Source organism: Sturnus vulgaris, chromosome 1 (assembly GCF_052056855.1).
Source record: "Sturnus vulgaris isolate bStuVul1 chromosome 1, bStuVul1.hap1, whole genome shotgun sequence".
In the NCBI taxonomy this organism is placed as follows: domain Eukaryota; kingdom Metazoa; phylum Chordata; class Aves; order Passeriformes; family Sturnidae; genus Sturnus; species Sturnus vulgaris.
Genome location: NC_142243.1, coordinates 91,228,238 through 91,372,416, shown reverse-complemented (window position 1 = coordinate 91,372,416; position 144,179 = coordinate 91,228,238).

Sequence of the window (144,179 nt, the reverse complement as noted above, 5' to 3'; positions counted from 1 at the left end):
CTTGCCAGAATATGAAAAACCTGTGTTAAGCTTTTTTGGTTGTTTTTTTCCAGGGATCTATCCATCCTTTTGAACTCTCCATAAGCATCCTTGACATAGCTCCAATTAGTTATCTTGATCTTGTTAATTTTCTTGCCATTTTGAAGTAGAGTCTGCCTTTACAGCACTCACTACCAGAGCATGAAAAGTCCTCAGTGTCTGAACTTAGATGTCAGTGTCCAATTAATCTTACTGCATCTTCAAGTTTTGTCAATTTATTGTGAAAATATAGGCCCCTTGGGAATAGTGCAGTCCTTGAAATTCTTAGCTTTTTTCTTAAGAGTCCGTGTTATTTTTTTAATCTTTGCAAATTGACATTTTGCAATAATTTTCTAATTTTTAACTGGCTTCTAGTCCTATTCAAGACAGAAGAAACCTTAATGCATTTTTATTTTGCTGCATCTGTCTTCAATATTATTACACAAAACAAGATGAGGCTGATTGTATCTTGTTGGGAAGCTTTCACATGATACAAGGGTAGGGTTAGCAGTGAGGATGAACTCATATGAAAGTGAATTTCCTGGAACCATCCTTCCTTCATCTTATTTGCATTTACCTGTTATAAGTGTTTCTCGTCTTGAAACTTAAGCAAAGGGGTGAGGGGGAGAGAATATACTCTATTATATAATACAGCATAACATTCAAAGGAGAGCTGCTCTGTCTGGCAAATAGAAGTATATTTTCTCGATCTAATAATACTTTTAACTTTGCAAGAATATGGTTTTATTAAAAATATCGCTCTTGCAATGTTTTCTCTATTTAATAGCAGAGGCACAACGTAGAGGCTGTTCTTTATAAAGATAGCAGGTAAAACCCACCTGGAAAAGGTGTGTTTATATGGCTGGCTCTGTGCAAATGTCTGATTTCTCAAGGGATGGTACAGAGCTTTCCATGCAGAGCCAGAGCTTACCCTGTGCTTGCCAGCATCTCACCAAAGGTATTGGAATAGCTGTATAAACAGGTGTATTGTCACCTGCCCTCTGTCAGGTGACCGGCCTAGAAAGTTGACCTCACCAGTCAGGTTGTGCCCTGTGGTGAAAAGGAGAACTGTAATTACTTAAGTGCTGCCTTTCACATTCAACTTGGCTTCATTTGTCCTACTAAACACCGCACCGTGTGCTCCTGTAGAGCCCAGCATAAGCTTAGCAAGAATATTCACAGTGCTTGCAAGTCTTCTGTCCATCCCCACTTTGCATAACAGAATCATGGCACAACGATGGCAGGTTTGTTGATGCTGAGGCTCAGTAATCACAAATTCAGACTTGGTTTTGTCTGTGTGTGTGCAGCACTCAGCATATTGCTGTGTTGTAGCTTTTTTGCAACAACACATTCACACCTTAAGTTTGATTTGTTTTATACTTTTAAATTCTATACTTTATCTGTTGCAATAATTAGTTCTCCCATGAAATACATCAAAGCTATTTAGAGAAATATTTTGTGATACCAACGAGATACAGGAACCATTTTTATATTGAGCATATAAATAAGCAGTATGTTTATGTGTGTGCTTTCAAACCTTTGTTTAGCTGGCCGTGTGATACGGATGGGGTTATGTCAATCCCTTGTGTGAATGGGAAAATAAAAATCTTTGAATGTTATTCTCATGTAACATATATAACCAGGCTGATTGATAGCACAGGCTGTTGTTATCAATGAATAAATTAAGTAGTAAGTGTGTGAAATTCATTCCTGATGGCAGTAGACTATAGGGTATGTGGATTATTTAGTCATGATTTTGAAGTATACTTTGATTTGTAACTTGATTGGATAATGAGTTAGGTAATGCAGCAAAATAAAAAACTCAAAAATACATCCTTCTTCATTCACAGGAAAAGGCAGGTGAGGCATAAACAATGGCATCCTGAGAGTCAAAAGCCAAAGAAATGAAGACAACTGTCTGGTGGCCTGACATCAGCTGGAGGTGAGCAACAAAGGAAAATGCTGGAATGATTGGCCTGACTGAGAAATGCAGAGTAAAAGTATCAGTGCTTATAAAGGCTTCCAATTCCCACTGCCAAATGCAACTTTTGGTGAGTTTTAAAATGGATAGTGCTTGTGAAATTATGAGTTTTGTGACTTTGTCAATTTCTGAAATCTCCTCAGTGCTTTTGTGATGTAGTAGTCTCTCAGTAATTGAGGTAGTAGTCAGCTTCTCTGTATGAACTATTTTTCCTTTTTCCCCCCTTGATGTATTGTGCTCAGAAATAGTTCTGCCAGCTTCAGCTGTAAATCTCAAGTCCATGACAATGGAAGTGATTTTGTGAAACAAATGGCAGTGTGAGAGATATGATGTTGACCATAAAAATGCCCACATTATGGTTATAGTTCAGATGTCAAAAATCTTAGTGAATATATTAAGAGGGAGTGAACAATCATATGATATCATATGGGTTTCTTTTTTTTTCTTGAGTTTACTGGAATGTGCAAAAATAGTAGTAGGTCTGTGGCATATATGAGAAGTTGTTGTATCTTTCAGATAAAAAGCTTGTCAATTCCAAAAGACCTGAATATTGGAGATTTTGTTGTTTTTCTCTGATAACTGGGCTTAATTATGTCTTTTACTGGGTAGATATTGGAATCCTAAGGCGCTTCATGAAGAAGCTTCAGTCACAAGGGAGGCTGCTCATCATAAAAAAGAAGAGGGTTGTTATGGTCATAAAGCTAGCAGTGGCTAGTGACTTTTCTAGTGTATTTGTCCTCTCTGTCATCCTCACCCATTAAATTTTAATAGAAGTGTTTCTCTTTACTGTCTTTGCTGTCATGTGTGATCTCATTCCTTAAATTTTCTCATGAAAGAGCTATATGCTTCAATTCTTATTTGGTAACGAGGAGTGGAGGGAAAAGTGTTCAGTTTATCTCTGGAGCAGAGTTTACTCTGACTGTGTTAAAGAGCTCTAGCCTAGGCAGAAGGAAGGACATTGGAAGAAGTTCCTGCACTCTGTAGGAGGTTATAGTAAAGTCCCTTGGGCCTTTTTTGGACTGTTTTGGGGAGCTGCAACACTTGAGAGGCTGAGAGGAGATTGGGCAGCATCTGAGTGATAACTGGGATCAAGCTAATATACAAGGAGCTCTTGAAACTTGAAATTTTACTTCCCTGGAAGAACCAGGGGTTGCAGATGGTGAATGTCCACATCCAGCCTCAGAGGTGAGATAATGTCCTCTGACTATAAATTTGCAAGAAATCGTGTATTCTTCAGTGGCAAGAGCACCAACCTTTCTAAAATATTTGCTTTCTCCCAGTCTTAACAATATTGAAGCACAGGGGTCACTTGCTGTTTGCTTCAACAGCTCTGGGAAGTGTTCTGAATTTGTGGCAGTGGACAAAGAATTTAGAGATGTTGGTTTGCCTGCTTCAGTTGAAATATTGTTTTGTGTTGTCCCATTTCCTGTTGTCTTCTTCCTTAGAAGCTTCCCATTGAAATTCTGGTTTGTTTATATTCATCTGTTGGATTCTTTGCCTATAAGTAGATAAATATTGCTGATAAATCCTACACTGTCTGCATGCCTAGGTTTGCCAGTTTTCTAGACCAGAGGAAGCTTGAGACTTGTGCTTGTCAATTGAAACACCTAGAAAATGCATTTCTTTCATGAAGATGCATATCACTTACCCATCATGTTTCTTTGCAGTCTTTACTTGAAGACGAGTTAAGGTAAATGGCAAAAATAAGAAGTTGTGCACAATCCTATTAGTGCATTTCTATATTTTTTAGAATTTGTGTAAAGGCTTTTCTATAGTATCAACTATAGAAAATATAGTATTGTAAAGGCTTTCTGTAGTATCAACTTTCATTTTGAGTAGTGTATTTGACTTTTTTTTAAAATAGTAATTTAAAAGTTGTTTTTCACTAGAACAGTGCTATTTGGGTCCACTGTAACTGTTACTTATGGCTCCATTTTAATATGGAGATAGATGAGTATGGACAAACTTTTGCTGGATCATTGAAGTTGTCTAGGTATTCAGAGATGGTAATAAGATCAGTTTTCTCATAACTATAGCCAAAGGGAAAAATCAATGAGTGACCATGGCACATTTTCCTTGGGTATGAAAAATCAATGGAATATGCAAATAAATATTTCACTAACATGACCTGAAACCATGTGTGCAGGAATGTGGGCCTAGAGGGCATGCTGAGAAAGTGAAGGGCAAATTGTGGGGCCATATATATTGACAGTTGCTGCGTTGCAGCAGATACAATACCAAGGACATCAGCAATATTATAATTTTTTAAAATAAATCAATGAGCAGAGAAATTCAATTAGAGCAAAGGTTAAATTTTAAGTATGACTATAGTTCATCCAGGTTTTGAGCAGAAATAATGAGACATTACATTAAAAATGTAGTCATTAGACAATGTCCATGTAGATACATGAAGTAGTGATATAGGCAGAAAGAAAATATTCTTAGCAGGATACTTTTAGTCCTTTTTTTAATGCCAGGGGTTCTGGCTTTGCCTGTGAAATAACAGGTAATGGTGCATTATGTATCACTAGCATAAAAATTGCTTTTTTTGGGAGGAAGGAAGGACAAAAATAATACAAAACCATGGTAGCACATTGTTAGCACAAAGAAGCCTGAAAAATTTTAGGACTCTAGAGGAGATTTAAAGTTTGACTGGAAGGAACTTTTACCTAAGTCTTTCTGTGTGTCTTGAGCCTGGGGAATTGTGTGCACTCCTGAGAAAACACTGGTGAACACAATCAAATTCAAGTGAACCTCTCAAATTCATGTACATTTGAAATTATGTAAAAGATTTGAATTTAGCAAGATTCTCCTGCTAAGCTGCTGTCACTGTACCTCTCAGGTCTGAACATGCCTGTTTCCATATTACAGAATCACAGTCTAAGCTGAGTTGGAAGGGACCCACAAGGACCATCGAGTCCAACTCAGCCCTGCACAGCACCATCCCAAAGAGTCACACCATGTGCCCAGGAGCACTGTTCTAATACTCCTTGAACTCTGTCAGGCTGGTGCTGTGACCTCTTCTCTGGATAGCCTGCTCCAGTGCCCAACCACCCTCTGGGTGGACAACCTTCTTCTAATATCCAGCCTAAACCTCCCCTGACACGACTTCCTGCTGTTTTCCCAGGTCTATACAGGTTTATTTCTTGATGGAGGCAGATTTTTGCTCTGTCTTATCTGTGACTGTATGCTTAATTAGCAATACCATATTACATAACATTGTTTGGGATGTGTACGTACTGATACTTTTTTCCTTTCTCTGCTGCTCTTAATAAAAAATTTTCTAGAGTTATGAAGATTCCCACCAGTTACAAAGAACTATGCCTAAATTGCTCTAGATTGTTTGTTTTTTGCTAGGTATATAGCATTACCAGTTACAAGGTTATGAATTTGAATATAGTTGTTCAGAAACCAGTAGTTTATTTGATTTGAGGTTTTGTGGGTGTTTTTTTCCTCTGTGAGGTGCTTTCCTATCACTTGAGGGAGACGTGCCACACTTCTGTCTCCTATTGCAAGGCAAATTAGATTGTGCTCGATTACAAAGTGAGATTTTTTTCAGTGTGGTTTATTCATATATGGATTTTGGATTATTATTATTTGATTTAGTTCTGTATTTCTAAAAATGGCTTTATTTAGTACAGCTATATTTTCACCCTTGTCAGTGCCTGCACAGTGGTTAGGAAGCACTGGAGTTATTTTGTTATCCAAGAAAAAAAGGACAAGTCCTGCTACTCCCTTCTTGTTTAAGCACTGCAGTAGACTTTTATCCCTTGCAGTGGTGAGCCTAGGTCAGGCACAGCCTTACCCTGGCACCAGCACACGGAAGGGAGATCTCTTAATTGCAGTAACTTCGTGTTGGAAGTTGTGAGAAGAATATGTCTTCCAGATATTCTAGCACAGTAAAGCCCCTCCTGAAATGTTTTATGGGTTGCTTATGCAAACCTGCTTTCTGCAGGACTAGTTCATCTTTCCCATATCTAAGGTGGTACACGATCCTAGGCACAGTGATGTGGAGGTCGGTTTCCGAGGCAGCATAGCATTGCTGGCAGTGGAAATCAGATTTTCTGGGCATGTACTTCTTGTATCTATGGATCATCATAATGTTTTTTTCACAGACAGGCCTTCACTCATCAGACAGCTCTTGCAAAGCAAGCAGAATCACTGTCATATATCATAGGGAGAATCTACTCAGGAATATTATTTCTATAAATAGTTTTGAAAATATGACTGGGTTTAAAATGAGCACTACAAAAACCTGGGACACCTGCAAGTCATTTGAAAGCTGAACTTTTAAGGAAAGCTAGGATCAAGTTTTTATTTCTAATCTCTCTATCTGTGACTCTTATTCAGAGCTGAACTACCAAAGTGTGGTCTTCAAACTCTCCTTTGGTGAGGCAAAAAATGACTACAATAGGGAAGCATCAAAACAGGAAGGCAAAGGATTGGAGCAGCTATTTTTAGGAAAAGCTTTACACAAGAGGTAAGGCTGGCAGATAGCAATACTAACTTTAGGGAGTGGATTTTTTGAAGTAAGAAGTCTTTTGGAATATCTGCTAATGAAGGGAGTCAGTGCAAAGACAGCTACAAGAGAATAATGTAGGAGGAACTGTGGAATTTTTTTTCACGGATACATCACTAAGCTGTTGATAGGACAAGTCAAATTTTGTATAAAACACGACTATTCTCTGAAGCATTAAACAGGGAAGTATAGTGTCCCTATTTGTGAAGGGATTTAGGTGGAGTGTAAACAGCAATGCTCTGACCTGTTGAAATATAAAAATGATTCCTTAGGGTTAAGGTGATCTGATGTAAATCTGAAGTGGTGACTTCTAATTTTTTCTTTTTCATTCTGACATAGAGTGGAAAGGATGCTTCTGCAGCTGCATCTTGCATTCTGCAAGGGGTTTGTGCTGCAGTTTCAGCTTGCTTTCTCATGTAGGATATTCACACTAGTGAATTCACTGTTTTCATTCTTAATTGATTTATTTTAGTGATTTGATGCTTTTAAAGAAAACCAGTGTTGTCTGAACAATCTTGGGTGCAGCTGTGAAAGGACTTGGCGAAACAATGAATTTTTGTTTTCCTTGTTTGGCATTTCTTTTGGTATGGCTATCTTGCCTTCTAATTGCTTCACATCTAAAATTTTCATTTAATTTTTCTATTTGGCAAACTCTATTCATAAGTAGGAAGTTTACCTCTAAAAGCTGTGTTTCTATTCAGCAAATAACATTGTCTCTGAGAAAACTTGCAAAATATCTTTTCATCATGACAGCTTGAGAAATGAAAAATGTATGTGGTTTTTAACTTTCTGTAAGAGTAAGTGAGGCAGAACAGAGGTTACCACATTGTAGGTTTTTTATTCCTAGACTGCAGAAAGAGCACAGCTAGAATGGGTGCCAGAACAGATTATTTTACATGGTTCTCTTACATGGTACAAAGTGGAGAATGAGAACTTTATGCTCTTTTATTCATAGTAAGCATTTCCATCCCTCATGCAGGGCTGTCTTTGTCCTTTAAGAAAAAAAAAACTGTATGTGGATAAATGGATTCATGCAGAAAAGACTGACTGTGTGGATATCTGCCTAAACATCAAATCATCTTGGTGATGGGATTGTGCAATGGTTAAAGGGGAAACAACAAAATGCTTTCCTGCATGGAGGATTTTCATACAAATTTCTTAATTTGTACATACTGAAAACAATGATGAGTCTAAGCGTTCATCACTTCATGATGATTATATTGAGATTGCTCTGGTTTTAACTCTAAGGGCTCCTAATATCTGAGTAACAGGTCTGGTTTTTGGGATTCAGCTGCTCTGGAATGCCTGTTGGGAACTACCGAAGATCTAAACACAAGGTTTAGTTTCATTAAAAAATAATCATCACAGTGATGGAATTGTAGCATGCCATACTGATAGGGAGCTCAAGTGGAATTTGAGACAAACTTTCTTGGCAAAAGCAAGTCTAGAGAAGGTGTCCCTTCACCATGTCCATCTTAATCTTAAAAGTGTCTAATGCTGTGGAATTCACCACTTCCCTGGGGAGATTATTCCAATGGAAATCGTTCTAGTTATGAAAATTTTTCCTCTTTCATCTAGTTGGAATGTCATGAGTAATCTGTATACATTTACCCCTCATTTTTCCCATATAATGACTCATAAAAGGGAGTCTCCATCTTCTTTGCTGACATTCTTTGAGGAAGTGTCTTATAAACCTTCTTTTCTCAAGGCAGAACAAGCCAAATTCCCTAAGACTTTCCTCATATGATAGTCTTCCCTCCCCTCTGATCAGCTCTGTGGCCAATTTTAGGACTCTCTTCAGCCTGTCCACATCTCTTTTGAGAATCTAATACTGAGGGATAACCAGAAGGGAGTTTGCTTGAGAAGGGGAGGTTTAAACCAAAACAGAAGAATGTTCCAGAGCTGAGAGTTGTCTTGGTGCTACTGCTGGTATGATGTGCCCATGGTGCAGAGGACTGTTGCAGGACAATCCAGGAGGCTGTGACAGTGGACAGTCCATGATGACCTCCATGAGGCAAGAGAGATGGGAGGAAGGCTTGTAACTGAAAACTTTTATGCAAAACTAGTTTTGCATAAGAGGATGGGGCATTTGCAGACTGTCAGCAACATCTGCCTAAGAGGTGCCTTTGAGAAGGTGCAATGGGTAACATTGGGCAGAAAATCAGGATGGGGGAGGAAATCTAGGGTATTCTCTCTCAAATATCTCATTTTAAAAGCTAACAGCATGGAATAAAGGTATAGTGTTCCAGCAGTTCAGTTTTCTCTATATGATGTATCTCAACAGATTGCTTGGTATAGCCCTCATTTCTGGAGCACTTGGGATTGTGCTTCCACAATATGTTGTTTTGGATGGTGGACTACTGTCTTCCCTCAAGGCAAATAATCTTGCCCTTCTGTCTTAAATACTTTGTTTAGAGAATGGGCATGTTGTGAGCCTCCTCTGGAAACTGGTCACTCTGAGGTAATCACTACACAAATATCACCCAAACACAGCTATCTTAACTAAAGAGGTATATTGGAGGAGTGATTCTGACAATAACTGAAGATAGAATTTTTGTGAGAAGGTTTTTAATGGAATATTGCATCTCTTGTCATGGGTAAAAAAGGCATTATTTTGCAGATGGGAACTGAAATATTGCGGGTTAAGGACTCCTCCAGATTTTTGTTGTTGTCATCTTTGTTAATAGAACTGTGTTAAGACAGTAGACTTCAAGTCAATCTTCATTCTGGAGCGGATATAAGCTGTACTACAACCATAAGCTCTAGTATAGCTGCATCCGTGTTTCCATGCTCACGGAGGTAACTGGGAAGCTTCCCTGTCAGCTCACACCCCTAGCAGCACTGTTTCAGAAATGTCACCCTCACAGGAAGGGCCCAAGCAACAGGCTGAGGATAGGGAGGGGTAAGAAAGCACTGACTCCCACTGGCTGGATCAAAAAGAAAGCAGTAACCATCCTTAGCTGTCAGGTAAGTAATTTCTGAAAATGTTAAGGGTCAGAGTTTTAAAAGCAAACCCATTGATCACAAGCCCAAGTCCGTTCAAAGGCTGGTAGAGTTAGGTACAGGCAAAATTAAAAGTGCAGTGCCAGATTTCAAATAACTCCTTATGCAGGAGAAACTTCTCTGGTTTTTGTGACTTTGAAAAACTGCCCTTCAAAACTCAGTGTTTAAGAAGATAAACAAGCAAAGGAATTGTATATAATTTTTGTCATCAACATAATTACAGTCAACTTCACTATAATCATAACTGTGATTCAAAATAGCTAATCCAGATAAGTTACAGCTATAAAATTTATGAAGCAACAAAAGGTTTAGGTAGGGATATGGTTAAATTAGGCCCAAGTTAACAACATCTTCTTTGACAAGGAGTAGTTAATCTGTAACTTCTGAACAGTCTCTGACTGCAAGAAACTGCCAGTTTTGAAGAAACTTCTGTTTATTATTAAAGCATATAATATATAAACAAGGAAAGAACTTTTCTGATTGGTTATACAAACAGAACTAAATTAGTTTAGGCACTCCCTATGTGATAGACTCAGTCTGTTAATGGTAAGTGATATCATTGGATCAACAAGACAGTTGCCAGAAAACCTGGGGATAAAGGGGAATTTTAGCATGCTTGCTCCAAAACAGGTCTGAGGGCAGATTGTGTGATGCCTGAGGGCAGGTTGCCAAAATGCAGGGTGCCTGTCCTTGGGCATCTTGCTGGAGGGCTCTGCTGGTCAGCTCTCACCCACAATGTGCTTGATCTCTGCACAGCCTTCCAATCCCCAGGAGCCCTTACCTGCTCAGACACAGATCACACTCTTCTCTGGAAAAGTGATGTGTTGAGATCTCTAACCCAGGCTAAAGATTGCCTTTTAAAAATAGCAGTGACTATCAGCTTCTTGTAAAACGGAGCATCTTTACTTTGGGATGGATACTTCTTAGCATTTGGACTACACGGAGTAGGAGGCAAAGTAAAATGAGATGTTTACCAAACTAACTGCTCTGGACCTTGCCTTTCAGCTTCTGTCTCTTTCATGTTCTATGTGAAAGGCTGAGAACTCAAGATCTGAATCATGAGGAGCTACAAAAAAGATTATTTTTATGAAGCACACTTTAGTTCATGTTTTTTAAGGCAAGAGTGTCTGAGGCTAGTTAACATATGGTTTTAAGGCTTCAATAATGCTTTTGCATACTTTATTGGTCTTAAAATAGATCTAGTGCAGAAATGAGAGTCATACAATTGCACTTTAGTTTGTTCTATGAATTTATGTAAAATTAACACACAACAGAGGGAAAAATATTTTGAATAGTTTGGGATAGATGTCTCATCAGGAAATAACTTCAGTGTAGGTCTCAACAAAAACTTAAAAACCCTTTCCTTTAATGGTGGATCTCCTGTACCATGGTCTCAGCTGGCAATGGCTGAATGAAGGTCAGAGAGGAAGAGGTCATAAGGAGAGTCAAGTCCTTCAGCATTAAGAGATCAAACAAGGTTGCAGGAAAGCATAAGAGCAGACAGTGCAATCAGTCCCTGGCTGTTCCAGCCACTGAGCAGGAATGCTGTCGTGCACTGCAATGACAGAGAGGCCTGCTGAACCTTCTGACCAAACAGAATAACATGAAATGAAGAGATTAGCTACTGGGTTCTACTTTGAAAGCAAGCCATTCTATAATGCCTCTATCATAAGGGTATTTAAAAACCTTTTGATATATCAAAGCATTATGACAGTTACAAAATTATTTGGATGCTCTTGATGGTCAAAAATCTATGTTTTTTTAAAGAATCTGTATTTTTATTTAAGGCAGCATAGAAAATAGAGACAGAACTTGTTGAAAATGGACCTTATGGTAGATTGCTGTATATATACCTGTAACAAGAGGGTATGATTTAAATAGTGCCAGAGGAGATAGTTTAGTTTGTTTGATGTCACCCCTCTCAAAGTCCTGCATATGCTGTAGGAAGCTTACCTTAAGTGCAGTGACCATGGTATCCATAACATCCCACAGGAGCTCAGCAGCAGTCTGGAAAATGTATGGCATCATAAGATAAAACATTAAACGGAGGATTGTACTGGAACAGAGATAAAGCTAATGTGTAAAAGGGCAGTTTCTCTACTCTTTGCACTGATAAGAAATGCCATTTCCCTTATGCTACTCTGAATCTCAATTAGCTGTCTCCACTGCCTAAAAGTTGAAGTCCATTGTGAATCATATTGCTGACTGCCAGCATAGCAACATGTAGCTACATCTCTTTCACTTGTTTTGCATCTAGCTCTCTAATGAGAGCTAGAAGGGTGCTATATAATTTTAATTGCATCAGATTTTGTTGTCTGGCTATGCAAAAGAAGAGTAGCTGTTTGAACTTCATGGAAAGCTCACAACATGTGCTCTTTAAATGTTATAACAAAGGCAGAACTCGCATTTCATACTGATGATCAGAATTTTGCTCAGAATATGAGCCTGAGTTCAGGCTTTCCCTAAGCTTCTGGCAATTCATCTAGATTTGAGAATTTTTTAAAGGGACAAACTTTTTTTTTTTTCCCCTGTAAGGTCATATTTTGAAACATTTCTGCTTTTGTAAAGTGTTTTTGAGAAACAGCAGTAATTTGCAAGATACCACGTGATGTTTTTCTCTACTGCCCAAGTACTTAGGGAAAAAAGAGTTCTTATTAGACAGATAGGTTAGGATATTGAGCTGATCCTGTATGATACTCCTTCGATGGCATATGGTTTTTGTTTCAGGAGAAAATTAACCCTGCTGTTTTTCATGAGAGGGGAGGAATAATTACCATGCTTTGCTCTTTCTCATCAGTCTGTTGGCCTGCTGCCCTGGCTTTTTAGTACCTAGTATTACAGGCAGCAGTAACTTTGTTTTGTTTCCTGTTACCTTGTCCTTCAGCCACCAGTGTTTGCATGGTCATTTCACCTTGTGTGTTAATGGTCCTGCTTTCTAAACCCCAGCTATCTTAATTCCATTGTGCTGTTGTGTGCTGATACTATACCATTAATCATTTTCACCTCTTCCACTGCTTGGGTATTCATTAGATGTCCTGAAGTTTGCTTTATGCTGCTCTTTACTCTGTGCTGTTTTCCCTCTGGTTCCTCAAGGACCTTTATACAAGTATTAACAGATTACTATCAAACAAGTTGCAATCAAATGGTGAGCTTTTGCTTTGACCAAGGGAAGTAAAAATATATTATTTTCCCTTGTAGGACAGCTTAAAACTCTTTTTTGTTTATTTATTTGCTTGTTTCTGTTTTTCTTTTTTATCGGGTGAATGTTCGCATCTCTGTGCAGCATTTAATGTGGTTAAGGTACAGTGGTAGTTACTTTCTGTAGGTAGCTATCATTCCTAAATGCAGAGGAATAAAATTTAATTGACTAGTGCAGTGAAACATTGTGGTGAGATATTTCACTAAATAGAACACTTCATACATTTGACCTCACACAAAATAGCTGGGTAGTCTACATTTAGTCTAGATCTGGCAGGTTTGTACTGGTGAAATCACTATACAGTTTTTTCAAGAAGGATCTGGGGGTTCAGTTTGTTGCTCATACTCAGTGTGAGCTGAAAGATGCCAGACTCTTTAAAATTGCTTTATGAGAAATGAGTTGACAGCCTTTCTTATACATCTGTCATCTGTGTGGAAAGTAGGCATCAGGATCTTTTCAACTGTCAGCCAGCCAGAGACCCCTCTCCCTGCATAGGAGAGATAGGAAAGAGACATTGGCACTTCATACTGGGATTTCAGCATCAGTGTTTGAAGGAGAGCTCAGAGGGTGTGAAGTTCATCTCTACTATTCTGGCAAGGCTGTGCTGCCCGGGCACAAATGATCAGAAAAGTTTCTTTTTAGTTCATAATGAGGATTGCCAAACACTCTTGCTTGGGGAAACTGCTGCTGCTGCTGATCCTGCCCAGAGTGAGTTACCTCTGGTTGTTAAATGGTGATTTGTTGTTTGAGTTTTGGTGCTTTTGGGGAAGGATTGAAAATTGCTGTATGATATGGGGTATAAAACCGAAGTGGAACCCACAGAAAAACAGTGCAGAAAACACCTCAGTGCTAACTTCCAGGACACACAGCTCCCATTTGTCTCAATTAAAGTAGCCTGAACAAGTCTAGCTGTTCTGATGCAAGGATTATGGCAGGTCATGATGTCTGGTGCTAGCCCAGAGCTCCTCATCGTGTTGTCAGGCTTCAGGCTGAAACATGTTCCTTTATTTCTCTTGGTCTCTCCAGCCTTCCCAAAACATCCAGAATACCAATGCATTTAAAATATTGCAAGCACATAAATATTTTAGCAGAATACTAGGTACAGGATCTGGCATGATACACTGTACAAATGCCAAACTAAATGTAGAGAGAGACTACTTTTTTTTTTTTTTTAACAAGGTCTGAGAGTGCTGTCTGTCTTCAGTTTGGGTCTTTTGGTTAGGGTTTTATTTTATTTTTTTTGTGTGTTTTTAGTAAGCTTTCACCACAAGAATTCTGAGGGAGCTCTTCTGACTTAGGGTATGCCTCAAAATATCAAATGGCTCTGTTCCAGGGAAAAAATACACCCAACCCAAATCATAACAGATAGACTTGTTTTATGTCTCTAGGCTCTTGATGAAGCGTAGACCTGATTCAGACCTCTGTTCGGCACTGCATTTCACAGTGTCCCTTTCCTGAGGCCAAACCATATTCGCTCACACAAGATGTTGTTATAAGTCAGGTGGTAATCACGATCTACCACACAGCTGACTGTGGGGCCCAAAATAGAAATTCTGTGGTGACCTATCACCTGAAGATGTCATATTTCTTCTTAATGCATTGTCCTCTGCTGTTCTGCTGAGATGCCTGTCCAAAGTCTGGCTCTTAAAATTCATGACCAGCATCCTCAACCTGAGCAGCTTTGTGGCTGCAGTGAGACAAAGGAGAGGGAGTGAATGTGTACAAGGGACAGAAACTGTATGTCAGACTGGTGCACAATGGTCACAATGTCAAGGTTGTAGGTGTGTGCTCCTCCTTGTTGAGGAAGTAGTGCTGCCCTGTGTGTGCAGAGTAAGCCGCTGAAAAACAGAACACAACACATTCATAACACCAGAAACACCAGAATGAAGAGCTTTTGTTTTTCAGTTCTGTGACTATAAACTTTATCCAGCATAGATAAGAGCTCCTTCCTCAGTGGGTTTTCTGGTGTCTTAAACAGTAAAAGTTTTCATCGCACTGATCCCTTTACTTGTGGGGCTTACAGGATATTTCTCCACTATTTGGGTGATTTTTTTTAAATTAAGGAACCTCAGAGACCTATACAGTGCTGAAATAATTGTTTCAGGTTCTAAAGTTAGTGGTGGTAGAGAAAAGAGTAAGAAAAGGAGCAAGAAGCTTAGAAGAAAAGATACATGTAGGCAAATGTTAACCTTATTTCCATAGCAAGACAGGTTAAGTGAAGGAAAAAATAGCAGCTATTGTTTTTCCTTTCCCCACTGAGTCTGTACAACTGTTTGAAAAGGCTGTTTGAGAGTTCATGCACCTGTTTTTTACACCTTGGAGATTCAGTACTGAGCCTCTGTGGCTTTGAGGATGTTGGCAGGCAATATGTCCATTGCTTGTACTGAAGCTCTGCAAGGCTGTGATTGAATTAAGAGATGGCCTCCAGTGAGGGACTCCTTTTCTACTTATCAGCAAATAAAAGCATGTGCACTGTAGCTGAGTAGTGCCTTCAGAGCCATTCAATTCTTCGTGCCCAGAGCTGAACCTGAACAGCCAACTGCAACCATGGCAGCAGAGAATGAGGGATATGGCTCATGCCAGATCTGAAACATTGGTTCAGGAGTCACTCACAGCTGTGAGAAAAAGGCTGAACTTAGATTCATTGCCAAGAAATCCTGGGGATGGGAATGCCTTACCTAGAAGACATAGCTGATTTATCACTTTCCTAAGTTTGTTTCCCACTGAGTCCATTCTCCTCCACCCAAAATACGCTTTTGCTTTATTCCCTTGTAATTTATGGACTATTGTGAGTAAAGACTTAATGGAAGTAGTTAAGTCTCTCCAATGTCTGCATGGGACTCAAACCATGACTGCTCAAATAATAAAAGGAACCTCTAGATACCTGAAGTTGGCCCCTCATGTTGCTGATAGAACTTGGCTAAAACTTTTTTTTTAAATTATTATTCTTTTTAAGTTCAGTATACCAAGGAATTTGGGTATCAGTATTTTAACGTTAGTGCCTTACAGTACTGAGAATCAAATAGATTCCACCCAGCTTTTTCTTTTAGAACTTTCTTTTTAAAGAAGCTTATAAGTTAGAATCCCAGATGTGTTTCTGCATGGTGAAGTTCTATGGTGGAGGCCTTGCTGCAACTCAGTAGCAGCTATTCTCCAGTCTTTTCCATCATGTGTTTTTTCAATGCTTAGAGGAAATTTTAGGAAAGGAGAAATGGCTTTTAGAGAAACTACTGGGGGGGGGTGTGATTAACTTATCTTGAACAAAACATGATAGCAGTGAGAGAAATTATACCTACTCCTTTTGAAAGAGCAGAGGAACATCAGTCTGTTGCATCCTCTATGACTCTGCTGTGCCAGGGAAAATGCTGGAGCTAACCAGGAGAGCAGAACATGGTAATTCCAAATGGGGAAGTGCGTTTTTGTTTGTGAAATACAGAGGGGAATCTGTTGCCCAAAATGGTTTTCAATTACTTCGGTAGGTACACTTGGAGTTCAGGCTGGCTGCCTGTCCTCTTCTAAGTGACTCATTAGTAGTTTATTTGCAGTTCTGCCTGTCTGCTGATGGCACTGCTCTTGTTTACATTAGGTTTCTTCTTGCAGTATTTCTCTGAGTGCAGCATTCAACCAGCACTAGCATTTCCCTGATGAATGCTGCAGCAAAATCTTTGGAGACAGCCCAAATTACATGGAGTATTCATCACCTTTTACTTGTATTGTTTTGCAGCACACACAGTACCAACAGGTGCCATTTGAGATGCTGCTCTATGCTTTTTTAATAGCTGCAGAATGATCCCTGCTGCCCCCAAAATGCCAAGCCAGCTGTCTGTGTGGATCCCAGGACTTCACCGGCAACTTTTAATTTCAAATCCAAATATTGGTTCACTGAAGTTCACTGAAGGGCAAAGCAATGAGTGTAGGGACTTCTATAAAGGAGAAGCTCTTGAAGATATGTTATTCCTTGGCCAATTTGTTGCAGCCTGAGGACGGGCATCCTGCTATTCTCACGGAGGGACAGAAGAGCAGACCAGAGAGAGATTAGCATTGTATGTCAAATATGTCTGTTTATGGACTGCAACCTGGGATTTTTACATAGTTGTATGCCAGTTATGGTATAGATGAACATGTTATGAAAAGTGAAGACAAATGTTTACTCTAATGTGGTACCCAGATTTAATAAATCCTGACAGACAGCCAAGCTACAGGAAGTTCTGAAATTGCATACCAAAAGATCTGTGATTATTGAATTACTTCAGAGAATTTTTTCAATATGAATACCTTCTCAATGCACCTTCTTCAGTGTCCCCACAAGGATAAACTCAAAGGCAAGCAGCACTTAGAAGGCTTTTTAGCTGAGAATTGCATTTGTGAGACACATTTTTATGTGGAGGATCTATAGCATTTCAATGAAGTAAAATGTCAAGTTAATACAAGTGTGAAGAAAAGAAATCTGTTGTGGTTAAAAAAGCTGGGCTATATTTTCTTTAAATGCACTATAATCCAGAAAATTAGTTCTGCTTTGGAATACACCTCCCTGGCCGTAATGAAATTTGGGATGGACTTTTAACGTGTTCAGTTTCCTTTTCCTTAGCTTTTCAGATGCCTATTCTTGTGCAAAACCTACCACAACTTATGTCCTGGAAGAGCTACACAGTTTTCTTCAGGTAAAATTGCTGCATCCACAGCCTATTGTGGGAGTGGGTTACAGGTCCCTCCAACAGATTGTTTCTTGTGGTATAAAAAGTCTTTGGAGACTTAAAAGAGTCTAAGTGACCAGTCTTGTTTACATCATAGGTCATTCCACTGTGTCTGATCCAACTGTGAATGGCACCAGAACTGTTGGGATGATGCTGTGCTTTTCTGGCAGAACTTGAGCCAGCTGAACACAATCAGCCTTCTGGTTGTAACTTGCACCCCATGCAACTGGCACTGTGTTTTCTGCTTAGGTTGTGAAAAGGTAGAGGTTTTGTCTCTCTGGGAGTTATCTGTCCTAATTGGGCACTAACTCTGATTGCTAATTTTCCTTTGAAATGCTTATTTAAGTGTAATGCTTACACTGCCTTGTAGGTTTAGAGGACTTGGAATTTTGACACAGTGTAAAAGTAGCATACTTTTTTTGGTTTTGTTTCTTTTTATGAGATTGGTCTTCCTGCTGTCACTGCACTTACCTCTCTATAATAGTAACTAAATATTTGTATGGCTGGAACAGAGGATGATGTTCCTATGCTGTGGAACCTTGTGCAGCCTGCCCTCAGTAACTGGCACTGGAGTCAGCAGGAAGTGGTTGTGGGACAGTGACTACAGAGTTGATATTCCACCTCATACTTGCCCAGTTTGAGGAGTAGTTTCAGGGTTGTGTCCTGTGGACACATCTTTTAACCCCTGCAATTCTCCTAGAAGCATCACAAGAGGCAACGAGATGTAGGATACCCTATGGTTTGGAAATATGATGAAATGGACAAACTTTAGTTAATTAAAATAACTATATGGGGTCCTTAAAGGTCAGCGCTCTTAACACCTCATCCTGATTGTTGGGAATGAGGAGACCAATTGACTTGATCCTCATTACCATTGCTTCCCCTGTGGCTGTGCTACGCTGGGTTTAGGTTATGGGTTGCCTCTAAGTGTTTCACACGTGACAGTGAGAAAAATTTATTGCTTTCCAGCATGAGATACACCCCATGCTCCACATTGCCCAGATGCTTATTGGAAAAGTCACTGTAATTAAGTGTTTCTACTGCCTGTCAGAACTGCAGGCGTGAAATCTCCAAGGCAGGTTCTTTCTGCCACAGCTGTTGGCAGTCCTGGTGTTCATAGCCTGCAGGTGGGGATGCTCACCCTGGTGCTCCTCGTGTTTCAGTGCTCTGGGTTCACTGAGAGTTCTGGAAGAATAGCCCTGACCAATTTGTGCTACACTTAGAGAGCTGAAGTTCAGCTCTTGCTGAGGTGTGTTCCCCACTGATTCCTGGGATCCATGCCTGAGTTTAAGTATCTGGATCTCACTGGTAATTACTTGATATATATTTGTTAAAAAAAAAATAGTCTTTGAACTGCCTTCTATTCCTTCACTTTTGCCTCTTGAAATACTACCTTTATAACAAAGTAGTTTAATGACATTTTGAGGGAATTACAAGTTCAGAAATTGAACTGCTAGAGGTGAATTTTTTACTTTACTATTAAATACATTTACTGGGGACATATCCTAGTCTCTGCTGAGTAGTTTTGCTGTTCAGCCATTTCCCAGAGGAAAATGTTCCCACTGAACATTCCCAGGGGAGCAGGGGCCAGGCAAGTCCTGGTGGACCTCAGCAGAACAGATGAGGATGTTTGCTGCTTCAAGCTGGGATAAACCCTACCATTCTCTTTTCCTGAGTTTCCTGGCTTGCTGCTTAAGCACAGTGTCCTCTGTTCACTGTCTATATGTGCCCATCAATTCATGACACAGCTGCCTTGCTGCTGCTGCCCAGCCCAGTGCAGACAGCAGTGTATCCCACACCCCCAGAATTCAAAACAATGTGGGAAATGAGACAAAAAGAAGTTTTATGAAAATTCAAAACCATGTAGCTTTCCCAAGATACTGCAAGACTCTGCTGTTGTGCATAAGGCAATAAAAAATGCAGCCCCAGCATCCCTTTTGGTGGGGAACAGTAACTGACATTGGGAACAAATCTTACAGGATTCATATTCCCTTTTGTGTGGCTTATTGACTGAATTGCCCGTTTGAATGTCTGCTGACAGCTTTTTTCTTGCATGATGGTGCAGGCAGTCACTTCCCCATGGTGTTCAACTTTCCATCATTTGTTCAACTATTGGCCTCCCCCCACTCCCCCTCCCTCCAACCCCAACTCTTTTAAGCTCTGTGGTCTCCAAGCCTGACACCTGAGCCTTTGTTCTGCTTCTGTGGAAATGTGATTCTTTCAGCTTCCTCCAGATAAGTTAGGGAAAAATAGCTTTATCGAGGATATTGCCCCACTCTGTTCTCCCCAGGCAGCATTGGTTCAGGTAGTGATAATCTTTAATAATCAGCCTGTTTTGAGACAGATCTTCCTACACACTTCCTCCCTTCTCCAAAATAGGTTGAGTAGCATGCAAAATACAGTGAAAGGTTTAAGTAAAATACACTGTTTATAAAATCAAATTGAAATTCATATATCATACAAAGATAAATTCCCCAAACTGTCTTTCACCCACGCTAATTATAGTAAAAATGGGTATATTTATACACATGGTGTCTCTCCATAAGTAAAATATTTCCATCAAAATGAGCTGTTAATTAAAATTGGTTATACTACCAGGTATTACTATTCTGATAAAGTTAATAGTAAAAAAATGAATTATCATTTACATTTGACTAATCTTGAGACAAATTTAAATGGATACTCTAAATTTCATGTAATTGTCACCCTGAAGTATTCCCTAGGGCTATAAAATTATGTCTGTGAAAAAAGTGTATAGTCCTTTTGTCAGTAGTTAGAAAAAATTAAAATCCTATATGCTTATTATGTCTTTTAGCTAAATACTAAATCTTACAGAAATAAAACTCCAGGAGAGCTGAATTCATAATTTGCAATGTTATGCAAATGGAACAGTTAGAAGTAGAAGAAGCACTTCATGCTAAAACAATGAGAACACATTATAAATATGACCAATTGTATTTCAATAGAAGTTGTAGAAAAAGAAGTAGGCACAATGAATCAAGACAATGTTAAGAGTAATTAATAGCACTAACGAGGAAGATATTTTGGTAAGAAGTGCTTTCAGAGGCTCAAGGTTCTGAGAAAGGCTCGAGCAGTCTTTCAGAGAGCTCAGACATAACTTATGACTGCAATATGCAAATAGCTTTGTGCTGTTAGCAGAAGTTAAACTACTGATAGAATAAAGGGTGTATTTCATGTGCCTCCTCCAGGTGAATTCTCACAGAGCAGAAAGGGCAACTGGCTGAAGAGATGTGCTCTCCAATGTCTATGTTAGATTCAATTCATTATGTTCTGCATATAATCCAAAAGGTTGTGAGGGAGATTGATATCCTGAGCCAGGTATTTTTCTATGCAAGGAAGGCTTCATTTCATTAGGGGAGGAACAGAGCAGAATGGGAAAGCTTCCTCTTGCAGTTGTTCAAGATATGCAGGTGCTAATGTGAGATTTATATGCAATTCACAGGACTGCAGTCAAAAGTGTGTGGCATTGCTAGCAGTGGGATCAACTGAATGAGTAAAAGAAGTGGTAGAAATTTTGTCTCTGAATCCATTCTAGAGCTAGATTCAGACTAAAAACTGGCAATAATGCAGGGAGCAGTCATGACTATGGAGGGAGGACTGGGGGAGAAAATTGGACCAGAAGTACCTATCATTTTTTTCTAGAATCTGTAGTTTTTGGATAAATAAAGTGACTTTGTAAAAATGGCCACAGAGACTTAGAGAACAATGGAAAATTAATTCCTGAGGGAGTAGAAGAAATCAGTAGTAGAGGCTTTTCTGCTTGTAGCATTGATTTTAATAGCAACCTGATGGATTAGTATGTTGCTATCGTATGTTTCTGGTATTAATCCAAAACAAGTGTGTGGTTTGTGTTATCAAGGGTTGGCTGACTAAGGCTGAAATTGGAACCACGTGGCACAAGTATATTATTAAGGAATGCAATGGAAATCAGAAGAGAATATTTGAAAATTGTACACATCCCTGTGTCACTCACCGAATATAAACATTGCTCTTCCTCTTCTCCAGTTTTGCTCGCTGCCTTTTCTCAGCACCCTTAGGCTCACCCTTCATGTCATGCTCTTCAGCTCTTTCACCAGTCTGGACCTGGAGAGCTTTCCTGGCTCTTCCCTGGAGCCTGGCTTGTGCTCTTTCCTTCCTTCTGTTAGCTAGAATGGCTGCCCTGGGGGGACCCATGGGGATCATTTCTCTCCTTTGTGCTGCCTCAAAATCCTCTGTAGCCCTTCAGGCTCCTTAAGCTTGAGAAATGTTAGGATGGTAAGGATGAAGTTTTGGTTTTTTTGGTTTTTTAATACAGCCCTGCAAAATGCTAATAGCAGATTATATTTTTCAAGGCAACCTAGTCTTCATAAAGTTCAGCCAAAAATATTTAAATTCTAAAGTGTTGTTGACTGTGGGGGCATAGTGAAGAAGTAAATTCCTAGTCGGTTTGGTATGTGCAACTATGGGGTTAGACCTTGCAGATGGAATAGATGATTCTTCCATCACTTTTTCGTTACTTTAAAATAGTGTGAAAAAACTTTTCCTTGGTGTTTTTCCTGCTTCTGAAGAGGCTTACTCTTGCTTTGTGTTGGGGTATGGCTTGCACTTTGCATGCAAACTGAGGTGACTTAGCACAGCAGACTTCATTCATTATGGCACACCATAATTGAGAAGCTATGTATTTTTTTAAAAGGTATGTTACGGGTGCCCTATAGGTTATAAAAAATAATTTTGGTCTGTGTTTGAACTTGTTTGCTTGAGGTTTTATACAAGTACCTACATAGACGTCAGTGTATCTACATCATGCTTAAATTAACATAAGGTGGAGAATAAGCAGACTTTTACAGAAAGATACAGTGAGTGCTGGGCTTTACTTTGAGAGAACTTCATGGGACATGTTGTGCCCCTTTTGTACTATTTTAAGAAGGCAGTGAGTACTAAAATGCTGTTTTCGTAAATAGGCTTGATGCTCAAAGCTGGGAGCTTCAGGGATTCCCTCAGACCAGCTGGGCTGCCTGCCTCTGAGCATGAATTCCCTGACCAGTTCAAAATAATCCTGGCTGCAGCTCTTCCAGGAGTGGCCAGGCTCTGATCTTTTTGCTCATTCATCAGTGTTTTGTTCCATGGCTTTGAAATTCCTTATGAGAAAGGAATTGGCATTACTGCAGTGGTTCAGTTAGTGTATGGGGAGCTCTTCGCCTATGGCAACAAAACAGGTGAAATCCCACTTCTCCCTTCCCACTTCTTTCCTCACTAGTTATTCTGCCCTTTAAGGACAAGCCTAGCACATGCTGGCATACATGCATATCCCACTCCCTTGAATAAAGCTATGGCAGTGAGTAAGACAATAAGTTAGAGAGAGAAAAAAATAGTAGGGGAAAGCAGTGTCTCTGAGCATGGTGGCTCATTCTTATTCTACCAAAATTAAGCAGTGAGATTAAACCAGCTTCAGTTATCCTGTTTTCTTTCCAAATTCTTTGTTTCACAGGAGGCTGTTTATGCAGCACAGAGGTGATGAAAAATCAGGGGTTAGAGTGGAAGCACCTTCCCAACTTGGTGCCAGTGCTGCACGGTGAGGTGTCAGCCTGCTTCAGACCCCAGTGCTTCCCTTCTTTGAAATGAGGGATTGTCATGGTTTCACCCCGGGCAGCAAAGCAGCCAAGCCCCACACAGCTGCTCACTCACTGCCCAACCAGCAGGATTGTGGAGAGAATTGGAAGGGTAAAAGCAAAAGAACTCTTGGCTAGAGATAATAATAGTTTAGCAGAGAAGGGAAAAGCTGCACATTAAAAGCAAAGCAAAACAAAGAAATAATTCACTGCTCCCCATGGGCAGGCAGGTGTTCAGCCACCTCCAGAAGAGCCCCCTCATGCATAATTGTTACTTGGGAAGATAAACTCCAAATGTTTCCTTCTCCCCTTCTCACCCCTTCTTCCCACTTTATATACTGAGCATGATGCCATATGGTCTGGAATATCCGTTTGGTCAGTTGGGGTCACCTGTCCTGGCTGTACCTCCTCCTAACCTCCCAAGCACCCAAAACTTCCTTTCCAGTATGGCAGTATGAAAAGCAGCAAAAGCCTTGGTTCTGTGTAAGCCCTGCTCAGCAATAACAAAAACATCTCTAGATTATCAACTCTGTGTTCAGCACAAATCCACAAGACAGCCCTGTACCAGCCACTCTGATGAAAATTAACTCTATCCAGCCAAAACCAGCAAGTGGAAGTTGTTACCTTCAGGAGTCAAGCTGAACTTAGTCTGAGTATGTTCGCCTCTGAAATAGTATTTTGTAACAGCAATGTGATTAAATGTATTTGTAGGCCATATATTTTTATTTGACAAGTTTTCTGATTTCATTAGTATGTGATTCCAAAGGAAAAAAAAAGGGTAAAGAAAGTGGTTCTCTCTGAAGGAATTCAGGTAAACTGGGGCAGGCCTAGGACTTACCAGGGGACTGTCTAGTGTTTGCTTCTAAACGTTATTTTTATGTAATAGTTGATTTAAAGAAAACCACATTAGCCACTTTTGAGTAGCACTGACTATATGCAACTTCTAAAGCAAAAAATAAGCAGTCAAGCCTACTTTACTGCTTTTCCTTTTGTCACCTTCAGCAGACATCTGCTCCTCAAAACCTTCTTCTTCATCGGTGTCTACAGAGCCTCATCTCAAAGCAGATGCACAAATGGTCCCAAGTGGAGCGTGGCTTTGTGTGTACATGCATGTGCACACCCACATGCCATTTGTGCTCAGAATTTTATGCATACAGATACACAGGACAGGGCATTTGGGAGTCTTCAGTCACAGATCCCACTTTATAGACCATTCAGATGGATATCTGCTTTTGAAAAATTAGTTCTTAAGCTTTGGAAATTTACAGGAAAATGAAGTGAAGATTAATGATAATCCTAGTTTCTAGTGTTCCAGTTTAACATGTGTCACTTTTGTAAAATGCAGTATTTTTTTTTTCGTAGTTTAAAAATTTTGTTTTCTCCATTTTTGGTAGAAAAAGTACCTATGTTTTTCCAATTTCTCTATAGTTATCCTTTGTTTTACTTTTTCCTCTGTAGCTGGCTTACTTGTTTTTCCTGGTAGGAATGGAAAGTTATTTAGCCTTTGTTGCCTCAGCAATTAAAAAGCATTAGGTCATGCTCCAGTCTTAGTCCCCTTGGGTCTCCTCTTCAGTGCTACTGAGTTGTTTCCAAATATAATGGATAATCGTCCTGTGTTAAGAGAGATGGATTCATTGTGACAGCACTGTGCTTGCTTCTTATAATGAGTGCATTTTTAAATAATGTATGGGCAAAAAATGTGCTCTCTTGAAATTTCTGGCTGTACCTGTCTCCTTGACATCTTAATGAAGTTTTGATTAGTTGAGGACATGTTAAATGCGAGCTAGGAAACATCAGAACCAAAAATCAGGAGGGAGAAAGAGAACAGTATTGCATCACTGACTAAGACATTTGACTTTTTTAGTTCTCTCCAAGTTTACAGGAAGCCAAGCTAGTATCTGCTCTGAACAGACCCTTATTTGGGGTGTGCATGTGTAGGGTAAGACAACCCTTTCCTGCATGTTTTGCACCAAACCTCTACCCTGTGTACCTACCTGTGGAGGCAGAGGCAATAGAATCGAGTTTTATGCATTGCTTTGCCTCATTTGACAGTCATGGATATAAATCCTGTTGTTCCTGCCTGAAAATAAAGGCTTATGCATATACAGACTTTTTTTTTTTAACTTCTAAAAATCTCTCTAGGGTGAATTTTCCCTGGTATATAAAACTCCTCTAGCAGTAAATTAAATTAAAGTTTTCTTTACAATCTCCCTGTTGTGAAAAAGTCCCAGGACTGCCTTTATCAGCTCTGTATGATTATACAACACCAAAAATATCATTACTTTAAGACATCCACTATGCTTTTGTTGATTGCCTGACAAGCTCTGAGGTTTTCTGGGAGTAGGTTGCCTTTTGTGTTGATCATTTTGCTTTTTTACTACACCTTGGGAAAGAGAATCTGATCTAATTATGAGGAACGTCATAACGGGACCTGCTGGTCAAATTACAAAATGGGGAAAGATTTTTTTATTTTTTTTTTCTTTAGGAGAGATGACATCATCAACCAATGAAAGTTATGTACAGTGTAAATAACTTGTCTTGACAGTGTACAAAGAAAATGGTCATAAACTTATATGCAAATATCCAGATGTGTCCAAAAATGAGAGATTAGCCATAAATTCAAGAGAAATACTCCTCTCAGTAAATTTGTTGTTTCTTTTCAGACACTATCAAGTAGAGATATGATGAACTAGCCTCTTCCTGCCAAGTTTCAAGGCTACTGTTTGTTGTTAAGGAAATGAAATTTTGGCATTCCAGAACTTGTGGCGGTTTTTTTTTGTTGTTTTTTTGTTTTTTTGTTGTTTTGTTTTTTTGTTTTTTTTTCTCTGAGTCAATCCAAATTGATTACTTTCCAGAAATTGATGTTTCAAAACTTATTTTGGAAAAACCAGCAAATCAGCACTTGTCTGAGGGTATTGGTCTGCCTGAGAAACCAGTTACCAGTATGTAAGGCAAGAAGCTGCTCCCTGCATCAGTTCTTTGTGAGAAAAGTGACTCAAGAGCTCTGTGGCCATTGCAAGACTTCTGAACTGTGCAGGAGGTAGGCTAAGAGGACTGACTGGTTTGTGCCATGACCTCAGGGATTTCTTGATTCTGACTTTGGTGTCAGGACTGACAGAGATGAAAACTGACTGGACAGTGAAGGTACTGCAACTTTATTAGATCCACAAAGATTTGTGAGCTCCCAGGCATAACCTGAACAAAGGAAAATGAGTTGTCAATGTAATCAAAAGTATTTTGGAATGCTGGTTTTTCTTCAAGGCCTCTTATCATCCATTGGAATTTTTCTTTATTACTTGTCCTTATGACTAAAATTATATTTTTATTAAAAAAAAGCCCAACTTTGTCAATTGAGATGCATTTTCTTTTTTTCCTGTGGGAAAGTTATCATCACTCAAAACATTACAAAAATTTTAATTTCATTGTCCAGCTTTGGTCAACCAAGAATTCTTGCACTGTGCAGGTACCTTGCAGGAAGACAGAACAGTTGAGAGATGGGAAGCTTTGCAGTTTGCTCTAGATCTTCTCAAATTCCTCATGAGGACCCAGGTAGTTTCAAGCTATATTTTGTTCCCATAGCTGACAAAGTCATTTGAAGATTCTACCCCATGTTTCTAGTGCCATTGTCAGTGAATCATGCCATGGCCCCTGCTGCCCTGCACACTCTGATTTCCCCTCCGTGCCACAGTAGTCCAGTGGCAGCCAAGTGTGCTGGTGCTTTCATAAATGTTTGCTGTCACTCGTGACCTGCACAAGCTGATTTCTTAAATGAGAGACTTGGTATTCTTAGAGAAGACAAGAATTAGCTGGCTTTTCTTTTGTTCCCCTTCATGTGAAATATTTGTAGAGAAAAGCCCAGATTTTGCTCATTCAAATGGAGAGATACTAACTTAATATGTATTGAGCAAATACGCTGAAAGTAAGAACCAATATGAGTATTTTTTCTTCTTTAAATGTTAGCTAGCTCAGCTTAAAGGTCACTTCTTCTATCCATTGTGCTTAACAAGTTGTTAGAGATACACACAGTTTCTTGGAATGGAAAGTAATGACTCTTTCCTCATTGTGCAGGTCTAATCTATACTGCCCTCAGAGATCTCAGCCTTGCTTTGTCTTGATTTCTAGCAGTGAACTGCAGTATAGCAGTACAAAGGTGTATGGAGAAGCTTCTTACAATTAAATAAGGATTCTTTGGGCATTAAACCTGTGGAGTTATTAGGAGAAGCAGAAACACTGGGCACCCTCCTTGAGGACTTCTTTGGTAGTGATATAATTACCTCAAAATGCATGGCACCTTAAAGCTGCACACCAGAGAAGTCAGGCTGTGGTAAGGAGGATGACAGAGATCAATATCTTTCCTCCCACTCCTCCCTGGTACTCTTCTGCTAACTTCCCACATTCAGGCTGCTGTCTCCAGGGATTATGTTTGTCATAGTCTGCCACAACCTACAGCCAGCTGTAGATGTTCCCTTTACACATCTAGATCCAAAAATTTGTGCCTGAAGTGGGAGAGCTTATTTTTGCACTTTGAAATAGCTTTACCATTTGGTATCAGAATGCAACAGTTCTCAAAAGTACTTTGCCTAGGTTTCTTTCCAGAAACATTGTGATTTCAAATAGTCTGTGTTTGCTCATACAAGGATCATTGTTTTACAGCTGATTAAGATTCTCTTGGCCTCAAATACAAGGTAAAGTAACCTATGGACTATTCATAGGCTGAGGCTGACTCAAGACATTAGGTGAAGCATGTGTCTTTCCACCTTTTAAATGTAATATGGATCAGTCCCAGTCAGCTAAATTGGATTCCAATGAATATATCTGGTCAATTAATCAGAATAGGGAGATTCAAGGTATTTCTGTGAGGTTTCTGTTGGTGAGCTGCAGTCAATTTCTCTGACAAAGCCACTCCACTGTTCTTTTTGCAGACTTCTACCTAGCCATTGTGTTTGAGAAAAAAGACTGCACTGCATCTTTAGATGGTCTTTTTCCCAGGACAGGCAAAGGTTGAACCCTTATCACAAGAATATAAAACCTAAGGGATGCTGTCTATAATTATAATAGTGCACATCCTGATTCACTTTGTAGGAGCAAGGGAATGGGGTAGGTGGTGGAGCATCCCAAACTATTATGAACTCAGAGCTTTGATAAGAAAGGTATGCCTTTATGTTTTGTAAATATCTGTCATGTAGACTTTCACGGCAAGTAACTATTTTACTAATGGAGAAACCAAAAATAACAGACTGTTTTCTCTTTCAAACAGCATCCTTGAACTAACATTTATTTTCTTCAAAGGCAGTAGTATAACATGGGAAGGGAAGAAGATCCTTCTGACATTTTGTGAATGTTACAGGAGTGTAGTAGCAAGGTGAGGTTTGCAACGTTTCAAAGCCTTATTTGTTGTTCTTCAATATCTATTTGTGTCATGTCTTTGTGCAAAGAGGCAATGTCAAGAGAAAAAGTAAACCTTTAAATATTTTAAAATGCTCATTTAGGATTCATTTCTAAGAGAACAGAATCCTAAATGTCAGACGGTGTTTGATTGTTCTCTGTAAAATCATCATTAAGAATTAACCTCATTTGATATTTTAAGCACTTAGACCTATCCAAAGAATGTCAAGCGAAGAATTATCGTGACTTAATTCTTTTAAAAGTTTATCTGTAAAAAAAATCATTATGCCATTTTTGTACGCTCTTATGCAGGTTGTATTGAGTATTAGTATATCAAAAATATATATAGGCTTCACTTTGACTCCTCCTTTTGTGAATGTTTTAGGCAACCTCCTAAAATATTATTATTACAAGACATCACTAAAACTCTGCTACTGGTTTCATTAGTAACCAACTAGCCTAAACAAGCTTCTGAGGTCTTAAACTGTGCTGTCTAGCAGTGTTTGGAGCCACTGTCAGACTGCATCTTCATCATGTTACAAGGCATAGAGCAGGGAACCACTTAGAAAAATTTTCTGCCTCTCATGGGTTCATGCTCATATCTGGCTTTTACAGAAGTACATTTTGGAAAGTCATCTCCAGCTGTGCCTGTGTGCAGCAGTGAGACTCAGTTCTCCCTCACAGCACAGTCCTTGCAGGTGGCTGTAGCCACATACAGAGAATTTAAACAGGAACTTCCAGCGATTAAAACAGAACACTGCTGAAACTCCCTCCAAAACCTTAATCCCACCACCCCTGCCAACTTTCTGCAGCTCAAATAAAATGTCTACATGTAGTGTGTGACCTTTCCTGTGCTCTGGGAAGTGTGTAAAGAAGTGCATTAGTAGTACTCTCCTATGGAGGGGCTGGGTTCTGTTCATAATCTCTGCAGGCAATGGACATAACACAAAAAAATTAGCAAAGGCAGTGGCTTAGTCCAGTCATATGCTCAAGAAACTGTGAGAAAAAGAAGATAATAAAAAGTTTTTTGTATCTGCCTCCCCCCCCCCCTTTAAAGCACTGTAATTGTGAAGGCTGTTTTATTGTATTATAGGAATGATTTTATTATATTGATTATATTCTACACAGAAGAATCATAGAAGAACATAATTTGGTACAAGAATTTAATTCCAGAATATTTTAATTCTTTGTGTTATGGCAAGTATGAGTACATGCTGAGGCAAGATATCCACTTAGTGGTATTATTGTTTGGTATAACTCCTTCTATGAGAGGTCACAGATGAGGAGAGTTTTAGTTTGGGTTTTTTGGTTGGTTTGGAGTTCTCTTTTTTTTATTGTTGGCAAGCAGCATTTTTTAGTTGTGAAATGGCTTCAAGATACCTCAAGATTCCTATTTCCTACTGAAGTGATTAAGAGAAGCAAAAAAATTTGGCAACCTGTCATTCTCCTCTTCTCTGACAGTAGTTTCATTACTTGAAGGAAGTGATTTGCAAATAATATCAAGTGTAAATTGAGCAGATAAGGTCTCTTGATTGCAGACCAGTCTGATTTTTCTAAATCTTCCACACGAAAAGCTTGTGCTGCTCTGACTGACAGGGCAATTTCACTGAGTAATGAGTAAAGATGGATGTCCCTGAGCAGTTAATCAAATTTCTCTTTGGCAACACTCTCTGTCAATATTTGAGGGTGTCATTTTAATTGTTTCAGGTTCCTGGTGAAGAAGGATCATAGCCATGGACTCCCCTTATGCTAGATGATATAATACTTGGTGATAGTAATAGATACCCAAAGGAGAAATGGACTTCTGAAGTGCATTCTCTTAATGGGAATCAGTGTGCTTCCAGCTTCATCAGAAGGATGTTTGCAAATGGCTTCTCCTTGTGCAAAGCTGGCTGTACACCAGGTACAATTGCTTGCTACAACTGGAAATAATGCAAGCTAAAGGTAACCATAACCTAAAATCCTTACTAGTTGTTTTCTTCATTTCAGAACATCTTTGTTCTGAAATGTCCTCTCAGACCTTCAGCCTTTCCACTTTTTATTGCTCCCTATATATGCAATAGTCCTACTATCCCATGGCACGAGTGGAGGACAGCTAGCTCAAACCTCTACCTGGCTCTGAATTTGTTTGGATCTTTTCATTCTTTCAAAGTAGACAGCTGACCTTGGGGGGAGTAACACAGATCTGAAGCAGCAGTGCAGTAATTCAGCCAGTTCTGTCAGCAGTTTCCTACATTGCAAAACCTGACAAATCTTACTGCCAGCATTCAGAATTAGTTTCTGGAAGATCTTATCTGGCAACAGTTCACGAGATGCACAGCCTTTGCTTTGCATCAAGGCAGAACTGCAAGCAGATAGTTTGTGCTCCCACATAGACACGGGTTTTCCTACGTGCTGCAAATACCTTGCTGTTTAATTCTGTATACACATGAATATGTATGCATATGCTCAGAAAAGAATCACAGAATGAAGAAATCTCCAGGAGATTGAGTGAAGAGCATGACACAGTGAGAATGCCAGATATAATCTTTCTTACATGCTCATTTAAATCAGTTTATCCTGTATAGCTTTATATAGTTCTTGTGTTTATGCATGCTTGTGTGTGGGCATGCATACGTATATTTTATCTATGTGTGGCTTCACTTACTACAACTTGACATGTGATGTTGCAAAATTTATGGCTAAAAATGGCAGAGGAAACGGAAGCATCAAGAGGAAGAAGATAACAGATACAAAAGCTCCAGGAAACTCTTATGAGACATGGGAAGGTACAAACAGCATTCTGTCACTACTCAGCACCTGATCAGGCCTAGCAGACCAATGCCTATCTCTTTGTTGGCAGTAATCTATAAATGTGTCTGAAGCACTGAGTGTTCATGCATTTTTACTCAGCTATACCCCACAGTCCTGTTAAAATCAATTTGAGGACAGAAGTTAGCCCTAAGAAAGAGGTGGCAAGAATCAAATCTGGCTTAGTGGCTTGTTGTGGGATAAAGCATGGTTATACCATGGTTTTATTGCTGGCATTCAGAACCAACTGGGCAGGCATGAAATTTCATTAATGTAGTTATGGACCTGTTTAATAAGTAGATATTACCCCACATGTTCTGAGTGTCTATGATGAGTTATGTTAATTACATTGTGTTGAGACTGCACCTGAAGGGAGAATGGGGTATGTTTAAGGTCAGTATAGTTTATGTTTAGTTTTTGTTGTCTCCAAATGAATACATGCTCTAACATACCATGCAAGGATTCATTTTTAAGGCTTTCATCTTCTCAAGAATGAGAATTTCAGTGTATGAGCAGAAAAGTAAAACCCAATATTCACTCTTTTCCAAGATATAAACTTTAACATCCTTTTTTTCTTGCAGACAGAACGTTTTTCTTCTGTCATGCTTCTTTAGTTCTTTCTTGCTCTTTACATCTAGCAGCTGAGTCCTCAGCTTAAGGTTGCAATATCACAGTAAAAATATTTAACTTCATACATACACTGAAAGCTTTTTTGCACTTTACGGCCAACCAAAGCCAAAAGAATAAATCAGAGTATTAAATGAGAAGCTCCTGACAGGGTCAGAGAGCACACCAAATCTTTTATCAGACATTTAATCACCTAAGTTTGATTTCACTCATGAAGGACTCTAGATGAAAACCTCATTTCTTTTACTGAACCTTTCTGTACTGATGCCAGCATGGCAGTCCCTGCACTTTGGTGTGGGATGACCACTTTATCCAATGTCCATGCATGAAGGGTCAGCAAGAGAGGAAACTTTACACTAACTTGCAGCTTGGAAATGAGTTTTTTAGCTTGCCTGCTTTGAACTTGATGCTATGCTAGGAGATATGTTTCTTCTTCAGTTTGGTATGGTAGCATCTCGCTGGACTTGGACCAAGTGCTGGCAGAACTCCAAATAAGCTGAGATAATGATCAGGGAACAAAAGCCACTATGGCACAAGTGTGTGTGATGAGAGAAGTGAGTCTCTAGCTAGTGCTCACAGGTGCACACGAGTGATCAGCATTTTGTCTAACTTCTCAAGTCTTGACAGATGGTGAAGTGCTTGTGCAATGAAATCTCATCCCTGAAACATTTGTTCAGAGAAGGGGAATAAATATTTTTCAGCTGAACATCCTTTTGAAATGCAAACCATTATCTTTGCAAGCTTCAGTTATCTCCTTTATGAGCCTGTCTCTATAACAATTCTTTTCAAGGAATGTACCAAATACGGTGGGTGAGCTCTAGATCTAAAAGGGAAGCCACAATCCTTTAAAATAAACATCCCAACCAACCTAATGGGAAAAAACCAACAAAGATCAACAATATGAGTGAAATTAATAAAATATCAAGAAACGGAAGCAATCTCCTGAAAGTTGAGAGCTCAATAGATGTGTCTAGTAAAATAGCTATAAATGAGATGTATACACTGCTGAAGTTAAAAGACTGAAAAATATTTTGTCTGTGGAACCTAACTGAAATATTTTCAAAGTCAATGGCTCTAAAAGCAAGGAAGAGGTCTCCAAAGTTTGAGAGAAAAATATTTCCCCCAATTTGGAATGTAGTTGAAAAGGAATGAATCTTATCACCAAAGGATAAGGAGCAAGTTAAAAAACACCTTCAATTCTTGCCTGCTGCAGATGACCCTGATTGACTTTGAGACACTAACAAAAGCTTAATCTTGTTTGCAGTGTATTGAGAGATGGCTGGGACAGATTGACTGTGAAAGGGTAGTCTCTGAGCTGAGCTCAGAATGAAGCATGAAAGGTAAATTGTTTTAAAAGTTCCAAAAACCATTGCATTTTCACTTGTAACTTTGCGTAAACCTTTTAAATTCTTGTCTGCCCCACAAAGGCACAAAGCAAATGCAATTGCTTTTGCACCCCAAGGAAAATTTCAGGAGTTCTATTGGGTAGATGGGTGTAGATGGGGAAGGACTGAAGAATTCAGCCAGTAAGAGCAAGATTTCTATTGCTGGCACAATGAAAAAATTATTAAAAACTAGGAATACCTGCAGAAAACAGGTATTTACTATCATTAGCAAGTCGGATCTTAATTGCTAACCAGTCTCTAGCACCAAAGCTGATTTACTCGAAGACACACTGCTAGGGGGAAAAAAGAGATTTCAACAAATTTTGTCAGCCCCAGGAGAGCAGAGAATGAATTTTCCTCACGGAAGTTCTCGGAAGCTGCTGTCACCTTTAGTCCTGTGAGGGAAAGAGAAAAGTTAGCTCTGGTGGCTTAGCAGTGTTACTGCTCAGGGTGAGTTTTGTGTTCTCCTAAGTAACTAAAACGAATGCTTAATGAAAAAATAAAGTGATTAGTCTTTCTTTATTGGCATGGAATTGTAGCCTTGAGGCTAGGAAGAAACAGCATGGAGTTAAACAAGGCTGCCCCAAATCTGCCTTGTACTGGTGTTTACCACTGCCTCTGATAAAATACTGCTCTTAGCCAAGCTTCATGTCTGTTTTTATTGGCAGCGTTGTGGAGTTTGAGATGTTGAACAGCTAAGTGAAGAGAGACTTGAATGTGGAGAGGTGAGTGGGGAAGGAGTCAGGGCAGTGAATGCCAGCAGAGTCATTGCTCTGTCTGATCTGGGACATTGAATATATGGCAGATTTACAGCTAGCTTAACAGCCTTCACACTGTGCTGTATAGTGCAGGGAAATTTCCTTTTCTACCTTAGGAGGTTTCCACCTCCACTCAGTGTCTTTTGTGCCTTTATACCTCAAATGCCACATGCCTCTTTGGAGGGGGGCAGGTCTAACCATGCCAGTCAGGGTCTGCCTTTAGAGGTCCTATTTAGCATAGCTTGCAATGAGGAATAATTACTTCCCTTTAAACTTTTCCGGAAATTTTCCTCTCCTTTCTCTTCAGAGGTGTTTTATTTATCAGAGCATGAATTTATACATCTGAGATCAGAGTGCCTCATGCTTTGCTTCAACACAGATCCTTAGTAATTAGAAACTAAATGAAAGGAAAATAAAATTGAATTCTTGCCCTGGTCATCTACTGGCTTTGTGGTTCTCCCTTTGATTCAGAGGTCTTGGATTTTTATCTATTCCTTTCAAGGCTTTTTTGTTTTTCTCTCAGAATTTGTTACTTGTCTTGAAATGGCAATTTCCCAACCTGATGTCGCTTTCCCCCAAAAAACATACCTACTTTCTTTTCTTTTTCTTATACTAATATCAGTTTAAGGCCAGGGGTGCTTTAAGTCTTTCCAGCCAAATAGCCAAAATTCAGTTTTGTCTAGCAAGAGAATAGTTGTGCTTTTTCCAAGCACTTTTACTCTGCATTTCAGGTGCTAAGCCCAAGGCAGTTCTCTCATTCCTGGAGCAGGCAATGCTGTTCCCACTGTCTGTTCATCTAACCCTGCTCTGTGCTCCCCTCTGCCCTTGCCCCCCAGCAGTACTGGGTGCTGGGATACCCTGACAAAGTAGAAAGTGAGGAATAGCACGACCTAGTTTCCTTCCCTTTGCATCAGGGAGGAAGAGGAAAGATAAGGCTAAAGTTGGAGGCAAAGATGTGGTTGAACAAGTTGGGGTCACCAATTGTCGGAGCTCCTGTGAGATTTAGGAAGTGTGTGAGTTTGCTCACACCCATGTCTCTCCTTTTCCTATATACACATGTAGAAGTGTAGACAGACAATCACTGTCCATCTTTCTGTAATTTTTCTGTCACAAACCCAGCCTGGATCCCACTGAAGAAATGGAAAGAAGTGATCTCTATTAACAAAAATTAGATACTTTATCACTGTAGCTCACACAAGTATCCTGTTCTGTTTTCACTTTGGATTGAAGAACATCTATGCTGTCAGTCTGGGTCACCCGTTGCATCCATCCTCTGGATAGTCTTTCAGCATGATTTGTGTTTGCAGAACATTGCAGCTTCTACTTCTTTTAAAAGCAGAGAGAGAAGAGAATTAATACCACCGGTCTATAGTAAACCCCAGAGAAACTCTGTCCATGTTTTATACTGCTTTCCATTTTAAAGTGGTACTTTTAAGTGAATGACAGAGTATTTTTTGGTGTTGATTTAAACACAGTAAGGAATATATCTGCTGTTTTTTCCATTAAATGATTATTACAGAACAAGTTTCTTTCTATACATTTCTTATCTGATCTAGTTTCTTGCTGTGATCATCTAATACCTTCACTTTTCCAGAAACAGTGACACTCTTCAGGAATTACATGTTCTGATTTTGGAGAGTAGCTAATAAATATGGCTAGACTTAAAACACTCAAGAAAACCAGTCAAGGCTTCCAGAGAGCTGATGATATATCAGGTATTTTTCCTCCCTTTGAAGAGTTTCACTTCCTTTGATTTTTAGGACTAAAATCATGATTGTATTAATACAGCCCATGGGAAGTTGAAGTATATAAATTGCATAACCTGTGAGTATGATCAGGGGAACACTTTATTTCAGATAAGGAATTTCTTTCTTTCTTTTCCATTCTGTTTCTAATTGTTATACATAAAGTATATTTTTTATCTATATCTATAAAATATATATAATTTACATAAAATTGCCCCTTATTTTTTACCTGTTGTGTGATGATCTTATTCCCTCCAAGCTCCTGTAGGCACTAGGTACTGCCACTGTGAGTCCCATGTCTGCTAGTAAGGACTGGCACCTTTGGAAAGCTGGGATTAGTTTGCTTCAGCAAATTCTTCCTTCATGTCCAAACATATGCATGCACATACTTCACGTTTTGGGCATGGTGTCACCACCATGCATGCACACACCTCTCATTTTGGGGACTGCTACTTTCCTGAGAAATGCTGGAGTATCATGAGACAGAGTGCAGAGTGGTACAGTTTTAGTGAGGATGGAAAAGGTGTCCTAGGCTGAGAGTGGCCTCAGCTCATGACTTCTTTTTTCAGTATATGAAATTAGTTAGGCTAAGTTTAAATACTTGACATTCTGGTGGTTTTAAAAACTGCACTTCTAGAAGACATTGTCTCTCTGACTTTTCAGTTTGGAGCCCAAACTCCAATGTTAAACATGTTTTTGTTTGAATATCCCAAAATTTTGTGGGGTCTTTCTGTACAATAACACCTTGTTGTAGGAATATATGATATAAAGATATCTTATATATTAACTAGAAATAATTTTTTATTTTTTTTCTTTTTTCTTTCTTTTTATTTTGTGTGTATGTGAGGATTTTTTTGTTTGTTTGGTTTGGTTTTTTTGGGTTTTTTATTTTGTTACAGTACCACCTACATATTTAGATTACCAAAGGGGAAATAAAAATTTAAATTACTAAAGGAGAAAAGAAATTGCTAGGCCATCACGTTAGTGGAATCTATAATTTTTATTTCTTTTTTTAGCCAGAAGGCTTAAATTTTTTAGGTGTTTGCTAATGCAAGATGGTCCATCAAAGGACCAGCATCTCAGTAATAAACTGTTAAATCTAAATTGAATGGCATGTACTTTCCATCTCATATTCAGTTAAGTTTGAGATCATCAGAAACTTTTCTAGAAAACCCTCCAGGCAGCTGACTAAATTAAAGAGGGAATTACTCACAGGCTGAGAAGACAAGTAGGGACATCAGCAATGAAGGATAAGTGTAAAGCTGTCTCTCTCTGCATAATAATTTTATTGCCTGGCTTGATGTATCATAATATTTGAGATATATTACCCAAAGTAAGTAATATAGTGCACCATTAAACACATTATGTTGTAAATAATTAAGATGTGCAACATTAAAACTTTTGGGTAGAATGTAATTACTGTATTCCATGAAAAATCAATGGCTACTCCAGCAATGTAAGTAAACTTTAAAAACAGTGTTTCACAGACACACAGAGTTGGCAATTGCTTTATGAATATATTTTAGAGGCTGCTTTTTGCTTTTGTCTGATGAGATGAAGTGGTTCTCATGCAGAAATTAATTTTCAAAAATTTTCTACCTTGAAAATTCGCTCTTTTTTTTGAGTAATTAATGATGCTTCCTATGTCAGTCAGCAGCAGCAGAATGCAGAGATCTATGCCTGAGTCAAATGTACAGTGCTTGACAGGATTAAGTGCTTTTGGGTGCTTGTCAGGACTGAGCATCCTTCACAGCTTGCACCTCACTGCATCCCACAGTTCTCTTGCTCGTTTAAAACATAAGGCAGGCTTACTCCTGCACTTCAAAGGTAAAGATATCATGCACTTACACTGGTGGTAAGGTGTGGGCACAGGTGAGGAATGAATCCCTTACGATTTTTACTCTCCTCTGAAAAATTGTGAGCTCAAGAAATTAAATCTGCAGGAAGCTGTCAAGATCATTCAGTTGAACCAAACAAGGTGATAGGATTGAAATATGAATTTAACATCTAGTTCTACCCAAATCTTCAGGCAGAATTATGCTAGAAATTTGTATGACTGCATTACATATTAGGCCCTGTCTAGAAGCATTTGTAAAAAGCACCTGACATGCGTATATAAAACAACAAATATATCAAAGATGAAATTCTGGCTTTCCAGTTGCTTTTGATGAGAGAATTATTTCAATTGTAGTTTATGCAGTAAATCTGTTAGCTTTGTCTTTCAAAGACTTTTAAAAGAGAAAAAGCAAGGAGAGCCAATATGCTGACCTGCACATCAAGTTAGCATTTTGCTTTCAAGCACTTGTTGAGTCCCAGGAAAGTGTTCAGAGGAAGAAGAGGTGATGTTGCAGGAAGCTCATGGATGAAGTCTGTGATGTTTCTTAAGGAAGTTGTGGGGACACAGCTAACCAGCTCGTGGCTGAAGCTGAAGAATTCTTTTAGAGTACCATAATCTTGGAATGGCCCACCAAGACACAGAGAAAATGAAGAATTCCACATGCCGTGCTCTATAGCATTCAAGAGAGTTACTCTAAATCCCATGAACATGTGAAATCAGAATCAGTCCCTTTATGTACCTTGCTGCAGGATATCTTCTTTTCAAGGCTTCCTACTTAGAAAATTGCATTACCTGGGCAGCACATCAGTGCTTGGGCAACAGAGATCTTCAAGACACACTGGAAATCTCTTATCTGTTGGCCTTCTAATTCAGTTGTTTTGCTTTTTTTTTTTTTAACGGTGGGGTTTTTTTTCCCTGATACAGTTGTTTGGAGATTTACACTACTGACTCTAATAAAGAGCCATGGCAACAGGTGTTGTAGAGATTAATCAGATAAAAGATACATTTAGTGATCATTCTTATGCGCAATTCCATTAAAATTAATAACTCTAATAAGCACCTGGCAGGCATCTTTGAGCATTTGGGTAATATGCCAGAAGTACAGTGTTCTGGTAGAGAATAATTTATTTCAGCTCAGGTGATGAATTATTTTTTTTTCATTCTGTGAAAGAAAAAACTTGCTCTGCTATTTATCATTTAGAAGTCTCTGTAAAAGAGATTTTAAGTGTGGTTTTGCATAACTTCTTCTGCAGCCTTTTCCCCAATAATTTGAGTACCTTGTAGTTGTCTATTAAAAGGATGCATCTCAGCTGTCATGAGAATTTCTACCTCTCTTGCATCCCATTAATTTCAGGAGAAGGAAGTGCACAGTGAGGATTTTGCCTGGGTTTAGATAAGTGATTGGTTTCTTATTGGATGGTATTTTCACAAAAATGTGCATTTGTGTTGCCAAGACAGAGTGGAAATTTCTTGCCCTCTGATTTTTAGGAGCTGTGTTTATGGTCAGGTTGTTGCATTAGCTGGCTTCTCTGGATGGTCTCACTGTCTGTCTTGATTTGCAAATACATGTGAACAGTTTTTACCTTTTGAGGCTTCAGTATTAAGTCTTCTATTTTTTCTTCTCTCTGTGAATAGGTGATTAACATAAAGCTCTGAAATATTTTATACCTGTTGCAAACATTGCTGTAATAAAATATATTCTTGTAGCCTCTCTTATTTTTTATGCATGAGTGGTTTTCCCCTTCTCCAGTTGTTACTAAGTTTATTTCAAGTGTCTAAAGAAATGAGGATTGACATTAATGTTTCTTCATATAATTATTCTGTGATTACTGAGACTCTGAAGGAGGGATGGAGGCTCATGTCAATGTACTTTACAGCTTTATTTCACAGTATAAAATATTGTAACCTTGATAATCATATTCCACTTGTGCTTTGTAACATTCAACCTTTCAAGTTGCTCACAACACAATTACTTTGAATTCATTTAATACAGACAAACATATCTTTCATTAGCCTTTGAAGTACATGAGTTTGTGGGTGGTTTTTCTTAAATAATTGGATTTTGTTACTTTTTTGCCTTTTATTACTCTTTTTAAAATTTTTATTGATACAAAATTTGAGCATATTTTATTAAGTTGCATCTTGTGAGCTCTACACTTACTCTAAAGGAAGAAAAACAGTTTTTCTAACATTAGATATTCTGAGAGACATTTGATTCTGAATGTGTAGGTGCATGCATGAAAAATCATTTTTAATTCAATTATTAACTGGAATCATCAGTTGGTCTTGAATTTAGAATTGGGCTTTCTACAGCATACAGGTCTTGCTAAAGTGCAACATTTTACTTGGGCATAGAAAAGATGTTTTATGCTAGGTTGCTGGTAGTAATCTGATGTTCTGAACCTAAATTTCTTAAGGAAGAAAGAGAAACATGACCAGATTTAGAAAGAAAAAAAAATGCCTCGGTTATATTTCTCAGGGATGTGAATTTTTTCATGACAATAACCTTTTGGTGCAATTAACATTAAGTAGATGTTTTCTATAGGTATTTTTCGTAATGTTATGTATGTTACAGAACTTAACTGGAGTCCTGCTTTCACCCTGAGCCCTGAAGTGTGGCAGGTTGGGTGAGGGTCTCCTCCTTTTGCTCCCTTCTAAGGGAATAATGGGTTATATGCTGTCTGGGGAGAGAAAGGCAATGGTATGTTTATCCATCAAAAATGAATGCCTTGCCTCCTCTTGCCTGCTTTCCCTGTTAGGATGGGGACTCTGAGAATGCGTTTGCTGCCTGTCACAAGCGTGGGTATCATCTTGCACATCCAGGGTTTCTTTCCTCCTGCCTCCCTGGCGCAGTTTGGGGATCTTAATGCAGCAAATTTGTTGCTATTTTTTAAAGTGTTTGAAAATGGGAAGATATCAAAACGGACTGCTTAATTCAGTGCTCACATCAGACCAGTGTCTGAAACCATAAAAAAAGAAAGAAAAATACTTTCTTTTCAAATGATCAAGTTGTTCTATGATGTGGTTAAGGAATAATTTTTTAGACAGGGATGTTAACTAAATATTGGAACAAATTGTCATGGGAAATGAAGTTATTTAAGTCAAGACTTGATATCTGAGTAGAAGATATTTTCAGACATTAGTTAGGATGCTGGTTCAGACAGTTGGGAAGAATATGGTGTGGACTGAAGAAATGGCGAGTCACAGATGGGCACCCAGAGTGCCCAGAGCACAGACTGATAACGCTGATGGTTGTTTATAGAAGAGGCATATTTGGCTTTTCCACAGCTTGCACTTTCCATCACGCTTTGGTCATAAATTCCAAACTGCCCAAGCTCAGAAGTCCCAGGAGGCTTGTGACAGCCGTTTAATAAAACAATAAATTTTTTAGTTCCTTTTGTGCAAGTGTAGCCTGTAATGCAGTATTTTGTATTGAACAGCTCTTAAGGAAGTGCTCCTTTCTGTAACAGCATGTGAATTTAAGATGCAATTTCAATTGCTTTTGTTTTGTTTGATTTTTACCAGATAGCTGGCCAGGGAGAAGACTGTTTCTGTAGGTTTTTGAAGTCAAGAATGTTGTGTAAAATACAGTTGACTATATTCACATTTAGACAATCTGTCTGTAGGAGGCCACTGAATATATAAAACTTTGGTTTTCAGGCCAATTTATCAACTTCACCTTTAATACACAGAGCCAAAGACCTACAAATCAGCCTGAGAGGGGAGCTGAATATTTCTCTTGGTTCAGATGCTTTTATTCATGAAAGCTGGATGACTTTCAGTATGTTTCAATTGTATAACTGGAAATGTTTTCAACTAGGAATGCTGTTGGAGCAATCAGCTAACGAGGCAAAATCAAATTCAGACCAAATTTTTGTGTATTCATTTATTTTCTGCTTATAGCTTAATACTCTACAGCTATTCCTTATGATTGATAAAATATACCCATTTCTTAAGCAGCTCAATAAAGAATAAGGTGCTGTAGAGGCCCAGACTATGAAACTGGTAATATAAATTGGCAGTGGATATATTATATCATGACATAGCTGTTATGGGATACGGGGCTTGACTTAATTCACATAAAAGTCATAAATATCCATGATTTTGCTAAAGGCTAGGATTAGGGGCTGCAATGTGCCTTAGACCTGTAGGGATCTGAGAGCTTTTTGAGTAGTGTTAATAAACTGTGTCTCTTGAGGGGGAGTGTTGAATGCAGTGGAACACTTTCCTTAACAGTGGCGATTTTGAGCCTTACAAGATGTGAAAACCCTTGTGTCCCTTAAGTAAAATGAAAAAGTCAAAGCTTGCCTTATTGCTGAGCATAATGTATTGTGAAAATCGAAATCTGCATGTGGATTAGGCAGCTGATTGGTACAATGAAATGAATCCATTGGAGAATTTAGAGAGGATTTCATGCTGTTTGCAGAATACCAGGCGTGTTTGATGGAATTTGGCTCTGGTTTCTATCGTCTGACCAATTATCAGTATATTAAGTGCCATACTCTTTCTCTAAAGCAGTATAATCTGGTTTTTAACTGTTTGATTGCATATATTTGTATCTTTTACATATAATTTCCTTTCCTTTCTTGCCTAGCAAAATTAATTTAATTGAACTGGATCAAACATACCACAGATTCTTCTAGTATATGATTCATGCTGTGTTAAAGGGAAGCATAATTTTCCTCAAACCCTTAGAGAAATACATCAAAATAAAATTTAGAAAAAGGGATAGAAAGCACCTCCCAGCCAAGCAAGTGACAAGCATTGATTCATCCAGCTGCTGTCGAGCTCTGAGAGTTGTATGGGTACTATTGATGCCACTTCCAAACTGTAGCAGAAGTGAGCTTCGTAATCTGTCTTCCTATAATAGGTTTTATTTTTTTTTTTTTTTCTTTTTGCAAAACCTTTCTTGCTCCCAGATCATGTTTAGGCTAGCCTTAAGACTACGCCTTCGACCTGGATGTGGCCATGCCTTATACTTTTGGTGACATACCCTTTATAGTAGATGTTTGTCAGCACCAAATAAGTTAATAGGATGTAGAGCCCTTATTTGAGGCAGTGAGTATGCCTCTGGGAAACCAGATTTCATTGAAACTTGGGAATACAGAATAAGTGTATTTCAGGAAAAAGGGAAAATTAGTTCTTTGTCTAAATTCACAGTAAGAAACAGGGATTATAACGAAGCCCCAGTCAGAGGAATACTGGCAACTCAAGTGAGTTTTAAAGCTCAAAAATATGCACATTTTCAAATGACAGTTCCCTTCCCCCACAAGTATTAGAAGTCTGGGAGGTAAGAAGATAAAGAAGCTGATTTGCATTTATGTTTCTGTCAGAAATTGCTACAAGTCTTCCCTCTGTTCTTAAAGATCAGGAAAGATTTAGGAGGAGAATTGATATGAAAACTGCAAGTGCTAACTTCCAGCCCTGCAGCAATTATCTATATCTTCATTACAGTTATTTTATTTGAAACTGTTTTTACTGTTTCCATAATACTGTAGTCACTCAGTTTTAGATGCAGTAACTATTTAAAAGCTGGAACTATGAATTCAGTGTCTGGTGTGCTAGATACTTGCAGAAATTTTACAGTGAAACCGCCTTGTAGTTACAGCTTGATTAGATCAGAATGGACTTATGGGCAATAGGATTGCAAAAAACTTTGAGTCACCCTCTGGTCCCCTTAAAGAGAAGTGGAAAGCATGCTCTAAAGGCTAATAAAAATGGTAGTGAGAACGTTCCAAGCCCAGAATGAATGACTTCATAAACAGGTTTATAGTGTAACTGGAAATTCCAGGCCATATAATCAACACTTAGCAAACCTTTTAAGAACTTGTTAGATGTGTTTCAGTGTGCAAACACCTTAGGTAGAGTTCTATGGCATAAAGTTATATTTTCTTCTGAAGCTTCTCATCCTACAAATCCCATTAGTACAAAAATGAGCAGTCTCAGTCAATCCTACTGTTGTAGTTCACAGCATAGTTTACTTTCACGATTCACTTTTTATTTGTGAGTCCCCAGAGTGCTTCTGGCATGACTGGTGCTAATGAGAAGTACCACAAGGAAAAAGGTAGAATTGAGTTTGTGAACATGGAATTTAAAGAAATTGTACTGTGCAGGGTGGTAAAATGCAGATAATTTGGCACTATGATTGCCTTGGTCGTGTGGCCTAACTTCTTGGATCATCTCAGCAACAACGATGTCAATAGTAGAACACAGGGGGAAATAGAAACCTTTCTGCAGAGCAGAAGTCCTGTCTCCCTATCTGATGGAATTAATTAGAGACAAGAAAAAAAGGTCAATTTGTAATTGGGTAATTTTGAGCAGTTCATAACTGCTACGTCAGTAAAAGTATTTGTAGCAGAGCAGAAGATGTGAAGAAGGCTGTAACTAGCCACATTTTGATAACCAGCACTATTAGAGATATGACAGGATATTGGTGATCATTTGAGTGCTTGGTTACACAAGGCAAAGAATGGGATTTATTAACATCATACATCAAGAAATTATAAGACCTGGAGCATGAGAAGGGAACTTGATGAAGCAGAATCATGGAGTGTGTAGGAAAGGATGACTTGCTGGTAACACTGGCAAATAGAATGGCAAGAAGATATTCTTAGAGCTTGAGCTGGTCTGAGAGACTGGGGGTTTGTGTAGGTAGGAAGGAAAAGATGGAATATGAAGCTGTGGGCTGAAGACTTTACAGGTAGGTTTAGCTCTAAGGGAGGTGCAAAATTCACAAGTAGAGCAAAGAAGAGAAAACAGATGGTTTGGGAGAGAGATGATGATGACTGGAAAAGGGCATGGAAGAGCAGCTGCTGAAGGAAATTATGTATTGGTATTTCTCCTGGTTTTGAGACAATTTTGCTTGGAAATAGTAAAAGTGCTGCCAACCACACTTTTCAGTTCTTGTTCTCTACAGGAAGCAAAATGCACAAGTTAGTGACAGACCTGTATATTTTCTATCATTATTTGAAAATTAGTAACCTTAAAAACCAAATAAACAAAATCATTAAAAACAACAAATTAAAACCACACCGAAATCCAAGCTTTTAGGTAAAAAAGTGTCTTTTTTAGACAAAGAAGTAAATCCTGATAGTGGTCTTTTGGGACAAAAATGCCTCTTATAAGCAAAGAGAAGATAACTTGTCATGAAGAAGGTCGAGTTTTTCTGACTGAGGGGTTTTGTTTTGTTTAGAACTTGCTGACCCATAAATGGTCAAGTTGAGCATCTAGTTCATCGAATCACGAGAACAAAATTTAATTTGCTTGGTTCCCTGTTGTAAGCATATCCAACATTTTTAATCCTTTTTCTTTAACAGAGATTCATTGCTTCTTGCTTCCCACAAATATGAGTAAGGCCATCCAGGGAAAAAATATCTACCATCTACTAAACAAATGTAAATTTGTTCATATTTTTAAATCTCTAGGACACTTGAAATGTTTAGATTTGGTTGGGTAGCTGTCACAGATTTTTCTCTGATTCATCTGTCTTATATGGTCTTCCAAGTTATTAATGATGTGCAGCCATACCAGTGCCATGACCAGGGGGATGATCACTTCCCTGGTCCTGCTGGCCACACTATTCCTGATACAGGCCAGGATACCACTAGCCTTCTTGGCCAGCTGGTCACACACTGGCTAGTGTTCAGACAGCTGTTGACCAACACCCTCCTGTCCCTTTCTGCTGAGCAACTCTCGGGCCAGTTCTCCCCCAGGCTGCAGTGCTGCATGGACTTGTTGTAATGCAAGTGCAGGACCCAGGACTTTGCCTTATGGAACCTCATGGAGCTGTCTTCAGCCCAATCATCAAATCTGTCCAGATCCCTAGGCACAGCCTTTCTATCCTGGAGCAGATCAACACTCATCCAACTTAGTGTTGTCTGCAAATTTACTGAGGATGCACTCAATCTCTATATCCAGATCATCAACAAAGATGTTAAATAGGAATGGCATAAAAACTGAGACACGGGAAAACTGTTTCCTTGGAAACAGCTGGAGACCTAGAAAACACAGCTGGAGACCATCTGCTGACTGGATGTAGGTCCATTCATTGCAACTCTCTGGGCCTGGCCCAACCAGCCAGGTTTTTCCCCATCAAAGAGAGCACCCATCCAACTTGCAAGCAGCCAGTTTTCTGGGAGGATGCAGTGGGAGACAGTATCAAATGCTTTACTGAGGTCCAGACATTCCACAGCCCTCACCTCGTCTACCAAGAGGGTCACCTTATCATATAAAGGAGATCAGGTCAGTCAAGCAGGACCTGCCTTTCATAAATCCATGTTGGCTGAGCTTGATGCCCTGTTTGTTCTACATGTGCCCTTTAATAGCACTTGTCCTCCATAACCAAGAACCAGAACCAAGGCTAGGCTGACAGCCCATAGTTCCCTGGATCATTCTTCTGTGCCTTGTTGCAAATAGGCATCATATTTGCCAATTTCCAGGCTGCTGGAACTTCACCAGTTAACCAGGACTGCTGGGAGTGGTTTGGCAAGTTCTTTCACCAGTTCCCACAATACTCTAACTTTCAGATGAATTCCTTTTCAAATTCCTGGTTCCTTGACATTAAAAATGCTTGTAGTACGTAACAATTAATTAATAGATTTGGCTAGCCATGTTATAATTTTCAGTGGATCATAATAATGTTGCTACATAGTAGGTCTATCCCATAATTGTTTCAGTAATTCCTTGTCACAGGATCAGATGCTTTAGTTACCAGTAGCAGTGTCTAATCAGTTATTTGACTACAGTTAAGAGACAGGAGTGATTTCTAAATCTTGGTGATTTGAAAAAGACTTGATTGTTTGACTGAAGATTCAGGTACTATTTGGAACTCTTCATCGGCCAAATCTCTTTCCAAACTCCACTTTATAGCATTAGACATCTGATAATTTTAAAATTAAATTTAAAAGTGTTTAGCAAAGTATATTTAACAAATAAGGATTCTCTAATTGTTCTGAATATTTTGTTTCTAAATCCCTAATTGTGATAGGAATGTGATTAGGTAAAGCAAATTCAAACATCCCTGAAAATGTTTGGTTAATATCTTGTTCATTAATCAGTGAAATAAGCTCATAATTGATACATTTCCTATATGTGTTTCTGGCTTCTGAATTAGGAGCTCTAATAGCATTCCTAAGCAGTCCTGGCAAGTTATCATTCATGGAGACAGTACTGTGTAGTGTAGTGGATAAAATATTTAAGTTAAAATATTTTTGCTTTAACCTGAGATAGTGCCAGTCACTGTAGCGTAAGTTGAAACAATTAAATTCTAGCAAGCTGATTAAAAAATGACAATGTTCTACCAAAGCAAGCATATGTTGCTGCTAGGGCTTGTACTGTATCAACCGAGCTTTGAGAAAAGCTTGTGTAGTGTTTGAGAAAACCCTCTAGTAGGAATGCTGTCCATCAGGATATTGCTAGGAAGATTAACTACTGCACAGCTATGTTAAGTGCAGATATTAATTATTAATACAGAAAACAATTTTGCTAACCATTTTGCTATTTAAAACTTAGACATCCCAGCTTCCTGTATTTTGAGGGTTTATTTTAATATCATGATGAATTCTTCCATCACCATGTGATAAATAAGCATGAGCTAAATACCCTGTTTCTGCTTTTAGAGTATATTTTTTTTTTGCAGACATAAAAAAGGCACTTCTGTGAAAACTTGTAAAAAAAAATCTTTGAGAGGTAAAGATACACTCACACAGGTCACAATAAAACTTAGCATAAGTCTGTATCTGTAAATCAATTATCTAACGTACAGTTCCTTTGACTTTAATTCTCAACTAGTACCTGGGACTTCTGAAGACACTCTCAGAGAAAAATTGGGTTTTTTTGTTTGTTTGGTTTTGGTTTTCTTATTATGTACTTTCTTTTTCCTCCCAGAATACAGAAGGGAACAATTGCAAACAGTTCGCAAGACCCACAGAACTTACATGTCTACAGTGAGTGTCTGAGTTTTGTCTAGCATCATGATGGCTCTTCGTGGCTCCCTAGTAACTAAATTTCTGACATACATGCAAGCTGTAACAAACCTCTGCACCTTGCAAATAGGTTCCTTATTTCTCACCTGGATATACGGTGTGATAGACTGGGGAACAAGATGCTGGAGAGCAACACTGTGGAAAAGGACCTGGGGGCTCTGAAATGACAAGTTTAATCTGAGTCAGCAGTGCCCTGGCAGCCAGGAGAGCCAAGCTTAAGTCCTGGGGAGCATCAGGCACAGCATCACCAGGGAGGGGATTGTCCTGCTCTGCTCTGAGCTGGGGCAGCCTCACCTCCAGTGCTGGGAGCAGTTTTTGGGTGCCACAATATAAAAAAGACATTAAACTATTAGAGAGCATCTAAAGGAGGGCAACGAAGACCATGAAGGTTCTGGAGGGGAAGAATGTATGAGGTATGGCTGAGATCACCTGGTCTGTTCAGCCTGGAGGAGACTGAAGGGAGACCTCATTGCAGTCTGCAACTTCCTTGTGAGGGGAAGGGGAGGGGCAGGCACTGATCTCTTCCCTGTGGTGATCAGTGACAGGACCCGAGGGAACGGCCTGAAGTTGTGTCAGGGGAGGTTTAGGCTGGGTATTAGAAAAAGGCTCTTCACTCGCAGGGTGGTTGGGCACTGGGACAGGCTCCCCAGAGGAGTAGTCACAGGACCAAGACTGCCTAAGCTCCAGAAGCATTTGGACAATGGTCTCAGGCACATGGTGTGGTCCTTTGCAAGACCAGGAGTTGGACTTTGATCATCCTTGTGGATGTCTTGGTACACGTGATATTCTATGTTATGGAGTAGGAATGGTAGCCCTCTTTTCTCAAAGTCATTCAAATATATACAAATTTTGGCAAATTTTTTGTACTTCCTTGTTATTACTTCTAACTGGTTATTGTGAAGAAAAATGCCTGATTCTCTCCATTGACTGCAAAGAGACTTTGTATGGTTATGTCAGTAGCTGCCAGCTATGAAGAACCCTAGAAGCAACTGTTTTAAACCTCATTCCTACAACCTTCAAAGGTTTGTGGTACCTTTGGTTTAGAGTCACTAGGTGGCAGGCATTGCCACCTTCCAACCTAATTGTGAGCAGTAAAATAACCCTGTTCTAACCTTTTCTCCCTGCTTGTCAGCAGTGACAGTTGTGAGATTTCAGCAGTATCCCTTTCCTCTAGGTCTCTCTGCCTCTAGCAGTGGGTCAGGCTTCACACTGGTCAGCTTCAGTCCTTGCTGATATTGGGTTCTAGCAATGTCTGTATGCTTTTGTCTGCTTGTCTCTCTTAGTCTGTAGTAATCTCATTCTTTGTCTTTCTGTAGTTCATTGAGATACCAGGAGAAGGACAGGTTGGTGTCACTCAGACCTGGTCACAAGCAGCTGAGATGTCAGTCATATTTTCCTATCAATGTTAATCGCCCTGCATTGGATGCACTTCTTTTCCTTCTCTACTTAGCTCTTGAAGGACTGAACCAAACACTGTCACCTGCTTGTCCCTTCATTGTTCTCAACATTTTGGCCACTTCTCCAATATGTGTTGATTTATATGTATTAGAGGCATTTCCCCTGACACAGATGCCAGCTGCTGAGGTAAAGTTAAGACGTGCAGATCTGGTTCATGTCTCTTGCTGTCTTGTGTTCAGTGTGCGAGCAAAGCCTTCTTTGTATTCATTATCTTCACCCATGACTACCATCCAGTCTCGGAGCTGTCTGCACACTGCTGCACCTCTTCTGTCTCCTAACCTTTGGGCCCTTTTTCATATTCACCACGTCCTTCAGTTCTGTTTTATCATTTCAGCACGGTACTCATTAGAGAAGTTTTCTAGAAAATCCATCTAATATCATACTGTTCCAGTGGGTTTTCATCTTTGCATCTTGCTGACTCACCGTGGTGTTTGACAGGGTTGGCTACTGAAAATGTCATTCATTACAAGCCACTGGGCTGGAGCTGATGCAAGGCAGGGTGCCATTTTTTTCAAGGTCTGGGCCTTTCCTGGTGATTGAAATACTGCCACAACAAACATTTTGACTTGTAGACAATACTGATGATCTCAGAGATTTGTGTATCTTTTCAGCAATATTTCTCAAAGAGATGTAAGTGTTCAGTGCATATATATTTTCTGACACAGCCTCCTCTTCCTGTAATGTTTTACCATGCACCAGTTCTGAGAATATCAGTAGCTTCATGTTGCTAGCATCCAAGTGCTATGATTGAAATTTTAGTATATAATGCAACGTGTACTTCAAGGACATTTTTTGTTTGGCCTGCAAGTCAGCAGAGTGCATGGAGTTGCCATTTTATTCCAGAGTGGGCAGAGATCACACATTAACCATGGAATCAAAATGCACAAATTTTCTTGTGATGCTAAGCTGAGAGTCTCCTTGACAGTCTAAGTTAGTATTTGCTAATCTTTGGTCCATATAAGAAAAATGCTATTCCAGCAAAAATTATATCTGTAACACACTCTGAGGTAACCTTAAATCACCTTTTTAAGGGCCCGTTTTATTATTAATTGCATTCAGATAAGAATTGTTTATGTGTGTTTACTTGTGCTGGCAGCCAGAAAAGGCCCTAAAATCTTACAACATTGGCTTTTGGTTTTTTGTTTGTTTTTGTTGCTTTTGTTTGGTTGGTTGGTTGGTTTTTTGTTGTTGTTGTTGTTTTTGTTGTTTTGTTTTAAAGAGATAGTGTGATGAACATGACTGGAAGGGATTGGATTGGAGCATGCTGCTTAGTATTTTAGCTCATTTTGGGTAGACACTTTGCAAAGATGAAGTTTAAGGTTATTACTATACCCAGCAGGTGACCGAATGCATCTTCTCTGGAAGTCTGAAGAATTGCACTGTCTGAGCCTGCTGAGTTTTTTTTATTCCTGGGGGAAGAAGAGGAGAAATTTGAGGTATCCTATTCTGCCTGTACTTTGCAGACACCATTGCTGCTGTTTCTTTGTGTCTTATGAGAGAAAGGGATCCCTACAATGCTGGTTTGTTGCCAATAATGTGACTGATGCACCTTATACTTTTTGCCACTTCCCTAATCTGTAGCCTGGAATGACTAAGCAAAAGGTAGCTTACTTTTTTCTTTTTTTTTTTTTTTTTCTTTCATGAATACTGTAAGTTCAGGAGGGCTAATGCATTTTTATGTCAGAAGTGGTGGAGGATCTCAGGAGGAATAGTATTTCATGGGTCATTTGGTTTGTAAAAAAGCTGCCAATAAAAAATCTTATTGTCTGTATGTGACCTGCACATATATGAGACTCATATTCAGGCCAAACAGAAAAAGGCCAGGAGAAGAAAGAGGCAAAAAATTGATTATGTGATCAGAACGTCCCAGAGTATCTGGAAGAGACAGGCCATCTAGGTTCCAGATTACTAACCTGTCTGTGAAATGTTCCTTCAGTTGCAGAAATATGCCTGGGGAAAATAAACCAAAAAAAATCTATGCAAGACACAATCACAACTTGCTTGGCAATTACAACGCTTGTTCTGCTATGGAAAAGACAAGATGGCTTGAGTTCAGAAAGAGGATTGTTGGCAATGCTCTTTGTGGACTAGCCTTAGATGGATGTGCTGTTGCTGTTACAAGTGGGCGTTCTGTGCATTAAAAGGTGATGTCTGTCTTGTATATTGCTTTGTAAAACCCTTTGTGACATTACAGAGGGAAAATAGAAAAGTGATAGACATGGTAAGGTGTCACCAATTAAATATAATTCTTCTGTAGCACAACAAAAAAGGAAATGAAAGGTGTTAAAATGAGGTGGAATCTACTCAGGTTGCTTCATGCTTATATCTCACTATATCATTTCCCTAATTGTTTCTTTTGGCAGAAGACATAGCCTCTGTGTAATCTAGATCAAGGAGATTTTTCTGTCCTCAATATGGGTCTAGGTTTTATTACTTCAGCTGAACAGATACTCCTAAAAGAAAACAAAATTGGACGTATTTTTTGCTATCAGCCTTCTGGTTTTGGCAAAGTGAAGGAATGGTGTGTTCCAGCAACATTTTGTTTGGCTGAAGACTGGAAAGGTGAGCGGCATTTCTTTGTGCCTTGTGTTGTGTATTTATGCCAGCAGTAACTGCTGAGTCTGCAAGCATCAATTCTTCTTTGCCAAACATAACATAATTACCAAAATGAACAAGAATTAAGAGGTCTGGATCTTATTTCAGCAAATGATTTTGCAATTTATTTTTTGCCTTATCTAGGAATTGTTGCCTTTCAAAAACTTAGCGCATTTTTCTGCATTTAAGATTCCTTCCAGAGCAGGAAGTTACTGTCTTCGAGAAGACAACATTCTTAGGATCAGTAACTAATTAATTTCCAGTAATTGACCTAGAGGAGCAACAATGTTCTCTCATTAATTTAGCATTTGACACCAAATTTGGGAAGAGCTGAGATGACTGATCGTAGGTCTGCCATTCAGAAGAACTTAGGCAAGTTGGAGTGGTGTGGTCCTTAAAAATTCAACAAAAATAAATTCAAAGTCCTGCTTGTGGAAAGGAAGAATCTTCTGCAACAGCACAGGCTGGAAGTCTGGTGTGAAGGATCTGGAACTGTAGGTAGACAGCAAACTAAATATGAGTCAGTGCCATAAGGCAAACAACTGCTGGAGCTGTAGTAAGAGGATGTTGAGGATTAGTGTTTTAAGGTCACTTAAAAAAATCACCTGTGAAGGTATGGGCTAAACCAGGTTTAATATAAAAGCAAGAGAATGTTCATTGCCAAAGTTAACTCTACTACTCACTAGACGATTAAAGCACACCAAGGAAAAGCAAACAAAAGTCCAAAAATCAATCAATCCAAACCAAAATAAATCCCAAATTATCTATGTGGAGGCTAGAGGAAGAGAAAAATATAGGAAAGTACAAGGATAAAAAGGAATATGGAAGAACATCCTGTTGAGTCATAAGGTTCAGAGTAGACTCCCATCTACTAAACTGAGCCCAGACTTGATCAACAGTTTATACCAAACAACAATTAATTTAATTTAAACTTAGCTTAAACCCAATCCATAACAAGTTAGGCAATTTAGCAGAGGATTCATATAGAATTTTCTATATCACAACAGTATCTTACAAATCTAGAGTACTTCAGAATCTGGGAGAGCAACATTCCTTGTACATTTGCTATAGCATATGCACACTTGCCTACACAGAGACATGAAGAATCTATATGAGGTACCTGTGAAAAACTCCCCTTAAATTCAGTGAAATACTCAGTTTGGATGCCTTTGCATCTTCTCAGTGTGTGAAGGCAGTCTTCCAAGTATAGCAAACTTGAGAGTGTGCTGGCTGAAAGAGGTGTCCAGCTCAGAGGGAGGTTGCTGGTTGCAGCCCATGGAGGTCCAGGGGATTTCAAAAGCTCTCATTTTGGACCACTGTTTATAAGGTCACAAGAGAGTGGGCTTTAGTCAGTAATTTTCCATCTGGACTGCAATTTGGATGTGTAACTTTCTTTGCAAGTTCAATAACAAAATTGTTCCACTTGGGTTGTTATTTAGGCAAGAAAAATAAGTTATCAAAGCTGGTTTTTTTACAAACGGGAGCTTGTTAGACAGCACTAGTTTCCTATGAACAGGCAGTGTTTCTGAGAAGCTCAAGAGGAGCTCAGCCCAAGTTGAATTCATCTAGGCTGAGGTCTAATAAACATTTCTCAGATCATAAAACAGCCTGGAGCAGGAGGGGAAGGAATTAGAGAAGATGTCCCACCACAGAGGAGCACAGTCAGAAAACTGAAGGAATTGTTTATTCCCTCTTTACTGATCTCTTAGTCCACATCTACACTACCAGTATTCAGTTTTGGGCCATTTAGGACAAGCAAAGCACTAAGTGGGGTATACTTAGCAGAGGATCATCAGAGTCGGGGGCTGGAGGACACGGCCTTGAGGAAAGGCTCAATGAACTGGGGAGTTTAGCCTGAAGAAGAGGGCTTTGGAGAAATCTAAAGGTAGCCTTCCTCAATACGTTTGAGGAGATCTTGAGAAGATGGATCCTGTCTCTTCATAGCTGTACATGGTCAGAAGTTGAGAGGTGAGAGAAATAAATTGAAATGTGGGAGGATACAACTGGATAAAGGAATTGTTCTTTCATCATGATGATAATTAACAGTGGACCAGAATACCCAGTTAGCTTGTGTAGTCCCTACCCTGTGAATTTGTCAAGACCTGAGTAGAGAGAGCTCTAAGCAGCTTTGCCTGATCTCATAGCTGGCCCTGCTTTGAGCAACAGGTTGAACTGAATGACTTCCTTAGCTCCCTTCCAAACCTACGTTATTTTGTGATTTCATGATATTTTTCAGTATTGACCTTACTGGAAAAAAATTTTCCATGTACTTGAAACCACCTCAACAGGAAATGGAGTCAGGGTTTCTAGCACTGATGAATGGGATGTTACTTGGAAAAAAAGAGTATGCAGTAACTTCTGTGGTTGGTTTTCTGAATGTGAATCAGCTTGGTGTAAGCTTTTCAGCCTAGCCTGATCCAAAAGGGTGAAATATTGCTTGGTATTTTTCCTTCCTAGGCCTCCCAGGTTTTGAAAATCTAGTTGAGAAAAAACAAACCCAATACTAAATTATCAGATCTCCATCTCCGAATTTAAGAAATGAAAAGCTTTTGAGAGAGTGAATACAAGATCTGCAGAAATGATTACTAAAATAATTTCTATTTGTTCTAAAATGAGGTGGGTAATGATAGCAGAACTTCATTAAACCTGAGAGATAATAGTGTAACAGAGAAGTTCTAAGCTGATTATGTTAGATTATAAGGCTTGGTCTGGAACTGTGTGCTGACATCAGCAGACACGAGAGGAGCCCATGACAAACTCACATGCACCTGGAAAGGGAAAAAATAAAAGCAACCCATAAATTAAGTGTTGCTCCTACCAAATGGACCTTAAATTTCAAGATGTGTAAATGTTTCATCCATTATGGATTTTTTCCCCAAGATTTACGTTACACAGATGATTTGAGGAAAGATAGCTGTCCTGAGAGAAATATAATTTGCATCTTTTCATTTTGAGTCTGTATCTGGTCCTAAGAAGAACTGTGAGGATTTCATAGGTGGGTCAGGAAGCGGGTTGAGTGAACAGAGGCACGTACAACTGTGAAAGGTACAGCACCTTAATTACTTCAATGTAATATTTGTAAATTTTGTGTCTTCAAGAAGAACTGTCTTAATTTAAGCAGGTATAGAACAATGGACTCCTTCCAAGATAAACGAGAATATTTTGATAAATGTTAGCATGGATTACCTTTCTGTACAGCCTTAGATTTTTCTTATCTCACTTTTATCTGTGAGAAAATAGGACAATGTGCCACAGCTTTCGTGTGGAAAATTGAGGTTTTCCTCTAAAGCCTGTTGAAGGCAATGATTGACTTTATGGCAATGTAAATGTCTGTCTATCAGACCAATATTTGTGCTTCTCAGAAGGAGGTGTTATAAACTAGCATAACTGCATGAAATGGAGATGTTAATTGTGTTGAGAAGTTTAATCAATATTTTACTCTCTCAGCTAAGAACGGAGCTAATTGTGAAGGCAGAAGTTTTCCCTGCAAGAAAATTCGAATGAAAAAGATTATTTTTTTAGGTTTCCTAAGGAAAGCATTGCAATGATTTTGGATAGAAACAGTTAATGTCACTAAAACTGTGAATTCAAAATTGAGGGGCAAAATTAAAAGAAAAAAAAGAAACATGGAAGTGAAATAAAAGTATTACTGCAACAGGAATTATGTTTTCAGATGAGAAAAACTGTTTTTGCAGAAGTACATGGACAAATTTTAGCTGACTGGCAAATATATACAATTCTGACTTGCCATCTTCTGCTACTTGAGAACTAATTAACAAATAAAATATGGATGGTTTAAAATATTTTGTGGCCTATTATGGAGCTACCTGTTTGCCTGTAGGTCTGAAGTATGGTGCTACTGTTCCAAATAGAGCATTGAGTTAACTTAACAGACTGAGTTCCAGCAGAGGTGTGCCGTGGGCTGAGACTTAGAGCAGAGAAAGAAACGGAAAGAGTGCCCTGTCTCTGACAGGCTGTGAACACAGCATTTTGTCTGTGGTCCCATTCTGTCATTCCAGTGTGGCTGTTGACTGAGCTGAATGCAGAGGACAAGCGTTCTGTCATTTTCAACTCCTATTCATCTGGTTTTAATTAGGGTAGCTCCAGGATTTATTATCTTATAGCAGCAGTAGTTTGCAGGGAAAATTTGTTGTGTTGTGTTACTGTTGTGAAGATGCCATTCAAATAGTGTTGACTTTTATTCAATTCCACTTCCTTTTCTCCTTCTAACAGTAATGAATTTAAGGGTGGCAGCGATCCCTCTAGTAGCTTCATTAACATTTATAACTTACAGAGGAAAATTAGGAAGGAACAAAATGAGTCTTCCATGACTGATTAGCTTCCTATGGCTGCCCTGTTTATTCCTTTTATTATATTGTGGCCTTTCTTTAAGGTTTTTGTTTGGGGGGTTTTTTGTTTGGTTTGGTTTTTTGTTTTTTGTTTGTTTTTTTAATGAGTTGCTTAATCTAATCAAGCTAAATCCTCTTCCTATTTAATTTGGAATAATTTAAACTTATTACCACTTTTTTTTCCTAAAACCTATCAGTAATTTAGGAATCTTCTGTTGTGGTCACTGATAGAGTTTTCTAATTGCCGAGTGATTCTTTGGATGCAAAGAATTTTTCTGACCCTGCTTCTGCAAGTGAGAAATCACCTTGAAAATACAAGTAGCATAAAAAACTAAGAGATGTGGTTGGAAAAATTGTTGAAAGCCTGTTATAAATATTTATGGGTACAGAAAATTTAACCACAAATATGACTTCTGAGGAAAATAGCAAGGATGGATTTTGTACAGGGTCACCATAATGAATTCCTGTTTGTTTACTTGTCCAGTGTAAGAGTATATCAGAATAAATGGCTACTGAGCCCAAATAAACTGAAAGAGTGGAGAGAATTCCAGCTACATCAGTGTAGTTTGGAACAGACTTAGGGGTTTCAGGGTATCATTTAAAGTGGTACAGAGCTGGCTGTATTGAGAATTTGCTTGAATAGGTCTAGACTGCCTGGAGCCCCTGTGTGACCATTTGAAGCTGTGGTGGAGAAAATTCCTGCTATACGTCTTCCTCCTAAAAAATCAGCTTTGTCTTCATGTTGCCTGCATTCTGGGCTTCAAGGTTCTCTGAAGTGCAAAGTGGTATGCTCCTGAGGATATGCCTATGGAAATTTGATGTATATCCCCAAAGAGTTTGAGCATTGGTGCACGTATCAGAAAGAGGCTGAGAATTCAGCTACTTGGTTATTCTGCTTCCCTGTCTGATGGTGGGCAGCTCACTTGCAGCAGTAAATACAAATGAAATGGTTTGGAATTTTTGCCTTGGATAGCAGAGGTGCTGTTGGTGATTTCTTCAGCTACAGCTTTAGGAAGAGCCAGATCTTCCTGGCATACAAAGACAGTCACAGCCTGAACATCAAACCACAGCTGAAAATTTCTGAAAACTGTCTCAAATTCTTTTTTTACTTCCCAGTTCTCAATGACATCCCAGAAATATAAGTTAATTGTCTGATGGAGAGAACAGTCAGTAGGCTGTGCTGTTAGATGATTTTAGCATCTAAACATTCCAGGCATAGTACAAAAAGAAAGATGAATGCTGCACAGGGCTATAGCACTCTATATGTGATTCCTCTCCAGGGAAATCTTTCTTTCTGTGCTTATTTTTCTCCATAAACCTGGATTAGATTAATGTAGGACAGCACAGCTGCATTCTGGTCATCTTCAACTGTATGAATTCTGGGTTAGACAAAACAGACCACAATTCTTAATCATGCTGAATGTTGCATGGCCCATTTGCTTCTGTCTCAGGTGGGAGTGAAGTCCTCTCACTTTCCACTGGGGATGAATAAATAACAGCAGTAAGTGGAGGTGGAATCCTCTGTGGAGTGAAGTGGGAGACCACCCAAGGGTGAGCAGAGCAGGGGTGGATGTGCCATCTCCCGTAGAAACTGCAAAGGCTTTTGCAAAATTAATTCTCAAGAGTGTGGGATGGAGAATATTTCATGTAATATTTGTCAGCTACCTCGTGTTGTGACCTAAACTCAAAAGCAGCACACATACCCTAAGAACTCGGGAATTGCTCGATGTCTGTTTTAGAGAGGATACTGATCACAATTGGTGTGTTTAAACCAGGACCACTTCCCAAGTGCAGCTGCTAGCCCTGAACATTCATGACTGCTGAGACAAGAGCTGTGTGCTCAGCATTAATCTGATATGCCTGGTTTTTTTAGGGCTTTTGATATGGACGTCAAGAGGATCAAAACTGTGTCACACTTTGTAAGACCCCAGTCATTTAGATATGGTTGCAGTAGCTGTCTTTGCCTCTGCAAGAAGGGGTAGTGTCTCCCCACTTCAGAACAGCAACAAAAAAAATAAACACAGGATAAGTTTCTAAGATTCAATGCTCCTTGATGATAGGAACAGTGAATTCTCTGTCCAGTTATACACAATTGCTTGGTCTCCTGTAATGTGGGTAACTAATCATATCACTAGAGTCACAGCATGGTCCTTCACAAAAGGGTGGGAAAGCAGTTTCCATAGAAGAATGAGATGAGAAAATAGAAAAATGCTGTCTTTAAGTGAAAGAGTATAGGTATGGGGAGCAATAAAGATTGTTTCTAGAGAATGAAAATAGAATCTGAGGTTCTTGTCACAGAAAGGCTGGGAATGTGTCAATCACCATGTGAGATGCAGAGAATCTCCAGCTGTGATGTGTACTTCAGTGGGATGCTGTCCAAGAGATATTTTCTTAGGTTATTTAATCAAATTTGAGAAATATTAATAAATTAGATGAGATGAGACAGCCTGCTCTGACAGGGAGATATGCTGACAGGTCTTAGCAACACTTTCTAAACTGAGTCATTCTGATTAGAGGCCCGAAGTAGGAGTTTTGACCAACCCACAAGTGAAACTGGAGAGGTCTGTGTAGTTCAGTGAAGCCCCCTTCACTGATAACTCATTTTCCTGTAAATGGATCATGATTGACAGCACTGCCTCTGCTACAGGGTACATTCTCCACCTTCTGGATGTTCCTCTTTACCCTCACAAAGAACCTTTTAGGACCTAGACGTCACTGGAGCACCCAGCAAGTTAAGCCCAAAATGCATGGAGAGCTGAAGAACAGAAAATGGACCAGCTGACTAGGGTGGTAAAAGCAGAGGCAGAAGAAACAGTGCCTTTGAAGGAAGGTGGTGTAACTGGGACAGGAAGTCGGAGGTGTAATATGGAATAAAGTAGGTGTTGGAATGTTATTTATCTGAGGATTTAAAGCTTTGTACTGCTGAAAAATTGTTCATCTAGTTTCTTTTCTTATTGGTTTGTCAGTTGTGATTACATGCCTAAACAACCAGGCCTATTCTGAAGCTGGTTTCCTTGACCAGAAAGTCGAGATTTATCACTGAACCACCTAAGTTAAATGTGTGAACATAAACAGCGTGATTTTCCCCTGTAGACAGTGGTAACTGTGTAAAGTGTATAAAAGTGTAAATATCAACACTTGTAAGAAGTTATATTAGTTGTCTTATCACTCCACCCCCTCCATTTTCCCCAGTTGGAGAGTTTTGGCTGAACACTTCCCCATGGGAGTTATTACACAAATCCAGCAAAACTGTTTCCTGTGACCTTATTAGTGCAAATCCTTGTCTTCAGGCCATGTCCTAGCTGTGAAATCCAGTGTTCCTCAGATAGCTTTGGAAATGTCAGTGTCTCTGGTAGGCAGACACAGAAAGCTAATGGGAGGCCACATCACAGCCCTTGCGGCATGAATTTCTCTTAATGAAAATTGGGAATGACCTATGCCAGGGTGTGCATGCAAGGGGAAGACAAGAAAGCTGCCAAATCTCACATGCATTTCTGCTCTTTCATGGCCTCACATGCACGTCATTTGTTGCCCGTGAAGGGTCGATGTAGAAGTGAAACCACAAGCCTGCAACATATGTTCTGTCATACTAATGGTTATTATTCATCATCACCCTATCACCACCTCTGGTTGCTGCAAGGCCACTGGTATCACTTCCCTTTCTCTTGCTCTCAGATATGTGGCATGGTACTGACAACCAACAGCAACACATTCATTTTGGGCTGCTTACAATTTCTGGCAGTTACTTCTGCAGTGGTACCTACCTTATCGTGTCATCAGGAGATAAACTTTCAGGTTTTGTGGGGGGTTGGGTATTTTTTTACTACTGAGCAATTTCAGCATGATCCTGACAGCAAATTCTGATTATATAGCTGAAAAATTTGTGCTATTAGGTTTCACATGTATAGGACTGTTATCCATTTACTTGAAAAACAAGTTTGTTTCCATCAAATGGCCTTACAAAAGAATAATTAGCATATGGAAAATATATGGCATTTTACCAAGTTGGGACTGTGCAGAAGAGTTAAATCTACTCTTGAAATATATCTCTTGCTAGTGTTTAAAAGATCAAAATCTGCTGAAGTGTGTCTGGGAGAAACTCTTGATGTTTAGGTGTTCTTATTCACAAGGCTAATTTAAATGTGCAGGATGTTTGCAAAGCAAGCATGGCATCCTTTTCATAGATGAGTATGTTGAGTTTTGCCAAGGTGCAAAATTGTACGTTTTGAGCTATTGTGCAGCAACTGAATTGCTGATTACATCAGTATTCAGCAGTCTCTGATCTGAGTTCCTGGCTCTGATCACTAAATGACTTAATTAACTGATTTGTTAGTGTGACAGATTCGTAGTTGCAGAGAGTAATTTATAAATACCATGTGCTGAACAAGTTTTTGTTTGCTGCACATAATATTAATTAGCTAATAATTTTGCCAGAAAATACATTCAGGATAGCATTTATTCGTCCTGACATTCATGACTTCTGACAAACAGCATTGCCAGATTCAATCATCAATGGACTGAGAGTGGCAAATATTTCCCAGGATAGCTTGGCTTGTCCTGTCTGTAACTGAGGGAAGCTAAGATGTCTTGGAGAGTTTCAAAGACCTAGGACTCTTCAGAAAATGTTATGTAGCAGGGCAAACCTTCTGAAAGAGAAGTTTCCAGTAGTTCCAGAGAATGGGAAAGAGCATGAGGAAGGCTGGGCCTAACTGAGCCTCTGGGTAATACAAATAAAAGCAGCTCTTCTGTGGATTCAAAATTTCCCATGCTCTGTTCCAGTTGTTATGACAATACATTGTATTTTATACAGAACAATTGACCTCAAGACATAGGATACCAGGCTAAGAATGGCTAGGCTGGCCTACTAGCACTTAGTCACTAAAAGAGGTAGACCTGCTCTTCCCAATTTTTGGCTGCATGCCTCCCTGCCATGGGTCCTTGTCCCATGTGGGAGAGATATGACTGGGAATGGGACTGGTCCTTTCCATACTAGCAAGCCATCAGCTCCTGTCAAACAACCCATGATACTCTGATTCCAAGTGCCTATTCATTGGATGGAGTTGTTCAAGGCTGAGGTCAGGCATTCATCCACAGGCTGGGCACTCATGGGCTTCTGCCCATGTGAGCTTGGCCTCTTGTTGGGTAACTCAGACCATTCTGGCTGAAATGGGTTCTGCAAGACTGTGCCTGCCTGCCTGGGAAAGAAATAAAGTTTACCAGGCAGGAAGAGAAAGCAGGCTGGGCTGGGTGGTGAGCAGCATCTGGGCACCATCTGGGTTTGCTGATGTTATAATCCGAGCTGCAACAGGGGGCTCACGCTTGAGCACAGTCAACATCAACTGGCTGGTTTTACTTATAGATGAGGACAAATGAGTCTCATGAGACCTTGGCTAAGCAGTCATGGTAGGAATCTATTGTAGAGAACAATGGGCAGCTGAAAAGGATGGTTAGAATATGTTTTCCGTCATCAGAGCTCATTCTGGTTTCACTCGTGGTGCAGGCTTTTAACTTTAGGGTTTTAACTTAACTTTTTAAAATTTTATGGTGAAAGAATGAAAATCACAGAACGGGTCAAGTTGGAAGGGATCATCTGCTCCAACCTCCTTGCTCAAGCATCATAGTTCTCATCTTAGAACACATTGTATAGAATTGCATCCAGAAAATTCTTGAGTATTTTCAGGAAGATAGACTCTACAACCTCTCCAGGCAACCTGTTCCAGTGCATGGTCACTCACACAGCAAAAAAATTCCTTTTTTAGTATTGCATAGCTTTTCTATGGAAGAGCAACAAAAATGTAGTATTGCAATATTAAGCACTAAATGGGTGCCTATTCACAGAGCCATGTATTTGTGTTGTTATAATAATTTTATTGGTCTTCATCGATTTTTCAGCCAAATCTTTTACTCCCTGGGGCATTGATGGAGTACCACTGGCTTTTGTGAAAAACTGTCACACAGTTTTTCATCTTGCACTGGAAATATATGAATGAATGACTACTTTCAGTTCAGCTGGTATTTTTTATTATGTTGACTGCTATCTGCTGGCTCCTTGATCACTTAGACTCTAGCATTTATATTTCCTGTACTTTCTAGTGAGAGATGTGAAAACAAATTCGGATGGTCTTCTCATGACAAGGAAATTGGAAAGAATCTCAGCTCATGTCTATTCCTGAGTAGATGTTAATGTGACAGCTGCCCTTGGAACTAGAGGGACAGGGAATGGAAAATGCAGAGATAAGAATTCCATGGCCCTGCTAATGTCCCTAGTTCCTATCTCTTCTCTTGGCTTGAAAAGAAGTCACTCAGGTTTTCTTTCTTTCCATTTAATTTCTGCTGTGGAGAGAATACCCTTATGGAGGCAAGACTTAATTTCTGTATGCAACATCAAAACTGATCAGCAATGTTGCCACGAGGCATTGAAGAGTACAAGTGAATTTCTTTGTAATTGAGAGTGTTTTGTCTTTAGTAAGAGTTGGCAGGCAGACCTCCTCTAAGGCCTCTCAGAAGCTTAGGCAAAACTGTAGGAAAATGTCTGGATTTTCAGTGAATACACAGTTTAGGCAGACAGCTTGACTGCACCCCATGCCACTGCTGACCCTTTGGCTGGTTGTGAATCTAGAATGGTGCTAGTCAATTATAAATTCATGTAGTTTGTTTCATGTTGCCATCTACAATCTTTGTGAACAACAAACATTCATGCAGTTTTGGTATACAAACAAGAAATATTAAACAGTTTGGAACTTCCCCCCCTTCTCTACTAAGTATGGCCAAACTCTCCACAAAATTAAGGTATAAAAAGCATTGGTTTATTTCTGAATGAAAGGTACCCTTCCACTTGATTCTGCTCTCTAGAAGATGGGATTTAAAACAAACTTCTCAAGATCTTTGACAAATGACAATAGATAAATAGTGTGGTGTTGCAGAATCTGCAGGTCTTTTGCCAAGTGAAGAGGACAAGGAGGCATTTTCCTGGCCTGCAACAAACTCTTTTATTCTGTTAATATACAGAATCTGATTTTTGGTGCTTTTACACTGGCATATGTTAGAGAAAGTGTTAGAATAGGAAATTCTCCTGTATCTATGGAGAAAACTGAGTAAGAGAGCAAACTTAAAGGAGTAAAATAAAGGAAAATTGCAAAACTTCATGTGGGACTTGTAAAAATCAGTTTCCAAATGCTTGGCTGATACAGACACTGCTCAGAGAAGGCAAGAGATACTTGGACACAGGCTTACTAGATGACTCAGTTTAGTTCAGCCATGGCCTTTCTTTAAGGATGAGACTAAAGTGTTAATTATGGGATTTATTTGTTCTTTTTTGTGTTTTCCCCTTCAGAATGAACTGAATATTTTGTGCGAAAATTTTGAAAGTCTCTTTATTCTGTTTTATGTACAGAAATCTAAAAGCCTTTACAGGAGGAAAGAATTAGTACTTGGTTCTTTAAAGCTTTTTCTTGGAAAAATGCCTATCCAAAAATGGGACACCATTTTTTCTTCTTCCATTGGGCAGCTATTGCAGTTGTTTTGTAGTGCAGAGTTGCCTGGGCATTTAGAGAAGCTGAGTTCATCCCCTTTGTTAATGCTCCTCCTCCTGCTCTTCACCTCCCTCTTCTGCTGGTGCTGCTCTAGTGGTCTTTCCAAACACAGAGAAAGGAATTTGTTAGGATTGTTGAGAGAAAGAAAGAGGCAAAAAATCATTTAAGTTGGAAAAGACTCCTTCGTTCATCAAGTTCAACCATGAACTCAATGCCACCAGGTCCAGCACTAAACCATGTCCCTCATGTCACACCTATGCATCTTTAAAATACCTCTAGGGATGGTAACTCAACCACTTTCCTGGGAAGTCTGTTCCAGTGCTTGGCAACCCTCTCAATGAAGAAATTGATAATATTCAACCTAAACTTTCCCTGGTGCAACTTGGGGTTGTTTCCCCTCATCCTGTCACTTGTTGCTCTGGAGAAGAGACCAACCCCCACCTGGCTACAGCCTCCTGTCAGGAGGTTGTAGAGAGTGATAAGGTCACCCCTTAGTCTCCCTTTCTCCTGGCAAAACACCCCCAGCTCCCTCAGCTGCTTCCCAGATGACTTGTCCTCTAGACCCTTCATCAGTCTTTTTTTTTTTCCACAGCAGTGATAATTATAGGAGAACTTAAGAAACAAGAAACTGAAGCAACAGCAAAAGCTGATGTTAAATAACGTAAGACTTTTTGTAGGGATGTATCTAACTGTGAATTGACATGCTTTTGTTTGAGACCTTGTGATAAATTATTCTGGTCTTTCTTTACTGTAACGAATGCCACAGAAAGAGTGAATGAATATCCACAGCCAACCCCGTTTTTTGAAATTACAGTGATCCATGATGTTTAATCAGAAAAGCCTCCTCCTTCAGTGTGGGCAACACCCATTTTTAAAAAATGGGCTGTTTTGGGGGTAAGTGATGTATGTACCTCTGGATTTTATTTGCAGTCTGAAAGCAGAAGCTTTGGATTCCAAGTAGAAGGGTGACTGAAATGAGAGAAACTTAAATTTTTTTACTTAAGCTGTATCAGGCTGTCTTCTTTATAGAGGTTTGTGACATATGGAAGAACTGTGAGGAGCAAAGTGACATATGTGCTTTGCTTGGGCCAAAGTCCTGGAAATAAGTTGGATATGAGTAAGTTTATGTGATACATGGATAACTAAGAATAGAAACTGCCACCTTTGCCATTAGTGTTATCTTCCAACTAATGTTTTTGCATGCTTCAAAGTGAAACTAAAGTATCTTAAAATCAATTGCCTTTTTTTTTTTTTTTTTTTTTTTTAAATACACTGCAGGGAGAGGGGGAATCTTAGTGTTCCAGTGATTAAAGACTGCCATCTGGAAATTACTAAAGTAGCCTCATATAAATATCTAGTATATAGCTGAAATGACTTCAATTCATTATGGCCAAAATTCATCAGGTTTTTGGAGGACAGAGGATATAAACAGTTTAAAGGGACTATCATTTAAATTATACCCCACATTTAAGAGAGCTTACAGTTGCTGTTACTTGCTGCTGTAGTGAAGAAAGGATTTTTTTTTTTTTGTGTTCTTGACTATTTTAGATTGTGTTGGGAGTTTCAAGTTTTCTTTATAAGTCTGAACAGCAAAAATATATTCATGGGTGTTGTACTGAGTTAGGTTAATACTATAACAAAAGCTCTACTTTTACATACTCAAAAAAACTTGAATTGGGTTATATTGTTTTGTAATGTCTTTCTACTGAAACTACTAAATAATATTCCGTACACACTTACATTTCAGAGAGATCAAGCTACCATTTTTAAATCTCTTGTATTATGAAAAATTATTTTTAGGCTTTGCTTGAGGAATAGTTACTTATGGAAAATAAATGAAAGGAGTTGAACTTCTGAATCCTATTTCCAAAGTTAGAGCTCTTTTTTTTAATGGCTCTTTTTTTTTACCTCTCTTGTGGACTCACTCTCAAAAAAAAGCTGTAATCTGTGGGACGTGGGTGTTGTTGAGAAATACCCAGTGAGGTCTGAAGTTTATGACAAGAGTGAGCCCTCAAGGATTAAGGCAAAAGAATGTGTCATTTTTCATTTGTGTCGACACATGAACAATAGTCCAAGATACTCTACTTGAATTTTTTTGGTATCTCTGTGGATGTTCAGAAATAATTCTCATGCATCCGAATATTGCCAAGACTTGCAGAATTCTTACATATCTATAGTCTTGAGTGTCAGCTGAGCAAGGGGTTTTAGAATCTTCCTTTACTGCCTGAGGTCTCTAAGTAGAGCTGGCAGCAGTGACCAATGTTGCAGTAAGTTTCTGTGCCATTCCTTTCACATTAGTCTCCCCTACAACACTATGTATGTGTAAGATATCATCCACACAAGCAAGGAAAAAAACCCTTACCAGTCCAATTTTATGCTGTTTTCTCAAAAATTTTCTCCAAGGGAAAAAAAAAAAATCTGGTTTTAGGCCATACATATTCCTTACCTGCTACTTTTTTAAAGATAACTTATCTAAAGCAACACTATTGTTAATTAGTGCAAAACCTCCATAAGCTAGGTGAGTTAAATATGAAGGATGAAACACATTATTTTAGCATTATAGTGACTATTCCTATTTTTTCTTTCTTTTGTTGGCAATTGAATATTTGAAGATAAAACCAGATCTTGGATCTAATCTGAGGATATACAGGGCTTTTCAGTAATGGTTTCTGAATTGTTGTTTGTTTTAATTTTTTTCCTCAAAGGTGAGAATGTTTTCTTAAAGTTCAGAGGTAGGGTAATGGGTTGGTCAGTGTTCGAAAGTGTATGTTTGGACACAGAACATTTTCTGTGCATTTTAAATCGGAGTAGAAGCTTCTAGAAAGCAAGCTAAAAGCTATCCAAGTTATACCATAAACCCAAAATAATCTTTGTATACCTGCTTGTGTTAGACACATAAATATTAGTAATTTTAGTTTTGGAGGTTTTTTTCCTGTCAGGGGGGATGGCAGTTGGGAGTTTTTGTTTGATTTTTAAAAATATTTTTTTCTTCTTGTTATGTGGGAACATGTGTTATTCAGAGGGAAACTTTGAAATCTGTTCCCAAAACTAAGGTAGATATTTAACCAACTTTAGGCGCCCCTCAAAATATTGAGGCTATACTGTTGAACAGTTCCAGAAAGGCTTCTGTTGCAGTGTGTGTGACTAGGGAATAAAAATTTCATCACACGTGTCTTTCAGCATGGAAAGACAAAAAGGGGGGCAAAGAAACTGATGTGGAATGAATTTGTTTTTTCTAAAAAAAATGGAGCTTGAAACTTTTCTAGTTGCAAGAACCTTCCAGTATCTTACTAAAAGTCTGATTTATCTGAGCCCAAAAGCATATTTTTCCTGTTGTTAATCCCATCTTGATCTGTCCATATTCTGTTATTTATATGTACATAAATGTGAAGCTGAAAAAACGTTGTGCACATGATGCCTATCTTGTTTCAAAGTAAGAGGAGTACAGCTAAAAAAGTAGTCCGGCTTTGACATTTTCCTGATTATTAATATTCAGGAAGGAGGTAGTAGAGTTGAGAATGTTTTGTTTCATATCAAAGAGATTAGGGATGCAAGGCAGAGGGAAAGCAAGCTCTATTTGTCCTTGACACAACGCATTTCTTGTTTTGAACACCAAAAGTAGTAACAATGAAGTGTGTGGGGGGATTAAAAAGGATGATTTTCTACACAATATGGGCCGAAGAAAACAGTTTCAATGTCTAGAAGTTCAATATAGAAATAGTTATTTAAGATAGCAGCTCTGTAGGATATGTCTTGATCTGTTATGTCATGATTCTGCAGGCTGGTCAGAAATAATGAAGGAGTTTGAGTTAAATTTCTATATTGTGCCATATTTTTATAATGAACGAGACATCAGAATTTCATGACAAACAGGTAAGACTGCTGTGGGAGTAGCTAGGAGTACTGATGATAAAAAAATTCTGCAAATGTCCTGAAGTGGGAGAAAGCAAGATGTAACTGTTCAGATATCACTGCAGCTTCAAAGGAGTCAAAGGGAAGCAAAGAGTTACATGCTGTAACCCAGGAGAGTAAATGCTCTCTCCTCCTTTGAAAGGAAATGTATTTGACCAAGTCAGAAAAGAGGCAAAATTCCAGCAGCATATATAAGGTGGTGAAAGTCATTAGGAGGAAGAAACCAGATCAATAAACTGCAGAATTATGCTTTCCCTCAGTTCCCAGGAGTAAGGTGTGTCCTCAAGCCTCCCAGTTGCTAAGCCTGCTAGTGGTGCATCATAGGAAATGTTGCCTACAGAAGGCACAGTTAGGGAGGGGCTAAGCCCAATGGACATCTACAAATCCAGGTGATGAAAGGGAGATGCATTCCAGGCTGCTGACAGAGTTGGTGGAAGTCACTGTGAGGGCTGCTGGCTGTCACTTTACAGGTCATGACAAAGAAGGAAAGTTCATGAGCACTTGAAAAAGGCAGGCATTGGCCTCATCTTCATGACAGTCAAATAAGAGGATCCCAGAAGCTGCCAGCTGATCACCCCTCCTTCATTCTCTGGGAAGAATAGGGACAATATGTGCCAGAAGATGGCTTGGAGGCATGTGAAGGACAAGGTGACAGTGACCATGCAGTACAATTTCACCAAGGACAAGTTGTGCTGGGAAAAGCATGAGCCTTGCTTTGAGGAGGTGACTGACCCAGTGGGACCAGGGGACAGCAGTGACTGCCACTTGCTTTGACTTCAGCAAGGCTCATGGCAGCCTCCAGTAGCCAGCTAGGTGAGCATGGGCAGCAGAAGGGGATGGCTGCAGGAGCACTGCTGTGGCTCAGCAGGACAAATTCCACCTCTGGGGATGCTGCTAGTGATGATGTGACCCAGGGCAGTGATGGGGCTGATGCTAGTGATGGTTTGAAGTCAAGGCTTGGATGGTGGTTGGACAGATCACCTTCTACATGGCTATGGGTGTTCCTTCCCATCTGAGGATGGCAGGACAGATGATGGGAATGTCCCTTGCCACGTGGGGAATGCATCAGTTAGACAGAAGGCAGGCCCTCTTCACTCCAATCTTTCTGTCCTCAGTGCTGAAGAGATGGCACCTTTTCACAAGAAGGGGTGGGAAAGAAGGGGCCATGCAACCCTCGACAGTCAATAAAAGAACTGTCTGTTGGAAGATATTGCAGGTGAGCCAGCAAGAAGTCCACAGAGTTTGCCTTGTCCCAGCTAATGCAGGTGCTGAGGCTGAGCTGCTGGTAACAAGCCAGCCATTCACTCCTGTGATGCCATCGATGTGACCTCAGAGAGGGATCCAGGGTGCCCTGGTGTAGTACCGAGTCATCCCTGCGGCAGGTGTACCCACTTCCATTGGCTCCTCATTGACTTGAGGTGCCAAGCCTTGCCAATAGAAAGCCATCCACTCTTTCTGTACTTATTATTTCTACATATACTTGAGTTTTCTATACAAGGTATAGCTATGAATTTTCCCTTGCTGTCTGGTTGCAGATCACCTCTTTGTGTGTCACAGGCTGCTTATGGTCTGCGTGCATTTTTTCTCTAGGCAAGTACTTAAGACAGGTTTGATCTTTGTCAGGGGTTCTGCAGGGCAGTGCTAACAGTGAAGGGATGCAGGTGCCTGTGTGCCTCTGCCCTGGTGGCTAATAACCATGCACTTCATGCAAAATAAAAGCCATTCAGAGCATAACATCAGCTGAAGAGTAAAGAGAGGAGTTTCTCTTGCTTCTGTGGTGACTGAATCACAATCTGTTGGGGGGGAAAAAAATCTTTCTGGGTTCTGTTGAGACAAGGGAGACCTAAGCTGCTAAGGTGTGAGTGGTATGCCAGCATTACCATGGTGATGGCAGATCCCCTGGCACCCCTTTATTCTGTGCAGCTCCACTCCTTGCTCTCAGGAATCATGCTGAAATGTAAGGTAATACCCGTTGATAAGCTGTCTGCTGGACTAATGAGGAAATGTGTCATCTCACAGCTATTTAAGAGTCTCTTTCCTCCCCTTGGCTTGTGCTTTTTTATCACGGCTGCTCTGCAAACCACATCCTTAGAGGGCTGGTTGTCATTTCTTTGGGTTATATTCTGACTAGCTCTTAGGTGACAGAGAGAGGTGGTGCAGGTTGGGAGGAGGTGCTGACAAGCCCTGTCACATTCATGTCATGAAAAGAATTCTGGATGACGGAAATCTCAGGAAATCTTTTCCATATTCATACTGTTCCTCTTGTCATGATGCCATGCAATCAGAAATAAAACGTGAGCTAAGTTCAGCTAGCAAGGGTCGAGGGCAAAGTGTCTCTAGAAAATTTCCTCGGCATGGTTTGACGGGCAGGTTATCGTTCTTGGAAGATGTTCTCCTATGATTATGTTTGTGGGTACATACGCTGCTCCAACTGTGAGGGATTAATCCAAAAGTGTGGGGTGGGGCTGTCAGCACACTTGTTACACATCTTGAATGAAATTGCCCACTGACAGGAATATGTTCTGTACAAAAGTAAGAGGTGCTGTGTGGTTTGTGTCTTGGTACTTTAAAAGTCGGCTGTTAGACCGTATACTACTTTTTGTTTAATTGAATGGTTGAAATTGTAGAAAAAGCAAGTTATTTAGTTTTGCTCATAGTTGTGTTGCAGAGTTCTGAGGGAAAAAATAAACTATTTATTTAAGTGCTTTCCTATTGAAATAAAGGTCAAGCATGGTGTTTCTGCTCTGAGTAGCAGGGCTTTTATGACTGATTTAATTCATCTTTTTGTGCTATTAGAAGTCTTGACTGCAATTCAAAGAGAACAAAAAAGATCCAGTGCCAGAAGGGAGAAATTTTCAGTGTGAGAGAAAGTAATCAACCCTTGATTTTGTTACCTATTACAGGAAAGTCATTTTACTGCTGAAGAGACAAGGATTTGTCATGTCCCTGCTTGCAAAAATGAGAAGAGAAAGGGACAGCCACTGAAACTGTGGATCTGATATGTCTTATGCAGATGGGTAGGTATCTAGGATTGTTGTGCATATAACCAGATAGTGGAATTACAGAGTTTGAGGGTAGAAGTTTTTAAAAATGCTTTGCTGTTTGCTTGTAGAGCTCCTCAGAAGAGAGAGGTAGCCATTTGACAGCACTGTGCTAGCTTCTAAAGAGTATAGAAGGATTACAGACACAAGCTGTACAGACACAAGCTATGACAGCAAGTTAGTTATGGACACAGCTGTAGCTATAGAAATATGTTTCCAGGAAAATGTTTTGCCAAGTGCCAGGTATATCAACAACACAGCTAGAGAGATTTGTGGCACAAAGACCAGAAAATGCAAAGTTACAGAAAGGGATCTTTAATTTACAGCATGAGCAATCCTGTGGTTAATCTAAGCAGAACAATCCATTCCAGGGTGATCTAGCACTAGAGGAAAAAATAACACTGCAGAGAGCAGGCAGTCCTGAGTTCTGGCAGCAGCAAATGCTAGAGGATTCATTAGCCTCTGAGTTATGGCAGGATATGGGTTTGCCAGTTTTCTTGGACTAGGCGGGAGCTAACAGATGCTTGGCTCAAAGGTGCTGTCAAGTGTGCTAGTCCTGGGAGAGAGAGCACACTGGAGGCTGAGATGCTCTTTTGCCAATTTTTCTTCATCTTTATAACCTCTGCTGTGTCATTCACACCCTTCCTCTCAGGCCAGCAGGGCTGCTCTGTGTGATGGGCTGAGCTGAGAGACAGGGTGAGCCCACGGCAGGTCATGCCTTAGGGATGGGGTGCTGTCCCCTGGTCTGAGGCAAGTGGCAGACTTCAGTGGCACTTTTGACATGGCCAGCATCCAGCTGGGAGCAGCAGAGGCACCCTCCAGCACTGAGTCCAAGGTTTGGGGAGGTTCAAGGCCCCAAGGGCAGGCTGGAAACAGGCTGCACACTGTGAGAATCTGACCCAGGGCAGGGCTGGGCACGCACCCTGAACTGAGCTGCAGCTGCTCAAGGACCTGTGGCAAGCAGTAGGTGGGAGTCTCCATCCAGGTTGCTCAGGGCCATGAAGTCCCTGCAGGCCCTCACTAGAATGTGGAGGTTGGGGCATATTTGAGCAGGGCACTCATAGAAATGCTGGGCCTCCCACACTATAGCTGCACAGCAGGTGGAAGAGATGTAGTATTGACTCAAAATTGCCTGTCCCAAAGGAAAAGGAAACTGGTGCCTCCTGCTAACAGGGAGAGTAGAGAGGAGGCAGTAAAAAATTGGAGTAACAGGAGGCAGTTGCAAGGTCCGGTTTTAATCTTCAGTGGTGATTGATTCTGGAGCTGCCCTGCTGTGGGATGCTACGTGTGTGGTTAACTCGTTGATAGGCATTGCAGTGACTTCTGTATATCCAGATGTAGCTCTGGGCATGCCTGCTTCTCTTTCTCTTGCAGAGCAGCAAAAAGGGGAACATGGGAGCAGAGGCCACTTCATATTTTAGACAAGTTTTATGTTTGTACATAAACGGTTTCATGAGTTACATGGCAAAGTTAGTTAATTGAATTTCTTGCAGGTTTAACTATTTGGAATACATTTTTAATTACTAAATTCTTATAAATCCAAGCCCAATCGCATTACATTAATAGATGTGCTGGAGAGCCACAGGGAGCAAAATATTTTGACAGACTAGTTGGCTCACTTATATGACTAAAGGTATGGAAACTGTATACTGGAAAGTAAATGTCAAAAGCTTCCCATTTCTGAGACAAAGTAGCACCTGGGTTATGTGATACTGTGAAAAAAAAAAAAAAGGGAAGTTTTTACAGATGAAGCAGGAGATGTGTTGTGAAAACAAAAAGGGTCATCAGTATGAGCCAGAGTGGCATATGCACTGCTTTCATATGCTCAAAGCTTATGTCACAGGTGTAGGCAAAAAGTCGTGATAAATATTGCACTCTTATTGTTGGATAGCAATGAAAAAATGCCCTTCTTGTGGAAACAAGAAAGAGGTGAGTAAGTTTTCAAGAACTGAAACAGGCACAGCAGAATAATAATGGAATAATGGAAAAATAATGAATATGGCTGGGATGGGAGAGGTATTGTTAATGCTTCTACCAGAAAAGTGACATTAACAGCTGCAGAGGGAAACTGTTAAATGCATCTTGTATATCAGAAGAAACTCAATTTCCTTTTTTTGTAGTGGTCCAGATGTATTTGGTAAAGTTTATGCTTCCATTAAGTTACAAGGACTTGGGGCTGATGCCTGGTTAGGGTGAGGTCACATTTAACCAATGACTTTTTCTCTCTCTGTCCCCAACAGGGAGACCTCTTTTAAAGATCATAGAATTGTTAAAGTAGGGAAAAAACCTCTAAGATCGTTGAGTCCAGCCATTAAATGAAATCCAGCTTACCTCTGGGTTCACAGTTTGCTGGATGTTAGCGACCTTGTGGAGGTTACTTTACCTTTCCTTTCTTGGTTTCTTTCTGTGGAGACTTTGACAGTACTGAGAATATGCTGATGATTCAGAATCTGACAGTGTGCATCTTTGGTCTCTGTGTAAAGAAAATAGGAGGGTAGCAATAGGATAGTTCAGGGTAATTCAGGATGGTTCTGTCTGATTGTTAATCTTTACCTTTCAAGAGCCTGGCTCTAACCAGCTGCTACTTACCTAAGTGCTGAGGGGCTGATAGTTCCCTGGCTAGATGATAGATCCAGCAGTAGCTGGCCCAAAGAGCAGTTGTGGCTTTGTAGGGAGAGGTTTTAATGCAGCCATGACATCTTTCTAATAGAAGAAGGAGCAATGTGTAGCCAGGAGACATAGTTTTAATAGAATAGTAGTGTAGCCGCACTGAGGGATGGCATTAGATATCATATTGCAAGTGTAGAACACGTGTTTAATCAAAAGCTCCAGAAAGTGAGAGGAGGAAGGGAAAAGGTGAGTGAGATATTGAATATTTCTGAAGATATGCTTAGAGAACCAGAGCTGAAATGGAATATAGGGTGTGCTCTCAGCTGCAGATCCATCACAGTGTTGACAGTTTTATTTTTATGGAACAACCATTGTCTCATCACAGGATGAAAATTGCACAGTCCTCATCTTTTCAATGCTGGAAGGGTTATGACTATAAAAGTCATATGGTCTAAGAAAAGGATCACAGCTTTAGTCAGACTGAAGAAATATTTCATACTGGAGAATTAGAACTCCCGATCACTTGCATTTTCTTTGAGCCTAGATCTGGGAGACTGGAAGATTGTTCAGAGGTGCTCTGTGTTTATTTACCAAGAAATTGTTCTGTGAAAAGGAGAAAATTTGGGAAGGAGTGTTACTGTCTGATGCTGGCATCCCAGCAGACAAATGAGGGGTTTGTAGAGGAACCTTTTTTTTCTTTTTAGAGCAGGCAAGGTATTCTGTGTCTCTTGACCATTTTTTGGTATGTTAAAAACCCACTGTATAAAGGTGTCAAAGGTGGATTTCCAGCAAACAGTCTTTTTTTTTTTTTTCATATTTTACATACTTTCACTGAGCACTTAGAAAGAAAGAAAACTTCTGTTTTGCTGAGAACTACATGTGACCATGGATACATGTATCACTAAACCTGGAATGCTTTATTCAGGAAGTTAGCCTTGTAAGGGAAGCAACAGCAACAGCTTTGTCTGATGTTTGCTATTGTCTATGTTGAAACAGAGTAATGCTGAGAAAAATTTACCTGGAGCTTCTTCCCTCTCTCTGGGAACATGATCCTTTGAGTAAATGAACTGCTTGAGAATGAACTGGGAAAGGCAAAATGGATGTCCCACAGAGGGAGAAGAAACAATTTTTTAGGGTCCTTCTTTGCAAAGAAACAAGAGATGGGAAACAGGAATTTACAGTTTTTCAGTACAACTTCTAAGCTGTGTGTATTTTAAACAATAGATCAGCATGCTATTCAAATCCTAGTCTAAACTAGAACTTGTAGAGGATCTGAAGCAAAGTCCATAGCTGTGGAAACAAAGAGTGAGGGAGAAGCCTTTACCCATTCTGTATCTCTGAACTATGAATTACTGCTGTCATGCTATAAGAGAGCCATCACACATATAGGCCTATTCAGAGCAAATATAGCTAACAATCTACTGCATTGTAGTGTAATAATGCAGCATGTACTGGTGTGGTCGCCAAGCAGATAAAGTTAGAAGTGATTAGTTCCACCCTCTGAAAAGTCATATAAAAATGAGCACATAATGTCTCTGCTGAGCAGAAACAAGACGAGACACAAATTGACTTGTTAAATTCAGAGAAGTAACCATGCTAACACAAAGTAACCACTCTAACACAAAGCAGAGAGTGATAGCAGGTCCACTATTTTATCACACTTTATTCTTCCTGGCTCCTCAGGAGTCAGTGAATGTCAGGTACAGATGATTGTGGGAAAGGAGAAGGGGAAAATGTAAAAAAGCTCTACCTTTTACCTCTTTTTTTCTTTAGCTTCTTTAGATAAATAATCTACTTTATACATAAGTTTTAAAAATTGCCTGGTCATTCATCTCCATGGTGTATTTAGAGTAAACCTTATTCTGTTTGCAAGTGGCCCTGGTGCTGTTACCTGGGCTATCACACAATGCTTGTAAATGATATTATCAGATCAACATGTTTGATGCTAAGCTGTGCACACTCTGATCTGTCAGCCCAGTTCTTTGCATGGCTTTAATGCCCAACAGACAACTGCCACCTTCTGTGCTAAAAGGAGAGAGCTGAATTTATTAACTGGCAGACAACTTATTTAAATCACCTAGACAACCACTAAAATTATTCGTTTTTCCAAGTTTTTAATTATTTTTTAAATTCATTTATAACCCAAATATTGTCAACATTGATTAGAGAGCAACCACCTAAGAACTCTAGCCATGATATGCAGAAAAAAAAATGTCATTTAATATGATCAGCATCTGACTTGTTAGTAGTTAATGCCACTGATAAAACTGAAGACTTAAGTTCTTAGAGAACTTGCTGGAACTGTTCAGCCTTTCAAAGTCCACACTTTTCTGAAAACAATATGTTTATACCCTCTGTAGAAAGCGAGAGAAATAGATGTCCTCCTATGTGAATTCCAACGTATTTTGGCATCATCTCAGCTGATTCCAGGTGACTAAGGCAGTTATCTAAAAGAAGAGGAATGAGAGAACTCAAGAAAAAGGACAAGAAAAAGGAAATTGAACTTTCGCCAAAATTGGACCTGTGTAAAGTTCAGGTCATCATCTCTTTCAAGTTGTATTCTGCTTTTCACTTGCAAGGAAACTTGCCATGGTTCTGAGTATTTTCCCAGCAGTCGTCTCACTGTATGCACTGCCCTAAAGATGGTGTGTGGATGTGGGTGTTGCTGGAAATGTAGTGTGCTTTCCTCACATCCACTGCAGCATACAGTTTACTTGCTTGGTTTGCTTGAGTGATTAAGGTAAGTGCTCCAAATGTTAGCAGCCTAGAACCATTATGTGTCTGAAAGTTGCTCTTCCCTGCTTCTCTTCAAGGCTTGTAACATATGGCCTTTCCCTTGTTAGAATTCTGCAATTCTTCATGCTCTTAGCCCTAAAAAGGCATTTGTTTGACATTGTTGGATGCTCTTATGCAAATTAAGACCCTGGTGAAACAGTGTAGTTACAGTCTGGTCTAGCTCACAAAGAATTTTAAAACAGTTAAGGCTAAATTAGAACGATTTTTATGGTTCTTTGCCATATTTTATCTTCAATATGCACCTCTTTAATTGCCCAAACCTCTATTTAGTCCCACTGGACTATCATTTTTTCTCTTCTGGAGCTTTTTTTTTTTTCCATCCAGTCTTCTACAAACTGACCAGCTAACGTCACTATGTAAGAAAACAGCCCTCTGGTTTAATTTGCATTCATATGGGTTTCTTTTCCTTGTGGTCCAGTTTCAACCTGAGATTTTCCAACATCCCATTCTCTCAAAACACAATGAAATTTCTTTTTCATATTTCATAAATTTTGTCATATCTTGAGGGAGATTATGGAATGTGAGCAAGTGAGAGTGAAGAATAAGGACAGGAATGGAAGAGAGACTTCTTTTTTTCCTCTAGTTTTCTATGTGGATTTCAAAGCAGCAAGGCTAGTTCAGGGTAACTGGCAATTTTTTTGAAGATTCTGCCTGGAAATAAAGAGAGGAAGAGGGTGAGATTTCCCTCTCTCAGTTTTCTCTAACTCCACCTATGGTTTTGGTTGCAAAAAGGTATGTGAGTGTTTAAACAAATAATTTGTGACCATAATACCTGCCTCTGGAGAGGCATGGAATAGGAAAGCAGGTAGAGCTCCCTTTCCATTTGTATGGGTGGCCAAGATGGGTCCTGCTTGACCTCTGGAGTGCTTGAGACTGAAAGGGGCAATGGTATATGTGTCAGGCACTTTGTACTTCTTTATTTAGTGTAGGAATTGCTGGTATAGCTCAATACAGTTTCTTCCTTACTGGCCTGTAAATGATGAGATCTTGTTTCTGGTCGAATCTCACTTCTGTCCTCTGTAAGTGTTGCCCACAGCTGTTGGGCAGGTCAGAGATGGTTTTTTTCTGGTCCCTAGAACAGAGGATCGGTTCAGACAATCTGGTATTCAAGCTTTCCTCTGCACTTATTACTTGAATGAACTCCTGATCCACAGTCATTCAACAGCATGAAATGGAAAACTGATCTAGGTATCTCAGTTCACCTGGTCAGCAATACAAAGGCAGTTCAGAGATCTAATGGTCAGGAAAAGATGAGAAGCTAGCCAAAGACAGCAGAGAATGCTGGATATATTAACTCTTCCTAGACACAGTGACTCCTGAAGTTTTGATCCATTATCTATTTTACAACAGATGGTGATAAGAAGTTGATGTAGTGAAGTACTTTTATTACTGTACATGGAAAGAGGAAATTAGCCGCAATGTCTGACACACTTCAGAAATAAATAAAAAGCCAGGGGGTATACCAGAAATTTTGTGGGCATTTCACTGGAAACATTAAAAAATATGCATATGAACTCTTTAATGGTTAAATGTTTTTTCAGATCTGTCATAGTTTAATCCCCACCAGGCACCAAGCCCTATGCAGCCACTCATTCACTCCCCCAACAGCAGGAGAGAAGGAAGGATAAAAGCTAAAAAACTCATGGGTTGAGATAATGACAGTTTAATGAGGAAAGAAAAAGCTGCACATGGAAGAAAACAAAACAAGGAATTAATTCACTGCTTCCCATGGGCAGGCAGGTGTTCAGCAATCTCCAGGATAGCAGGGACTCATCATGCATAAGGGCTTGTGGGAAGACAAATGCCATCACTCCAAATGTCCCCTCCTTCCTCCTTCTTCCCTCGCTTTATATACTGAGCATGATGTCATATAGCCTGGAATATCCCTTTGGTCAGCTGGGGTCACCTGTCCTGGCTGTGTCTCCTCCCATGCATCCCCACCCCTCCTGCCAGTGTGGCAGCACAAAAAGCAGCAAAGGCCTTGGCTCTGTGTAAGCCCTGCTCAGCAATAACCAAAACATCTCTGTGTTATCAATCCTGTGTCCAGCACAAGTCCAAGACACAACACCATACCAGCCATTGTGAAGAAAATTAACTGTATCCCAGCCAAAACCAGCAGAGGATCCCAGGAGCTTTTGACTAAAACAATTTCTTTGACAGTTTCAATGCTGCTTTCTCTAAATCTCAGAGGTAACATAGGACTGATACAGCTGTGATGGCAGCAATGAGACTCAGAATTATCCTGAGTTCAGACATATTTTTCTTTGGAAAAAAACCCTACCATCTTCTGTATTTACAAAAGGAAATTACTATCCTAGCAATCTTTCAGAGAATTGTTTCTGGTTTTGAGGGTTTTTTTGTATTTGCCTCTTCATATTCTTCGGTGACAATTTGATTTTTATTTTCATTGAAGACTATTACAGGGTGGACATTTGGTTTATGGAGTGGTTTATGAAAGCTTTGCTTTCCCTGAAGGAATGATGTGATAGGGCTGGTTTATGTGAGTAGTGAAGTGCAAACAACCTCATTCAGGAGAGGCCTTGCAAACCACTTTGGGAACTGTAGCTGTGTCTGAAGACTCCTCTGAGGCAGCACAAGTGGAAGGAGTCCTGTATTTACAAGCACAGTTTGTTGTTGTGCAATGAGAAGTGTCTTTATTTGATAAATACTCCAGTGAGGACAGCTGGTACTGTTTGCTTTAATTTCCAGACTGCTCTGCCTAGTGCTGGTGCAGCGGCCAGAGAACTGAGAAGTAGAAGTCTGACATTCCTGAATAACTTGTTAGGAAGCTGATATATGTTATCTACAGCAAGGTAACAGAAGAAATATTACAAGGTAGTTTTAAGAGAAAGAGCTTTATAGGTGACAGTTAGGAAATGTGAATTATAATTTTAGATAGCATATGGCCAGTGACTGAGGTAACTTTGTATTAAGGATAACTTAAAATTATTTTTAAAGTCTCTTGTTTCTTTGATAGTGCACTTGTATTTTTACAGTTGTTCCCATCTGTAGATGTCCTAAACCTTTGTTCAGTTTTAAACTAAAAGCTTTAACTAACAGTCTGAAACTGAAGAACCTGAGATCTAAATGAAGGAAGAGTTTTCTCTTAGCTACCTGCTAGTACTCTTCAAATAAATGTATTTGTATTAAAAATATGCACAAATTTGTGCATTCAATGTCTCTGTAATACATTATTCTCTTGCTCTTTTTTTTTTTTTTAACTTGCATGGTTTTGCTCATTGTATTGTACTGTGTTGTATGTTAAAATTTTAATTGACATTCTCTTTCCTCTAAAGTGAGAGGCTTTTCTCTGGGGCTGATTCCATGAACACTCTCTGCAGGTCCCTGCTTGAATCTCGGGGGGAAAAAAGGGTGCATAATTAACCTTTGACTAGATTTATGCTCTTCTGCTCAGAGGAAGTGCATAGAACTTGCTCTTTACTTGGCAATCTTCTACCCTTCTTATGACAATGTCTATCTTTCTGGATGAAACTAGTTACAGTTATTATGGTCTGTAGAGGGGCTAGGATGAGAAATGTAGGGTCTTATCATGCAGTAGGTTCCTGGTGAGCATACTTTCTTATCCTAAGGGTTTATTTTACTATCCTAGTCAAGTGTCAGAAGTGTGATGGTAAAGCATTTTTTTACACAGTGACCCCAGCAGTACTGTATGGGCTGTATGATGTCATCTGATATTTAACAGAATGAATGTCTTTCAGACCACACTTTGCTGAGCTCCTTTGTTACACACTCAGGTGAAGAGAACTCTCTCTGCATGGTTGCTTCTTCCCTGGTTAGACTAGTGGAAATAACCAAGTAGGGCCAGCTGGATACCCTCACTGATGAACCTGTGCCTGGGGGCTCCTCCTTTGCTGGGTCAGGCTGTGTAATTCCACAGCAGACCCCTCCATGTAACTGCAGCTTCCTGCTGTTCCATCTGCCATTTGTACAGCCTTTTATTTCTAGTTACTTAGGCAACAAGTGCTGCACTCCAGTAGGAAAGTGTTCTGACCACTACTCACACTCCTTGCATGCTGCTGCACTCCAAAATACCAGTGTGCTGTAATCCCTTCCTTTTTCCCAGGTGCTTGCTGAGATGCTGCTGGGTGGCCAGCTCTGTATGTCTCTGCATTTTGCTTGCCCAAAAACCCTCTCACCTTCAAGACTGCAGCTTTCTGTGGCTCTCTTGCAGTATGAGGGCCCTTCGTCATGCCCCTGTAGTCGTGGCCATCCTCTGCTCTTACCACAGGATGAGATCTAGGTATGCATCACCCCCTGCATGGCCGTATCTATTTTTGAGGCAAAAGGTGGGGGGGTCAGACACAGCACACACAGCCTCTGTCCTTACCAGTGGATTGTCAGAGCAGGCCTTCAAGGTGCACCCCAAAGCTTAGCTGCTTTCAGAGTGAACATGTCCTACTGTTTGACTTCCTTTGTGCACTGTGAGAGAATGCCACCCTTGCCAGATGCTGCTCCCAGGACCAGCATGGGAAAAATTCTGCAGGACATTGTGAAGCTGAAATACAAGGGAAGCTAATTTGGCCTTGGAGGGACCTTGTACTAACCAAGAGGTGGCAGAGCTCTGCTCCTGTTCTCTGCTGCTTCTATTTTCCAGTAATTCCTTTTACTGTCTGGCTTCATTTGAAGCAATTGAGTCACTACAAGTTCCTGCTGCTTATATCCCAATGCAGACACACATGGGCTAGCTCAGTGTGGAGCTAGAGTGAATCCAGCATTACTTGTTAAATCTCCACCCCTGCCATGAGGAAGGTGCTGTACTGCTTCTTACCAGAGCTGGCTCCAACAGTAGTGTCAGAGAGTGAAGTCACATGGGAGGATTACAAGAACATTGTCAGTGTATGCAGGGATGTGATGAGAGAGCCCAAAACCCACTTGGAATTGAGCCTGGCAGGGGATATCTAGGACAACAAGAAGGATTCTACAACTGCATCAGCAGCAAAAGGAAGCTTAGGGAAAATGTGGGGTCGCTGTTGAATCAGATGGATGTCCTGGTGGAAGGAGACAAAGAGGAATTACTGAATGCCTTCTCAGCATCAGTCTCAACTGCTGAGATCAGCCCTCAGGGCAAACCCTGCCTAGGCCAGGCTATCCATGCAGCTGGATCACTGCTGAAGAACTATTTATTCTGAGCAGGCGCCTTGTCCTACTGCTGTCTGTTGGGCTGACTTCAGCTTGTCACATTGTAGATCACATTGGTTCCAGTTATGAGAGACAGTTTTAAAGTCGCTGTACCACAAGGATGCCATCTGAGGGCCCCGAGTGGGAGGTTTGAGTGCCATAACCTGAGAAACTGTTGTACTTATTGCCTTCAGCTGTCTTTACTATGCTGGAGAAGTTCCCACTTGCACAGGATGGCTTCTACAGCTGTGTATAATCCTCGATCCTCTGTAGTTCAGGCTTCTTTGAAAATGAACTGAAACCCAAGGAAAGTTATCTAAATACAACCAGCTGTAAATTGCTGCTTAGTGACAACACAAGTAGCTTGAGGTGTTCCTTAGTGGGAAATGGAAAATTGAGAGAGAGGTGAAATAGGAAGAGGACAAGATCTTTTGCAGCCACTCAGTTGTGATTGCAGTTCCTAACTTGCCTCTTGCTCATTTCAGTCTGTTTTGGGGATATATTTTCCCTCACTGCTAGTTTTTCAAGGTAGTTGCAGCCCCCAGGAGGTAATTCTGAGCTTAACTGCAGTAGTGCCTATCTAAACTACCTGCCCTGGAGTCTGTGGCAGCCAGTTCTCCCCGATGATGGAGGAGATACCCAGTGGTATACCACTCCTGAAATGCTTTTAGGCAATGAGGCCTATTTCAGATGTGAATTACAGGGGTAACTTGCTGTATCCCCAGAAAGTCTTTGACAGCTGCGTGCAGACTGGAGACTTGCTACAGCACACTGGCAGATCTCAGTGGACGCTGATTTCTGGGACTTGTCTTGCCCTTATCCCATGGAGGTCTTGGTCTCTGGCAGATTTCCTGTAGACAAGGGAGCTTCTGCTTTGTCCTAGCTAAATAAAAGTCATTGCCAGCTCCAGTTGTATCAACCTAACCAAGTTCATGGTGATGAGGGACAAACTGCTTACACAGCGAGCATTTCTCTCTCAGTCATCTGACAGCTGATTTTACTGGGGCTAAGGCTGTAAGTTATTACCATTGTTAAATTGTTACTTCAAAATGAAATGTGTCCCATTACACAGATAAATAATACACTTGAGCAGAGGCACATTGAGGAAAAATGTTGGTCGTCTTGCCAGTTCATCCTGTTACAGTCTGTCACTTTATTTTCACTGGCTAAAGGAGATGTGTGGTGCTGGATAATTTGTTACTTAGTTTTCAGTTTGCAAATTCCCTATGTAACTGATGTCAGTGGCAATCCTTATTACGGACTCGCGAAAAAAACCCCTAAGTTTCCTGGCATTTAAGTCTTTAAGAATATTTTACTTAGTTTTACATGTCTATAGATAGTGAATAAAATCCATAACTATTGGAAGTAAATAGTTCCTTTATTCATCTGCAGTAAACTGCGTGCTTGAATAAAGATAAGTGCAAACAAATTTTTGCAAGTGCAGTTTTGGTACTATAGCAAATCCTGTCACCAGTGTGAATAGAGAATAACTTGGCAGAAGTTTCTTGCTAGGAGGTATTTTTGGGTTGTATGTCCTCACATAAACTGAGTATGTCATTAGATTCGTGTGGTTTTGGCACCAGGGCAGGGATCCTTCGCATCTTCAGCCAGGCTTAATGTGCATTCCCTGCAACTGCTTTCAATCTTGGCCTCATCAGTTTATTAGCTGCTTTCCCATAGTCTGCTAGAGTGATAACTTTTAGCTCAGTACTCTCACAGTTATTGATATGAAGTTCTTAGAGCCCATAAACCTCCTTATTGGAAGTCACTTTCCTCTTCCTCAGTCTCTCTCACTTGCCACCTTCCTTTTCATCAGTCTCTCTCTCAATTTGAGCTGTTAATTTTATCTTCATTTTTTAAAAAAATTAAACTATGACAAACAGAAGCGAGCGAAGGAGTACCCAGAAAATATTTGGCGAAGGTTTGGGGTTGTGTTGCTTTGTTCACATAAAAGTGGTTTCCAATACAGCTGTTTTTTTCTAGCCACTGCATCTATTTCTGCTTGAATTGTTCTTTTACAAACTTGGCAATGCAGGAGAGGGAAAAAAAACACATATCAGCTATTTTTCATTTGTGCAGTAGGATTAATTTCTATTTGCCTAGTCATAATATCTGCTATTTGTGGGAACTCATGGGCCTTAAATTAGGTGTGATGGCTTCTTCTTGCTCCAAAACTGTAATAGATTTTAATGTTAAACTTTGCAAAGAATGAAACAAAGACATCAAGAACAAATAAGAGTGATTTCAAGTTCATAATACCTTCCATATGAATGTCAAATTGCTTGAAGGTTAACTGTCAGCTCAACCTTCCTTTTCATTTTGAGAGTTATATATAATGGAAGTGGTTGTAAGTTACTGCTGCTAGTGTAACTGTGTGGAGAATTTTCATCCGGGGCCATGTCTGACCCAAAGTTCCTGGAAGAAGACAGAGTGCACTGCAGGGTGGAAGAGAACAGTCTTACTGCTGCAGAAAAAAGGGCTTACAGATTTTCTTTCATTATGTTGTTTATGATGTTTCTGATGAGAATCATCTTAATGTGTAAAAGGACCCCCAGACTGACAAGTGACCCCACTTGCCAGAAAGACACTAAAATATTTCTAGGATTTTTTTTAAACTGTTTTTAAAATTTATCTCTTTTGGGCAGACAAAAGGCAAGTATATTTTAGTTTGTTGTTGTTGTTTGGTTTGGGATTTTTCATTTTTGGTGGTGGCAATATTTTTAAACAGAAGTACGTTGTTCTGCCTTCTCAGAGCTTTTTGTAGGAGTATATATGCTTCTTTGGAAACACATTTTTGGGTTGGAATTTGAAGGTTTAGGGAAGAGATAATGGTGGTATTTTTGGTAGCTTTCTTTTCTGGAGAAGATTTCCATGAAACAGCAAACAAAAGCTGGCCAAGCTGGTGGACTGAGATTGTGTTTTGCCTGCTTGATATTAGTGTTTGTTCTCCCTTTTTAGTTCATTCATTCTTTATTACTCTCTACAGTCTGTTCCTTACACCAACTGGATGGTTTTAGGAACTCTTACACTGTATTTCCCAGTTGTAATCAGTGTCTTATGGAAGTTAGGATTTAGCTCAGTGCTTTGGACACTATCTCTTTCTCCTGCAAAAATGGAGGCAGTTCTGGCACACCTAAATCTCATAGGTTTACTACTGGTCCAATTTTGGGATGACAGAATTACATCTTTTTCTTAACTGTCTTTAAACACCAAATTTACTGATTCTTGGGAAGAAAATGTTGGGATGGGACTTACCTAGCAGATTCTCATAGCAGCTTAAACTTCTATGGTGGTAGAAAACTGTCAGCACAGAAACCAAGTCCTCATAGCCCCTAAACTTGCAATGAATCCCACCACACCTCTGACGATAGGTGGCTAAAAGTTTTTGAAATGGTAAAAGTACTTGAGCCTGCCAAAGGGAGAGGAAACAGATAATGAGTGGCAGAAGGGGGCGTTGTTAGAGAAGGGAACTCCAGGTCAGGGTGACCAGAGACCCCAGACAGAGCGTAGCAGAGATGATTCTGGGGAAAATGGCATTTGTAACTCAAAAACTAGTACTGGGATCTGCTAACAGTGTATGTGAGTTGTGGCCTACCATGCAACTGTTAGATAACACCTAATATTTCAGTTCTGGTAGATTTTTACATGGATGATAATTTCTTTTTTCTGGCCAGAGTACAGGTACGATAGGAGAAAGTCTGTGTGTCTGGAAACTTGGTTCCCATTCCAGTTTCAAAAAAATAATTAAATAAGGGGAAATAAATGGTAAATGGATTAAAATTTCAAGCCTGTTTATCAACATTGACTTAAGCAACAACTTCTGCATAGGAAGCTGAAATTAAGTCTTATTCTGTCATTCTTGGTTTTCCTCTGGAAAATTTCACCTAGTTATTTCAAAGTCTTAGATGACATCAGAAGGAGATCAGAATTAGTTGCTTCACAGTAGGTTCTTCTGCCTTCTGAAATAAGTATAAAATCACCTAACATTTCCAACAAACTTCATTGGCATGATAAGCCCTAGGATACTGACTATTTGGAAGGTGTGTGGGGAGGCAATACCCACGATATTCTTCAGGGTTTGGGAGATTTCTGTCACATACTTAGCCTCCCTGCCTTATTCTTCTGACTAGGAGATCCACCTTAGAATGTTGTATTTGGTCATCTACCTATTTAAGCTCATTCAGAAAAACAGCCTTGAAACTCTTTTCTACCTTTTGAGCAAGTTTCTTTCTGTTGTGTTTTGATTCTTTTCTACTTTGCTTCTTTGTTTCTTGGATACAATATACCACCTTTGTCTTCTTGATTTCCTGCTATACTCATGCTCCTTTCCAACTATTTACTCAGTGCAGTCCCAGTCAGGTTCTGATTGTCCCTATTATGTTCTCCTGGCTTATTCTCCATGTTCCTGCTATTTGTGGGAAATCTTTAAGGACTTTCATCAGATTGGCTGCTTAGACTCCTGCATATTTCTTTCACTTGATTTTAATTTATCTTTTTCTTCTCTCTAACCTAGAATTACAGTGTGTTATCAAGATCACCTTATCGTTTTGTCTTCTCTGTAGGCTTTTGTTCCTGGCCTTCAATAGATATTTAAATTAATTCTTGTGCTAATCACAGAGGAAACAGATGCAAAAAATCAAAAAAAGAGATTCTTAAGGTGTTAACATTTTAGTGGGAAAGGAATGGGGTGAGACTTATACAAATACATTTCTGGCATAAGTTCCTTAAAACAGAAGGGAACTTGCCAGGGAAAGATGTATATGTTTAATGCATAATCAATCAATGGATGCAATAAGGATTTTTTTGTTTTAATTTTACTTGCTTGAAAAGTGACCAGCAGATTTCAGCTGGCTAAGACAGATTGCTTTGATAAATCTCTGGGAATTTTTTGGTATTTTTTGTATCAGTTGCATTCTCTGGCAAGCATACAAAAGAGATGTCCCCTCTAACACCCAGCTCTCAGCTTGCCTTTTTGTATGTGGATACGATTCTCCTTTCTGAATCTGCAAAACCTCTAAAATCTCCATTAAAATGCACTGTAAACCTCCTCTCTTTGGGAGTACCATGGATCTATGAAAAGACGACTATAAAAGCAAAGCCAGGATAAATAAACCTTATTCCAAATGAGTGTAGATTGGCAAGCTTAAGAATCATTAATTTTGCCTTAGTGACAAAGAGGAAGATGGAAATCCACGGGAGAGAATTAGGTTGGTTCAAGCAATACACCAATGATGTAACCCTACTCTAGACCTGTGTGCAATACACCCATAGGGAAATAAGGCTTTACAGCATGAAGATTTTATCAGCTTGTGTTTCTGTGACAGCCAGAGCACGTGTGAGTGGATGAAGCCAGAAAGAATTACTTGTGGTGTTCCAAATGAGTGTCACTAAGATCTTTGTGCCTGACCCTTCTGGCCTCTATGTGCCACATATAACAAATGTATACCTATGAAAGAGGTATCTGTATTTTGGTTTGAAAACTTCTGTGAGCAAAGAGGCTCCAGGGCATCATGCCTCCAGTTACCAGCTCCTGTGGTGAGAACAAAAATTAAAATCTAGGTTTGACCCTTTTCGCCCCAGCCACAAAAAAAAAAAGTGAAGATCTGCTGTCTTAATGCCCTTCTCCTACTGTCAGTGCTTCTTGGTCCTGATGCAGGAAGGTGAGGTGAGGAGGAGCCTCTCAGAACTCCAGGGATTCTTATTTACTTGGTTAGTTTACTTAGCATTCGACTGAAATATCTATTCAGTCAACTGGAGCAGTGCTAGGTGAGGACATGAATTGTTCAGTTTGGAAGGAACTGAGAATATTCTGGTAAACCAGGGCTACCCAAAAAAAAGTCCCAAGGACATGCCTATTGGCAGGCAAGGGATGGTTGAGTAAAGATTTACATTCCATAGTCTTTCACAAAGGACACTGTGCTCCTCCACACCTGCAGCAACAGCTGAGGGCTGGGGAGGACAGGTTATGTTCCTGCAGGGCAGAAAAACATCAGGAGTTTCCTGCTTTTCATGTGGGCATTGTCCTTTTTGGTTATGTCTAGCTCATAGACAAACAAATTTATAAATTTCAAATGTGATTGCTTCTGGAACAACAAAGAGACCTTGAACTAGAGACTCTTAGGAGTCTCCTTAGTCCAAACCATGTTTTGCTTATCCCAGAGAAAGCTGAAATTTTCTGTTTCCCATTACATTAAGCTTCCACTTTCACCCTTGAATTAAGCTGAAATTCAGGACTGTGGGTTGTTGCAAGTCCAGGAAACAGAAGTCTTGGCTTCTAACTAGTGGAGCAGTCTATTTACTTGTTTAATCACGTTGGGAATGGATTTACTGGAAAGGTCTGTATTTACTCCTAAGTTTTTGATTAATGCATCTTCTAATGTGTTCCTGGAGGAAAGCAATTTACATTCAGCTGCATGAGGGGCACAGATTTTCTGCTTTAGCCTCCTGTCTCAGATTCCCTTTGCTGTGATGTGCCTGGCACAGTTAGAGTCTCATCATTTGTGAGGGTCAGTTTTTGATAGATCTTTATTTACTGAAAACCAAATCCAGTCTACTGATCACTCTGAGATCTCGTCTTGCCTACAACTCAAAAAATAATCCTAAACAATACTCATGTATGTGTAAAACAGGGGTTAAAGGAACAGCAAAATTAGAAATGTGCTTGAGACTCTGGGGAAGTAGGAGAATCCTAGCATCTCCTTCCTAGTGATGTTTCTTTGTTTGACTCTCATTGACTTTAATGAAATATTACTTCTTATCTTTCAGTTTGCAGTCTCTCACCTATCTTGGAAATACTGGTGATACCATAATTCTATTCTCATGTGATTTTAAATACATTATCTAAAAATTTTAACAGAACCTCTTTTGCTTAATCCAGTGCAGTTGAGAAATTAAAATCACCAAGCATTTCACTTTCCATATTTTTCTTACACTTTTATTTATTTTGTTAAATATCAGCAATGAGGACCAGGAAAAAAAAAAGAAATATTTTTTGGTTTTTCTCGATTTGACAACTGTTAATCCTGTTTGGTTTCTTAAAAGATATTAATTAAAAATCAAATAGTTTGCTTTCCCGTCATGGTCTAATCAAGTGCTTGGAGTCTAACATTAACAAGAAATGGTTTCTTTCCTGAATTTGTGTTCAGTATTTAAAATTGCATTATTACTATTACTAGTAATAATAATAATTTTAGATAGTTTAGTCTGGTTTTAGCAGTTATGAATTATGTCAGTTGTATTTTATCCCTTGTGAAAAAGGTGAGCTGTATTGGTTTCCCATACAAAGAGATGAGAGGGTGAAGCATGCATTCAGTTTTCTTTCCTACTCAAAGGCATTCTCCCAAATATTGCAGTACGCTGTATTGTTATGGAAGAACATAATTTCTCAAATCTCTGATGGCTGCTGGAAGGGGATGTGTCCGTCACCTGAAGAGAGCCCAGCAGTTGCCAAGAGCCGCATGGCCACTTGGGAATATCCCCAGGCAAGCTGCTTCCACTTTGCTAAATTCAGCCTGCAGGCACCAAAGGTGGTTTCCAGCTCTGTTGGATGATGTATCTGTGTGGCTGTTTGCATCATGAAGCTCAGGTTGTGGACAGTCTGAGGTTTGTGTCATGCTTAAGAAATAGCCCTCGAACTCAGATACCTACTGCAGACCTTCTAGATGAAAACTAGCTGTGTAATGTGAAACATTAAGGTTGCCTTTTGTAGCTGCTGATGTAGGTGTAGGCTGATCTGCACATTACTCTTACCAGGGTGATCAGAGAAGCTGCCTTGGGACATCCAAGCTGCCAGGAGAACAGGGAATGTACTGCCAGGAGTATGCACAAGTGTGGACATGGGCTTTCACAGCAGGCTATTAATCAGAGAGTCACACAATAAGCTGTGTGGGAAGGGACCCATCAGGATCATCGAGTCCAATTCCTGGCCCTGCATGGCACCATCTCCAAGAATCACAGCATTGCCTGAAAGCATTGTCCAAATGCTTCTGTAATTCTGTCAGCCTTGGTGCTGGGAGCCCGTTTCCTGTGGAGCCCGTTTCAATGCTCAGCCATTCTCTGTGTGAAGAACCTGTATCTAAAAATCATTCTAAACCTCCCCTGACACAACTTCAGGCCATTCCCTCAGGTCCTGTCACTGATCACCACAGGGAAGAGATCAGTGCCTGCCCATCCTCTTCCCCTCACAAGGAAGTTGCAGACTGCAATGAGGTCTCCCCTCAGTCTCCTCCAGGCTGAACAGACCAAGTGACCTCAGCTGCTCCCCACATGGCTTCCCCTCCAGAACCTTCACCATTTTTGCTGCCTTCCTTTGGACACTCTAATAGTTTAGTACCTTTATTATGTTGTGGCACCCAAAGCTGCCCCCAGCACTGGAGGTGAGGCTGCCCCAGCTCAGAGCAGAGCAGGACAATCCCCTCCCTTGCCTGGCTGGGGATGCTGTGCCTGATGCCCCCAGGACAGGGTTGATGATATGGCTAACCATAAAGAGCATGAATTGTGGTTGGCCCACTCTAATAGAAGGTTGTGATGCCAAAACTACTGTTCCTGGCCAGCACCGAGGAGCACCAAGGCAGCAATTCCCAAAGATAACACTCAAATATGTGTATAGAGGAAGCTGATGAACTAAGGCACAGCCTGATGACCCTTCCTGCAGTCTTTTACCAGGTCAGCAATTTCTAGGCGTGTATTTTGTTTGAGACCTACACCATTTGGCAGTCTTTATTTCTGTTTAATTAGCTTAATGATTTAAAACTATTTGTAGCCCCCTAATGAACTGGGGAAAAGCCAGCAGTTGTTAGCAGCTGGCTGAGGTTTTAACAGCAGTCATGTGCATTTAACAGAGCAGCAATAAAGTAGTGAGGAGAAAAGTCTGGCAGTACTGCCAGGGGTCAGGACATGTGAGGGCTATCCTCAGCTCTGTTAATGATCACCATGAGCACAGAACACAATTTCAGCTAAACAGCCTTGTTAAGTGACAGTGACAACAAAGGCTTTGACAGAAGGCCCTGCACCCTGTGAGAGGATTTGAACTAAAATGCTGGATGTGGACTGGAGCAGCTTAGGGTGTGTTCCCATCATATTTTCAACAACTCCCTATCCCTGACAAAAATTTTGAGGGAAAATCTGTCAAAACCCCTTGGCATTAAGCTGCCCAGCAATATTATACAGCCCTGAGGAGTTTCACTGAGAGGTAGACATGACTACTACTGGGTGGTGGTAAATCTACTTGCTCTGGTTGTGTCTGTGCCTTACAGCTCAGCCCTCTAAGCATGTTTTGCTCATCATCATTTCAACACTTTCCTAGACAAAGTGACTGAGCCTGTATCCTGATTTCCCTGTGATATGGAGAAGGTATCTGCCAATCTTTAATAGTATGTGGCCATACAGGTGATGATATGCCACAGCTTCAGTCTGCTCCCTTGGATATTCCTCCTTCATATAGTGGCTCTCAGTAATTTCTGTGATGCAGGTTTTTCACAACATTTTTTTGTCCCCTTCTGAAATCCCAGATCGCCAGTCTGTTCCATCTCTCATGAACCTTTTTGGCACTAGTCTGTCAAAAGATATAATATATCCTTATAATTAAGATAGGTATATTGAAATGTAGTCTATAACTTCATTTATTTAATAATACTTCATTTTAGCCAATCTGCAATTTAAGAAAAGTAAATACAGACCACAGTCTCAGTATGTCTACTTTTTTTGTAGCCAATTTTCCTGTTTGGATTATATATTCCTAAGTTTAGAGGTAATGGAAAACAGCTACAATATTTCTGAATTTGTGCTTCAGTGATGACTGCCTAAGGAAAAAAAGCACTATGTATGAAAGAAACTATATGTAGTCCAGTGAAAATGCTGTTCAGATGCATAAAAGACTTGGCTAGCTGAGGTATCTGTAGGAAGGCTGATGGCAGGGACTAAGAGCATTATCTTAGATCATTCTAGCTCTTTAGGAAGCCCCATCTCTGCTCTGGAGAAAGATGATTTCTCCCCCCCCCCCCCCCCCCCCCCCCCATCACAAACATGAATTCTTTTGTGAGAGTCAGATTACACTTTGAGTGTATGTGATAAAAGGTAAAGAGTTGCCTTACTGTCTGTCAGTGCACCTTTGAGGCCAATATGAAGTACACCTGACTCTGGGTTTAGGTTTTTCAATCTATAAATGATCTCCACGTGTCCTTTTAATCCATATTTGTAGGACATTTTGGTGCCTTTGAAAAAAATTGTCTCTGGAGACCTGTGCACACTGCCTTTTTCTATCTCAGGTGCTAATTATATTATGTAGAGCCTCCTCCCAGGATGCTTTATTTTTGGGGATAGATGGATTTCATATGTTTTGTTTTAATTAGGTCAATATGTACATAATAGAGTGACATTTTCTTTACTGTGGTTTTTTTTTTTTTTCCCCAAATTCTCTGAAAAACCTCTCTGCAGTCACTATATAACACTCTAGTGTGGTTTTGTTATGAAAATGGTACTTGAAGGAAGCAGAAATTGCAAAGAATAACTACCTCACTGCAGGAATTTCAAGGTGTCTCTCCTGGGTAGGCTTTCCATAGTTCAAGCCAGGATTTCTTAGGTCTCTTTCCTTGAATAACTTTCTGGGATTTGACATCAGCAGAGCCCCTTGCTAAGACAAGGAAAGTATCATAAGAAATCAAAGCAATGTGTAGGATTTCAAATATACAAGCTACTTCAAGAAAAGACATGTGAAAATTGAGAACTTATCAGTCCCTTTGATTTCCTGGCAATGTGACTGGGGATGCCCTCTCACCCATATGGAATGTCCTCAGGTAAGGGAGATGTAGTGTTCTCTGCAAAACTGAGACTCCTTCTTTTGAGCACCTTGTCTTTCCAACCATAGTTTGCTGTTCCTGGAGGATGACTACCCCCATGATCTCCAGGTGTGACAGTGGCTGCTGCTGTTTTGGTGTGGGAATAACAGAGAATTTGCATTCTAATATCAAAACTAAGACAGTAGTAATCTGCTTTTTCCTTGCTGCAATCAGAAATATCCTTCCTTGACCTTGTCTATCTTCCAGTCATGAGGGGTCTGTGAGTCTTGAGGAAAGGAAAGCTGACCCGAAACCTCTTTCAGTTGCCCACTTTGTATTGTAAATAACCCTGCTAAAAGGACTGACAAATTTTTCATAGATTTGAGGATTTTTCTCCTCTTCTGCTGATACAGTTTGTATCCTTACCCATTTATTTATCTGGCTGGTTTGGAAACAGACTTCTTTAATGAGTGAGAAACTTCACCACCAGAGGATCTCTGTTTTACTTCTCCACCTTTAATTGACTGTGGTTTTGTTTTTCCTTTTCCTGCCTTCTCCCATGCTTAGTATAAAACTTTCTGACAGTTCTTGACGTAAATATTTACATTTTGAAAGTAAGTTGAACTTTAAGAATTGTCTTTCGTCTTTCCATGAGGATAGTCTAATCAATCTTGACTGCAGTTTTAGCTACTGTCCCTTCAAGTCAATTGTGCTGTCTTTATATTTTCATTCATGAAGTGTACTTCTGGTTTTTGCAACATGTTCATCCTTTTCAGAATACTGGCAACTGCCAACCAGTTTGGCCAAGCTTCTTCTGGGAGAGACAGCAGCAATGGAGAGGATATCTTATGGAAGCAGCTTTCCACAAACATTTCTTTTGAAGTGGGATAAGCCACCAAGGCAAAAACTTTGCTTTCTATGGTCTAAATATCTTCCCCAGATCCTTCTGAGGCTCTTCCTTTGGGAAATGGTTCTTTGGCCAAATGTGTACCCCAATTCTTTCCCCTCCTTTTTTCCTATTTTCTTTCTAGAGAGAACTCTTGTATAAATCTTGTATGTCATATACTATGACAGTATATGAAACGCAAAGCTTCTCAACTTTTTGTAATGCAACTTTTTAGTCAGTCTTTGAGGAAACTAAAAGAGTTTTAAAAGTCCTCCTACAAGTTGTCAAAAATTACATTACCTTCAAGCAACATTTTGTGTGTGTTTGTATCATCCCTTACAAATCCAACATGTCTATTTTTAAATCCCTGTTTCCCCACTCTGAGAGTATTTCAGCTCTCTTGGAGCTTTGAACCACTCTAGGTTTTTTAGTTCACTTTAGTCTAACTAATTTGTGGCAGTCAGTAATCTCTCAAAGTCTAAAAGAGACCAGTTTCACTTCTGTACAGTAGAGCAGCTCACTCCAACTGCAATTTATGTCAGCCATCAAAAATACACACCCTCAGAAATGTTACTTTTTACTCTTATTTTTACTTGCCTGACAGGAAAGTCACAGTAACAACTCCTCTTTCGTGAAAATTACAGACAGAAATGGGATTTTTAATGGGATTTAAAAACATAGTTGATATCTGTCCTGAAAGTATCTTTCATCTATTGTTGACTCTTCATGTATTGTTGATGCACATCCATAGCTGCTAAGTCTGGGGGACCACTGTGGTTCTGGAATGTGACATAATAATTCTAATATTAGTCTCAGTAATTTATGGTGGGATGCAGAAATATTACTATGGGTCATCTTAAGCCTTTTTGTTACCAGTTGGTAAACTGACGTCCTTTTGTGATATTCAGAAGTGTAATGAATTGTGGGTTGTCCTCACTGAACTAAACTGTTGAAATTGTAACAGCTTTGATAGAAAGCCCAAGCATATATCATTGCTTGCAAAAATGTTTATATGTGTATAGACTGGGGAAGGAGATGCTGGGAAGCAGTGCCAGGGAAAGGGACCTGGGGGTCCTGGTCAATGGCAAGTTGACCATGAGCCAGCAGTGCCCTGGCAGCCAGGAGGGCCAGCCCTGTCCTGGGGGGCATCAGGCACAGCATCACCAGCCAGGCAAGGGAGGGGATTGTCCTGCTCTGCTCTGAGCTGGGGCAGCCTCACCTCCAGTGCTGGGGGCAGCTTTGGGTGCCACAATATAAAAAAGACATTAAACTATTAGAGAGCATCCAAAGAAGGGCAATGAAGATGGTGAAGACTCTGGAAGGGAAGCCATGTGAGGACCTGCTGAGGTCTGTTTAGCCTAGAGGAGACTGAGGGGAGACCTCATTGCAGATACAAATTCCTCAGAGGAGGGGCAGGCACTGATCTCTTTTCTGTGGTGATCAGTGACAGGACCTGAGGGAGTGGCCTGAAGTTGAGTCAGGGGAGGTTTAGGTTGGATATTAGTAAAAAGTTCTTCACCCAGTGGGTGGTTGGGCACTGGAACAGCTCCCCAGGGGAATGGTCACAGCACCAAAGCCTGAGAGAGCTCAAGAAGCATTTGGGCAATGCTCTTAGGCACATGGTGTGATTCTTGGGGATGGTGCCATGCAGGGCCAGGAATTGGACTTGATGACCCTGATGGGTCCCTTCAAACTCAGCAGATTCTGTGATTCTATGATTATACTTTTTTGTCTCGCAATGAAAAAACCAATTATAACTGCAGACCAGTGGACAGAAGAGAAGCAAGAAGTCAAGCAAAGCAAGCATTAAATGAAAATCCTGAGGGATGAAAGGGAACTTACAAAGAGAGGGGGTTGAGTTCATTGTCAGCTAGATGGAAGTTGAGCACAGTGAGGAAATAAACTATCTCCCACTGTGTTTGGGGAAATAGATTTTCTAGTACACGCATTGTAAATAACAAGACCATGTAAGAGATGTGCATCCTCTATATCAACTTCTTTTTTAGAATAAAATGACATTTTGACCCTGAATTTCTGCTAACTTCTTGGGTGAGAAGGGAGTAACAATATTTATGCCTAAACAATCTGGCCCCGATTTTAAATATATTTACTGCTGGAAAATCTGACACCTTCTGATAAACTGTTCAAATCATTGCGTATTCCCACTGTTTAAAAATATGTACTGTAGTTATAGAATTTCAAAGGAAATTGAGAATGGCCTGAGGGAAGAACTGATGAAAAAGCTGTACTTATCTGCATTTAGAAACAAATGAATCTTTGGAAGCCTTTATTTTTGGCTAATGTTTGCCTTTTGTGCTTGTATCTTTTTTTTTTTTTTAGGTTGTAACTTTTTTTTTTAAGCATCGTCTCTTTATTTGACAGGCTGCCACTCACACACTTTCCCCCAAAAAGTCAACCACTGACACTTTCTTCTTCATTCTTATTTGCAGCCAAAAATGTTTGGATTAAGCTTTTGACAGTAGTCAAGAAATTCTGAAGATGGTAGACACTTTCTGGGAAAGCAGTTATTTTTGTAATCCTGTTTATTTCTGTCTGAGCCTTGCTGAATAGTATCAGAATTCATTTTCATCACTGCCAAAATCTGAATTCTGGAGGTGTCACTAAGCAGATCTCTGATTGGAGTTTTATTTCCATGCTATTTGATTTCTGAAGTCATTCCAAACACATTAAGATGGGGAAAGAACAAGTTGAAAGATATAAACAGAGTAAGGAGAAAAAAATTGACTGAGAAAGGAAAAATAGGAAAGAATTTTTTCTGTAAAATTGTAGAAACAGAGTGGATCTATTTATCTGCAGAAGATAGATGGGCTTTGGTTAGCGGTTGGTAAAATATACTCCCATCTCTTTTTTTTTTTTTTTTTTTTTTTTAAACGATCTATTTCTTTTTTTATCTTTTAAAATCATTTTAATCCCCTTGATGTCTTATTTGCTTACTTTTCAGTCCCTATCCCTCCTTTTTTGGGCAGGTAATTTTAGACACAACTTTTCACTGCTCTCTTACCAGACTCAGCCTTTTGACAAGTTTTTCAAAGTCAAATATATATTTATAGTGACTAAAACAATGCTGCTGTGTGGGGTGGTTATGCTGGCTTTTTTCCTAGCTTGTAAATTACAAGCGCAGTTCATGTCTGTGCTTTCCAGACTCACATTTGCAGTTATAAATGACTACTAGTTGATTTGGGCTAGTAATTTATCTATTCATGTTCCATTCTCTACAAAATTGAAGTTAAAAACAGCTGCCCCAGATTTTCACCTTGGCTAGTGGAGTCTCCCATTGTCAATGAGAAGCTGAAATGTTCCATCAGGACTTTGTTGCATCTTTATGACAGGATATGCTGTTATGGTTTAACCTCAAACAGCAACTAAACCCTATGCAGCCACTAGCTCACTTCCCTCCCAGTGGGATGGTGGAGACAAAGGGTAAAAGTGAGAAAGAAGCTGTGGGTGAATTATATGAGTAAAGCAAAACAAGGAATTCTTTCACCCATGGGAAGGCAGGTGTTGGGCTATCCACAGGAAAGCAGGGCTCCCTGATTTTGGAAGAGAAATGCCGTTCCTCTGAACGTCTCCTCCTTCCTCCCTTCTTCCCCGAGCTCTGTAGGCTGAGCATGATGTCATAGGGACATGGAATGTGACTTGGAATCAACTGCCCTGGCTGTATGCCTATGCCCTCTCAACTTCTTGTGTAGCCCCAGCCTCTTTGCTGGTGGGATGGGGTGAGAAGCTGAAGAGCCCTTGACTCACCAGCAACAAAAACAGCAGTGTGTCATGGACATTATTCTCAACCTAAGTCCAAAACACAGCACTATTCCAGCTACTGGGAAGTAAATTTACTCTATCCCAGCTGAAACCTGGGAATGTGCTAATGTCTTTATGTGGAGTGGAAGTAGCTCATGCATTTCCTAGGCCACACTCACAAAAGTATCAGTGCCAGGGGTTTATTTCATTTGTTGTTTCCCCCTCTCAGTTCACCGTACATTTCTCACTCATTTTGTCTCTTCCTTGGGCTCTCTGCCATCCTCCAGTCTGTTCCAGAAGCTCTGTGTTATCATGTCATCATGGTTGCTAATCTTTTCTTCTCAGCCATCTGGAAGATAGAAGTTCTTTTGCTGAGTATCAAAACAAAACAGTCTCCTCCTTCTGCTGTCCCATCAGTGACATCTGAAGTGAAATACTTCATTGGTTTATCTTGGGGCTGATTCTACAGAGTAATTTTAGTTAAGAATTTGGCCAATGCACTGAGGTTTGTGTGATGATTTTCTTTATTTAAAGAATACCAAAAACAAACAATAAACCAAAACAAACGAAAAGAAAACCCCAACAACCAAGAAACCCCAAAAGACAATCAAAACATGGCAGGGGAGAGCAAACCCTTTCCAAAGTGGTATGATAGGAGATCACTTGTCCCTTTCCAGTGAGATCCTGGTTGCAGTACTGTGCTTAACCTTTTCCCAGCAGTTTGACAAAGTTTTAGGTAAATTAGAGGAGGTCCAGTGTGGGAGTGTATGCTGAGCTTATTAGTGGTTTGTTAGTCTTGTCTGTTTTCCCTCTGAGCTAGGATTATTAGAAAGGCGATTGAGATGGTTTTTTGTATTTGGACTTGGGTGTTTGTTATATCTTATCAAAGAATTACAGAAAGTATAACAGCACCTCTAGCTCCTTGCTAGAAATTGGAAAAAATGGCTTTAGCTGAGCCTGCTTCAAGGCCTTTTAAAACTAACAAACCAATAAAAGTTTTACACCTACATTATTTATCCTTTTGACCCAATAATAGATTCCCATGACCCTTAGAGTGACATTTTGACTGACCAACCAAAGGTTACTACTTAAGTTCCATGAAGAAGAAGGAAAAAGAAGATGAACCAAGAAAAGACACCACCCAAAATTCTCCATCTTGTTCCATAACCACCACTATACTGCAAAAACCTCAAATTTAAAACCCATCACCCAGTGAAAATATAAATATCTAACACACTACACATTTGTGACTTCTAACTCACTATTCCTATTTACAAGCCTTCTCCAAGGTTTCAGATGCAGACCAATATTTTCCAGGGCGTCTGTGCCTGGAAGCACAGAAAGCTCAAAAACTCCAGATTCCTGAGATCCAACAGTCCAGAATGCAACAATAGGAATGACAAGAGATTTAGAAGTGACCTATGAGGAAAACATGAGGAACTTTCCTTTTTTTTAACCCTTTTCCCTTCCAAAAAAGAGAAGACAGTCTACACTTATGGCCTCCAGTATAGCAAGGTCTGTCATAAAGAGGTCAGCAATTACTTGTTCTGCAGGTTTGTGATCATAGGGGAAAAAAACCTGGTGACTTTGCGACAGAGATTATCACCTATATTAGAAAAACTGCATTTATAAGGCTAGCAAAGTGGTGAAACAGACTGACTAGAAGGTTGTGAACTTGCCTCAGGAAGAATCAGCATAGGACAGTGTTGTCACAGATGCTCTAGGAAGTGTTTTGCCTGCTTTGTGTCAGGGGACCTCTTCCATCCCTGCAGTTCTGTGGGGAGAAAAGTGGTTACACTGGAGGCACCACACCAATGGTTGCCATCAGCCAGTTCTTTGATCTGCAGGCAATTCCTCTCCTGGCTGAAGTAGATGGCAATACTGTCAAGTTGCCATGAGCTCAGAATGGCCTCATTTCCCACACCAACATTAACAAGCTGCTGATCTCTCCTGCCTGGAGTATCCCCTTACATTCTGTGCTCTCCAAGGGGTGCTGGGTTACTGCTAAGCACACAAAAAGTACTGCTAGAGGAAAGAGCAGACTTGATTTTGTTCCTCCTTCGGTAGTTAGCAGTCATCATCATTACCACAAGACTGGGTGTCAATATGTAGCTCAGTCAATGAGGAACACTGAAATATGTTCTGGCCCAGATTCAGGTGGAAGAAATTCTACCTTGGTCCCAGAGCCAACCATTAGGACAGAAGGACAGTGGTGGCATTCAGGCTGTCTGACACTGTGTTCCTGTGTCTCTGCCAAAGACATCCTGGTACCATGACTTTAGCAAACCTTGTGAAGTGCTGGCATCACTGATTCACTTATCTTTCTCTATGAATAAAGCTCCCTCTTTCTCCCCAGGATTCATCTCTTTCTTTCTAATTTTGTTTTTGTGTCTCTGGTTGAAGGATAGAAGGATAGTATTGCAGAAAGATTTGATTGAAGAAAGGGCTGAATTGAGTAGCCTTTTGTGGTTATTTTTTGTGTTTTGTTTTGGTTGTGAGGTTTTTTTTGTAATAAGCAGTGAGTACTCAGGAATTCATACCCCACTGCTGTGGTAAATATTAGCTCTCCAGTTATTGAACATTGGCCCTCTCCTCTGTAACACTGGTTTGCTACTATTAAAACTGTGCTTCTAATGCAAGTAAGATTTTGTTATCTGCAAGGCCTGAGGTGCTAACATTTTGCTTCTTTGTTTTTCTCAAGAAGGGATGAATGTGCATGTTTCAGTTCCTAGCTTTCATTACAAATTCTGTACCTGTACTTTTTTCTGCTTCTCTGCTACTTATTTGGGCAGGATTGCTTTCTCTCAATGGACACCACCCTCCAGAATGGGAAAGTGTAGGAGATAATCCATCACATTACCTAGGGAACCTTTCAGCTCAGCCTGCTGGCGACCTACTCAGTGTCTGCATTGCTGTGCATGTGATGGATCATACATTCCTGGCTGGCTTACAGATGGACTGTTCCATTTGCCTTGTCTGCAGGCGTGAGTGAGAGCTTCCTGCCTTCGACTGCCTCAAAAAAATCCTCCCTATCACATCATTCAGGGAAGCATTTTTCATTGGGGGAAGCAGTGAACACACGTGCCCTGCTTGAAGTGCCTGCTGCCTGTCAAGCATGACTTCCATGACAGATGGCATGAGGAGACAGTCCCAGCTCCGTGCTCCATGTCAAAAATACTGACACCAGAGGGAGACAAAGTGAGGGAGAAAGTAAGGTCAGCAGGTAGGACAAGGGAAGGAGGAGAGTGGAACTGGGAAGTGTTGTAAATGTCTGTGGGAAGGGGAAAGTGGCAGAGATGCTTGAAAGAAGAAGAGAACTAAGAGAAGAATATGAGTGAAAGCTAGTGAGATAAGGAGTAAAAAAACCCAAGGGATTGGCTGACATCTAGCAGCTGGATACATGGTATGCTCCCAGCTAAATTTATATATTAATTTATTATTTAAATCCTGTGTTGCTGTTTTCCATGTCCTGATATTTCCTTGATGTGAATTCAAATTTTAAGACTCTTCTTCAGGAAAAAGAGTAAAATAGAAAAACAATAAATTAGAGATATTATCAGATGGAAAAAACCTATCAGTGTTTCAAAGGTAAAAATGTTTAGAAGGAAGTATATTTTTCAAATGTCACTTAGATGCCTTGTTCACCTTATGGCACTTCCTTGAAAGTGGATCTCCAAGCCAACCATTCATCTCCTGCTTTCTTAGCATTCTTTCCAGTGTTTCTAAGCCTTGGCACTTTTCCATTTCTGTACTCTCATTTTATAAAGTTATTTCTGTTGCTACATATCCAGAATAGTAATCTTTCTGATACCCAACAGCAATATATATTCAGGAATGACTGTTTAACTGCTTAAATAGCAACAGTTCATGTTTCACTATTGCTTTAAAAATGTTTTGTTAGGAGGTCTTCATGGTTATTATTTTTGGAACAATCTAGAACACAATATTTTGGATGTTTGTCTTTTTCTTTGATGATTCTTTGAGTAGTTACAGAGTCTGGAAAACCCACGTAAAAAAAACTGTAGCTAATGAAATGGGGAAAAGGAAGACTGAGGGTAAAAAGCAGAGCAGGTGAGCTGAGAGGCCAAGAAACTGGGTGGTTTGGCAAAGTAGCTTGAAGGGTGGAAATTTCAAGACAAATTAGGAGGAACTCTGGGATCTAGACATGCAGTCTGCACTAAATATCTTTGTCTCCTGTTCTCCCACCCTAGAGATGAGTAATCTCCAGTGATGTCAGTGGGCGTTATCCTCATATCCTGAGGGTAATAGATTGGGCCCCTGTAGTGTAAGTAATGCCTCATTTTCTCTTAAGCTGGAGAATCATCTGAGTTTCCCTTAAATGTTCCACAAGGGAGTTGAGAGGGAGGAAGAAAGGTTTAATATTCCTTTCTAGTTGCATCACTTGCGTGTTTTGCAGCTGATCTGCAGAGTACAAACGCAGATTTGGAATTGTTTAAATGACAAGAGTTATTGCCTAGCTTCTCAAATATTTTGGCTGTTGAGATAGTCAAGCCACAGTTCTTCCCCCAATAAATGCACTCATGAGAGAGCAAATGGTAAAGAACACGAACAGCCTGAAGTTGAATGACTGTGCTTTTGGCAGGGAGGTGCCAGCTGTCATTGGAAACAGGTCCAGAATCTGTTGTGAGGATCTTCCTAAGGAAAGTGGGTCTTCAAAAAAGTTATAAAAGGAATGCAGCAGTTCAACAGTGTTTGCTAATAATGTTTATGCTACTTTATATTGGAAAAAGGTTAGTTCATAAACTACTTCTGACAATAAAGTTCCTTGCTCCATACAAAGATACACACACAAAATTTGGGGGGAAAATAGATGTCCTGATTCTTCAGGCTCAAGAGTCTTGAGTAAACTTAATTTTTAAAATAGGGAAAAAAATGACGTGTGTGCTCAGAGAACATGAAAGCTTAAAGATATGAAATTTGTAGGAAACATCCAAGGAAATTCTGTAGCTTTCTAGAGGAAGTCTAGCACTGAGGTAGATGCTTTTCAGGTGTCCATCCTTCATGTAAATGTTTAGTTTCACTTAAAAAGGAAGAAAGGGGGGGCTGGGAAAGATAGGAAGTAATTACTAGAACAATGTTGACTTTGCAGATCCCAAGTGGAAGGAACAGAGAGAGAAATTTCAGAGTAATTTCGTTTCCAGGAGCTGAAGCTCTGTACTAGACAGAGGTGGCTGAACATCAGCTCTGGCACATGCAGAGTGACATGCCATGTAAAAATGAAATTAGGGAGAGCTCAGAGCAGCCCATTGCTCCCTCTTTTTCATTGAATGATCTTCTTAGCTTTCCTGCAGTTTTGGCTTGAGTTTACCAGAGCTCACTCTAAGTAAGAGTATTTCTCTTTGATGTGAGTAAAGCAGATCCATAGCCTGTGCATACTGAAGTTTAATAAAATATATCCTTTATTCATAACTGCCTTTCCAGCATTGCTACAGCAATTCAGATTTAATTTGTGGGTAGGAATGATTTACATGCAAAGAAAAGATACTTCAAAGTATGTGAAGATAAGAGACTTATGTAAAAATTAAGCGGTCTACAGTCTGCAGGATAACTGCAGTAGCTTTTACATCCCAGTCAGAAACCTCAGAGAAGTACCAGACTGAAGGAACACTCTAACTGGAACAGCAAAAACCAGATCTTTAATGAAAGCAATTGAAATAACACTAAATAAACTGTTTTAATGGAGTTCCAAAGAGATGTGTAAAAGCTGCTAGTAAAGTCAATTGAAGGCCTGTCACAGTGCCTCAAAAGTCCCTTCACAGCCCTCCTGCTGGCAGCAGTTCAAGTCTCTTTACAGCACATTAGAGGTAAATGCAGCAGTATTATACCAGGCCCTTTGAAAAACTAATAAAAATATTCTCCCAGTGAGAGAAACCCACTGCTGCTAGGAGAGGAACTGCATGCCCTTTGGTCTGGGAGTCATTTGTTTCTTCAGCTGGGATAAAGAAGTCTTTAATAATTCTCAAAGCTATTGTTAATAATTGTATTCCCTGCACTTGCTTCCTAATAGCAAGAGAGATCCATTAAAATGTGCTGCTCAAAATCAGACCTAAACAATACAGTTCAGTGGCCCAAAATCCTTTTTCAAATTGTGGCCTGCATTGGGCAGGTTAAACTGTAGCTTATGCCGAGTAGCACTGACCTGCTGTGAGACCACGCTCAGGAGTTCTCATCCAGAAAGTTCTGTTGCTTGGCCAATGGTCTCGTGCTGTGTGAGGATGTGAACATGGGTGAAGTGTTTAAGCTGAAGTTCTGGTATTTTTTTAATTTTTTTTTTTTGTCAGTACCTGACCTGTGTTATAGGGAGGCTTCTGTGGAAACACAACTCAGCGAGATGCAGGGAGCAGTGCCTTTCCCCTGTGGTGATGCCTCACCTGGGAGACCACATCTCCCTTAGCACCTGTAATGATTGGTCACCCAAAAAATTAACAGTAGATTGCCTCTGCTATGGAAACTGCCGTTTTCCCTTGCTACGTACCTAGACCTATAAAAAAAATTATCTAATAGGATTTTTTTGTCCAGGCCCATAAAACCAACATGGCAGCATTAAATCTTCTGTCTCCTGGGAGTGCTGGAAGCAGGTTCTGTGGCTGCTGAGAAGATGACCCCACACTAGGCATGAATGCAAAAGCTGTTGAAGGTGCATCTGTCTTACTGATATTGTGTCTGTTTTGCTACATTTGATGCAGAGTATGAGAAGATTCATGGTGCTAAATACAGAATTTTTGAACTAAAAAATGGAGTTCGAACAGAGGAACAAGAACCCAATTTGCACAATATTTTAAACAAAAAGTTCTGCAAAACAGTGGTTTTGTTTTAATTTAATTTAATCATCTGTATTTTACCTTTTATTTTAATATTTATATTCTAATATGTGATAGCACAAATTATTTTTACCAATCATAAAAAGAATGTTGGATAATTTCATTCCAAAACTAAAAAAGAATGCACATTTTCTGCTAAATATTTTAACTTCTATTAGGGCAGCATTTTTTTATATATATGGAGTAGTTCAGATGGTAAGATTTCAGGTGGCCCTTTTGACAGTCATTTGGAACAGGTACTTTACCAAAAAGTGAAAGATCCTTGGAAAAAGTCTTCTTAAGTGAGGGCCAAAAAATCCTTTCTGCTATAATCACTGCATTCTGTACAATTGACATATTTTCTAAAGAAATTATTCAAGTTACAGTACAGAATAATTTTAAAGAACTATTTTAAAATCTCTCCTTGTGAACCTATGCTCTGCTTAGTACTATAAGCTGAGCTGCACAGCCCTAGCAGGAAGGAAGACATTAAACAAGCTAATATTAAACTTCTCAAAGTTGAATTGTTTTCAGCAGGAAAGAAATTTTAAGACATTAGACATTAGGCCAAGCTGAAAGCCAGAATACTTGGACATGTTATGAGATGTGGGGCATAGGAAGAGGATGCTGGTTTGTAGTTGTTCTGTGTAACATCTGATCTGTGTCTGCTGGCAGAGGATTAGTGTTTAGGATCCAGTAAAAGGGCTTATCTTTTAGTGGGGAAAAAAGAGACAATGTGGTGGCTAAAAGGACAGTAGGCATTGGGTTGCCCAGAGCCCTGCATAGCCACAGAATAACTTTTTCACGGGCACTAGATTAGCAAGTTTGTACTGAGAATTGTAAAATAATCAGTGTTTATAGTAAAAGCATTCATGTCATTGCTGCTGCTGTTTTAGTTCCAAATTTGTATGCACATATGATTCTGTTTAGATCCAGACAGATGGAGAAAACTTTTAGCTGTCACTTTTGTTGCATTTTAGACAATCAAAGTATCTCCCTATGGTCTCTTCTGCTGCACCCAGCCTAGGATATGGATCACTAGTGGCACATAAAGATACATGCCTACACTGTGTGATTCTGTATCTTTGTTTTTACTATCTGCCATAACCAATAACAAAGAGATTTGTGCAGATGACTATCAATAGTAGCTGGAAAGACACTGAAGCCCCAAGGTCCCAGTAAACCTGGTATCTCCCCTAGCAGGCTGGCTGAGTTTGAGCTGTGATCTGGTTTCCTCATCTCCAAATGCACAACACGTAAGCTGATTAATGGAGTGGATGGCATTGCCACAGCCTCCCAAGGCCTGCACGTTTTATATACACAACAGCTCCCCTCAATAGAAATAGGGGATAAGAAACAGAATCTGTTGTTCATGTTCTGTAATGCCTTGGGTGGGCAAATTGTGTTCCCTTCACCTTTGTAGTGATGTACAATTGTCCATTTGATTGTGTTATGATACACTGCATCAGAGAAAAGAGGCATAAGACATCTGCACAATTGGAAAATGGGGAATTCAATCATGGGAGTAGTTTAAAGACCTCAGTGTACGTACCTGCTGATGCTGTATACTGCTTTTGGGATGCATGTGGTGGCATCTGGATCTATAATTCATAGTGATCTTAAAAAGGGCAAGGGGATCTTAAAAACTATATGTGTCAAAGAAAATATCCCGTAGTGGTGATGCAACAGTTCAGAAAAGGCAAGGCATCAGAAGATGTTTTTTTCTGTTTATCTCTGCATTCAAGATGAAAGCAGGACAGTATTGAGCTAAAAACTGGCAAAGGAACTGGAAGAGAGCAGATTTGGGCAAGGCTTTGGATGTCATTTTTGGCTTTTTGGTGCTGGGGTGTAGGACCCTGCCATTGTGCTGCCTGGCACCTGGACACGACACGTGTGTGGCAGGTGGGTGCGAGCAGGCTGTTACCCTGCCAGCGAGCGCTCCGTGCCTCTCCACCGCACCACTGCAAAAGCCCTGCGCTCTGGCAACCTCTCTTCCGTGCAAAATGCTTTTGAGCTCCTCAGAATAATTGGATGGGAGGATTATGTGTTTAGGATGAACTTGGATTTGTTCCATTTGAACTGTAAACACAGGGTTTATTTAAATGTCCTATGCTGAAAAAGACCCATTACCTTGTAGCTGTTGTACAAGCAAGTTCATACATGATAAAATATAAGAAGGCTGAAGGAAAGCTTAGATTATTTGTAGGCTCAGGTGACAAATAAGCTGAATAATTAAAAAAAAATTTGAAAAACTTGTTTTCAAATGCACCCTTTGTATGTCTGTTCCTGGTGAAGTAGATGTAGTTCTTCCTGCTGTACTTCTTCCCTTTAATTTTTTTCCAGCCTCCTTTTCCTTGAAAAGCCTTTAAAGGATAAAGGCTGACATCCTTCCTGCTTGACACTTTAGATGTCAATTTCCCTTATACCTTTGCTTTGGACATTTCAAACTTGAATTGCTCCTAAAGAAATGCCAAATGCCATGGAAACAAACTCAGCTCATGTAATGGGCTTGACCATTAGCCTCCTGTCTTACTGACTTCTCAGCAGAAGGAATTGAGAACTTGAGCCACAGCAAAGCTCCAAAAGCAGAAAAGGACAAATATTGAGGGAATTTTTAAATGTTATTCTGCTGACAACAAACGCAATAAATAATAGAGGTGAAAGGTCTTCTATGACCTCAACTGAGGAGGCACCGGAAATGCCAGGTTAGATGAATCCTACTTGCTGCTTTCAAAACATTTCTTTACCGAAGGCAAGGCTTTTTGTTCCTCCAGAAATGCTATAAATGTTTAATTTTTTTTTCTTTTTCTTGTTTACTTTCTTTTTTTTCTTGTTTACTTTTATTTTATTCTTGGCCATCCAATATGCATGAGCAGCCACAACAGTTTTCATGGAATCTCACTGACTCCTTGTTAACAACTGAGTAAATGCACATTTTGGCCCTACAGCACTACTGAATTAAATCTTCCAGAATAAAGTTTAAAAAATTATTTACTAGTCTACTGTAGGTAAAAAAAAAATTATCTATATGTAGCACATATGGTTAAGCTGTAAGTGCCTGAAAGTTGATAACAAATAATCATTAAAAAATGATGGGGGATCAAATGGATGACCTAAAGTTTACAATCCATGATAAAGACTATAGGTTTTGATTGGGAACTTGCACTGTATTATACATTACTACTTCTTAAACTTCTTGATAGAATTTTGATCAGGTTGATCAACAAAGACTAGCACCCTTGTGGTCATCTGTCAGAGAGTGAAGCTTTGTTCTTTGTCTCTACATAGCTTCATCTTTTTTTTTTCAGTCTTTACCTGATATTTCTCTCCTTTTTTGTGTATTTTGTTTGTGAGTATATTCCAGGTGCTCTGATTTTGAGCTTCTGTCCTTGCTCTTTGTGCAGGAGCAAGAATTTAATTATCTTTATCAGGAGACAAATATTCTGGTTCTGCAGGAGTCAAAAATCTTGCAGAAGATAGATTCTGTCCATCCAGCTCAGAAGTGATTTTCTGTCTAAAAACTGATATAGAAAAAATCCAAACACCATGTACTGAATTTTCATTAGAAGTGACACATGTCTTTGTGTAGTTCAAATCAGTAGTGCAGGGGAGTAAGTTGTTGTTTAAATAAACATCTCAGAGGAGAAGAAAGGCAAATGTATTGTCTGCTTTCACAACTGCTTGAAGTCTGGGGCTTGTCCAGCTAGGTGATTGCTGGATGTGTTCTCTAACTAGCTGTATATGTGTGCTTGCTTAGTAGGTCACACAAATCTTTATGGTGCAACTCTTTCCTCTCGTTTGAAGTGGATTGATTGGCATCATTGCATATTTAACACTGGAGATTAGAATGCAGAAGCCATCTTTTGGATCGTATTAGGAGACTTCAGCCCCTCCCAGGTTATGAATGGTAGATGTTGAGGCCACTTCTAAATAGCTTTCCCACATCCCAGAGTACTATCTGACCTAGTCTATAGCATGGGGCCCTTATAGAGATCCTGCATTTTCATCAGGGCTCCATGATCACTAAATATTGACTCAGCAGAGAGATTGGTAAGAAATAGTTCTTCTATCTCATTGTTGAACATCTTGATTCAAGAAGGATATAAGAGCCTATGTATTTTATTGCCTGATGTGGCTTTTCTGGAAATACTGAGATTTCTAGAGAAATGTCACTCAGGGGTAGAAATCTCTAATTTTGATAATTTAGCATTTTGCTCAGTTGTGAGCCACATTTTGATGAAGTGGCTATGGTTTCGCACTGCTGTAACAGAAAGGGAGCAGAGGATTTCTGCCAAGTGTCATACATTTAAAATCACTGTCCTGTAATTTTGTCAACAATATAAAATAATAACCCTAAGAAATTGTAGATTTATACACTTAAGTAAATCCAATATTAAACACAAGAACAACATATTAAATGGTTCTACCTCATTGCAGTGAATGCTGGTTAAAAAGTTTGTACCAAGCAAGTACATAAATGCCATGTGAGGGATTACTATTTGGACCTTACAGAGCATTTTTCACTGGTGTCTTACTTCACATCTTTCAACAAATACTCCTTCAACATACAGGTGGGAAACAAAGATAGAATTAAGGCTTATAACACTTTCTTTAAAGTATATCCTGAGAAGAGATACTTGCTTAAAAAAATGCCATGTGTACTTTCAGCTTCCACTGGGAACAAAAAGAGAAGCACTCTGCCACTTCACTTTTTCTGATTTTAGATTAGTTTGATGTACATAACTCACTCTTTCAGATTTCCATCTCATTGCTGTTCATACTGGGAAAAACCCTTGGTTGTTTTTTTGTCCTAGACCTACTCTAGTGGAAATAGTGTGTTGTGGGAAGACAAAAAGCAGAAGCATCCTCTGCTTTCTGTACGGTATATTTAAGAGGAAAGAACATGTCTGGGAAGGTACAGAATGAAGAAATGCTACAAATCTGCAAATAGTGTAAAAAAAAATCACCATTTAAAAATTAATTTAAAGTAAGTTCTCTTTATTGTAGCATATAATCAACTTATGGAGTTTTATGTCAGATGTTACTTAGCCAAATAGATAGCTAAATTAAAAAATAAAGTTAAAAATATAATTAGGCACTTCTATAAAAAGTAGTAGCAATTGAAGCTTTATTGGGTAAACCAAAAACTTATGAGTCCTGGCAAGTCTTTCTTTTTAGGGCATAAACTGAAAAGACAGGCTTTTTTTTATTGTGTATTGTAGGTTTTAGATTTAGCTAGAGGCTCAGGAATATGACCTAGTCCAAAGACCCAGACCCTAAAGCACCAGCAGAGATCAGTCTCACAAACTGGATCATGAACTTGTGGGGATAGTTGCTTGGTTAAATGTGTTGTTCCCTGTTTTCCCTTAAAAGGTGTTTTTTTGTAAGAAGGCCATGGGATGGATTGAAATTCTTGAAGCTGGTAGTGGATCACTGAGAATTTCTCATTCAGTGTTTTAAAATTTACTGCAGCTTTTACTGGCTCACTGATTGTTGATTGTTGGTGACCATCTGAATACCTACCAAGCCAGCAGAAGTTACTGAGTGAATTATCTGGGTGAAGATGTTCTACTACAAGCACAACATGAACTTAAACTCTGTTTTGAATTCCACTTTCTAGATTGCAGAAACTTCCAAAGCCTGATCAGGATCTAGCCAGGCTAATTTCATTCATCCTTTCTGATGTTTTATTTTGTGAATTGAACCAAGGTGTGTATACACATCAGTGAAAGCTTTAAAGTTGATCTGCTTTTACCTTTTTTATAAGTTAATCTTACCAAGGACCAAAAAAAAAGAGAAACATGCTTTTGTGAGAATGAAAAATTCTTGGAAGTTTTAAATTCTTCCTGAAACAGACAAACTCAGAGTAACTAAGTCAGTGTACAGATTAGAAACATGATTTCCAAAGAACCTTCTTCCCTTACCTACTGTGATTTTGCAGCTGGTCTGAGCCCCCAGCATTTATTTTAATGAATACAGTGACTTTTTCTAGTTGCTTCAAATTATGCCAAGATTGTTCTGATGTGTAGGAAGGTCTTGCCATTGTTCCTAAGGCCTGTCTTCTTCTCTGCCTCTCCCAGGGGTTTCTCAGTATCCTCTATAACTGCAGGCTCCCAACTTGATGCCGCAGCTCTCTCCTTCCAAGTCACCCTGCAAATTACAGTCTTCTCTTCCCTTTCCACACTCAATTACTCACCAAGGAGGGAGTAATCCTTTGTCCTTTCAGCATAGTCTTCTGCTCTTAAATGAAAAAAACACACAGAAGGGTAAAAAACCCCAACAAATTAAACAGATAATAACTTTCATTAACACATAGCAAATTTTAAATTTCTTTTTTGTTTTTCTCCGAATCTCACTGTAGTATTGGTGGGTTTTGAGACTACATATGACTTCTAGGTAGTGAGACATAGAAAAGAGAAGCCTGACCTGCACGTTCTTGCCCAGGCTTGGGAGTGGAGACAAAAGAGGCATAAAGAGCTCAGACTTTTGTCTTGTTAAGAGACCAAGCTTGCTAGCTTAATGCAGTACAGAAGTCATCACAAGTCATCCCAGGTAAACCAGTATGTCAGCATCACACTCAATGTTTAGGCAAACTAGTTCAGCAGATTTTATTGAGCAGGAGGGTGTCTCTGTACCCCTGCCTTCTGTGGTCTAAAAATAAGGTGCATTAAAAATAAGAGTGCATGAATCTTAATCGAGGTTGTGTTTCAGATCTGTGAAAGTAGTGTTATGTACAGTTTATACTTATAGCATTTATGAGGAAGACATGAATTATTTTTGGTGTAGTAAACTAGGCTAGAAGTAAAAGTAGTGGCTGGATCATGACCAATTTGAATTTTCCACGGTGTTTCCTGTATTAGCCAACATTTCATAGCGAGACACCTTTAATTTAGAGGGACCGATGTTCACTTAGTATATTGCTATATGAGTTGGCTCTAAGATTTATGGGGATCTTAAAGTGGTCTCTAGAAAAAGTCACACATTAACTATCTGATAGTAAAAATGAAAATTTTTCTTAGGAGCATGTTCAGGCCAGCACAGCTCACTTTAAATGTATTTATATTGGAATTCTTTATTTGAGAAGGACAGAAACATGCAACTGGTGAAGTAATGGAGATGGACTCTTTGGAAATTTTGTGTGATCTGGGGCACACATGAACAAGGATGGCATGTTGCACCTTAGCATAGTCACATGCTTTCTCGGCCAAATGGTACCTTCAGCAGAGTCCTATGTCAAAGGATAACTTGGCAATGCCATGCCAAATAAATGCAAACTAAGTTTAGATAAGTTATGGATAGAAACTAATAGGACAATCTTTGTGTGCCTGCCTGTAGGATGGAAATTCTGATTTCACTCCCTCATCACCTCGTCTTCATCACTTCTTCACAGTTAATTTGGAGTTGCTGGATAAAAGGAAGGATTATCCTTTCTTTAATTACTCATTTATCTTGCTATAAATTTGTTCTTATTAAGAACTAGAGGCTTACAGCTAAATATGAGCCTGGCTGGTCCACAGCTTTCCTTTGTTTCTCTTTGTAAGCAGAGGTGAGCTTGCAGGGTGCTGTGAGAAGTTCTGAGATAACGTGCTTGTCTCTTCACTGCTCTTCCACCTACTTCTAGAAGGATTGAATTAATGTGTGTTTTGAAGAATTGCTTAACTGAGTACTGAAAGCCGAATGTCAGGGTCTTTAAGGTATGACAATCATGTCAACTATTCCTGGTAACAGAGAGCCACTATCCTGGTGGACAGGGGGAAAAAAGCTTGGAAAAGTATCGAGGTACAGCTAAAAGTCACCTCCTCAGACTGCAGGCATAATCTGCTGCAAAAATATGAAAAGGCAAACATAAATCATTCCTGTTGTTCTTGTCTCAGAGAAACGTGAGCGCTGTACAAAAGACAATGCACGTGCTTGTAACTGAATGCTTTATAGTACATATACTCTTATCTAATATACTCACTATAATATATAGTACTCTGTATCTAGCATATGCAGATTTCTATATAATTATTTGTGAGAAACTTTAGAGAACTGCTATGATTTTACTGAGATGTGTTGCAGCAAATTAAAAAAATATGATTTATGTCATGGTAATACTAATTTTGTTGTTGTTCACTTGCAACAACTATTCATTATACAGCTCAGTGGACATGTACAAACTGAAACAAACCCATCTGCAAATCCACAGCAAATTTGAATCAAATTAGATCAAGGATTAACATTTTATGAAAGTTTGAAAATTACATCATTTTTTCCAGTGTTTTCCAAACCTTCTATTTGGCTCATTATAACTATGGAATGGCTTCTCCTAGAAATTTAAATTTATTTAATCTCTTGGTTTTGGCAGAGACTGATGTCTTGACTAGTTGTAGAGGTCTTGTTGGAAGAATTAATTAGCACTAATAGCATTAATAACATGGTTTCTTGCATACCTCAAGGGCATCACAGTGCTGATGAATTCCACATGGTCCTAAAAAGGAATAAAGCAGTCGAGCAAATAAAAAGGGGGTATACAGCCTCATTCTTGCTTATCATTGACATACATTCTTAAAAGCCAAAATCATAAACTATGTTTTCTGGAGCATAGCTCATTGGGAAATTTATGCTGACAAAATAGCTTTAGTGCATTCAAGGTGGCTACAGCCTATGGGCTATTTAGTTATGATGAATGGATGAACTGAGGATTAGTCTTACAGGAGCAGAGTCAAGGATGTGGAAACAACCTTAATCATGTCTCTTCTTGACTCATAGTATATGAGTTCATGAGTAAGTGTGCAGATGAATGTTCGTTTATAAGATTGCTACATTTTTCTAAATATTTTCCCATGAAGAGTATTTAAATTGACTGACAATTTTAGTAGCTTTGTTGTCGGCATTTATTCATATACAGGTGAAACAGAAAATGTATTAGCTCTTAGGATACAATTCAGTCCCACCCTGTAACCCAGGGCATGCCCACTTGCTTTTCTGTGCATCCGTTTGCTCCTCTTCTATCTTGCTTTATGATTTAATTATGAGGATTTATTCACCCACATCTAGACATCTCTTCAATACCCTATGCACCAGGGTACTGTAGCAAAACAGATCAATGCAGCATTTTAAATATATTTTGTTAGGTATTTCTGTGGCAGGGCTTTAAGCTAATGCAATGCTATGAAGCCCTTAACAAGGAGGAAGACTTGTTTGTGGTGCCTGGCAACTCAGGTAGTAAGTCTGAAGTGTGACATGAGTAATTAGATGCTGCACAAACAAGTAGGGTGTCTCTGGTTTAGAGAAGAATTATTGAGTGTCTACCCAAGGTTCCAGTAGAGTTATATAGATTTGGAACATCTGAGAGCTGTCTTGAAAGGAAAAATTGGGAACTAATGGCATTGCTAAAGACTGGGATGGGTGCTCAGTATGCAGGTAAAATCTCCTGTCATTTAGAAAGCTCATAGTAGAAGATAACTGTTGCACAATGTGTGGTGTAAGGAAGCAATTAAATATTTATAAAGGGTAGTCAGAGATGGAAATACTGTAATTCTAGTTATAGGACCATTAGACCCTACAATATGCAGTTCGATTGTGGTCATGCATGGCTGATCCAGGGTTGACCCTAGCTGCATGTCTGGGTGAGCTGACTGAGATTGCTTCCTAAAGGCAAGAGGACTGCAAAAAGACTCTGGAGCAGCCAGTTATGGTGTGTGGATCAGCTGTACCCCGGTGTTATGGATTAGTGGAAAGGTCAAAGAAAGGCCCTGGAAGATGCAGTGAGTGACAAGGATTGGAAGAACATGTCTAATATACATGTTTTTGCAGTACCATCCAGGTTTGGATAAATGTGAGAGAAAGAATAATCTCCTGATGTGTTCTGTATTAAAGAAAGTAGAATTACTGCTTTCTTGCAAGTGTCTGGCCAGCTCAGATGTTAACTAGCCTGTGAGCTAGAAGGGCTAATATTTAAGCTCCAAAAAGGGAGTTCCTAAGTCAAATGAGCTCCAGAGCTGCACTTGTGAAAAATCAGACTTGAAATAGAAATTCTTAAATTTCACATGAACAAATATCTTGATTTTTCTGATGCTAATCGAGGCATTTCAGACAGAAGCTTCTAAAGAACCACACACCACATATACTCTGATCTGTGCTCAAATAAGATTTGTAAGTGTGGGCTTTGCATCTCATTTTGAGCCCAAATGTAAAACCTAAAATGCCAAGTGTACAGTAACTCACCTTGGCAACAAACTGTATTTTAATTATGAGATATGGTGCTGACCTGATGAAGCATGGAAAAAAAAATTCAGAGAAGGCCTCCAGAATATGGTGTTGTATCCTGTGGACCACTAAGCTACCAGCTATGCACAGTGAGGGGAAATTAATAGCCTTCTTTATGAAAAGAACTCCAGTCTGTTTATACTATTTATTGGTGCTTTATGGGGATACATGTTTATTATCTGGCACTGGTCCTAGCTCTTGCTCAGCTCACTCTACTAATGGTGTTTTTCCTACCTGCCTGTGCAGTGAACTCAATGCTAGAGTCAGTCAGTAAAACTGTTTCTACCTCATGCATCATCCTGAGAAGCAAAAGAGAGGGCTTCTAGCAAAGCAAAGTGTCATCAGCTAGGAGAGAATATCTCCACAGCACAACGCCTATATATGTCTAACCATGTCTGCACAAGCATCACATACAGAGTATTGCAGGAAAGCAATGAGGCAGAGAGTGACCTTCTTACACCAGCTGAGAGCTGAGCCCACAGGCTTTTCTTTGTCATAACATTGTCAGCCACACAGTTCAGTGCCTTTCATCATGATTGATTAATCAGGTTCTAAGAAAAATTATATTAAGCCAGAGGTGGGGTTTTTGTTGTTGGTTTTGGTCTCAGTGGGGATTTTTTAGTATTTTTACTTCAATCTATGTCCTCTGCAGGCTTTCATTGATGAAAACAGCCTTCATACAGTGGTGAAAACATAAGTACATCATAAGAATATTTGAAAGAATGAAATGAATAGCACATTTCTTCTAACAGCATCCTCAAGATCTTAATCCATGCTGCCTGCTGTTCTGCATATCAGCTGTTACCTGGCAGGAGAGACCAGCTCCTGCTCCAAAGCACTGGGAGTGCTGTCCCCAGCCGTGGCTGCCACTGGACAGTGCCTGGGCAGCACTGGTGGGGTGTCAGGTGGGGCTGTATCCTTCTTGTTCAAAAACTGTCCCTGCTGAAAGCTGTGCCAAGCCTTTGGAAGGAATAGAGTCCCCTGGCATTATCTCTGGCTTGCTTTGGTTTAGGATTTTCCCTCATTGTAGGAGCAGCTTTGAATGGAATGACTTTTGGTGTATTGGATGGGCCTATGGATCCATGGTTTATGCAAGCATACCAGGCTCATGCCAGTGTTCTCAGTAATAGTCTGGGGGAGCTGGTGAGGGAAGAGTCAACAGTGTTCTCTGCTATCCTTGAAATACTCTCTGCTTTTTGGCATTTTTATAAAGACATGTTTTGCAGGGGTTAATTATCATCTTAAGTCACAGATCTGTCACCAAGGTAGGATCTTCCACTTGGGAAGAAAAGAAATGAGATTGCTGGGAATAGAATAAAAAGGCAGAGAAAAAATTCAGGTATCTGAATGTAGTCAGACTTCTAACTGCTGGGGAATGATTTCAGTGGGATGATAAATCCAGAGAAGACAAAGAAGCTGTTTTGGTTTTTTTAATATCTATAGATATATCTATTTGTTTTTTCTGTGTCTATTTATATTCTGTACCTATATTATAGATTATCTGTTTTTCTCAGTTGTTCATTTTTTCCTGCACACTACCTCTCCTTGTCCCCCACCACTGGCACACACAGCTTACCAGGAAATCAGCAAGTCTGAAAATGAGACATGGTATGGTTTCTGGAAATACCTCAGATTAGAAGCTGAGGATTAGGGTATAATGTCAGCAAGCTTTTGTGAAAACATGTAGCCTTCATGACTGATTTTGGTGGATTTTTTTAATTTTCAGAATTGCTTCTAAGTACTAAAGCTAGTAACACTTTATTTTTTAAAAAATAGCAGTTATCCTTTAAATTTTGCCTGAAGTAGGCTGACCCATCACCTGCTAACTCTCTTACCTGTCTGTTTCCACAAATCTGTCACCAACAACAGTGAAGGAACCACTTTTCCTGCTTGAGGATTCTGAACATCTGCCTGCTGTATTTTGGCCTTCAACATTCTTGCTAAATTATTCATGTGGGTCTGAAGCCTACTGGTTTTGTTGTACTTCACATCCAAGGGTTGCAAGAAAAATCCAGTATTAAATTTTTTAATATTGTTGCTGCATTGTCAGTCTTTGGCATGCTGAGGTTTTTGCAAGACTTCTTAGGAGAGCCTGTGTGCCTCTCCCAGTGCTGAGTGGAGGGTACAAGTGCTAGAAATCCCTTGGGGCACTTCTGTTGTGAGATTCAGTGTGGCTCTCTTGCCCTCTTCTCAGATGGATGATGTTAGCTAGTACCAGTGCACAAATCAAGTCGCTCACAATGACGTCCTCTTTGTAGGCTCTCCTGCACCAACTGTATGCTTTAAGTTAAATAGCAGCCATTTATTACTGCATGGTGCACTTCCAACAGCTCTAATCCATATGGAAAAGAAATCCAGAAGAGAAAGTGCTTTCAGAGATGCTATTAATGGCTGTAGCATTTATTCTTCATCAGACCCTTAATTTAGTTTGACAAAACTGCTCTTGCTTTATTGATGACTCAGTTCTGTGCTGGTTTTGTGGCTTCTTGTAGCAGCTGGTGTATCAACCAGTTAAGCATGTGCCCCCAGGCAGGAGAGAGACACAATCTGCAAATGCCAGGTCATGTGGGGGCAGGTTCTAAAGGTTTCCATCTATTTAAACTGGAGTCAGACACCTAAGTACTTAGGAAAAAAATATCTGGGCCTTACTTCTTAGTGTGCCTATCCCAACACTCATTTTCCCTAAATCTTGAAAGAACAAGACAAGATCTGTGGATAAAGAAACGCTAGTGATGTGTTTGGAACAAAAATAAAATATGACTGGCAATGACCATCTAATTGAAGGGACCTCATTTGTTACACAAGCCACACAGGAGCTCATTGCAGCAAACTGCAAACGAACTGCTACCCTTGTGTAAAAATTAGAGGAATAATTAGGGCTTTATTTTATTTTGGACGCTTGTACTTTTGTGTACCAAATTTGAGAGGGACTACCATGAGAAGTGCAAAAGATTGAGGGAGAAGCAGAAACTTGGATGGAGAATTCTGTACTCTAAATTATGCATATGTTGGTGTAAGAGGACTTTACCAAAGCCTTAGATAGTATAAGCTGGAATCCATGGTTGTATGGTTGGATTTTTTTCCTTTTGTGCTGAGCACTCTCTCTGTTGCCTTTAAAATGTGTTATGTCTTCAACAGAATGGCTGGGGATCCTTGCATAAAAGAAGGAAGGTGGGTGAGCCTTGCAGATTGCATGTATGGTTAGTTTTTATGGTTCTTGACCTAGGACTGAAATTCCACCTCAGGAAGGAAGCGTCACAGCCCCAAACCACAGCAAACCAGACCAGACACATTCAAATTGGACCAGAAATAGGTACAGGGTCTCAAACCCCTCTATCTCCTGACAGGTGGCTTGATGCAAGCATGCCTTGATGAAGACAACAATTGCCCCTGCTGCCACATTCAACTGAATGTCATGATTAAATACCTTCTAGGCTGTTGTTTTGCCAAGAGGAAGTTCTAAGCTTCATACTTGGATAAAATCTTGTAACTTTTCTTCAAGTTTCCTTTTTCTGCATAAATGGCATGTCTGGCCAAGACAGTTATCTGAGTAAACTGGAGGAAGAAGACAAACCTCAGAGATACCAGTCACTTTCCAGGCAAAAAGGTGATACTGCTGCAGGCTGGATGTCTCATTCAGATTTTCTCCAGCCCCCTCAGAGCTGGAATCAGCTCAATTCAGCATTGCTGCTGTTATTTTACTTGCTGCAGCTCATTGCTGAGTTGTACCTCACAAATTTGCACATTTGCCTCTTGGAAAGTCTGCAAATGCTGACCAAGGTGATGAAAGTTTATATCAAGCCTGGGACAGACCAATTAAAATTTGAAGCCTGTTTCAAATATGTGTTTTTGTTTTTCAATGGAGTTGCTTTGGTACTGAGGAACTGGACTTCCCATCACTATAGTGATTAAATTATATAGCCATATCTTTTGGTTTGGAATCAAAGTGCTTCTTAGCCTCTTAGTGTTCTGGATATGAGAAGAGATCGAGGAAATGTTGCTTTGGTCATTACATAACCAATAGTTGGCAAAGATGGCATTTATTTCTGGTGATTACACAGCAATTGCATTTAGCTGATTCCAAATTTAAAAAAATTAATAGCTCTTTGCAACACTAATGAAAAAGTTAATAGTAATACTTTGTAATTTGCTTGTGATGAGAGTGTACACTGAGGGTCAGTTAGTGCTGCTGCTCACTTGGGTTTTGGCTCATAAAAATGAAATTATATTACTATATTAAGACTCATCTGGCTTTTAAGATTCATTGAGCTGGAATCTAGTTTTGTTTCCCTTAAAATAATTACTGAGAATTGCACAGTTTTGTGACTCTAGTCAGGATTTATGCTGATGTAACTGAGATCAGTTTCAAGCTCAAAGGTTTGCAATTACAGTGGGAAAGGATGCAGGAGTATTTGCAGTTGATTACTTACTGCACGGGTTGTGGTTGGCCTCTCTTTTTAGGCCGACAGTGACGGATTGCTCTGTCACACCAGCTCGAGACTGAGTCAAAGAGCCTGGGCTTGCAGTGCTGGATTTCCCAAGGAAAAGGCTGAGTGGTAATGGCAAGGTTACTGCCCACTATTTCAATATCCATTCCTATCAGGGAGGCGACCCTGAGAGACACTAACTGAGGTACAAGCCACATTGAATACATGAAGCTTCTTTGACCCTGACTTTGTCTAATTTTGCATATGATGGAACATTTTGAGGACACTTTTTGTTTGCTTTACAGCTAGTAAGAGCCTTGACAGGAATTATATTCTCTTTGTGTATACTTCTAAACAAAGATGTGGCAGAATGTCAGCATCCCAACAGGGTACTATCTGAACACAACAGAAAAGCAGTGTCTGGAAGGGATTCTGAGGACAAAAAGAGACTGAATGCAATTAAATTATAATAGGATGGTGATTAAAATTCCCCTGAGTTCTGAAATGAATATATAATGTAGTCCTAACCAAAGGCAAGTGTCCATTTTCTAAGACAATAGTTAAGACAGCTGAGTGAAAATGGGCCATTCATGTCACTGACTACCCTTGCAGACATGCATACCTGAGTGCTAGTGAATCTTCTATCACCTTTTCATTTTTGGAAAAAAAAAATAAAAACAACAAACCCAAAATACTAGCCTTGTTATCAGTCTAGAGTTTCAGTGTTCTCTTTTTACTTGATGTAAATCCATAAAATAGAAGTAAATGGAATGTCAATGTATAAAAAAAGAGAAATCTAACTCTCTGAAGAAGAATTAAAGTGTAAGATACCACAGGAATTTGCAAGTCTTTCAACACAGTAGAGCTGCATTTCTTCTCCAATACATTTTTTATATTAGTTTTTTTGGGGAGAAAAAACAGTTAAAAATAAGGCATTCTATTTCATGCAGTAAAGCTAGTGAGAAAAGGTTTCACAGTGCCACAGCAATTTCTGATTCAAAATCCATAATGCTATGAGACATCTGGATACTTTTTTTCCTCTAAATAGGTTGACCCTTCTGCAGTTCTCTTGAGTGAAATTCTGGCTTCATTAAAATCAACAGCAAAATTCTTACCTACTTCTGTGGGCCAGGATTTTGTCTTGGCACACTTTCCTTAAGAACCCTTCATCTTTTAGACCATGGCTCTGTGGAGCACTTAAACATATGGTTACCTCTCAGAATGTCTATTTGTTAGCAGAAAAATGCTCTTGAAAATATGTTCGTCATCAAGATAGGTAATACTAGCACCACTCAGAGACCTCAGCTGGGAGAAAATACATTTTGAGAGAAATGTTCCTATTTTATTTATTTTATCCTGTGAACATTTAGTCTGCTTGTAAGAATCCAATGGGTGCACTTTTTCTTTAGATTTGCCTAGTAACTTTTCATCCCTGGCTTCCATAGAAGCAGGAGTGCTTTGATGAATATTGCTGTGGAGATAATTAATTCCAGTATTTCATCAGCTGTATATTACAAGTAGAAGAGAGAAGGGAGGCTAAAGAAACAGAAAGTTAAGTAGCCAGATTAAAAGAATGTGGCTCATAAAAAGATTGTGCTGCTGCTGTAGTTCTTCCAAGGAAGAATTTAATTAGTTGCCTGTTCGCTACATGCTTTATTATGCTGTTCAGATTTATGAGACAAAAAAGGTGAAAATTTATCTATTTGCTGCTTCTTTCAACATTCTGCCAAGAAGAGGGAACATTTAGGTCAAAAGTTACTGTTCTGCTGAAGAAAGGGAATTGCAGATTGCTGAGGGCATCTCATTAGCATCAGTATCTTCTTCTCTGCATGAGCGGCAATAAGTGGATGTCAGAGCTGAAGAACAAATGAGAACATACTGCACCAAATATCATCTTTCCTGATGCAGCTTTTTACCTCTGGTGAAAGCCCAGTGATTTGTGGAACTTCTTTTCTGACAAGCTTTGGACTGTTGCTTTGCAGTCCTTGCAATGGAGTGCTTGGGAGAACTCAGCGTGATGCAGAATTTTAAATCCAAGGGCAGTCACAGGCCTTGCTACAAGAGACTCAGTGTGATACGGTGCTCATCCCTGTAAGCAGCATGAGCTGGTCATACAGCCAGGCATTGCGGGTCAGCAGTGATCAGTGGCAAGTACCTGGCTCAGGAATACAGTCAGAGCTGACCTCGAGGAGCTGCTCTGAAGAAAACCACTTAATGCCATCAAAGGTCTACCACTGCTTCCTACATTTTTTTATTTTAAAATATCTATATGTAAGTATAGCCAAACAGGCAAATTTCAAATTATGCAACTCTTGGAAGAAATATGAATATTTTATTTAAATCAACAAAAACTGGAGTTCTGATTTGGAAACGTAACTCCACGTATTCCTTCTGCACATACAGGCCTTTGCATTGAGATGTCTGTGGAATGGCTACTGTAATTTGCATTAATCTCATTAGTTTGTTTATAGAATGCCCTGAAGAGAGAATTTTTGTGGGAGTCAGTATGAGCAGATGGAAATAAGAGACTTAATAATAAAATGCGTGCTTAAGAATGACATAAAATTTTACATGAAGGCAGAGAAAATTGAACATGGATACCAGCTACTTTTAAGACAGGAACAGTTGTACCAGTGTGAGGGGAAGAATTTGGCCCAGTGGATATTGCTAATTTGATTTTATGTACAAATACAGAGATGCTGGGAGCATACAGTATTGGTAATTAGGGCTGCAGGGTACTGGATATACTGAATAACTCCTCTGAGCTGTGGAGTGCACACACACTGAAACCAAAAGTTAAAACAATACAAGCAGTGAGAGAATTTGGGCAATCTACTTTTCCCCCAATTCCATGAGAGAATATGCCACTTAACTTCTAAGAAGACACTCCCCTGATATTTCCATTACCTGATTCCAATCTCCCAGGAGGATGTGAATGGGAGAAGTGTGTTCACTTTTCCTGTCTACAATGAAGCATTTTCTCATACCTATAACTAAGGAGAGAATTTTGCAGCTGAGGCTGGTTTTCCTTTCTGTCTACTGTGTTTCTTAATACAGTGGTAGGAGCAAACACTGCTTAATTTTGGTCACTTGCCCTGGGGATAAAAGGAGGAAGGGAAGCTGTGTATGTTGGCCCAGTGTCTGGTGCAGGTGTGAAGGGTAGACTTGTGACTCTGCAAAATTTTTCCAAGGAGATTCAACCTGGTTTTGAGTCTGTGTATTCACTCTGACTTTTAACATCTTCTCAGATCAGTGATTGTGCAAGAGATTTGTTGTGTCCTGGTCTCCTGATCATCCTTTTTCTTTGGTTCTGAGTTAATGCAGTCTGTGGCAAGTTGCTGCTGGTTATTTCAATGCCTCCTTGGCTGCTCCACTTTTCCTGGACCCTTCCTAGGCTCTTCCCATGCCTTTCTTACTGCCTGTACCTGCATGCAGATCCTTGGAGATGGGACAAGTATGAACCCCCTAAATATTCAAAAGCTTTTGAGAGTCTCTTTGCACTTGTTTAAGACATCTTTGGTCTTCTCTGATGCCAAAAGTAATGGACCTCAACTGTCTCAAACTAGTGTATTGCTCAGATGGCCTTGGTTTATCCTAACCAAGTGGTAAAGTTACACCAGTGAACTCCAGACCAGACACAAACTGTTTGAACACAAACTTGAAGGATGTGTCAGTACAAGAAGACCAGCAGAAGCATGTTCTAAAAACGTGTTAAACTTCACCACATGCAGGCCTCAGGCCATATTTAGATCTTGAGCTTTTGAATCTGAACTGGGGCAGGGTGCCCAGCATGGTGAAGTGTCTGCCCTTTGGCATAAGAAGATTAGCTGATACACAGTCTGATATAAAAGAAGGGAACACAATCTATTCTTAGTGGTGGCATCCCCCTTAAGAGTAAGAAAGATCCTTAATGGTTCATAAACAGCCAAACAAGATCTGCTTGCATGTGGCTCACAGCACAGCTCATGCTTTAATAGACAAATAGTCTCCTGGATACTTCACAATCCATTCAAGATTATTTATATCCTCTCCCACATAAGATGAAAACATTTTCCTGATGGCAATTACAGCAAAGACCTGCCTGGAACAGCAATATGAAAGAGTCTCTGATCCTTCATTTCACAGGCAGCAGGCAGAGACAAGGAGCAGAGCCAGCTAGCTGGTCCAGGTGATCTGTCTCCCCCCTGGTCCACAGCACCTGCTTTGAGAGGTTCTGTTTTTCACAGTGGTCTTCTGAACTGTGCACACAACCATGAGGGAGGCAAACCTGTCTGCTGCCAGACCTTGAGCACAGGGAAATAGGAAGACTTTTAAGAAATCGTACCTCTAGTGAATTTAAATAATATAAATATTGCATAAACCTGTTAGCTACCTTAGTTATTTATGAGCTCAAAAGAGTTTAATTCCTGAAGCAGGAAGAACTCAAACCTCAAAGATTTCTGTACCTGAGCCCTCTGACTTGAGGTCACTGAATAATTGGCCTATCAATATTTCCTTTGGCTGCAGAACGTACATGCAAAGATCTGGAAGTCTTATCAGGGAGGACATGTAGATATGGCATATGTGACTGGGTATTAAGCACACCTTTAAATACAGCTGGTGTCAGGCAAGCTTATATATATGAACTGTAGTTTAATGTCAGCTACAAATTTTGTCTGAACAAATAAGAATGACAGCCAGATTCTGACAGTACTTTATGTAACAGCTAAACTGTAAAAGTACCCTTTAGGCCTTTAAAGCTTTGTTTTGAACTTTCCACTTCCTCAGACATTTCAGAACCGGGAATTTTATATTGTCTGCTCCAGCTATGGTTAGTCTTGAATTAAATAAAAAAGCATTCTATGAGTCTGTAACTCAGTCAGAAATGGTGAAGAAGGCAAAGCAAAATTATTTGAAAATCTACCAAGACCTATGTCAGGCATAAAACTGAATCTCAGATTCAAGAATCTTGTTTAACTATATGACCAGTTCTCCCATATGTTTTAAATAATTCTGAAAGCTGCTTTTTAAAAACTAACTTCAGAGTATTCTGCTTACTCTCTGGAATTCTTTATATGAAATTTGTTTCAAAAATATTGCTGTTTACAGAGAGAACCATATGGAAAGAGTTTCACACATTTTTTTTTCCCCTGTATCTTAGCTGGGATTGATTATTGTGACTTAGGTTTTCAAAAAAATCCAACAAAAACCAGGCAAAACCCCAGCTCCCTTACAGTAGTAACTGCTTCCAATTGAATGGATCTGATTTCCTTTCTAATATTGGCAGGGCAAGAAATGACTGTTCAGTTTGTCTTTCCTTCTGTTGAAGTTTATTAAGTTTAGTCATTCCAAAAGCAGTATTTCTCATTCCTTGAGTTACAAATCCTTACTGAATTTTCTAGTAGAGGTAATAGAATTTTATTCTGCATTCCATACTCTGCTTTATCAGCTCTCACTTTGGAGCTTGACTTCTGTTTGGCAAGGTCTTGCCCTTTTTTTTTACCTTCAAGGAGGCACAAGGAGCAGGAGCATGACCATCTAAACCCTCAGCTTATGTCTCCCAGCATTGTAACACATGACTTCGTTATTCTTCCATAGCCTATATACAGCTGGCATCAGAGCCTGACCTCAGGTTGACTTTCAAGTTAACAATATTTATATCTAAAGAAGCTGAATCAAAGTAAGATCACAACATAAAAGTAGACAGGCTGCTATAACCTAGAACGACTTGCTGACTCACCAGGCACCCCATTAAGAACAACCACTGAATGGATTTTTCTTGTTCTTAATTCTGCCTTACAAATTCTTTTCAGAGGTTTTTTCCTTAAATTCTGTCTTCACAGTCAAACTCTGTACTGTACTGTACTGACTTAAAAAATGGCCCAACCTCTAAACTTGGCTAAAAGAAAGATAAAGGTATCCTTTTTTTTCCCTCTCCTTAAGATATATATATATATATAAACACAAAGCTTTGGAATATAACAAAACAAACATTTTCAGTAGCAGGTAATGATACTTGCAAAGTAGAGTAGGCCTTGGAATAAAGCTGCTTTTAAAAATTTAAAATTAAGTAAACAAACTCAAACACCAAATCATTTTACCATGTTCTGTGCCCTTTTGCCCCTATCCTGCTAGTTTGAGAAGTGCTTTTGTTGTGTTGTGGGAATTTGATGGGCTGGTACCTGTGCAAGACTGTGATTCTCTTCAGCGTCTGTCTCTGCTCCAGTGCAATGACTACACGGGGTCTGGTCCAGAATCCCAATGGAGGTGCCCAGCACTGAATTACTCACATGCACAAGTCAAAAGATTATTAAGCAGTTCACTGTTTTGGGTCATTTGTTTTCAGTGCATGGCTTTTGTGAAGCAAACATGTAGGAGGTGAGGCTAAGCTGACTAACAGAAAGAATGGAGATCCTAACACAGCACCTGGGATATGGAAAAGGAAGGTGGTTAATCTCCTGAACTACTGAACAAAGTGTGCCTGTGTTTTGTGCCCAGCAAGGCCTGTGTCCCTTGAAACTGTTCACAAGCTTCGATATATGGCCTAGGCTGAGCTCATCTTAAGAAGTATTTGGAAAATCAAAGACTATTCCAACCAAATGATCTGTTGGAAGCCATGGGGTTACCAGTCTGTATCTTAGGAGGTCAGACTCAAAAAGCTGGTAATGGCTGCCTTAGTTTAGAAAATTTAGCTATTTAATTCTTTTGCAATGTTCCTGACATGTCCTCTCAGGAAGAATATTTTTTGACAGCAGGTATCACCACTTCACTGTGGTCAGACGATCAGTTAGGATTGGGGAAGTCTGAGCTTAGTGTAACACTCAGCCTATCTATTTCTATTAGCTGAGCAGTTCTTAACCCTCATTATTACACTGAGCACCTAGACAGATTTCATGGTTCTTGATGAGATTTCATTCTTCAATTTAGATGAGGGAGGAGATGTCTGAGATGTAACTATTGAAGTCATAAGAAAACAATTTTTAAAATTGAAATAATTTAAGTCAAACAGAGTTAGTGATATGAAAAATGTGATACACAGAGATATGAGAAATGAAAGGCAGTATGCTACCAAAACCATCTTAGTGACTGAGGATTTCAACCGCTGTTTAAAAATTATAGTCCTGGTGCTTGCTCTTCAAGTGTGTATTATGGAGTGTGTGCATGGAGTAATATATACTTAGAAGCAGGATACAAGTACTTCAGTAAAGTAGAATGAAAATGTACCATTTGAAAATGCTTCACTTGTCGTCCCTGGGTTGATGTATGCTTCTGTAATAGAAAGTGCATACAGTTTGCCCTGTAGTCCAAGCTTGACTGCTGACAACAAATTATATTTTTCAGAAAACTAGAGGAAAAGTTGGGGCTCAGGTACAGGAACATCAGGAAATATCTAACTCATGAGTATGACTTAGAACACTTCAGCCAGCAACAGAAAAGGAGAACAGTTCGGAAGGAAATTCAAAATGAATGAGCTGCCAAAATGGAGAGGGAGGCTAAGGAGGGAAGCAATTTAAATAGATCAGGAGGATTATGCCAGAGTGAGGAAGGTATCTTTTAGACAGCAAAATGCTTTTTTTTCTCCTCCATTAGTCTTTTGCATTACAGTATCTCTTGTCAGCTAGTGAGGGGAGGAGGACTTGGTAATGAAAATAGCTATTTTAGATTTCTTTTTTTCCCTTTAGGTGTTTGACTTCTGCAGCTTTGCCTGGCTCATGGAAATTGGTGCTGACAGGCTGAGCAACAATGAGAGAACAGGAGTTAATCTCTTGACTGACCTCTTAACTCAGGCGTTGCCGATATAGAAATTAATTAGAGGTCTTTCAAGTAATTGAGATCCATTACTATTACTTAACAGACCACAGTGCACAGAAATCTTTCATTCTTTCTTGAACTAATAAGGTGTGTGTTCTTATAAATCATTTAAATGGCACCATAACTATACCCTGCGTGTGCCAAATGGCGCTGGCTGAGGTTCCAGAGCTGTGCTCCCCGGGAGGCATTGGGAGCCCTCAGGGACCCAGCAGAGGCAAGCTGGGTGCAGCTGGCCAGCTGGCACAGGCAGCGTGCCACTGGGGCTCTGGGCAGCCTTTTCAGTGCCGTGGCTTTCACTACAGCCTGTGGAGCCATAAAAATGCATCAGGCATGGGATGTGCCCCTGCCTTTGGCTGTGTTAGGTAGCCACCATGGTTGACCCAAGCAAATGCCCCTCAGTTTCATGTGCTGGAAAACAGGCACTGACTGCAAGCTGTTTCCTGTACCTGTGCTTCCTGCCTTGGAGACTTTAGGAACAGTATAAATGACAACATTTAGTAGTTAGACAGCACTTTTTACCTTCCAAGCTTCATGTGAACATTAAGTAGTAAACATGCTGCCATAAATATGACAAATGGAGATGGAAATAGCATAGCTTGGGTGAAATTGATAAGTGACTCAGCTAGAAACTTTCGTGATCAGAGAGATGATCCAAGTTCAAGCTGCACTGACTGAGAGATATGCAAAATGGGATCCATAAAAAGTAGCAGACTGCTCCTCTGCAGCTGGATGGTTTCTAATCAGTGTCAGACTTTGCTCCCAAGTATGCTATTGGTAGCTGGGGAGGACAGGAATTACCTCTTGTTTCTTGCTCATTCAGTGCTAGCAGATCTCTCATGCTTCTTGTTATGTCAGTGTGGAACTTCTACCGCTATGAACTGTGCCCCAGTAGGAAATCTGTGATTCTTTACCAGTTTTATGCAGGAGTAAGCTGTAGGAGACAAGAGCTGTATTTGCAATCAGTAGAACTGTAGAGTGGTGCCCACAGACCTGAGCTGTGATTTGGAAGCAGTGTCACTGTGGCACCTGTAGAGCTTCAAAGGAGCTGCAAAACTGACTGAGGAAGCTCTGTGAATAATCAAATGGTCAGCTCAGGCTGTGGCTGAACTTCTATCAGCAGCTACCCTAGGGGGTTTAGAGCTGGCTTTAACCTGTTTGCTTTGCATTGCATTTCCCTCTCAGGGAAGTGATTCACACCAGACCTGGAGAACTTGATGAAGGTTGTAAATGCACAGTTTCCATGTGTTTCAAGTGAGCTTGGTGAATATTTGGAAGAGTATTCCACTGTAAACCTTTTGGGGTTTAAGAAGTAGGCAGACCACTGGAAATCTTCTGAATTAGCAAGAGCTGAAATTTTGAAAAAGGAATGTGTATGCCTACTCTGTTCTTTTCCTTCCCTTGATGGTCACTCATGGCCATAAGTGTCAGAGTTAGGATGCTGATTTACACAAAACTCTTAGTCTGAACTCTTATGGCCATTCTTTTGTTTTGGTGTCAAGATGTCCCCCTAGCAGTGAAATTACCTGTGAGAGCCTGGCTAGTCCTCAGGTGACAGCAACTGAGCTATTGGGGACTTCTCAGCCATTCACATGCCAGAGGTGAGGAATGACAACTCTCTGTCTCTCCAAACACAGAAACTTTTATTCCCCAAGAACTCCCCTCCAAAAGAGCATTAGAGATGATGCTTACAAACAATTTGTAATGCCTTTGCCTATCGCTGTCTTCTGTACATGTCTGGCACCGTTGCTTATGTGCCTCTTGATCAATTAAACTGTAATCTATGAGTGGGATTCAGAAAGATATTGGTTTTTTTAGAAGATGCACTGGTGCACCTGAGGGACCAGAACTGGGGTGAGTGTAAATTTTAGTTCCAGCTTTCAAGAATTTGACTAAAATACCGATTGCCACCTTAAGATTTCAGAGGGATGGGGATCCAGTAGCTGGTTTTTCTGGAAATGATTTAGTGGCTGTTAACAGGTGGTGTACAGCCAGATTTGGGGGTTTGCTTGGATTTTTTTTCTACAGATAACACTCACGTATTTCTCCAGATCATTCATAAAATACTTTAAAAGCCATACATCCAAGAGTGAAGCTGTGCAGGATCCCCTCTGACACAGTCCTGGCTCATGGTTGTGTTTCCAGCTGGCTCTCGAGAACTTTGCTTAGTTGGGATTTAATCAAAGTCGTGTCTTATTGTTTCGGCTTTATCCTTCAGTGTGCTTAATTCAGCTGAGGAACTCACTGAGGAAAGACTATTAGGATCGGATTTATCAGATTTTAGGGTTTGTCACCCGGAGATCCTGGAGCTCAGGAAGTTTACCTGGTGAAGATAGATATTTTTAGCTCAAAGCCATATTTTGCCACTGGCAAAGCAGATTTATATTTGCCTCCAATGTCTTAATAACAAGTCCTTAATAATCAGGAAATAAGCATTTCAGGACTTCCTTCCTACAATTTCTATTGATGGACCTGGTCTGTACTATTTTGTTTTGTATGGAATTTCTAAATAGTCATGGAGACAGAAAGCAACAGAGAGAGGTTAGCTCATAGGCTGGAGTTAAGATATTCTCCTGAGAAAGAAAGGATGTGGGTTGAAGCCCTTCACACCAAAGGGGAGATATCCCCAAACTAGTTGGTGTTTTAAAAAGAGTTGAGGACAACTAATACATTTATATAGCCAGAAAAATCTTTTCAAGATTGAAAGCATTTGGCAGTGTCAACCCAAATACACAACTTCAAAACAGCAGGGTTTTTTCCCCTCAGCAAATTTTCTAGGTTTGTTTCTTTTTTACATAGTTATAATGTGGAAATTGATGTAAGTGCTGAGTGAGTGGGAAATTCCTGTTACTATCCATTAGCATTTGATTTGTACATTTCTAAATAAGTCCTCTACTCTTATAAACGATTCAGACTAATTAGTAGACAGGGAGTTTGAAAAGCAGATGTTATTTACAAAAAGCGATAGACAGGAACTTATGGAGAATAGTTTGGAACCAAAGAATAGAGGCAGAGAGACCAGCAAACAATCTGGTGGGGTTTTTTTTCTTCTTCTACTAAATTTAGAAGGCAAAGCTGCATTTTTTCCAGTGCTGTCAAAAGTGAAGTGCCTTATAAAATGGAAGAGATTTAAAGTAACTCACAAATAAATAGCTGCGGTAGCTAGAGGGAAGGAATTGCTTAGAAAAGGAAGAAAAAGAAATCCTGAAGTCTGAAAGAGACTTAGCTGAGTCTAAATATGAACTTTAAGGTCACCAAGACTTTTACCTGAAATCGAACATCCAAACCTATGGAAACCAGAGAAGGGAAACACACTTCAAATCCACAATTTAGTGAGGGTAGCATTTTAATTGATCACCGTGAGTAGCAAGCCAAAATCAGTAATTCAGATTTTTTTTTGAGTGATAATCCTCAATCTTTCTGATTAAAACATTGTTGAAAGATCTTTGCAGGAAAACATACAGGTTGGATTTTAGAGTTGTCCTTTCTTTATCTGTCAGTTATACTTTATTTAGGTATTTTTAATTTTGAATTTTTAAACTACAGCTTTTATTTCCCACACCTTCTCAAGGTCTCAAAATTAGGAGGATGCAAGGATAGCAGGATGGATGGATGTATCTGCCATAACAAAGCCACAACAGAAACAAAAATTTGTAAGTCTTTCTGAGCAAGGAACTGGGTAGATGCCTGATAAGACAGAGCCTGACTAGCTTAGAATTCATTAGGTAGGAGAAAAAACATAGCTCTTGCAGTGGGCCAAAACTAATTATCCCAAAATTATGCATCTCTTTATATTTTAAAAAAATAGCTCAAGTTTTACAGAGGCATGAAAATCTCCTTGAATCATTAAATTATGTTTCCTTCTGTCTTTCTCTCTACATAAGTCCAAGTTTAAATTTATCAAGGTGGAAGCCAGCCTGCATTCTCCCCTCTTGATTGAAATGGAAGCATGAGTGCACCTTCACCTTGAAATTCAGACAAGTCTCAACTAATTGAAGCTACAGACATGTATATTTATAGCAAAGGTCAGAAGCTGAATTGTTAATACTCGCCCATAATTAAAGAACCCGAGTTAAATTTGGTAAGGAAATATCATCTCCTGCCTCACTGCAGCAGCTAAGCTTTATTGAAAAGCCTAATGCATTTCACTGAAAATTGTAGCTTGAAGCTTTGATTCATGTCCGAAGCTTAGCTTGCAATTAGCAGTCGTCAGATAATGTACTGCAAATCTTTCTAATAAAGCCACAGAGCTTGTTTTTGTGGAAGGCATTGAGTTGATAGAAGGCTGTTTTCCTCACTGCTGGTGCTTTTACAAGCTGCATATGCCGAAAACATGTTGTTAATGTGACAAAATTGTTTACTTGCTCATTAAGGAGCCTCACACTAATGACTGGGATAACCAGCAGCATTACAGTGGAGTCAATAAAAATGGGCTCAGGATATGAGAGCAGTAAGTTTACAGTACATTGGGCTAGAGACAGGCTACCATGCAGATCATCAGACACGCTGGCTCATGAAACACTTCTTTCGTGGATTTCTATAGTAAGTGGGTAGTTAGAATACAACAAGCATGACCAAGCACTTAATGGTGCAGGCCTGTAGGTCTGTACGGAGCTACTGGGAGGAGAAGTGCCTTGTAGTTTTGTGGTTCCTTTACAGGGAAGGTGAAGTACAAACAAAGATGACTGAGAACAAGCCCAAGTGGAAAACCCAAGATTATTTTTAGGACCTCAGATTTTTTCCTTTGTGAGAAGGAAAGTTTGTTTAGGCACTGGTAGCTAACAGAATGGAGGTTGCAACTTCATTTGTCACCTTAAGAGAACCTTTACATCTATCCTATATCTCTGCCTCTTTCTGGCAGGACAGTTTGCCTTAAGATTGCAGAAGAAGCATTGTGAAATTTGGTTTAATATCAAGGTTATACCCTTGAAATCTCACCTCCTATCTTCACCTATATCACTCTCTAGTAAAGTACTAACTCTCCTTGCAAACCTTCCTTCTGTGAAATCCAGGTCATAGTCACTTTCCTAATAAATATTGAAGGGAGAAATGCTCCAGTGAGCAAATTATCAGAAAGATACAGAATCTGATTTGGCAAGTCTCCTTTGAAATTTGTGGATTCTTTAAACTGGCCCTGGCAAGAGTATTTGAAGTAAATTCTGTCCACTGGGGAAAAAAAATTACCTCTAATTTATCATTCTGTAATAATTCCAGCCAACAACTGTGATAGAATTATACTGAAAGTGATTAACATTTCACATTCTACCAAACAAAACCATAAATTCCTCTGTCTGGAAAGAATAGTACCATTAACAGATGGGATATGGTTCTGTTGCATTTGTAGAATTTTAGGTGACCTGAAAAATGACAATACACACAGTGTGTAGTAGAGTATCAATACAAAGCTATCAGAAAAGGATCATTTTGGATCAATGGGACAAGGCCAACTATATGAGATTCAAGTGCCAGGTCCTACACTTGGATCACAGCAACCCTATGCAATGCTACAGGCTAGGGGTGAGAGAGGCTGGGAAGCTGCTCAGCAGAAAAGGTCCTGTGGGTGCTGGTCGACAGCAGCTGTAGATGAGCCAGTGTGTGCCCAGGTGGCCAAGAAAGCCAATGGCATCTTGGCTGGTATCAAATACAGTGTGGCCAAAAGGAAAGTGATCATCCCCTTGTACTTGGCACTGCTGAGGCCACACCTCAAACACTGTGTCCATTCTGAGCCCCTCACTTCAAAAAGGTCACTGAGGTTCTGGACTGTGTCTAGAGAAGGACAATGGAATTGGTAAAAGGTTTACAGAGTAGGTCATATGAGTTGTGGCTGAGAGATCTGGAGTTGTTTAGCCTGAAGAAAAGGAGACAGGTTGGACATCAGGAAGAATTTCTTCGCCAAAAGGCAGTTAAGCATTGGAACTTCCCAGAGTGAGGGTGCCATGACTACTCCTGGAAGTGTTTAAGAAACAACTGGACATTGCACTCAGTGCCTGGGTCTAGTTCACAAGGTGGTGATTGGTCAAAGACTGAACTTGATGAGTTTGGAGGTCTTTTCCAACCTAAATGATTCTGTGATTTCCTGGGCCCTTGAAAACAAACAACCTTTTGCAGTCACTGACATTTGGTCGTAGTGACTCATCGTGCTTCTTTCATAGGGTTTCATACCAGCTTTACACTTTCACAGGTTCTCACCTTAAGGAAGCCTTTTTTTCCCAGTGATTTTCCTTACTGATTTTCCCTCAGACCCTATGAGGAAAGAAAGTGGGAAGTTTGCACGTGTTCCCCTGGCACTAGGGCACAGTTACTAACACAATGTCAGTCCTGTATGGATGCCTGCTCAGGCCACAGGGACATCAGCTGACCCAGTACTTGGCCTGTGACAGAAATGCCTAGGCTGTAATGGTACAGACAGCACAACCCAGCTGTTTGGCCCCTTAATGACACTCAGCTATGCTCTTATAACAGGAGATTGTCAGAAATAGCACTAATCCCTCTTTCTGTGATCTCCATCAAGTTTGATGTTCTCTAGATTTTTGTCCTGGGAGTCATATGTAGCCCTCTGCCCTCTGGAATAACTCCTGCTCCCTCTTGGGGCTTCAGGGCCATCTCTCATTTCTCAAATTTGTAACCTTCCCAAGTCCTGATTGCCACTTTCTGTAATATCTGCTTTTTTCATCTCTACCCATTAATCTTTCTTTTTCCCAGATATTCTGTGCAGGTACACGTGCAAACAATAGTTCTTCCCCTTGTTCTTTTACATGTTTTACTGTATGTTTATGTGTACACTGATTAATTCTGTAAAGTGCTGAATTTTATCTCTCTTAGTGGGGACACAAATATATCTGAATTTCACAGAATTTGTAGAATTTTCACATCTTCAGGAGCTCACCTGTCTTCCCAATCTGATTGAGATTGACCAGTGGCGTAAAAACAGTATCAGAAGAAGGGTCTTACAAACAACGTGATTGAAGAAACCTTTTTTTTTCTTTAAGAAAGCAGGCTAAAAATTAGGTATACAAATGGCTTTGAGATGGCTTGTGAATAACAGAAATGTACACAGCATTCTGAGATAGACCTCAAAAAAGCCTAAAGACCATCTGACATATTTCTCTATCTAAAATAAACATATTATATTATATAACCTTCTCCTTTTCCATTTACCCTTCAGTTTCATGAGCAGGGAGTGCTAGTAAGACCCTGCAGCCCTGACTGCACCTGTGATTCAAATAGTATCAGTTACAACCTGGATCTTAAAAATACAGAGAGAGTTATGTGCATTTGTAGATTGATGGAGCCAAGAGAAGGGAACAGTGGAATGTTGGCATTGGAGATTATTTTTTCCCCTCCCATGAGCTTATATTTTGAGTTTAAGCTTGAGAATGAGGAGGAAAGGAGCAAAGACAGTAGTCAATCCTTTCAAGGCAGTCAAGTTTCAGCTACAATCACAGAATGAGTAAATAGTCTGTGCTCCTGAGAGAATTTCCCACTCCTGGGAATTGGTGTAGGGATACCACAAAAGCTAGGAAAATTTCTTGAGACATAAGTATTCTCTGCCATCAAGCCTCCAGAGGTGGTGAGGCCCATTGATTTTGATGTCCATCACAACAATAAAAAACTTGTTTCATCCTTTTTGAGGAAAGAACATAAAACTCACAGAAAAAACCCCAACATTTATGAGACTTTACTATGCACTGGATGTAAAAGTTTGGCATATCAAGCAAGTAATACATATTAGACAAGGTAGTAAATGGAGCCACAATTCCAAGAAGTCCCAAGTTTTTATGTGGTCTTTAAGCTTTTTTCATATCAAAGGGGGAAACAATGCATTTTTCTTCAAAGCTTTGAAAGTTTCAGTTTTCATGAAGCCAAATTGAGATAAATCTGGAAAATTATATAACTTTAAAAGACTGCTTACTAAAATGTTCCTGTCATTCACAGTAATATGGAGTGAGTCAACTTGTTCCACACAGTGACCTTAACTTTTCCCATATTCCAGCAGATTTTGTACAATCCCAGGAGTATAGGTACAGTCCTGTATATCATTGCCATTCTGCCCCAGCACTCTTGTTGCTGGGAAAGTGCTACTTACTGAATACTGTCTCTTTTAATGCTTTGTATAAGAGCTAGAGGCACACACTGTCTAGTCTCTTGTAAAGAACCAATGAAGTATGATTTTATTTGTATTTGCAGAGAACAAAATCAAAGATAGCAACTTGCAGGCTCCAACTGAGATAGTAATTAAGATAAAATGAGGATGTTACTAGCATATCTTAAGAAGCCCAAAGGAATTAGCATATCTTCCAGGACACTGAATTGGAAAAGAGATATCCTTTAAGAGTAAACATGAAAATACTGTATTTTTGCCAAGTATGATGGAGAACTGATACATCTTTCCTGTATTTGGGTAGATAAGTGGGGTGGGTGAGTTAAGAGGAGCTGAGAAGAGTGTTTGCGGGGCAGCTGGGAAATTAATGAATTAATTTAACCTATTTTCCTAACAAACTTTTTATGAGAATTGAGAGTTTCTGTTGTTGTCCAGAATTTTTAATATATCTCTTCATTTTAAGCCATTCCATTTTATCCATTTTATGGATAGGGGCCAACTACAAGAAGAAATAATTGTCCAAATTGTCCTTGGAGCTACTGACTGTACCTTTCTGTCTATTCCCTAAGAAGTTGCCCTGGATTTAAAGACTATGTATTAGCACCAGTAATTGAAAAAACCAGCTTATTTTCTGACACTGACACTCCTTTCCTTCAACTCATCCCGAAGGCTGACAGCCCATCTCATTCCCATCACTGTGATCCCACCAGCTTCTCTGGGACTTCAGCACTGTATTTGGCCTGTTCTGCTTGTCTTTCTGGGCCCCTCATTTCTGAGCTGCAACATCTCCATCCACAAGAGTTCAGGTAGGGACTGAAGTAATTTGACACTGCTGAAGTTTCAAGTTGTCAGTTTTAGCTATTTGTCTTCAAGTGTGTTTTGCTGGATGACAGGTTAACTTTTGGTTTTGCAATATGGTCTTTGTAGAGTTTATTTTAAGCTTTCAGTGGAATAAAAGAACAGGAGGGAGCAGACCTGCTGAGGAACAGGCACTTTGTGGCTAAGAAGCAATTTCCTTGTTATTTGAAAATGTCTGCTTGGAATGGCTATGAGAGAGCTTACAGACAAAAATGTTTGTGCCCATTTTTTATGTGATAATTGCTGATGAGGAGGTCTTGGGGTCAGGGATTTAATTTCCTTTCCTCCGGTCTACATGGTTGTTTCACAGGTGGTCTGCTAGAAGTCCACAAAAGCATGTCCAGCAGCATGTTAAGCTTTTAGGTGTGCTTAGCTTCATGATAATGGAAATGCTCTGGAGAGAAGAGCCAGAGGGGTCTTGCTGCAGGCTCACTAGACAGGAAGAGCAATGTTTGGGGTTTTTTGAGACCAGAAAGACACAACACACCATTAGCAGGTTGATTCCTTTCCTTATTCCACTTCCCACCTCCTTCTCCCAGTTTGATACCAATTTGACCCAGAGGAGATTTCTGTGACGGTAAAAAGTTGCTAAAAATATTTTATTTGGAGAGATTAATACATTTTGAGATTGAAAGAAAAACAGTGCCTCATCAGTAGTACCAAGGACGTGGCATCCTTTTGTGGGTTGACCCTGGCTGGATGCCAGGTGCCCACCAAAGCTGCTCTATCACTCTCCCTCAAACTGGACAGGGAAGAGAAAATATAGTGAAAGGTTCATGAGTTAAGGGCAAGGAGAGATCACTCATCAAATACCATCACAAGCAAAACAAACTGAACTTAGGGATATCAACTGAATTTATTACTACCAAAACCAGAGCAGGATAATGAGAAATAAAATAAATCTTAAAAATCACCTTGCCCCATCCCTCCCTCCTTCCTGAACTCTATTTCCTCCCCCTCAGCAGTGCAGGGAGACAGGGAATGGGAGCTGTGACCAGTTTGTTACAGGTTGTTTTTGCTGCTGCTTCCTTCTCAGGCAGAAGAGTCTGTCCCTGCTCCACTGTGAGAGACAGTTCTTCATGACCTTCATCAATATGAGTCCTTCACAAACTGCTGCAGCATGAGTCACTGTTCCATGGGGTGCAGTTCTTTAAGGACAGGCTGCTTCCCCACAGGGTCACAAGTCCTACCAGGAAAACTGCTCTCTCCATGGGTCTGCAGGTCCTTGACAGGAGCCTGCTCCACCATGGGCTTCCCACAGGACCACAGCCTCCTCTCAGGCATGCTCTTGCTCTATTGTAGGTCTCTTCCACAGGTTCTGGGTGGATCTCTGCATCCCTTCATGGGTTGCAGGGGCAGAGCTGCTTCACCAGGGTCTCCATCATGGGCTGCAGAGGAATCTCAGCTCTGATGTCTGGAGCACCTCCTCCCCCTCCTTCTCCACTGACCTTGGTCTGCAGAGTTCTCTCTCACACGTTTTCACCCCATTCTTCTATGGCTGCAATTACAACTCTGCAATAATTTTTTCCCTCCTCTTAAATCTGTTATCACAGAGGTGTTACCACTATCACTGGCCATGGCCAGTGGTGGGTCCATCTTGGAGCCACCAGGGATTGGCTCTGGTGGACATGGAGGAAGCTTCTGGCAGCTTCTCACAGAAGTCACCCCTAAAGCCCCCCGCTACCAAAACCTGGCTGTGCACACCCGGTACACATCCATTTCTGTAGCTGCTGCAGGTTTTATTCCCGAGTCTCTCACAGGATGAATCAATTCCTGTTACTGGCAGTTACACTTTCCAGTCTGAATCATATGTTTGCACCTCTGAGGTCTCACTGGACAATCAAATGGAAAAGCATTGATGCATTAGCAACAGTAGAAGATCATGGGCTTAAAAAACTCTGACCCATTTAGAGAAAATATAGCTTATATTTTATATTCTTATAGCTCAAATAGGCCATCCTGAAAACAAAATGTGAGACCAAACTACCAGAATAAGGGGTATGCCTCAAACTATTTTTTCAAACACTCCTAGCAAGTTGTTCCAGCTCCCATTCATGTTAACTTGCCTTTAATATGATCCTTTTGCTCTCTACATCTTCATGGGGAGGGAGGTGCTGAGCTCTTCTCTCCAGTACACAATGACAGGTCATGTGGGAATGGATCAAGGCTGTGACAGAAGAGATTTAGATTGGACATTAGGAAGCATTTCTTTGCTGAAAGAGTGTTCAAGCGCTGGAGCAGTCTTCTGAGAGAGGTGGTCAATGTCCCAAGCCTGTCAGTGTTTAAGAGACAGACAGACTTAAAAATGATCTTTTACTCTGGTCAGCCCTGAAGCTGTCAGACAGTTGAACAAGATGACAATTTTAGGTCACTTCCAACTGAAACAGTCTATTCTAACCTAGTCTAGTCTATTCCTTACCAGTTAGCAGGAACAGAGCTTTATGTGGAAGTGGGCACAAATAAGAACTTTAGATGCGAGTATTGTTGGATTGTTAGATCATTCCAAAGAGATGTGGAAAACATTTCTGTGCTTAACCCAGTAGAGAGGACATCAAGTCCCTTTGGCTCTTAGCACTCTGATACAAAAGTTGGTGCGGGCCTTCAACCTGGACTTTGGGACCTATTCAAGAGTAGTCAAGGGTGTGAGAAACTATATCACTCAGAACAAGGGATGATCCTTTTTGCTACCTAAGCTGCAGACAAGCAGTACTGTTTATCCAGTGAGCAAAGGGTTTTCTGAGCTGATGAATATCTTTGGCAACCCAACTTTCCAGCTGAAAACATCCAGTTCCCAGGAAGGTCATAGTGAGGTGTTGAGATCATTCATCAAGGAGGCAGTTTGTTACCTGCAATCTGCAATAATCCAGAGCCCTGGACAGCAGCAATATTGAAAGGGCTGTGGTGAAGTTTACTAAGTACTGAGAAGAGGCTATGTCAGCCAAAGTAGCAAATCTCTACAGATTGGAGTGGAGAGGAGTGGCAGCAATAAGAAGGTCATGATGACAACCCCTGAAGCATGCTGCAGCTCAGAGGAGCTGTGTCAGAGAGGCTGTTGCCATGACGTTTCTTTGGATAAACATCTGGAGTCCTTGGGCTTACTTACGTGGTGCTGCTCCAAGAGCCAAAAATTCTCTTCCTACTTTAATTAAAACCCTATTGCTTAAAGAGCATTCAGCCTCATCTCAGCTGTGAAACCACTGCCTTGAATGAGTGTAGCATCTCTGAGAGGAGGCATCCTTCAAATGAGATTCAGTCACACTTGGAAAAGAAAAATGTTATTGTGGTTTAATCTGAAATCAGGATCCTTGTCCTTGGCTTCTAGAGACCATAATTTTGTCCTCTGGAAGGTCACTTTGGAACAGTCTGATTTTAGTGGCACATAAGCAAAACAACTGCTTTGGCCCCTAGACTGTGGGTGTGGGTGAGAAGCAGAACACATTATGCAGTACACAGAAGGAAGGGCACAAGACTGACTCTATGAACCTGCCTTTTATTTTGCTTTGCACACTAAGTTAAAAACGAAAATAGGAAGACAAAGCATCCGTTGATTTCAGCTCCAGCCTCCAGAAGTGTCCAACCTTTTTTTCTGTGCTGTTTATCTCTTGGAATATCAGTTCTAAAGTGACCTGTCCCAACTTTACAAGCACTAGACGTCTCTGAAAACTGCCTTTTGGGGATCAGGCGTCAAACAGTAATGCACATTTTATAGGACGCAGCTAATCTTGATCTTAAATGAGATTATAAGACCAAATTAATAGCTGCTAGTTAGGGTCCATTAATAACCTTAGTGGTGTGTGCCATGCAAGTTTTAATAGGGTTTTCTGGGAAGGACATGGCTCTGTCAGTCCCACATGTGAACTGCAATTCAGAGTTGCCTGTTGCTTTGTCCCACTGGTGTTCAAGCAAGAAGAAACCTTTGTGTGTGCTCTAAGTGGATTTAATTTAGATGTATTGGAGAAAAAGCTGAAGAGTAGAAAAGGCCATCTATCATTAGAAGAGCAGTTTATCTTTCTCCTAAAATACTTTCTTTATTCAAAAGTACTTTCACACAGGGAGTTCTGTGTTTCCATTACACCTTTGGTATGTGTCTTTGATTTTATCAGCTTGTGTCTAATTTCTCTGTCAGGGTTTGGTAAGCTGTTGACTGTTCATTTAACTCAACAGCTTTGAAAACAATTTTGAATATTGTGTATGAGTCACTGTATTGAAGGGAAGAGGATGAAAAGGAAAAAGTGTGGAGAAAAAAATGAGCTGTAAAATGTGAAAAGGGAGACAGATGTACAGGTATACATGCAGCAACCCAGGGGCTTCTCCTGCAATAGTGCTCAGGGGTCTGCAAGGACCAAGGTCAGTAGAGTGCACTTTGTCACATCTATGTCTAACAACACAGTTTATGGGAGCATCTGGATTTGGCAGCAGTCTTCTTGTCATTAAAGAAAATTGGTCTGATGCATGGCATAATTTTCAAGAAAAGGTAGAAGACACATTCATCAATAGTCAGCAAGTCTTGCTCCCAAGTTCCCACAACTGCAGTGTTCCGAAAACTGGGAGCCCAGTAGGGCCAAACTATGAGTATTCATGCTCATATTCCTGAGAGAAGGTAACCCAAAGTACTCTAAATTGCCTTTTGCTAGAGCAAAGTGAGGGTTTTCTCATCTTTGAAAATGTAGTGTATTCTGTGTGAAGGTGGTTAACCACTGCTTGTGGCTGATTATCTCTCATTCTGATCCATCTGGCCAAAACATGTTTCTGCCTGTCCTGCCTGCTTCACACGCGCAAAGACTAAATCCAAATCCTAACCCTGATTTAATCAACCTCCACCACACCAGTTCCTCTCCGTCAGTTTTGGTCGCCAACATTTTTGTGTTTAATCTTAAGGATCTTTTTACATATTTTTACATTTTTTCATTGGTCAGCCATGTTCTTCTCCTTGCAATGGAGAAGGATTGCAAAGGATTCTGCCTCCTTCCTTCTTGTCTTTTCCATTTTGCCGTGCTACTGGATGTAGATCAGTTCCACTGGATGTGGATGCATATTTCTCTTCTGTATTACTGTTTACATTGCTGCAAGCCACCCTTTCATTCTAGGGTGTCGAGTCTGTGGGATAAAAGAGAGCAAACTATGGGGTGGTATTCTGGACATCGTTATCCCAACAAAAACATGCATTTAGAAATTTGGGTAGCAGAAATTAGCTCATCACGTGCTGTGAGTTAAATCAGCTGATCGCAGTGACCCTTTTAAGTTCCTTTAGGCTCTTGGACTTTGCTTATCTATACAGGCTGCATCAATGTGTTTTTCTGGTTGTAAAATATCTCCTGTCTCCAAATATGATGAAAAATTCCACTCTAAGCTCATAAGTAAAGATTTCTTCCTTACTTGCAGAAAAGGGAAAGAGATGGCTACTGCTACCAAGCAAGAAGTATTAATGTGTGTCTGAGACAGGATTGCCCTTGTTTCTATGGACCTTGAGAGATCAATGGGATAAAGAAGTTTAAAGACAGATGACAAGACTGAAAAAAAGCTAATTGCCTGAAGCAGTTAAACTAGGCTAAAGATGTCCATTGTTGAAATTTTCATCCCAAGGAAATTTTGCCCCAGGGAAACCTTAGTCCTTAGTATGTTTTTAAGAAGGGGAGAAACCTCCAGGGAGGAATTCACGGAACAATTTGGGAATCTTAATTCTAGTGAACTGCCAGGACCAGATGGTGTTCATCTCAAGCTGTGAGGGATCTCAGCTCCAAAACTGGAAACCTTCTGACAAACACAGGCAATATATTCCTTAAAATAGGAGTTCTTCCTGGTTGCCATGAAAGTGTCACCAGGGAGCATCACTTTCAGAATGCTCTGAAGAGTGACCTCAGGAGTTGCAGGTGAATGCGCAATAACCTACATAGAGGGGAAGCATTTCAGGCCAGTCAAAACAGAAACATATGCTTAGAAAAACAGAATTACTTCATCTGACCAACAATATGGTTTCTGGTGAAAGCCTTCAGCTGGTCTTTGAAGTTATTTGAAGGTTTTATTTAAAATAATGGGAAGAAAAATCTGGCATATATCATCCAGGTTTCTAGGAGGTTTTGGTGATGGTTTTAACATAAAGTCCTTTTTTCTTGTTTTTTGTTCTGCATTAAATATTGGCTAGGAATTAAATGTTTTAAGTCCTGGCTGTTTTTTGAAATGTAGGTCACCTAGCAGCAGCATGCAAAGATCTGTGCTAGGATTGCTCTTGACCAATTTAGTTGGTGATTTCAAGGCTGAGTTGAAGATGTGGTCAATATATATCACTATTCATGTTAGGAAAAACTAGAGGAGCTTACAAAATGTACAAAGTCTTACTTAATTCCTACTACATTTTTTCAGTTCCATGAACAAAATCATAGGTAAATTTTAACTTGTACACATATAGAATCCTCTACAATAGGAAGAAAAATATTTTTTTAACAGAAATGGCAAAGAAAAACAAGGAAGCTTTTCTTCTTCAGAAGCAGAGATTTAGGAGTGGTTATTGACACTGGTTCAGTCTGCTACACCCAGGCAAGAAAGAGCAATGAGAAAGTCGTGCTTCAGGTCCCCAGGAAATGAAAGCTATAGTCACAAGTAGCAACAATTTGAATATCCTTAAAATGAATGAAAGGAAATAGTTCTGCAGAATTCAGTGCTAACAGCATATCATAAAAATTAATATCTGCAAGACCTAAAGGATTAGATCATTCTGTTACCATTAACAGTTTTGCAGCAGAGAAATTATATGTCCAATGTCAGATATCAGATTCTGGGTTATAAACTGCACTTCTGTGAAGTGCAATGAAGAAAAATACATCACACAGAATTGTACAAAAAGAGAAGCATCATTTTAGTTGGACAGAGGTTATCTTCCTCTGATACAGAAGAGTGACCAGAACTGGTGAGTTAATATACAACTTTGCTGTTGAATTCTGATGACCCATCTCAGACATTTATATTTCTGAGGAATGTAATGCCTATCCGTGGGCTCGCATTGCTTTCATGTGTTTCCTCATTAGACACTGGTATTTTATGGAGAATGGAACTTCAAATAAAGTAAAATGAAATTGATGGCAATTTGAAATGTTGTCTGCCTTCTTTGCCCTTTTTATATTATGTATAGTTTAAAAAAAGTAATTGCATTTTATGCTTTATGGCAATGATTTACAAAGTAAATGTAGCCCACTTTGCTAAGAGTTTTCATTGGGATCCCAAAAGTAAGCTGTAGTTATTTCAGAGTCTGAAGGTCAATTTCAGCCTCATAATTTCACAATTTTCCAAGACACAGAATTCTATTTTAATATGTAATAGAAAATATAAAAGTAGAGAAATTGCTTTTTAAAATGAAGTTGAGAAAGGAGAATAATTTATGTCAAACACAAAAGTCACCAATGTCACTGCTACTTGCTATTGGGAGTCTGATTGCCCATTTACTCTGAGTAGTCCAACTTCCCACTAGACTTCAACACAAAGATCTTCTATTTTTTCTCTTTATTTCTTGAGAGAGAATTATAAGATATTTCTTACCAGAATAGACTATTGATATAGTAACACATGTAGTGCTTGGTTAGCACATGGTAACAGACATGTAACAATTACTGTCATTTTTCTGGTATTGAATTATAACTGCTGAGGTCTGATAAAGATCTACTGGAACCAAATCTTTAAACAGCAGATATAATTGCTGAAAGCACTTAAGAGGTTTATAAATGTGTGATGTGTTGTTATACAAACATTGTTTGGTATTTAGTCTTAGTTTAAAGTCACATTTGAGAACTCAGCAACATCTCTGTGTGTTTTTATATACACATGTATATGTATATGTATGATGTAAATACATTATATTTACACATATATATGTACATAGCAAATATACACATTGTAAATACCACCACACATGGTTTAAAGAAGAGGTTAGCAGGGAGGCTTACCTCTGAGATTTTAGGACTGAAAGAGTCACACTTTGAAGGAGAAATTCAAGCAAAATTCTTTGCATGGGTGACACATATACTCTGAACCTATACACACAGTCTGTTCTCTCTCTCAAGAAGTGCCATTTCTCAAAAAAAAGCAGTTGAGGACAAAAAAGTGCACAAAAAACTTACAAACCATTAATTACAAGTTAGCTGCTCATATGTGAACAGCTCCTGGATTGTTCTGTCTGGATAGGTAGGAACACACTGATCTGAAGCAGCAGGAGTCCCTGATGTGATCGTGCATTAGCCAGTCTCTTGATGTCTGGGAAGAATAGCTAAGTAGTGAACAGAGACATAATTGTGCCTGAATTTTTTTTTTCCCAAAAGCTTTACCTTCTAGAAATGAAAATGGCTTTCTCTACTCTGACCTAACAGAGTAAGAAATCCTTAATATTCAGTCTAAGCAACTAACCTGCCTTGGTGGCTAAATTAGAAAGCTCTGCGAATAAATCATGTACTATGTTTAGAGCACTTCTGTCTGTCATGATCAAAAGTGTTGTGATAAAGGTAATGGATTACTCCTCTTCACTCGCTGTAATCACTGAGAGCATCAGCAGCCACAGGACCTGATGTGACCAGTACAAATGCAAGCCCTGATGTAGTCGTGACTCTGCAAGACTGATTTTCAGGCTTTGAGGAATAGCCTGTGTGGAGCAGTTGTTCTGAGGTCCTTGTTTTATTTTGAAATCCACTCTGAAGTGCTGAGCATAGCTGACAAACGAGCTCACACAAACTGGGTGTGGTGCTCCTGGGTTTGGGAAGAACAACTGCAAAGTTCTCAGAGAAAAGATTTTTTGGAGTGCTGAGTATCTGTGAGCCAGTAAATTGTTTTGGCTGGTTTGTTGGTGCCAAGGATGCAGTAATGTGCAGCCAGAATCAAGAAGACCTTGCTTACCGTAAATGAAAATGCCATGACTGTGGTTTTATTTACTAAGATTTGCTCTGGGAGGCAGTGGGGTATTGTTGCTCCAATTTACGCTTTCCCCTTGATCTCAGTCGGTTTAGGGGTAGAGAAGAAGACAAAGAATGAGAAAGGATAAGCAGAATGCAAGGAATGAGTCAGGTATTTAACACATAACCGGGTTTATACCAGGAAAAGGGAGAGAGTCAAGTTGTATAGGTTTGGCTCTGGATTCCTTCCAGAGGTTTCTGAAGACCAGGAATGCTGTTGTTCACTGACACAGCTGGACCTCTGCCAGGGAAGGGGGCAGGCAGAGGAGGGCGTGTGTTTGTCTTTCCCTCCTCAGTATAAAATATGTCTTCTTTCCTCTGCCATTGGCACTGCTTGCAGCCACGTCTGTTTGCAAAATTACCATCTCCCCTGTGGAATGATGAGGTTGTTCAAATCCCAAGTTTGAAGGGATGGGCTGCTGCATAACATTTATTTTTGTTTTGCTTTGTGTTTTGATATGGCTTGGCTTTTTGGTGCCTGTGACTAAATGTTCTAAATACGTCTTTTGTTCCTGTAATGGCAATGTCTGAAATGTTCCAAACCAATTTTTGTTTACATATGACTATAGATTATTTTTTATTTCCTTCATTTGAGAGCCTTCATAAGGGTCTGATCTG